Source organism: Cinclus cinclus, chromosome 11 (assembly GCF_963662255.1).
Source record: "Cinclus cinclus chromosome 11, bCinCin1.1, whole genome shotgun sequence".
Lineage (NCBI taxonomy): Eukaryota > Metazoa > Chordata > Aves > Passeriformes > Cinclidae > Cinclus > Cinclus cinclus.
In genome coordinates this window covers 1,410,389-1,513,114 of record NC_085056.1, presented here as the reverse complement: position 1 = coordinate 1,513,114, position 102,726 = coordinate 1,410,389, and the positions used below count along the sequence as shown (strand labels likewise).

The following is a 102,726-nucleotide window of genomic DNA, read 5'->3' as shown; positions in this document are numbered from 1 at the left end:
TTCCAAGAGGGACAAAGGCTCTGAGAGCTGCCAGATTGCCTCTCTCCAAAAGCTGGAAGGCAGAGTTTTTTTATTCCCTCCTAAAAGACCACAAGCTTCTGGCTATGGATCCACCTTTATTTAGGATTTATATAATCCCAACTAGACTTCAAGCAACAAAACAACTTTAAATGATGGAAGGGGATATAAAGAAAACAGGCAAATGCAGCCTTGGTGTTTAAAATAGCCACTTTCCAAAGGAAAAAAGAACCCAAAATGGGATTTCAGTTCTTCCCTTGCAGCTGTCCATAAAACCTGACAGTTTAATTCAAGGGGCACCACAGTGTCGCCTCCTGATAACACAGAAAAACATCCAGTGCTACCAGAAAACAAAAGGAAAAGTCGATTTCCAAGTATTCTAACTGCTAGGAGAGATGGAAAACAGGCCATTCTAACTGCAGAACAGTTATTTGGAAGCTGAACAAGCAAAGGAACTCTTAAGAGAATGAAAGTGTGTTTAGTTTGTAAAGTTTCCCAGTGCTGAGGACAAGGGCAGGATCCCTGGGGAGGAATTGCTCTGCTGGCTGTGCTCCAGAGGCTGCTGGGGACTTTGCAGCCAAAAATCACCTCCCAGCACCCCAAAACTTCCTCTCCCACAAACTCTGTTCAGTTCTCACTTTCCACAGGTTCTTCTCCAGCTGCTGAAACTCTTTCATGGGGTTATTTCAACGCTGTTGTCACTGGGGAAAATAAGAATTTTCAACCTTGAGGGGATCCTTTATGTGAAACCAGGAATTTTGGGATGCTGTCCATGATGTTTGGGAAAGGCTGGAGGTGACAGGTATGGGCACTACCTCTTCCACTAGTGTCCCAAGTCCCACAGCCTCCTTCTTGGAGATAACCAGTTCCACTTCTTTTAGTCTAATCCCACAGAAACAGCCCCCAGGTTTTACCAGCAAATCCGTGAGCTTCCCTCATTCCAAACTTCCCATTTTCCCTCTGACACATTCCCAAGGCTCCCCTCGGACAGGCAGAGCTGAGTTCTCCTTCCCTGCTGCACTCAGGGCAGTTTGCAGGGCATTAACCTTGGCTCTAAGTGAGGGAACTGATCTGCTGCTTCCCAGTTCCAGCCTTCAGCTCCCCAAATTGTTGGTCCCCAGGGACCAATTTGTCACCGAAATAATCCATTTGTCGCTGCAGGATTTGAAATCAAGGCTCCACTTTTGCAGCCAGAGCCTGGAAATGCAGCTGGAGTTTTTCTATGATTATTAGTTCCATCCATTTCGGAAGCTTCTCTGCATGGAGGGTGGGATGATAACAGAGCCTCAGGGGCAGAGCTGGGAGGCTTGAGAGGCTCAGCTAATTGGAAATTAAAGGCAAGAAAGAAATTCTTTGGGCTCTTAGGCCAGGAAGATATTAAGCTTTTAGCGTTCAGCATAATAAACATAAAGAAAAGAACATCACAGCCCTAAACTCCAGCATTCCTTTGGCATTTCTGTCTCCTAGCTTGAGAACAGAAGGCACCATCAGACCAGTTCGGCTGCTGCAGGTCCCTGAGTGGGCAGGAAATCACTCCTGCCCCAGTTCCCAAACTGGGAAGCTCAGGATGGTTTTTAAGGTGGCCAGATGTGGCCACTTTGTGCCCTGAGTGGGCAGTGGGAGCTGCATGCACCATCCCCACCCCTGTGCTGGTCCTGGTTCACCCCCAGCCTCTGAACTGCACCATGTGGGCTGGGAGATTGATCCACGGTAAAAATAATTCCAGGAAAACAAACCGAGTTATTTTTAACCCCAGTCAGTCCCATGATCCAGGAGGTGAATCTGGGACAGTGCCCCAAAGCAATGGGTTACTCCCTTGGCTTACAGGTGAAATCACAGACTGCATTGCTGATAAATTAGTTTATTTTTCTTCATTAGTTCTTCACCTCACAACTTTTAAATCTGCACATTTTTAGAAAAGGCATTAATTTAAAATTCCTCCTATTATCCAGCTGTAAAACAACTATTCCTATGTACATTTAAAGCAGAAGCTTTGTCGTATTAAACCCTGATTATTTATTATCTGCTTCGTGTCCTTTTATTCTAAACAGACTCCATGGCTTCATTTACTTGCTTTCAAGTGCCAAATTTCCCTCCAGGATCTATGTCCTGAGATCATTCCAGGGAGGAATGAGGGTTTGCTGTGCTGGGAGAGGGGGACAAACCCTGTGGCTGCTCAGAGCAAGTTCTAGGGGCAAAGAAAGATCTTTCAAAGCGTAACTGTGAAAGAGAAAAGGAGGAAGCAGCAGGCAGGGAACAAGGATGAGGTGTCCAGAGCAAATTCTGGGGACTGAGGAGTGTGGCCAGGCCAGGACCCAGCTCTGATGCTGGGGGAACTCTTCCTAAGCAGCACAAAGTCCCACAAAATGCTGTTACCTCAGGAGGCTTCCAGGGCTGACAGGATTGCCAGGGAGTTGCAGCCATGGACTCCCTCCTCTGGTGGGAGTTTTGTAGTGAATGCAGAGCTCGGGTGACAGAATTGTGGAATCACAGTCACTGAGGTTGGAAAAGACCTTGGAGATCATCGGGTCCAACCCTGAGCCAAGCACCACAACCATGGTCACCTCAGTGCCACATCCACGTGGTTTTCAGCACTTCCAGGGATGGGGATATCACCACTGCCCTGTGCCAATGCTTTTCCCTCTTTCTTTGAATAAAACTCCCTGATAATCCTCCCTTGGCACAACTCTGCTCTATCCCTGTTCCCTGGGAGCAGAGCCCGACCTGGGGCTGTCCCCTCCTGTCAGGGAGTTGTGCAGAGCCAGAAATTCCCCCTGAGCCTCCTTTTCTCCGGGCTGAGCCCCTTTCCCAGCTCCCTCAGGAATTCTCCAGCCCCTTCCCAGCTCTATTCCCTTCCCTGGGCATGGAGAAGCCCTAAAGCAGAGGTGAAGCAGCCCCAGTAAATTGAGAGTTCTGATTTTATCTGGTTTTATCAGGTGTCCTGTGCTGACAAACCCACAACTGCTTCCAGCCCTCACCTCACCTCTGAGGGAGCTGCTGGCTAGATCTCCCAAGTCTTGAGCTGTGTCTAAACAAGCAGGAATGTTCTGGATGAGCTGGAAATGCCATGATATACTTGAATGACAATTAGGAACATCCTAAGAAATGTGGGCTATAAACAAATGTCACTTGCAGATGTGCAGGGATCCCTGAAATGCTGGCTGGGATTTCTGAGAGGTGGAACAGCAAGAGCTGACTCAAGTGCTGTTCTTACTCCAGTTTTATGGGATTATCCAGCTTCACGAGACACACACCAGGAATTACCATGGAGGAGATTACAGGTACATAAACCATAGGAATGGGGAGAATGGGAGTGTTTGGGATTACAGGAGAGCAGGAACAAGCAGCTGAGAGCCAGAGCCAGCAGAACACAGCAGCTGGCACAGAAGCAGAGCTCTCAAGCAGCTCCAAACTTAGCTTGGGAAGGAATTTGAGCTACTCCCAGGTACAGAGCACCTGGATTTTCCTAAGGCAGCACAACATCACCCAGAGAGGGCACGTGTACTGTGGAAAAGACTACAGGGGTGGAAGTAGAGCTGTTGGTGGGACAAATGGAGAATCATGGAATGGTTTGGGTGGGAAGGGATCTAAAAGCTCATCCTGTTCCACCCCCTGCCACAGGCAGGGACACCTTCCACTATCCCAGGCTGCTCCAAGCTTCTCTGGGCACCCTGTGCCAGGGCCTCTGCACCCTCACAGGGAACAATTCCTTCCTTACATCCAACCTGAATTTCCCCTCTTTCAGTCTGAACCCAAACATGCTCAGTGCTCCCTCCAGCTGGTGCCCTGAAGGCCCAGAGGAGCCTGGTTTTAATCCAGACAGGTTTATTGGAGACAGGGAAGGGTGTGGAACAGGCTCCAAGGCAGAGCAGGGATCTGCCCTGTGGAATTGAGCAAAGGCTCTGTGTTCCCCAGGAACTCTGGCTAAAGGAGAGCTACATCCAGGCTGGGGGAAGTTTGCACAAGGAGAATTCCTTGGAGAGCATGTGCTGGAAATGGGGTCAGGAGTTAAGGACTGATGCAAAGGGGCATTTCTGAGCCTGCACTTGCTGGGCCCAGAACACGAGATGGGAAGTGTGGCTTGGCCCAGCTTTAGCCCCAGATTTTTGGAAATTAAGGAAAACCCTGCAATGAACACCTCATCCCCAGCTGCCCACAAATGTCCTGTACCAATAATTAGGCAACAGAATCCTGGAATGATGTGGGTTGGAAAAGACCTGAAAGCTCATCCAGTGCAACCCCACTTCCACTGTCCCAGGTGGCTCCAAGCCCTGTCCAGCCTGGCCTTGGACACTTCCAGGGATCCAGGGGCAGCCACAGCTTCTCTGGGCACCCTGTGCCAGGGCCTCACCACCCTCCCAGGGAACAATTCCTTCCCAGTGTCCCATCTATCCCTGCCCTCTGGCAGTGGGAAGGCATTCCCCGTGTCCTGGCACTCCAGGCCCTTTCCCAAAGTGCCTCTCCAGCTCTTGGAGCTCCTTCAGGCACTGGCAGAGGCTGTAATCCTAATCCAACACTAACCTGAACACAATCCTCACCTTTCCTTACACCATAACCTAGGAAATCTTTGCAGCTACACGTGGATGGAATTCAGGGCATTCTCCCTGGATCCAAGCCCCTCAGCTTGAACAGGAGGGGATCCCTTGTTTGCACTCAGAACTCAAAAATTTCAGGGGAAAGGAAAACAAGTTGATGTCCAGAGTTCACAGTGGAAACAAAATGTTAAAACAACAAGTTACAGGCAAACAAAACATGGGCAGTTTGGGCAGGGCTGTCTGGCAGCTCTGAGTTTCCTGACCTGTCCCATGGCTCCTGTTGGGGCACCCAAGTAAGCAAGGTGGGCTGGAAGGAGCAGGAGTGATCCATGGCATTTTGGAGCTGATGGCAGAGTCGTGGTTATCCAGGGAGCTTTTACAGCTGAACCAATCCTCACTGGAGTTACCATTTAGGGAAAGAACTGGGAGAAGAGAGGAGCAGAGGCTAAACCCTGAGCACGAGGAATATAAACACTGGCCCTTTTGGAAGAGCAAGTGATGATATCATGCACACATCACACCCTTCCTGTGTAAACAGGAGTGCCAACAGGAACAGGCATTGGAAAGTGGATGTCCAGCTACCTCTGGGTAGCTCTGGAAGGCTGCAGCCATCAGTGAGGCCAAGAGCATTTCTTAGGATCAGACTCTGGTGCTTTCAGGCACTTCCCAAGCTTCTCACAGCCTGGAGGGGACCAATTCTGTTAAAAACAAACAAAGACAGAGAGATGATTCACACCAAGTATCTGCTAAGCTCTCACCCCAAGCAGCTCTTTATGATCCTCACAAAGACACTTTTATGTGCTGCTTGAAAAATGAAACTCCTCTTGCAGCCGAAGCCTCTGGGCTCATAAACTTCCCCACTCCAAACAGTGCTCAAATACAAGCTGGGAAAGGCTACAAATCCTGTGCAGCAGATGATTCCCTCTTCTGGGACACACCAGTCCTTCCTGGCCTCTCCCAGTCCAGTTTGCTGGGATGCTGGTGACCCTCCCGTCTCTCCTGTAGAAGCACAGAGAAACCAGACCAGGAGATTTTGGTGACATCCCTAGTTTTCCTGGGATTCCAGGGGAGTTCCCATTCTCAGCACTGCAATACCCAGGCACTTTCTTGAGGAAGCAAAAGGCAGCAGAAGGCCAAGGGTGTGAGAGAGATAAGAATGTTGGTATTTTAATGAGCATTTTGATGATGAATCCATGGGCAGATGGAGCAAGAAGCATTCCTGAGATACCTCTTCCACTGCACACCAAAACTATTTGTTTTACACATTTCTTAAGCTACCTGAATGTGCAGAACAGAAAAAGGACACCAGCAAGGATCCACCAGGATCCAGCAAGGAACCAGCACCCACTGCCAACCTCAGCTTCCAGAGGGATTAATGGAGGAAGGAACTTGGATAAATGAACATTTTTAATTTCATTGAGGTTTTGCCATTTAAAATTTGGGACTGTGGTCATGGGAAGGGCAAATAACAATTCCCATTTTACCTTCATGAATCTTTAGTGCTCATTGTCTGTCCCTCCCTCTCTCAGCTCTGTCCATCCATGGGACATTCCTACTGTCCCCTATTAAAGGCCAGTTCAACACTGACCTCTTGCCTTTCATTTTGCTGATTTTCACCCTGCAAGTATTTCTGTATTCTTGGAATTAAATTCCTATAGAAAGGAAACACTCAACCCCAGGGAAAAAAAAAAAAAAAAAAAAAAAAACACTGGAGCAGGTTTTTGTTCCATGGAGCTGACAACAGATGGCAGTGAGACACCAGCTATTCCTGCAGAGGAGCAGACACACAGGGAGCTGTGCTGGAGGCACCTCTGCACCGAGGGCTCCACAGGCTTTCAGAACAATTAATGTCGTTTTCTAAATCTGTTCCTCTGGTTTAAAATGTGCAGCCACGGCTGGAAAATTCAGAGCTCTCTGCAGAAGAAACTGAGAGCCAAAGGAACACATGAAATGAAATGTTTGTTCTTTTGAAAAAGCAGAACAATAAATGGTTTGTGCTGCACTCCCACAGTCCCAGTCCCGTTGCTGGTCTGTGCTGGGAGCCCTGGGGACACCACGTGTGCTGTGAGCCAGTCCAGCCCTGAGCTGCATGGAACAGCCTCTCCCACACTTCCAGAGCAGGAAAACCCAGCAGAGCCGGCTCTGGGGGACACTGCTGCTGGGATCCAGCACAGATGGGCTGCAAACATCTCCCCTGCTCTGGTGCTTCCATCAATCCTGGGCTGCAGGAGCTGCAGAACGATCCATCTGCTGTCCTGCAATCCTGCAATGGTTGGGTGGGAAGGGACCTTAAAGCTCATCCAGTGCCACCCCTGCTATGGGCAGGGACACCTTCCACTATCCCAGGTTGCTCCAAGCCCTGTCCAACCTGGCCTTGGACACTTCCAGGGATCCAGGGGCAGCCACAGCTGTTCTGGGTACCCTCACAGGGAAGGATTTCTTCCCAAAATCCCATCTATCCCTGTCTTCTGGCAGTGGGAAGCCATTCCCTCTTGTCCTGTCCCTGTGTGGCCTTGGACACTTCCTTGAACACTTTATGTGTAAGCAAAGACAATTCTTCTCCTCTCTTCCAAATACATCAAACAACCTTATCAAATAAACAGGTGACAGGAGATAGTACCAGTAAATGATCTTCATCTCCCAGCATCCCCCAAAAAACAGATTTAGGCCCCAGTCCACCCCAGCAACATAATCACTCCCTAAAGATCTGCTTATCTTCATTTCTGGCGCCTGATATTTTGGTGTAGTGACCACAGAGTTATCCTGGGAGGAGTGAACACAGATTGGAAAACTCCCCATGTTTCCTGCTGGGATTGAAACATTTCTCCTGGGATTAGGATCCCACAAGCTCACCTTCTGCCTCCGATGGCCTTCAATTTTTGAAGCAGTTTTGGAAGAAATGCCTTTGCAGTGCAGGGCTCTGGCAGCAGCCAGGCCCTGGGGACAGTGCCTGAATCCAAAAGGTCCCAGAGAAGCAGAGAACAGTGTTCATTAAGGGAAAAGTTGAATAAGGAAAGAAAACAACACCGAAACAATGGACCCTCAAATCTTTTTCCTATTTAACATCCAAAAATAAAGAGATGGGACAAAGCTAAGGGAAATTTTGCCTTGTTACTAAGGGGACACAGCTCCTCATTTTGTTCTTTTCTGGTGACAGACCAGAGGCAGCAGGTTCTGACTGAATCAGATTATTTCTGCATCAGGAAGATTTTGCTTGTTACTATTTTGTCTGTCAGCCCACAGACACATTCCCTCAGAAGACACAACCTCCTGTCAAGTGACAACCTCCCCCAGATTATCCAGTTTCCTTCCCAGGTTCTCAACAAACCAAGCAATGTTTGACAGGGAAGCCGAACTGTAACTTTCCAACAGGAGACTTGAAAGAGAAAACGGAACTGAAAATGTTCCTGAAAATTTCAATGAAGACTCTGGAAAATTCAGGCATGGAGGGGATTGGAGGAGACAGAGCAAGACTAAAGACACATCACTGAAAATGAGGCACTGTCCCAAAGAAGACTCAAAACAAAGAGGACGGGGTGAGATGGGATATTGGGGAAAAATTCCTCCCTGTGAGGATGGTAAAGGGCTGGCACAGCAGCTGTGGCTGCCCCTGGATCCCTGAAAGTGTCCAAGGCCAGGTCAGACAGGGCTTGGAGCACTTGGGATAGTGGAAAGTGTCCCTGCCCACAGCAGGGATGGGACTGCATGAACTCCAAGATCCTTTCCCACCCAAACCATTGCAGGATTCCATGACTGCAGGATTTTGAGGATTGCAGAAGGGGATTAGAAAGGAAAAGAAGGACCTGTCCTGTCTCTAAGCAAGGAAGCCACCAACAGGTAACTGTGCATCTCTTCTCCATCCCTTCCCAACACTGGCATTTTATGAAACCTTTACAAAATGTCTTTAAATCCAAAGATTCCCCGATGCGTTTGTGCTTTAGGGCACTCACCATGACAGCCTGGTCACACACGTTCAGCTGGGGCTGGCCTGGCACCAGGGTGGCCTTGTGCTGCTGGACCAGCCCTGAGATGTGCTCCACAGCCCTCTGGTATTCATCGCTGGCAAAACTGCAAGGGGAAAAGCACAGAGGTTACTGCTGGGGCTTCACTTTGATGTCCACATCACCAGGCTGGCCCACAAGACTTTCCCTGGGCCTCAAGGAGCAGGAGATGTGGAAACATCCTGCCAGCTGCCCACGGGTGTGTAGGGAATGAAATCCAGGCTGGCAAGGTGCAGGTGCTCTGCTTAGGGCAGGAATAGCAGTGGCTTGTCCTCCCCTGAAATCACCTGGCTCCAGACCAGCTCAGCTTTCCAAACTGCTGGTCCAGGGGTCCTGAATGTTTCCTCCTTGTGCAGATCTGGTAGGAGCTCATGTGGATTCCCAAGGGAGTTGTCTTAGCAAATAAAAGAGCATTTCTTTGCTGTCCTTGAGCTATCCCTTAAATGATTATCAAGGGAGACTTCCCAGACACAGGACAAACAGTTTCCCAGACAGCTCAGGACAGAAATTACCCAAGGCAACCCTTCCAGCGTGTCCCACCTGAGGTCAGCAGCTCTCCACACTCATCCCCCTCTCTTCCGAGAGCTCTCCTGGAACACCTGCCCCGGGCGGAGGCGTTTGTTGTAGGGAAGGGAATGTCAATATTTTGTTTTACAAGAGTGTTCTCAGGAAGGGTTTCAAACACAAACCCGGGCAAGTTAAACTCCACAACCACCAAGGAAATGAACTCAAATTATGCAAACAGAGAGGAGAAGAATAGAAGGGCCTTGTCCAAGACAAGAATACCTCCCCCATTCTACAACATGCCCCATCCACATTCTTCCATTTCAGCTTGATTATTCCAAGCTGGGACCCATCTGCCATGCCCCAAACGTGGTTAGAAATGACCAGATCCTGACCCACTCGATTCCTCCAGCAGGTATTTGTTGGAGTGGCTCAGGGTGCACTTCACTGATATCTCAAGTATTTCTAAAAAGCAGGATTCCAACAATGATCTCTCTTTGTCCATCATGTTAAGAGTCACTTTAAAAAAACCACCAAAATCACCACAGAGAGCTGCAAATTCCTTCTGAAGATAAAAGAAACAATGCAGCTGAGTCCTGACCTCGGGCTCCCTCTGCTCCCAGGCCAAGCTGGCCACCAGCCCCACACTCCAGCCAATTTCCTTCTTTGCAAAACAATCACATTTGGAAGGCCAGCGATGTGCCAAGCTTTTCCAGTAAAGCCCAGCTCGGCAGGCAGCCAGGGAGAGCTGATTGTGGGGCTGGGCTGAGCTGTGCTGAGAGAGAGCCCGGAAGGGAATGTGGGATGAGGAGCTGGAGCTGCTGCTCTCACACCCAGCTGGATGGATCCTGCTGCAGAGAGCTGAAGGACCACCCTGAAATCCAGAGCATCCTGAAAAGCTCCTGAATTCTGTGAAATATTACAATCCTGGAATGGTTTGGGTTGGAAGGGATTTAAAGCTCATCTCATCTGTCATGGGCAGAGACACCTTCCACTATTCCAGGTTGTTCCAAGCCCCATCCAACCTGGCCTTTGGCACTTCCAGGGATCCGGGGCAGCCACAGCTTCTCTGGGTGCCCTGTGCCAGGACCTCAGAACTCTCACAGGGAACAATTCCTTCCCAAAATCCCATCTAACACTACTCCACAGAGGTTGGTTTTCTTTTCTTGACCCCATGGATATCCCCATTCTGTGGGAGTTGGTTTTCCTGCCTTGGCTCCACGGCTCAGTTTTTCCTCAGATATTTCTGTTCAGCTCCACAACATGGCCCAAAATCCCACAAATCCATAGATTTGTGAAGTATTTACTGACTGCACAGGAGTTAAAACTGCCTCCAGCCCTAAGCAAGTGCATTTTGAGACAAAATCTGCAAGAGTGCCTGGAATTTGCATGTAAAATGGGGATAATTACCTCATGGTAATCAGTGTGAGCTGTTAAGGGAGCTGGGAACCTCTCCTACCTGGAGTCACATCCTTTCCTGGAATGCATATGCAAGCTGGGCTGCGAGACCAGGTTTGCTGCATTCCCTGTTCCAAAAAGAGGCGGAATTATCTGTACAGGTGTCTGGGCACCATTGTCTGTGAGGATGCAGCCCCGGTGCCTCCGGGGCGAGCTGCATTTCGTATTCCAGTTCAGCAATCCCGGCAAGGAGAGCTGGGAATAGCACTGCAAGAATGAGAGGGTGAGCAGGTGGTGTTGTGAGGAGTTTGCTAAAAGAGATCCCCCAGCGTCCATGAAATTATTCCACGCTCAGAACGAGGGAGCAGAGTGGACAAAGTCCAGGGTCATTACACTAATTGACACTTTACCTCCGGGAAGTCCCTGGAGATGCAATCAGGGCTGGATTGGAGCTCGGGGTCCCAGGCACAGGTGTGGGCTGTGCTTCCTTCATTTACTGTAATTGTGCCTTGGCAATCTGCTCCCATCCTCCCCCCAACAGCTCCTGGAACCTGCTCTGCTGCTTAACCCCAGCATGCCCTCCCAGCAAATCCAGCTCTGCAGGGAGGAGGGTTTGTCTCACACAGAGCAAAAACTCTGCTTTAATCCTCTGCTCCTTGGGCTTTCACCTTTGGGCATCATTCTCTGCCATCATTAAATGCACCCTCCAATGGATCAGCACCCAAACAAACCCAGGAGCATTTTCTGCAGGATCTCAGGATGTTTTACACCTCGTCCTGCTGATACACAGAGCAGTGTCTGTCCTGGGGCCGTGGTGAAACTGAGAGGACTGCAACAAAATATTATAAAAAATCCCATAATGGGATTCACAGAAACCTGACAGAGGGCTCTAGACCAAGCTGGACAAGGCTTGCAGCAGCCTGGTTTAGTGAAAGGTGATGAGCTTTAAACAGGATGAGCTTTAAAGGCCCCTTCCAATCCAAACCATTCCAGGATTCCATGATTCTAGGAACAGCAGCTCTCAGACTGATATGAAGTTATGGGAAGAGCATAAAATGTGGCTAATGATACCTTACTTCCTTCTCCCCTGAAATTATTTTAATTAAAACCATTATTTTTAATTGTAAAATACACTCAGATTCTGATAATTTGATTTTATCTGTTATCAGTGCTTTGAGGCTTCACAGCACCATGGCATCCAAGTCTTATTACTCAGTCTTCCTCAGTTCCTCTCTTCTATTATCAAGTTTATTTGCAATTTAAGGTCTGCACAATGCAGGAGGCAGAGGCAGGTTTGGGGCTCTGCTGCTGGAATTACTGGAGAGACTCAGAGGAGCCAAAGGAAAATAAATGAGGAATCAAAGGGTGAAGATGGCCCTTACCCCAAGTCACCTCTGGTCCAGCAGCATTTTGGGACCCAGATGCATCCCTGGAGGCATGAGTGGCATGTGGCCACTGAGCCATGGGAAACCTTGGAATTCCAGAATCATTCAGGTTGGACTCTCCAGGATCTGAGAGTCCAAGCTGTGATGATCAGCACATTCCTTGCAGCAAGGAGATATGATGGTGCTGATCTCCTCCACCTGCTCACCTATTTTCATGGAACTTTTCCTTCCCCAGCTCCCAGAATCCTGCTTTTCTGCTGGATTTCACTGCCAGGAATCCCAGCACTGAAATGGCAAAGGGGATGAAGGTAGAGTGAGTAGTAAAGCCTTCACCTGGGTGTGAACAGGTGACAGGAAATAACAGCTATCCACTGATCCTCCTGCTGGCTGCTCCTCTGCTATTCCTGAAGTTTCACTGGCAGTGCTATTCCTGAATCACAATTTATGTACTGTGTTCTTCAGGTCACTTTCTTGTGGCTACAGCACTGCCTGGTCCTGTCTCTGGGGAAGATGATGAAGATGATGACATCCATTTCAAACTGCATTTCGCATTTTTTTTTTTCCAGCTGGTTTGTGCAGCCTTTTTCTCCCAATATTCCTTTTCATGCAGCATCACTCCACCCAGAACACCTGAGGGCTGATGAAGCACGAGTTCCAGCTTGGTCCCAGAGACTGGGAAAGGGCAGCCACAGGCCCAGAGGTGTTTGTGTCCATTTCCAGTCTCCAGGCTGATGATTCTCCTCCCCAGGTGGATTCTATGTCCCTTTATTCTTCCCTCTGAGCTGGCTCTGTACCAGTCTCACCTGCTTCTTCCCACCTTGCTGCATCCAGCCCTGGCATAGCTGGTGCTCCATGGCTTTTATTGCCACCTCTGAGGCTCCTTAGCCACAATTTCCACACTTTTAGTGTCACCTCTCCTGTGGCAGCTGCTAATTTAGCCCTGCAATGCAGCTGGTACCATTTCTCTCTTTTCCAAGATGAGGAGTCAGCATCTCCCCTGGGCACAATTCTTGCTCTTTGTTATTATTCACATCTTCCCCCATTTTGCACCTTCTCTCTCTTCCCCACAGCCAGGTTTGTGCCCTGAGCACTAAGGTGAGACTGGCAACTTTTCTATCAGATCCTTTCCCCTTTAGCTTTCCTTCAGGAGCTCCTTCCCTTTTTTTTCTGGCTCCATAACCACTGCAATTACCTCTCTGATGATTTCCTGAATTTTCCATCTGCTCAAAATAGGCACTTGTGAGCTCTCTTCTTAATTAATGTGTTCTAAAATCATTATGTTCATCAACCAAGCCTTATCACTTCCATTTTCTTCCATAATAGTAAAATCCATTGCCCTAAGTAAAACACAGGAATTTTGATGTTCATAATTCAATAAACTCATTGCTCAGAGCAGAAGCTGCTAAAAACCTGGAGTAACAACAAGGTGTAAGCAGGCTGTACTTACCCTGTCCTCACTTGTTATTAAGCTTTGCACCTCTGGCTCAAACTGGCAGCATTTCAAAGATTTCTGTTATAAATTCTTTGGCTTCAAAACACTTTTTCTACTTCAGGCTGCATTAGGTATTTTACTAACTGTATTTTTCAGCTATGCCAGTTTTGCTTTTTAGATATATATATATATATATAGATATAATATAAAATCTTTGTGATGTTCTTGACTGGTAATGCAGTATTTCAGTAAATGTCTGTATAAACAATAATCTGACTCAGATAATAAAACTGACAACTGCTGGTGAAGATGGTACCAACAGATAATTTTACTGAATTTGTCACATTGGAGAAACAAGTTCCCTCTGTGGTACTTAGCACACACACACCACAACCCAAAGATAACAGAATCTGGCCAAGGGAAAACACCTATCAGATCTTTTAGTTCTGCATTTGGATAAATTTGGTAACAAGGGCAGTTATTGCATCCAGGGAGGAAACAAAGCCCAGACTCAGGGAAATGCTTCTGCTTTCTGTGCTGCCCAACACACATTCTGAGTTAAAGTTGAGAGCTATAAAAAGAGATTTTCTGTCCCCCAGCCTGCACTGATCTAGGTGACAAAAAGGCACAAAGGGTTCACTTTTCACCACCAAGGATGAGGTAACTCCTACACAAGGGTCTAAAGGGGCTCCAGAAGAGGGACTTTGGACAAGGGGTCCAAAGAGAGAGGCAGGACAGAGGGACAGATGGGATTTTGGGAAGGAATTGTTTCCTGGAAGGGTGGGCAGGCCCTGGCACAGGGTGACCAGAGAAGCCGTGGCTGCCCCTGGAAGTGTTCAAGGCCAGGCTGGACAGGGCTTGGAGCACCCTGGGACAGTGGAAGGGGTCCCTGCCCATGGCAGGGGGTGGCACTGGATGAGCTTTCAGGTTCCTCCAACCCAAACCACTGCAGGATTCTGTGACATTTCAAGGCAAAGGAGCAAACACAACTGTGCCCCTTGGCAGCAGATGGGGGGCAGGGGGGGATCCAGCCAAATCCAGAGGGACAGCAGCAGGAAAGGGAGTCCCAGCCTGGGACTGGGGCTGTTCCCAGAGCAGCTGAAGGCAGGGATGCAGCACAAGAAGGGAACACAAGGGCAGCGTGCTCAGCACTGCCAGACGTGTCCCCAACACGCTGCCAGGACCTGCCTGAGCAGTTTCTCACTGCATGGAAAGTGCTCCTGTGGGAGCTCCTTTTGCTGGGATTGTTTGCAGGCAGGCTCCAGGAAATGCAGTGAACAGTGTGAGGAAGAGGAAGGACTTGTCCTTCCTCACCAAGAATCCCGGGGAGCTGAACATGTTCCCTGCTGCTTCTGGGTCTTGCATCTTCAGGGATCCCATCAGCAGCCACTTCAACAGACTGAAAAGCTTTGTATGGTTTTTGGAAAAATGGGTTATTTATATCAACTCGTCTTCCTAACATAGAATAACAATCATGGAATGGTTTGGGTGGGAAGAGACCTTAAAATTCATCTTGTTCCAACCCTCATGAGATGACCCAAATAGTGGTGGGCTTGGCAGGGTCAGGTTAATGGCACTTGATGGTCCTAAGGGTCCAATCTTAAATATTCCCTGAACCTATAAAATTGCAGCCTTGAAGAACTGTCTCTGTGTGTCCTGCACGTGCAGTGTCACCACCCTGCAAGTCAGGTTTGCTGCTGATTCCTGAGATTCCCTGGTTCTGAAATCCCAAATATAGAAGCAGCAAATCCCTCTGGAGGTGCATGTGATGCCAAGCCCTCCTGAGCAGCAGTGACACCCACTGCTGGTGGCTTTACACGTGACCCCACTCCAAACTCATTTACATCAAAGAGAGATGACAGATTATTAAAACCATTTCAAAGGAGAAGAAAAGGCTGCACTAAATAAGGAATAAATGTAATAAAAAGTGAGCAAAAGCAGGCAGGGAGAGCAGAGCCAGCACATAGGGACAGACAGATGCAGGCTGGGAGCAGAATGCTGGATTCCCTTTGGAGAAACATTAGTGTCGGGACTCCCAGCAGGCTCCCTGCCAAGGGGGATAATTAAGCTAAATAAAAATACACACCAGGAACAGCTCCACAAATGAGGGTAATTTAATTACCACATTCGATAGAGGAGACCCACTTCCCATGAGTTTTCCATTGTGACCAGAGAGGAGACAATAGCAGCAGAACATGCTGGAGAAAGGAAGAGTGGTTTGCTAAAAAGAGGGTTTCTATTAGGGGCTGCATAATAAACACCAGCACAGCTCTCCATAATCGGGTCATAATCTCGCCATAAAATTCAATCAAGGCAACAGCTTGTGAATATCCAAAAAATCAATGCAACCATATGAGAAATGATTGCAGTTGGAACCCTGGAATTTATTTCAATGCTCACTCCACGGAGGTGGGAAGGAACAGCAGAATCACAGGGAAGCAGGTGCTGCACACACCTCTGAGGGGAGAGCTCCTCTGCCTCGAGTCCAGAGGAAACACAAATAGTATGACAGAATCCCAAAATCACAGAGAATTTAGAGTTCAGAGTTCTAGAGACCATCCAGTGCAATTCCCTGGCAAGGCAGGGTGACCTGGAGCAGGTGACAAAGGTGACACACACAGGCAAGCTACAGTTCAGTTACTGCTACCCATTTCTTTGATTTTCAGAAAAAGAGATTATTTCTATACACTCATTTCCTAAAACAGAACCACAGAACCCTGGAATGGTTGGGTTTGAAGGGACCTCAAAGCCCATCCAGTCACACCCCTGCCATGCCAAGGACACCTTCCATTATCCCAGACTGCTCCAAGCCCTGTCCAGCCTGGCCTTGGACACTTCCAGGGATCCAGGGACAGCCACAGGGTGTGGGTCTCAGCACCATCTCAGGGAGGATTTCCTTCCCAATATCCCACCTAACCCTGCCCTCTGGCAGTGGGAAGCCATTCCCCATGTCCTGGCACTCCAGGCCCTTGGGAAATAAAACAGTTGTTAAACTGCCTGGGTCTCACCTGGAATCCCAGCCCACTTTAGTTTCACTGAGTTGTATTTACAGCCCTGGAGCTGCAGCTGTGCTTTGTTCATTAGTGCTGGAATGCAGAGGGAGCAGAGCTCCCAAAGAGCTTTACCCACTGCTGATGCACCTCTAAAGTGCTCTGTTAAGCGAGAGAGAATGGAAATATTTTCCCTCCCCTCCTCTCTCCAGTGAAAACACTCAGTGGACAGCACAGGCTCAGATCCTCTGGAAGGAATGGGCTGAGTGTGTCCACTCAATTATTCAAACCAGTTGAGTAATTGCAGCCCTGTCAGCTTAGGAAACATCTCTGCCTCTCCAGGCTGCTGCACAAACCCAGTTGTGGGCAGGCAGTCCCAGCAGCACTTGTTCCCTCTTGATTTATTTCCACACTCTCCCTGTCAGAGCCACTGGTGAGGGATGAGGCTGCTTGTCCCTGGATTCGCTGCAGGGAGGGAGGAAAGGAGGGAGGTGGGGACACTTTGGGAGTGTTTTTTTTGGAGGTGGCAGGGTTCTTTGTAGGCTCTTCTGGCTGCTGACTGCATAAATCCTTGTGGGAATCTCTCAGGGCATGGTGTGTGCCAGAGATAAATATTACAATGGCAGGCTTAGAGGAAAATGGATTCAGACAGCCAGGAGAGCCCGAGGAAGGAGCAGGACTGGGCACAAAGTCCTCTTGCTAAAGACCCTCTGGAGAAGCTCCCTTAGCTGGGGTAGGAGACTGGAAGGTTACCAGTCTGCCCTGCAGAGATTCCAGCAGCACACAGCACTGGCTATTTCTTCCCTGGCCCCAAAACTCCCAGCTCCAAGGCACAGCTCCCCAGCAGCTCCGTTTGAATGTGCTGCACTCAGCCCCATCCTGTCCAAAAATTGGTGTTTTCCTCCTCCCTAAGGGGCTGCAGGACACAGAACAGGAACAACCAGGCTGACAAGTCCATGTGCACACCCATCTCACCTGACCACCAAAGCAAGCTTTTGTCTTTTCCTTTTCCAGCAGGAAAGCCATTATTTCCCAGCATTTCTGGGACAATTTTTAAGCAGATTTCAAGAAGCGCTACCAAAGCAAATAAATTTTGAACACTGCCACTGCTGAGTTTTCATAAAACCCCATTAAGTGGCTCACCTTAATGGGTACTTCTCACCAGGGTCCCTGCCCAGGTGGAAGAGCAGGGGCAGGTAAGTGTGCTCCTCCTGGGTGTGCGTTGTCACCCCAGCCACACTCTGGCCAGGACAGAAATCAATGCCCTGCAGGAAAAAGGAGAGAGATCATCAAAGGTGATGCAGGGCAGGCAGCAAAACTTGAGTTGATGCCACTTTCTCCAGCGAAACACCTACAGACCTCAGGATTATTTTAAACCAGGAGTCCACTTCAACCTACAAAACACATTCTGAGCTGATGGGGGAAAATAAGGTGAGCAAGTGGTGTTGCACTGACATAAGAGCTGAAGCAAGGCCATGCATTCTTGTCTTATAAAAATGTAATCCCAATAAAATATTCATTAAAATGAAGCGGCAGAACAAAAGACAAAGAGGTGGAAGCATTTAATTAAAAAAATCTGCACGTGGAAAGGATTTTCTGGCTGGTTTTTATGGCTTTGGAAGGCCCCAGGAAGATGGGATCACTTGGCACTTCTGATCAAAACCAAAACCCCAGGAGAGACATCCAGACACCCTGAGAGACAGCAGGCACCTGAAAGGATCAGTTTCTCCAAGAAATGAAGCAAATTTGGTTAATTTTATAAAAACTGGTGTGTTTTTAATTTGATTCATGGCAAGCTGGTATTGAGGGGCTCACCTGGGAGTGTGACAGTGGGGATGGAAGTAGTGTAGGAAGTGGAGACATTCCCACATTCCTGTCTCTGTGGGGCACAAGGTGGGATTTTCCCTGCAGCAGCAGTGGATTTGAAGGGCACAGCTCCTGGGAACCTTCCAGGGAAGGAGCTGGGAGCAGCAAGGGGTTAAGTGCTCGCTGGGCACCAGAGCTGCCAGCTCCATCTGCCCCCAGCCCTGGCAGCTCCCCTCCCTCCCCAGCAGCTCCCTAATTCCCTAATCCCTGGCCTGCAGCCTCCAGGGCCACCAGAGCCCATTTTAACCCCAGCAAGAGCCAAAAATGCAAAACTCATTTCCCTGGGCAGGCAATAAAGCAGGACCCCCCCAGCCCAGTCCAGCCCAGCCCAGCTCAGCCCAGTCCAGCCCAGCAAGGCCTGGCCCCAACTGGACTTGTTAAAGCTGGGTTTTACAATTCCAGCTCCCACGCTGATCCACACAATCCCAAACTGCCCCAAGACAGGGAGAGCAGGTAAATGGGAACGTTTCAGTGGGAGTGGGAAAGCAGCTGTAGCACTTGCTTAGAAAACAAACTGAAAAGGCTCTCTACAGATGTTGGTAGGATTTGATTGGCAAACAATTTTCTAAAAATACCCCGTGTTTTTAATGGACAGCTGGTCAGTGGAGCAGTTAATATTCTGCTTTTCAATAAAGCAAGAAGTTTAGGAGCCCATGAAATCCCATTTATCTGCACAGGGCTATAGATTCCTGAATCACTGACTGGAAAAAAAAAAGGGAGTTGCTTGATAGGTTGGAGTGGCCCTACCAATAATGGACTTTAAATGGATACAAAACTGATTGACCTTCCCACCCTGTGATGCCACAGGCCTCTGAAACACACAGGGAAAAGAGATTTTTGTGGGCTTTTTTTCCCACAAAAGGACCAGCTAATGAAAAGGTATCAAAGCCTCCATAGCATCCAAATTATAATTTGGATGCAAATCAAACAAGCAATTTAATTAAGAGCCTGCTAATTGGTACAATGCTCCTCGGCTGCAAATGCTTCAGTGTGAAAGATTTTCGTCTCTCGGGTGTTTGTTTAGACATTGCTCTGTTTCTGTTTTATCTTGTGTTTCCTAGGAAATCCTTGTAGCCCAGACTCCACAACAAAATCCCAAAGATTCCCAGGAAAGAAAGTGTTGGGATAATTTGCCTAAAGCCACCAGCCCAAAGCTACCTGTCATTCTAATTCAAGCACCCTCTTGAAAAGCAGTCTAGTAGAGAAAAGTCAAATGAATAAATAGGTAAATAAATAAAACCCCCAATAATACCTTTTTAGGATATTTCTAAGGCATTTCAACTTTATCCCTGCAAATAAAATGGAATATTGCTATTTTTATGTACTCTGTGGGTCGATATTCAACCTGCAGAGACAGTTTCAAGGATTTTACATTCATCAGCAAATGAGTAAAAAAAAATATAAATATATAAATTCAGTATTATTTATTTTGTATAGGTAGGTTTGGTGATGTCTGGAGCTGGAAAAGAGCCAAGAGCTGCCTAAGCCTGTCCTACCCACCAGGATAAAACCACCCAAATCCACTCTGCTGTTATCCCTGAAAGCTGTTTATTGTCAGACTGTTCATAGCAACATGCAGGGATCAATCATTTCAGCACATTCCTAATTTTTGTCCCTGCTCCTTATCCAAGGTAATGGCTGGAATCCCCATCCCTGGAGGGGGGCTCAGGAAAAGACTGGATGACACAGGTTGGACTCCATGACCCTGCAGGGCTTTTCCAACCTCCAGAATTCTGGGATCTGCAGGGTTCACTGGTCAAATACAGCACAAAGGCCACTCCCTGTGTTTCAGCAAACTCTTGGAGCTTTTCTCCTCTGTCACAAAAGCCTGAAATCCAAACCAGAAGCTCCTGTCTGGAGCATCTCCTGCCTTCTAAGGGAGCCCATACAGAGCATCAAGAGCAGCTCAGATCCTGCCCAGCTCTTACAGTGTTTTGCACCACCACAAAAACCTGTTTGCTGCAGGAGAGATTCCAACAATCCTTTCTTCCAATTATTCTGATTAAATCATAACGTTCCCTGCCCACCAGGTGAGCCTTCCAGCGACCACCATCCCTGTCCTTCTCAGCAATCACACAGCTCAGGTTGTTACTCCATCCCTGGGATGCAGCAGCCTTTGGTTGCACAGCTTTAATTTCCAGAGCAAATGGTCCACAGATGCTGTGTCAATATAGACATGAGACAAACACAGCCGGTTGCCAGTTCGGGCTCCTGGCCAAGAGATGGAATCACCACTTGTGTTAACGGGAGCCCTCTGGCAATTCCTGAGCCTGGCTCCAGCCCAGCAGCTCCGGCTGGCAGGAGCCACCCCAGCCCAGCTCTGCCTCCTGCTCAGCTCTCCTCGCTCCACCAGCACCAGCCAGGGCACCAAAAGCAGCTTCACTCTGCAAGGAGGAAAGCGCAGCTGGTAATTATGGCTGCAGTGTTGCTCTTCGCACAGGTTATAAACGGTGTCCTTGCCCTCCTGGCCATTCCCACTGAAATCCTCCTTGGGATGAGCAGTCAGCTCCAAGTGTGGGTGCCAAGCTTCAACCCCGTGCGCCCAAAATTGCTTCTAATGTGTTAAGAGGCTGGAAGAGCCCCGGGAGATGAGCAGCCCCCGGAGATGGGGGCTCCGATCGATGCCTGGTTCCTACGCTCAGAGGACCACAATGAAATGTCATTATTTGTGAGGTTCTACTTGACTTCACATGCCCGGCGCAGAAAAGGCTTTATCGATCCCTTCACGTGAAGGAGAAGGGCAATCGCAGAGCCTGACTGGAATAACCCCTTTGGCATTTCGAATTAAAACAATAGCGGCTGCTGGCAGGAGCCTCCTTTCAAGTCACAGGAGGAATCCCAGTGCAGGCTCCGAAGAAGCTGACAGCACAAAGGTTGATGTTATCAGCTCCTCTCCCGCAACCAAAGGGCGTTTTCCACGTTTTTTCCTTCATTATTTCCCCCCCCCCCCCCCCCTTCTTGCATCAGTGCTGTTGGGAGGCACAAGGGATGCTCTGTGCTGGATACTCTTGGTGGCAGGCAGAGAAAAGGAAATTTCCTTTCTCCTGCTACCTCCCATTCCTGCCTCCTCTACCCAGCACTAAATTAGGAAATTCCTGAGGACTTGCTGCCTACTCTGGTAAATTTATAGAAAACACTTCCCCCCCCCTTTCAGACACCTACTTTTTAAAAACCCCAGCATTTTACTGGTGACTGCCAGGAAAAGTCCTGTGTGTTTTCACTGTCCAAGAGGGATGTCCCCAGGTTTATCCCCAGTTCTCCCTTTGCTCCTGCACATGTGGCTATTTTTATCGCTGCTGATTTTTGCTACAATGGAAAAAAGGTGAACAACAATGGAAAAGCCTGATATCCAACAGTCCTAGAGCACCAGGGACTCAGCCTGGTGTGCAGGAGGGAGATTTTTCTGCCTCTATCAAGCTGTTTAAAAATACAAACACATTTTTCAAGTCAGGTTTTCTTTCATCTCTCTCTGTCCCATTTATCACCTCTTGAATGTCAGAGATGTCAAATTATGTAAACATGAGCCACCTAGATAGATGGAAGGCAGGTAAACAGCTCCAAATAAGCATCCTGTGCAATCCTCAGGGAAAATGTCCCACAGAATGCTTACTCCCACTTGATTCTGTGGAGTGAGCATTCCCTTTATGCCATCAAGAGAACATCCCCCCCCCCCCAAGAATCAAGAAATCCAGTTAATCCAGCAGAAAAGGCAGCATCAAGGTATCCTGCAGCACTGAGAGAGACTACAAGATTTCCTGACAGGAGTCAGACTAGAAAAATAAAATTGCTTGGGGGTTAAAAAATAAACAAACAAAACCTGGGAAGAACAGAACAGCACAATTCATCTGTGTGTCAGATGACAAGTCCTAATCCCAGGCCATAAGGCAGAGGATGCAGACCAGTAAGGGCATGTTGCTGTCATGGGACTGGAGGATGACTGTAAACCTGTGTGCTGCCTGCATGGGATGTTTCCAGAGTAAATATTCAAGTGCCAGATGGAGAGGAGCCTTCAGAGCCCTGTTCTGCTTTGCTAGGCTGTGCTTTCTGCAGGCTGTGTCTCCCTGGTACATTTTTATTTGTGTGTACATCCTTTATTGCTGAACCAACTCACACCCCAGTCAAACACAGCTTTCCAGGTGAGGGGCCACATCCTCCCTCACCATCCTGGTCATCCCAAACAGACCCAGGACAGCCATCAGCTCCCCAGCATCACCATGAAAATGGGGTTCTGGCTGCTTTAATGAGATCATCTCATCTGAAAGTCGAACAAAAATGTGGATTAAACCCAGGGCAACTTTTCTGTATCAGTGACTTTCCACACAGTCAATTAGCAAGGGAATTCTGAAAGTGAAAGGAGAGCTGGCTAAACCCTGTCTGTCAAAATCATGAAATATTCAACTACCCATAAAACAAACCTTTTCAAAATGTACAGGCAGCTGTTTTGCCACAGCTGGACAACTTCATCTCTCTTCCCAATGGATGACAAGAAAACCACATATTCCAGGTCTGAGTGGGGACCTTCACACAGAGAGTTTCATATCTGGAAGTCTCACTGGATTCACAACGAGGAGAGACATCTAAAGACCATACAATTAACAAATCCTCATTAGCTGGAGTTCTAGTGGGATGGCAAATCAACCTTATTGAACAAACAGGCCAACAGTCTGAATTCCAAATGCCACAGATGTGCATGGATTTATAGTTGTTTTTCAAATGGAATTAGCAAACAAAGTGGCCTTTTTGATTCCAGAGTCCAATATCAACACAGCTGGGAAGCCCAGTCACTGAAAGGGGGGACTGTGCTGTAAGGTGAGCTTAGAAACTCCTCCAGCAGGGCTGGGAACTGTGGAACTGCTCTGCATTCTGATTTATTTCTATTTTTAAACTTGTGAGGTTTGTAATTAATGGCTCGAGGACATGAGGAGAATTGGAACCAATCTCAGCCTCAGCTTCCTCTGCATGTTGTTAATGGCTGCTCTGGCCACTAATGTGCTCCAATTTTCCCCACATCAAGCTCATGTGATCCAAGCTGCAGGAAAGAGAGTGGATTTGTAATTGTCTCTCTGATGTACAGGATAATTGCTGACTTTTATCAGACAGCAGTTAAACAAAGACTTAGAAAGAAATAAATATTCCTTAATTGCAGCACTGCCACTGCTCACAGTGGGAGAGGCTCTGGAAGGAGTAGCTGGTCCCCATTATCACTGTTACACACTCAGAGATGTAGGAATGATTTGAGTTCCGTGCAGGGGTTTATTTATTTCCCAATTGGAAGTGTGGGTATGTGCTTTTATCACCACGGAGTGCAAGAATTCCTGTGGGAAGAGCAGGAGGCCACCCCTACACCCAAACACACAGAGGAGCTCCCAGTTCCACCCAGGGAAAACCCTCCACGAGTGATAAACAGGTTTTACTCACACACAAGACAAATAAATGATCTCATTTTATCTGTGTGGAATTAGCACTGAGACAGAGCATAAAATACACTTCTAGAGCCAACTTTCCTTTCCTCCTTGCTCCCTGTAAAACAAGCTTTGACTCCTGAAGCACTGCAGTCTGAAAAAGGACAAACACACACATTTACAGCCCTGAATGGAAATGACTCTCTTGGAGCTGAAGCTTCCTTCTACCCCCAGGACATCCCAATGAAAGAATCCCTGCACTTTTATTTCCACAAATGTCACCAGCACCTAGTTCTGCACCTGTGATGCCTTGAGGACCTTCTATAAGTTCAAAAAAAGGAAAAAAAAAATCATAAAAAAATAAATCGTGCAAACAATCCCTCCCCAAGCCCAGGCTGCTGTCAGGATTGCTGAGAGCTGGGCCTTAATGCTCTGGGTTCCTGTCTGAAGGGATCTGCAGCAAGGAACACGTGTGAAGCTGCCACTCAGCAAATGCCCCAGAGTTTAGAGCCAAGAAAGACACAAAAAGAAAAAGAAATAACAGTGTTAAACATCTGTGATCAGCCAGGAAATAAATAAAATAAATAACATGTTACACATAGTGTGATGTGGGCTCACGGAAGTGCTGATAGCAGATTAAACACATTTATTTGACTGTTTTCAACCACTGTTGTATGTTCCACTGTGCCTTTCCTACAGCTTTCCTTTTAAACCATCATAAACCAAACAAACTCATCCCAGTTCCAAGTTCAATAGTTCAAAATAGGTCTCAGGAACTGTGAGACTTGTGGTCAGTGTGGCATCAGGCTCCAGACTTTCCCAAGGGACCCAAAAGGATCAGGGAGTCCAACCATAGGTGAACATCTAAAAGCTCAGAATTCAGCAGGGAAGGTTTGATATTAAGGGGAATTAAGTGCTGATTAAAAGGACCACCCCTCAGAACAACCTGGAATTTGCTTGTTTTCCTCTCTTTATCCCTGATTTCAGGAGAGGGGGGTCCAGTCCCCTCACATTTTTTAGGATCACAGAATTACTCAGGTTGGAATATCCTCTAGGATCATCGAGCCCAACTGTTCCCCCAGCACTGCCAACCCATGTCCCCAAGTGCCACATCCATGTGGCTGTTAAACAGGGAGATTGGCATTCTACCACCTCCCTGGGCAGCTGTGCCAGGACTGGGCAGCCCTTTTGGGGCAGAAATATTTCTGATATCCAACAGAAACCTGCACAGCAGCTCTGGGAGCTCAGAGCAGACTGAAGCATGGTGACATCCCCCAGTTTACAGGGTGTCTGTCCCCAGGATCCCAGTGACTCCAAGACAGATCTCTGTGCCATTACCTTGCTGTGCTCCTCCCAGGAGTTGCTCCAGGTCCAGTAGTGAGCTTTGTAAAGCCCAGCTCTCACTGCCATCAGCTCATTGCCACGATAATAGAAAATGGGCCTGGAAGGAGAGCAGAGCTGCATGAGAAACACCAAGAGCCCGGGCTCAGCCTCCTGATAAGGGCCACAAACCCCTTAATGGCATCCCACTTCCCATGTGGATATCAGGCAGGAACAGGCTGCCTCCTAATAGTCTCCTCTGCAAGGTTTTCAATTAACATTTCTTAAAGTGTTCATCAAGTTGAGAGCTCACACGGTGCAAGAATGAAACATTATCCAGCTTGGCTGCCAGTGATTGTTAATCCTTGAACTCTCAGCCCCTGGGATTTCCTCTGGAGCGTGGCAGTTTCAACGTCAAACAGCTCTCAAGTGCCTGGCTGGGAGGGAAAAGTGGATTCAGGGGCTCTGGGATGCTCAGGCTCCTGTTCCCAGCTCCACAGCTCTGCCTTGGAGCTGCCAGTGTCACACAGGCAGGGTGGCCATGAGGACACCAGATGCTGGATGACATCTCTGAGAAACTCCACATGGAAAAACCTGGCAGCCAGACATGCTGTGTTTTTAATTCCTCTCCATTTCCCGCCCCCCCCCCCTTCCAAACCTCACTTTGCAGCATGTAAACACACAGCTAAAGCTGCATTTGTTCCCAGAGGTTTCCCTAATTAATAATTCATCCAGGAAATGCATCTCACTCGCTGCATCTGTGCTGTTCCCTGGGCATCCCAGCAAAGTTCCTGTTGGTTTTCCCAACAAAACACTCCTGTTTTTTTTTTTGAGGGAACAGCACAAAATTTTACTGGAAAGAACTATCTGCAGAAGAGGGGGTTGATTTGTTGGTGCAGCTCCTCTCTCCAGCTCTTCTGGGCTGCTGACAGGACATGAGGGTGGAGCTGTTTGTCGCTGTCAGAGGGAACCTTTGTCTTTCCTTCTCAAATGCCACTCCAAAAACGACTCACTCAGGTGATGCCACCTGGAAAAACCTGTCCCTAAATGCAAGGTGAAATGTAAATATCCCTGTGTGAATGGCCTCAGAGCTTTTCTAGCCTCACAGTAACAATGAGACTCGGTCCTTTGTCACCAAGAGCTGCCACCAGGAACAAAGGGGAAACTTCTTTGTCACAGGGAACAAAGGGAGAACGACTTGGTCCCCAGGAAGAACGGGGAAGCTGCGCCCAGAAAAGCCCATTCCTGCATCCTTAACACACCTGGAAAGTGAAATAAAGGCAGCAAGAGAGACCTGCCAAAGTGCAGCACCTGATCTAAACCAGTGCCATCAACATAACCTTCCAAAAATATTCCACACAGCACTCCAGTCTCCTTCTTGCCATCAGCAACCAATATTTGACCAGTTATTATGTGCCCCCCTGACTGAAGGTTTTAGGGTTTTTCCTTTTAAAAAAATACATTTTCTGTTTTGAAGGAGGATTCCAGCTTGTACTCAATATTCTGATAGAAATTATTTATTTTCCCAACCACCCCCCCCCTTCACTTTATCATTTTTAAGCTTAAAAGAACACAACTGCATCTCCTGGAAAGTTTGGGGGGGGGGGGGGGGGCTGTGAAAATTTTGTTCTGGTCATGTCTAGGGGTGAAAAAAAAGGAAGGAAAAAAGCCACAATGTGCTTTAAGTGACTGTTATTGTAACAAACAAGGGTTTGGTGACTGCACTGAAATTCCCTTTTAAAACAACAAAGAAACTTTCCAAACTTCCAGAAGATGGGCCAGGCTGTGTTTGAGGAACCTGCAAAGCTCTTGTCAGGTAACACTCAGGTGTGCTCCTTGCTTAACAGGGACAAAAGGAATTGCACAGCACAAAGGCTCTCATCCAACAAGGAAAATCCAAAAATGTTTTCCACGCTTCAGTTTCCTTGCTATCTCCCAAAGAATATGACTGTAGTCGGATTTCCCAGGCTGCCAAATTCCCGACCAAAATCCCCACTCCAAGACCTCTCTTGACCTCTGACACTTCCAATAAAGTATTTGTTGGCAGGATTTGCTGTCAGATCCTGGTGCCTGTGCCCAAGAGCTGACAGTACAGAAAGATTCCAAGTCTTTCACCCACATCTATCCCTGCAGAAGCATTCCCAGATCCAGGACCTTGGGAAGAGGATTTTCCTGGTGTTCCCAGGTCCTCTGCAGCAGCACAGCCTTCACCTCCCAGCTCTGCAGTAGGAGAAGGACCCAGCACACTCTGGGCAGCTTTTGCAGTGATAAATAATGGATTTTCCCCTAGCCAGGCTCCAGTTCTCAGGCTTTTATCTCCTCTCCTGCCATATGTTGTTCCAGGGATTCCTGCTAACCCTGTGACATTTTCATCTGTCCCCAGACTCCTCTGTATGGCAACATGCCACATGTCAGGAATTCCCACCTCAGCTTGTTCCAGCGGAGCAGGAGCGCAGTGGGAAGCTCTGCTGCTGCATCCATTCACTTTACATTAAATACTCGTGAGCTGGTGTTAAAAAATAAAAAACCAGCCCCAAATTTGGCATCCCTTCAGCCAGGAGCAAGGCTGGCAGCTCTGGGATAATCACTGACCTGTCAATTAGCTTGCCCTGAAGGATGACAGGTAAAAGGTCGATGCCATCAATCTGTCTGTCACTGGGAGGCTGCACACCCGCCAGGGAGAGGCTGGTGCTGAACAGATCCATCACACTGCCCAGCTGATGGCTGACCTGCAACAAAACAATCAACAGAAACACATTTGCAAAGAGCCCTTCAGGAAAACCTATATGGAAAGAGGTTCCCTCCAAAGCTCCCTGAAAAACCTCTCCCTTTGCACGGCTGCAGTCACCAGCAAACTCCTCTGAAAACAATAAAGCAAAGGAAATAATCCCTGTTTCTCCACTTCCAGGGAGAATTTGCATTCTGATTCTTATTTTTTTTCCCCCTCTCTCCTTCTTCTCACTCCTGTGTATCCCTTTTCCAGGCACGTGTTGTCACAGGGCTCAACTTAATTTAGCAAATTCCAGCTCACTTGTGGATTGAAAAATCAGCACTTACACCAAAGGAAAAAAAAAAAAAAAAAGTCCTTGATTTGTTCCCTTCTCCAGGTCATCTCTGGAGTCCAGAATACCCTGAGAGTTCCCAGAAAGCACAGGGATAGATGGATAATAACAAAAAGAGCCTGATGACTTCATCTGCAAACCATTTCCAACAATTCAAGAACTGTAAAGTTGTGGTATTTTTAGTCCATATTTTAATAAGGGAGAAAAACATCTGGGTTTAGCTTCAATGGAGATGTGCAAGGGTTTTTTTCCCCCCTTTTTCCTTACTTGGAAGCCATACTCGCCTCTATGCTTTTAATTATTTATATTTTAAAACCCTACAAAGTCTGTTCTGCCTGATTCTTTCTGAGTCTTTGCTCCCTCCCTGATTGTGGGAGCTGTTGCAGGGTGTTTAATTAGTGACACGCTCAGTTAAAGCAGATACTGCCAGATCAGGAGCACCAGGATGCACCAGCAGGAGATGTGACAGGAAAAGAGCATTTTTAACCACAGCACTTGTTGGGAAACAAGAAACCATTGGATACACCCCCACAGCAGTGAGTACCAAAGCACTCTCTGCCTAAAATCCAAGTCCAACCCCAAGAGAACGATGTTGGGACTATAAAAAGACTTTCAAGCTGTGATTCTTCTACTCACAAACAGACCCCCAGCCTCAAAGCTGACACAAATTATTTAAATGCAACAAATGATGACACGATAAAGGAATTTTTGTGAGATGCTGGCTCAAAATTAAAGATAAAAAACGGGCTACTAAACCTAGTATTAAGAGGCTGGGCTGAACAAAGTGAACACAAAGGAAGAATTAAGAAATTAAAAAAAAAAAAAACTGGAGAAAGCAACATGCAGGGGCCTAATTACAAGTTTAACATTACAATATCACATTACTTGATTACAGTCATTTCAATTTTTAATGGCTTTCATTCATCAGGAGGTGTTGGCAGGAACACATCTTATTAAAGCTGCATGCAAGAATCCTTCCACAATTCCTTGGGAGGAAACAAAGTGCAAAGCTCGAAGCACAGGAGGAAACCTGGCTGTGGAAATTCTTGGGAAGGCAGCTGGATCAGCTGACCAAGACCAACAGGTCCTGAGTTCAGGATTTATCCCTGGCCACTGCCTGGGAAAGGTCCTGCTCAGCCTGGCCTGGGGACAGGGACAAAGGGAGATGTCTCCCACAGAAGCTGTGGCTGCCCCAGTTCTGGAAGTGCTCAAAGCCAGCCTGGATGAGATTTGGAGAACATTTATTCCTTATTTTAGTGCAGTGTTTTCCTCTCCTTCAGATGATTTTAATCATCCAGTCCCACCTCCCGGCTCCAGCAGGGCCATCCCAGAGCACAGGGCACAGGAGGGAACTCCACATGCCCTCTGGGCACACAGGAAAGGTGGAAATCCCTGGGATCATCTCCTGCCCATCCCTCCTGAGCGATGGCTGGGCCCTGGGAGCAGAGCCTGGGCCCTGCTCTGTCCTGTCCCTGCTCAAGGACAAGGCTGAGGTCCCTCTGAGCCCTGTCCCAGGGACATGGCTGAGGTCCCCTTGAGCCCTGTCCCCCCAGGCTGGGCAGCCCCAGCTCACCAGGGCTGAAGTTCAGGCCATGAGCAGCTCCCAGCCCCTCGTGGGCTCGTTCCCACCCGCAGAGCTCCAACAGGAGCAGCTCCCACCCCTCCTGCTCCCCCCACCCAGCCCAGGAGCCAGCCCCTGGCTGAGCCCTTTTGTAATCAGAGCTCTCACAATTCCCACATCTCATCCAAAAGTCACTTTTCCTGGTGTGGCTCCGTCCCAGCGCCTCAATCTTTTGATAAGAGGCAATCGCTGACCCAGGGCTCGTGCCTTTAATGTCACCTCATTTATCCAGAGCGTGAGGACAATCCTGGGGGGCCACCATGCTCCCCTTGTCCCGGCCCTTATTAACCAGCACCAGATGTAGATGACTCTCTTTAATCATCCAATTACGTTCCTGGTCTCAGACAACATTTTTGCCATGAAGCAGAGAAAACTTCTTAAGGAAATTAAATGCCCATGCCATAGCCACTTGGATTTATCTGTGCTCTGCAGCACCACATTGAAGAAGGAAAAAAAGAAAAAAAAAAAAAAGGTTAATATTTCTATAAAACTTTGAAGTATTTTCAGAGAAAAAATAAAAAAATTACCATTTTTCTCCTGTCAACAGGGCTCTTTCATTCTAGTTGCTTTTCTCTTCTATTTATTTCATTTTTTTTCCAAGAAAAGAAAAAGAAAAAATCCAGAGAGGGCAACAGCCCAGAGAAAATAAATAATATATAAATGGAGGGAGATCAGATATTGCTGTATCAGTGAGGAACAGCCGGTATTACGCACGTAAGGACGGATTTTTTTCCCCCTCCTTCCCCCCCTTCTTTTTAATAAACTCTCAGTATCCACACAACGTCTTTAAGAAAATGAAATCCTTTTGCTGTGGGCCACAGCGCTGGAAGAAATAGTCCCCAGTGCTGTTATCAGTGCTTTCAAGCTTTAACTCTGAATCAAAGGCGACAATTAATAAAGTCGCCCCCGCCAGGAATGGAAAGGAGGAAAGCTAAATATTTGAAACTGGGTGAACAAATGTCAGGGTGTTTTTAAATAAAATCCTTTTACAGTTATCACAGCGAGCAGACCTGATATCCCTGTCTAATTCAATTTCAATTTGCGCCCCATGGGAGATAGGGAAGAAAAGGTTGCAATGCTGTCTTTGGGTTGATATGTTCTTTTCTCCTTCAGGAAGCAGGCACGAGAGGAAGGGGAGGAGGGTGAGGGGAGAGAGGGGGAGGATTCAAATACCAATAGAATATGATTTTTTTTTTTTTTTTCCCAGCTGGATCCTTCCAGAAGGCAGATGTGATGTGGGGAATGTTGAAACGCTGATTTGTTGTGAATTCACCTGGAAAACGGAGCCGAGGAGGGAAGTGCAGCGAGGCTGTTTGTGTGGGAATAAATATTCCTGCTGGGGGAGCAGAACTCACTGAGTGTTGATGCCAAGAGCAACACACACTCCTGAGGCATCTTTTCCCCTCCAAAAACCTGCAAACCAGCCAACTGCACCAATTATCCCGAGCTCCACAGAGAGCTGGCAGGTGCTCCCACCCTGTCCTCTCACTCTGTGTGTTTAGATCGAGGTGCTCCTTTATTCCAGCACATGAATGTGCTCTTCAATAAAAACAACCTCCCCCCAAGCCTTATGTTTTAATAGAATTATTAACAAACTGCCAGGCAGAATCATGAAATCAAGGAATGGTCTGAGTCAGAAGGGACCTCAAAGCTGATCCACCCCTGCCATGGGTAGGGACATCTCCCACTAGCCCAGGTTGTTCCAAGCCCCAGTGTTCAGCCTGGCCTTGGACACTTCCAGGGATCCAGGAGCAGCCACAGCTACTCTAGGCAGTTGTTCCAGGGCCTGCCCACCCTCCCAATACCCCATCTAACCTTCTCCTCTGGCAGTGGGAGGTCAGTCCCCCTTGTCCTGCCACTATCTGCTCATATAAAAAGTCCCTTTCCCTCCCGTTCCCAAGGCTGCAATGACATCTCCCTGGAGCATTCCCATCAGCATCAGAAGGAGCTTTCCATCCAATAACTGGATTTCACTGGCCAGAACACAAACTCTCCTTTCCTGGCTGCAGTTGTTCCACCTGAAACAACTCCTGGCCCATCCCTTGCTCCTCAGCTTGAAAGAAACAATCACTGCCCTGGGAGCAAACCCAGCTCAGGAAGGGACTTGACCCTTAAGCTTTGTGCTGAAGTTCAGATCTCCTACGCCTTTGTTTCCTTCAGCTCTTGAAAAGAAGGAGCAACAAGAGACTTTGAAGCAGCTTCCCCATATTTTACAGCTACTTTGAGTGCACAGGACTGGGGCTGAGCAGTTAAAACTCCTCCAGAAGATGGTGAAGCTACAGCAAGGTACAGGAAAAAAAAGCCAAAAATGTAGTGGTGGACACAAGTCTCTCACCTGTGGTCAGGGCTGCTGAGGGAGCAGTGCTGGAGCCTCGAAGGCATGAACACAAGCAGAAAACACAGGTGAGTTTCTATCACAGTTACTGAGCAGCAGATAATGAGGAATTTTTAGTTCAGCACGTGCTTAAGGGTGATACTGGCATGGTGGAGGAGGGATATGGGGTGCACCCCCAAATCTGGGAGCTCCAGGCACAGCTCAGCTGTCCAGCCCACCCTGCACACAAAGCTGTGCACAGCAATGCCTCTTCCCAGGAATTCAAGCAGCAGCTCCCAAAAACTACCTGGGAGAGGGGTCCCAGTCAGGAAGAAAAGCAGGCACAAGGATTTCTCTCTCCTCCTGTTCTTAATTATCCTCAGAATTACTACAATGGAAAGAATTTTTACATTTGGGCATTTTCTCGTCCCCATTTATAATGCATGTTTACTTTTAGCACATTATTTAGTTTGGACCCAGCAAACAAAACACTCAGCTGCAGTTTCATGTTCTCCTTTGCTAGCCCAGGGCTGTTGTACTTGGCTTGCAAAGGCTTTATGGAAATGTTTAAATTTAAACAAAAAGACTGTTTTCATTTCAAATTAGAAAAATAATAAACCATCCTTGGTAGGTTTGGTGAACTCTCGAAAAATAATGAAACCAAGCCACCCTCCTGCCCTCAGCTGCAGATCTGAGCTGCCTCATGGTCCTTCCTAAATGTAAATGATAAATTATCATTAGCCTGCCTCAATTAAACCACCCCAATGGAATGCAACTTCCACAAATGTTTTATTTATGGCCAGTTTGCAGGCTGGAGCACGGTGCCCAGTTAATGAAGGATCACTTTCTGCAGGGCTCAGAGATGCTCACCAGGGGGAGGGGGCTGTGCTGTCCCTGTGATCCTGCAGCAGGATTGATTGCATCCTTCTGTAATGAGAGCTGGGACAAGAGGGGCTGGCAGTGCCACCAGGGGGTTATTTTGAAGTGATCATATCTGCATTTGTGTGCAGGCAGCACAGAGCAATAATGTGGTGTCTAAACCTCTCTGAGTGGAACTTTCATCAAGCACCGAAGTGAGAGATGAGAGGGTCAAACCACTCAGTACCTCAGGGCATGGAGAGTGTGGGGAACAAATCCCTGCTCTTTACACTCCAATTTGTTCAAACACGTGAGAAATATCGAGGTCCAAAAGGGTGAAGGGTTTAAAAAGAGCAGGAAGACAAGAGCAGACCCTGAATGCTCACAGCAAAGTTGAGCACAGACCCTCTAAATGTAAATTTGCATTAAAATGACACCGATTTCTGAGGCAGCAGCAGCTCCTTATTCACCCAAGCACCTGGATTTGGGGCACAAACACTTTGGATTTGGTAAAAGTGTGAAGTAAAGCCCCCAGGGAGCTCTCCACTCCCCGAAGTGCCCAGGGCAGACACTCACCCCTCCTGCAGGGATGTGGCCGGGCCACCAGGCAATAGCAGGCTCCCTCATGCCACCCTCGAAGGTGGTTTGTTTGCCACACAGGAAAGGCCCATTGCTTCCTCCTAGGGACAGAAAAGAATCCTTAAATCCCACAAAAACACCAGCATTTCAAAAGGACATTGTCACCCAGGCTGGTTTGAAATGAATTCTCATTTCTGCATGGATGCTTTTTCAAACAACATGGCCAGAGTAGGGTTTTTGTCATTATTTCCTTGTTTGCTGTGTTGTGGTTTTGTTGTTTTTTTTTTTTTTTCAATATCCATCTGTGATGAAATTTTAGGAGTGTCTTTTCAGCACAGGGAGAAAGTGACAGTCAAACACACCTTGCCATCCACAACCAAATTAAAAACAAACCCCAAACAAACAGGAAATGCCTCACTGGTGTTTTCCTTCCCTCTAAGGGTGTAAACTGCTGTCTGTAACCAAAGGAAATCTGACACTTTCAGGCAGAAATAGCATTTTTTTAATAATGATTTTAAATTTTATAGTACCAGAACAATATTAGATGAAGGTATAAGAGTAAGAAAAATAACCCTGCATTCTCTGAATGGTCACTCTCAGAGATGTCCAGTGCTTTGCAGGAATATCTGGAGTTTTAACCCAACCCTGGAGCTCAGCTGGCCAAGGAACAACCAGGGAGATTTCATAATTGATTCCAGGTCACACAAAGTCAAAGCCAGTGGCTGAGCTGAAGTCAGAACTCAGGTTCAATAACCACAAACCAAGGCTGGCTCCAAAGAGAAGAGAGCAGGTTCTAAAATCAATTTGCAGTGATTTGTTTCAGAGAAACCATCACTTAAACAAAAGAAAATTTTTTAGGTAACAAAAAATGTTTCTCCTCTCGACATTTTTCATGATAGCTAAAGAATGAGGGACTCTTGAACTCACTCTAATTGCTCAGAAGGCTGAAATATGCATTTGGCAGATGGAGAGTAAACACCCTGCTAAGTTACTGAGCCTGGTCCTCAACAAATTACAGAATATTCCCTCCCTGACAGTGCAAATACACACAGGTAACAGCAACACTGGGGCAGCAAAATTTCCATTTGGCCAAGGACACCTCCTCCAACAGTGACCAGAAGCACTGAACATAAATTATCCCAAACATAAACATACTGGTTTTTGAGACATTCTGTCTTCTCATAACACAGACCCCACACACAGCAGTGTTGTTTTCTTTTTTTTTTTTTTTTTCTCCTCAGAGAGAGAGATTTAAGCCTTGATTTCCCAAGGCCAGGATTGTTCAGCTGAGCCTCACCTTGTTTGGGAGCTGAAATGAGAGCAGCCCCGTTATCAGAGGTGAAAAACACAAAGGTGTTCTCACTGATCCCCAGCTGCTGGAGGTGCTTCAGGATTTTCCCAATGCTGTCATCGATCTCTCGCACAGCATCCCCATACCTGAGGCAAAAGGAGATGCAAAACACTCAAAGCAGCAAAATAAAAGGGTCAGCACAATGTGTTCAGTGGATTTGATTTGTACCTGTGCTGCAGAAATCCTTCTCATGCATCAGGTTTTTCTGCTGTCACTGCAAACTTTTGTGTCTCTGGTCTGCAGAGAGCAGCCCCTCTGGGGTATTGAGGGTCAGGCTTTGCTCAGGTGGGAGCCACTCTTGGACAGAGAAATTCAGTCATAAAATTCACAAGGAGAGGCAAACCCACCTTGCCACAGACTGGGAGGTCCTAACTTGGTTTTCCTTACGGCTAGAAACTCTTTGAAGCAACACTCCCAGAGTCTATAGAACTATTTGCCTTCTCCAAACTGCATTTTTAGGAGTGCTTTTCTATTTGCTGGTCTGATTTACAGGCTTTTAAAACAGGCACTAATCATACAAAAGCCTTCTAAAAAATCATCCGTGTCACAGACAGCATTTCATTCCTCACACAACTGGCAAAGGAGCTTAGAGCCTCCCTCCTGCCCCTCGGGTCACGTGAGCTTCAATTCAGATTAAAGCCAAGTTATAAAAGAACAACCCAAGCAAATAATGCATTTCAGCACACAACAACTTGAGGAGTGATCCATCCCCTTGGATCTACCAACCACTGCTCAGGTTGGCTGTTCCAGCTGCTGGAGGTATGAATTAAAACAACCCCAGAAAGCAACATCCCCAAAAGCAGAACTTACAGCCCTCTCTGACTCGTGCCCAGGAACTGCTTGGAGGCATAAACAGGAGCATGGGTAGCATCAATTGCCCAGTATAAAAAGAATGGTTGCTGGCTGGCCTGCTGCTTGCTAATAAAATCCAGAGCTTCCTGTAAACAACAATAAAAATGAATTTATCCTCTGCCATTGAGATTTCTCAAAAAAAAAAAAAAAAAAGCATAAAGTCACCTTGGCTTAGAGGCCAGTACTAAAATAGTACCTGCAGGTAGAGCTGAGTCAAGTTGGCTTCACCTGTCTTCAGATCAATTTTGAACTCTTCATAGTATCTTAAGATAAAAGGAATCAGAGAGGGAAAAAAAAATCAATCCTAAGGAATAAACATCACAAAAAGGATTTTTTTCCCCTTTTATGTTCTTTTTTTCCCCTGCATAAGGAGGTGACAAACAAGTCACAGTTAACACTCAGCAAATTCTCTTCAGATATTGAAAATATGTCACCATAATTGTTCTTATAGGAGAAAGTGGTGACACAGCTTGATCCAAATTAATGACTTTAAGTTTTGGACAAACCTGAGGGACTGGCCTCTTGCTGTAAGGGGTAAAATGCTTAAAAATCACATGGTGATTCAAAAAGACCTGGCTGAAATGTGAATAAAATTTCAGAAGCACACAACAACTTTCAGTGAGACAGAGAAATGCTGGAAGCAGAACTTGGGCTGCTTTGGAAACATTATTTTAGAGGGATCTTCAGCCACCAGTAAAGCAGAGAAAGGGCTGGAGAAGTGCTCAGGGGAGTAGCAGCAGTGAAATGAGACAACACCAGAGTGAAAAATGAATGGACAAGAAGGGCCCAGACTGCAGACTGGGAGCAGGGAATGGAGTTATGCAAACACACAAAATGTTATTCCAAACAGGAAGAGAAGGAACAAAGAGGTCTTTCAGTACAGAATGGGAGCAGCTTCCAAGAGTGGAAGCCTTTAGGGTGCCAGGGATGAGCAAACAGCTCTGGGAGGGCAGCTCCACATCCCTACACCATCCACGTGACACTTGCAGCTTGGTCATGGGGTTGGAGGTTCATTAACCCCAGAATCATGGAATCATGGATGGTCTGGGTTGGAAGGACCCCTAAAGGTCTGTAATGGCAGCAGGGAGAGCAGTGGCAGTGCCAGGCAAGGAGCTGGGTTACCTGCCAACCATCTCCCAGTCCCTGTACACGGGGATGTTGGGGCGCTCTCTGCTGTCGTAGGGCCCAAAGTGACAATTTGGGGACCCAAACCACTCCTCAAAGCCGTGCCTCAGGGGGTGGAACTGGGGCCGGTGCCCCAGGTGCCTGGGAACAAAAGCAACAGGTCAGAGGGAAAATCCTACTGCAAAGAAGTCAAACCTCAGCTCATCAGAGCAGCATGCAAGAACACAGCCTCTGCTTAAAATCAAAACTCAAAGCATTTCAATCACATAAATGACTCCAGAGCAATGTTTTGAGCTCTCTCACACTTGTTGCAAGCACAGCCATGCAGACTCACCCCAGTGCTCACTTATATTCCATTTTATTTACTCTCCAATCACTGTTTTCCATTTTTTCCTTCCACTGGGGTCTTCTCCCATGCTGTCTGATGATCAGCACTGATGGACTACACTGCCCCAAACCACTGCAGAGATGCACATAATGTTTTACTTAAGGATTCTGATCTATGACAAGTCCTTTTTATCCCACTGAGCTGTAAAAACACAAGGCAGAGCTCATGAAATGCACCATTCCATCCTCATCCCCTTTATGGAGCATTCATGCTGCCAAAATGGTACAAAGAGACCTGAATGGAAATGAAATGAGGTTTTTGTGTGCACATGTGGACATAAAACACATTTAGCTACTCCTGATGACAGATCCTCTCTACTGTGCAGCTTGAAAATCCTCCATCCTTAACTTCCAGATGAAGCTCCTCTCTAATCTCCAGGTTTTGGACTGAAAATTCTACATTTCCTGCATTTATAGCACCTTGAAGACACAGAATTCCCATCCTGTCTGTCTCTAAAGGGGATCTTGGCAGCTCAGTGTTTATTTAATCATTGCATCTTCCCCTCACAAGCCTGGATCTGCCCTCCGTGCACCTTGTGCATCCCTCTTTGCACCTTCTCAACATAAAAGGCATAAATTGCATTCCCTGGAGTAAAACGATCCTTGGAGTTACTCTGAGCTGTTCCAAACTGATCTATTACAGAAAAAAATCCTCTTTTCACCTATGATTACAGCTTGATGATGTAACTGCCACTGCAGGTCTGGCCTGCAGGATTCCACCCTTTCCCCATTTGCAGACATGGGAACACAAAGTTATTCCTGGCTGTTTTACAACAGGAGAGATGGAAAAACATCTTATTCTAAGAAAGCCCTAAAAAAACTCACAGAGACATTAAACAAAGACTGAGATCCAGATCAGTCTCTGCATCTTACAGCACAAAAAACTGAGATTTAATGGAACACAACAAATTCCACGCTGGTCGTGGAAAATACTTGACTTGCAAACTTTTAATTAAACCATGGAATTTATTGTCACAGGAAAGCCTGAAAAGTCTTTAGAAGGGATGATGAAACAGTAAGAAAATTTTCTGCTGGAAAACCTCTGTGAGACTCCAGTTTTACCTTGCGTTTCTTTGCACATTTCCAGGGAACAGGTATCACTCCCAGCCGTGGCCAGGAGAAGTTTTCAGATGCACAATAACACCCTGAACATTCCTACTTTGTCCTATTCCTGCTAACAGCTGCAAGTCCTTCCAGATTTGCATTTTTTTACCAAAGAACTGGCACCAATCTGCATTTGCCTTGTTTATTCCTTTTCCCTGGGTGTATGAATTTCCATTTATTAGCACTGAACTGCAGCTGATTGCACCCAGTCCACTGAGCTGATCCTTCAGAGCCACTCTCCTGCTTGGATCTGTGTGCTGATAAATAATTCACTATCTTAGGATGTTTTTGCTTTCTTCCCAATTCCAGAAGGTGAATCCAACCACAATTCAAACTTTAACTTATTCATGAAACTGAAGAAATTCCCGTTACTTTCCACAGGAATTCAGTTTATTAATAAAAACCCTACATACAGCAAGAGTCAAAGATAAAAAACATGTAGATGCTCAAGACACATTCCAACAGAATATCCTGGTGCTTTCTGATTAAGTAAGTGGTGTGAGGTGGGGATAAAAGCACAGAGTTGAGTAGTTTATAAATACAAATATACACATGAAACCCCAACTCTTTGTACAAAGATATATGTAAGTACTTGTAATGGGAACACTCAGGAATTGATCCCAGCAGGAGGAAGATCCATCACACTTTCCAAAGTTGGACATTTGAGTTTTAAAACAGTTTTTTCCCCTTGTAATTCTGTTTTTTTTCTGCTGCTCCTTCCCAACCCACACGGAGTAAAATGTCAAAGCAAGAGCTCTCCAGATAAATTTACCATTTGCCAATGATCTTATTGGTGTAACCAGCTTTCTTCAGGAGCTCTGGAAGCAGCATCTCAGAATCTGGGATTCCTCCTACTATATCCTGTGGTGTGTATGCTGTGGAAAACAAATCAAAAACACCTTCCTGACTCTTCAAAATATTACAGCAAACAGCTCGTGTACTGGATCAGAAACAGGAATTAGTCTGGAGTCCCAGCAAAGTCATTCCTTGAAAGACCTCCCATGGGATGGAGTGAGCAAATTGATCCAGGGAGACCAAAGGGAGATTTTTTTACCTACTTGCGCATGAGGGCAAATAAAAAAGGGAGCTGCCAGCCCAGAGTGGAGCTGAGATCCTTGAAAGGGAGGTGTCATAGAAAACCAGGTGCTTTAGGGGTGGTCTTTATGTTGTAAATTTGCTTCGTGTTTTCTAAAATGAAGGCAGCTTTTTCCTAACTCAAATAACCAATAAAGGTGCTTAGACTGCAAGAGCTGATATATTACAGGTTGGACTTGATGGTGCCAAGGGTGTTTTCCAACCTAATTCATTCTGTGATGCTGAAAGAAATGAAGAGCCTCTCTCAGCCCCTGAGGCTCTCGGGTGTGACTTTGCTCTGGGAATCAAGCCCTGGCTGCTGATTCCTGCCCAGCCATGTCCCAGCACGTGGCATTTGTCACTCTGGGACCCAAATCCATCCAGGGATCTTCCCTGGAAGTACCACAGGCAAAAGCAAAACTGCTCTAAAACTGGGCAGAAATCTGCCTGCTGAATAAACCTGTGAGCAGCCAGTTCTCCCCTCTTGGTATTAACAGCCCCACCTGATTTTCCTTCATCAGACCCCAATTCCCCTGCCCAGAGGGAACACTTCTCAGCCAGCAGAAACAAATGGATCAAAGCAGCCTGGTTTATCCTCTTAATTTGAGGAGGAAGCAATAAAATTCACACACTTATTAGCAGCACTTAACAGGGTTTTGGTGGCACTTTGGAACACCCACGGGAAAGAAGATCCCCTTTGTCCAAAGAGAAACTTCCTACAAGACACAGAGGGAAATCAGGAGAGGAAGGAGATCAGGAGAGGCTCCTACCGTTCCTGGCGTGTCCATTTGTGGTGTAAAAGCCATTCCTGACTGGGAGCCGGCCTGTCAGCAGGGCTGCCCTTGCTGCAAACAACACAAACATTTCTTTACATCCATTCTCTGCTCAATATTCAGATTATTGTAGGAGGATGAGGCCAGCACTCTGAGTGGAGTGGGTCAGTGTCCTCCTCAATCACTCACACTCTCTCATGAGCCGTGGAGAGAATCAGTTCTGATGCATCATTTGAGTTATTCCAGCTGAAATTTGGCCCCTTTATTAAATTAGCAACACTGAAGAGTCATTCCTTTGAATAATCAATGGAGCAAGCCTTACATCTCAGTTCTATATATATTTATTATGTATTTAAGAGGAAATCCTAGCACAAACTGATTAGATGCTCAAGGCTAAGCTTTTGAGCTTGACTGAACAAAAATCATGAAATACAAAGAAAGAGCTGTCCAGCTTTGACAATAAAAGTCAAGTCCTGACTGCAGGGAATATTTAAACAGATGTTTAACTTCAAACACATGCAGTGCCACCACTGGATTAGCAGGATTTCAGGATATTTTAAATGCCTTTTCTGAGCAAGGACATCATCAACACACTGGCAAGTGCTACCCTAAATAAGAGCCCAAATAAAAAGCCCCTGTCCTTCATTTTTGCTTCAGTTCTTGGCAGCTAATCAGGTTTGAGGGGAAAAAAAGAAAGGAAAAAAAGGAAACCACCTCACAGAAAAAAATCAACAAGGAGAAAAATATCTGCCTCTCCCAGACCCGAACATTCCTTTTATCTCTTGTCCCTGTCCCAAGAGTCTTGTAAGACACCAGGGTCAAAAGCAGGACACAAACTGCTGCCTTTCCTTGCATGAAAATCTCACCAGAGCCAAGAGAATCAGACCAAATATGTCCAGCAACAGTTCAGATCCTGCTTTGTTTAACCCAGAATGAGAAAGATAAAAAAAAAAAAAAAATGCAATGACTGGGGCTGAATACTGAACTGAAATGGTATAAAAATCCTTTAGCTGGACTGATCACTGAACCAGTGCTTTGTATGAACTGAAAACTGTCGGTTTTCCAATCCAAACATAAATAAAAAGGGAGCAAAATGCAAGATCAAAGCAGAAAGTCCAATCTCTGGCCTGAGGGCAGTCACTGGTTTGGTTGTTAGTCCATGTCAGAGGCTGGCAAACACCCCAAACTCCTCAGAGGGAGATGTTTCTCATGCTTACATGGTTCAAACTGCAAATGTACTTACAGGGAGAGCAGAGGGGGCTGGCAGTATAAAAATCCAGGAAAAGCATCCCTTCTGCAGCCATCTGGTCTAGGTTAGGGGTTTCCTTAGAAGGCTCTCCGAAAACTCCCAAATCCCCCCAGCCCATCTGTAAAAGGAACACATCAGAACATGTCAAAGTCCCTTCCCACAATCACATTTTTTGTGTCCACATAACAATTTTGCTGCATCCCTTCATTTCTAAATTTTTACAGTGCTCATCTCCCTACTTGGCACTTCACAAATGTGACCAAAATGATCTCTGCCAGCCCTGTGGAGCAGGGAACTCTTACACTTTCCCCTGTTGGGTGGGAAATTGAGGCACACCCAGGAATAAATGATTTATGAACATGTATTAAAGCACTTGGAAGAAGCTCAGTGCCTTCACTCTTACTCAGAGGCCTGAGGCACACCCAGAGCAAGAAGGAAGAGGAAGTTACACGTGGTTTACTCGGGGTTGTGCAGCTGCCACGTCTGAGCCTTCAGTTCCTGCCCTGCTGTCTGTGCTGGAGCTCAGGATTCCACCTCAGCCTCTGGATCTATCCCTCTGCAGCACTGGAAATACAAGGGAAAGGCCTGAACTCAAAAGCAGCATTGCAGGAAAAGCAAAGAAGTGTTTCAAAAGCCAGAGACATCACAAGTCACTGTGCTTATCTGTAGGACTGGGGTTTCACCCTGCTCCTCCTCCTGATCCTGAGGGGTCACATCACACACCAGGAGAACCACAACATTCCCATCAGGGTGTCTGTGCTCACTGCTGAAAACCATTCCTGGGAAAAGCTTAATGAGGCACCACAGCTGCTGGGGCTTCTATTGTGCTTTGGAAAAGGCAAGAGGCTGCTCTGATCCAGGTGTGTGTCATGGATGCATCCAGATCCTCAGGAAACCATCTGGTGCCATCATTTTGGAAAACAGAACTATTGCAGAGCTGCAAAGATGGTTTCTGAGTTAAGGAGCAATTAAATGGTTCCCCCTGACACTGAAATGGATTCACCCCCAACTTCCTGGGGTTTTTTTTATCATCAAGGAAGAAAGACAAAAAGAATCTCACATTGCTTGAATTCCAGAGTCACGGAGGATCAAGGGGAAAAACCCAGGGAGATGCATTTTTAATGAACATATTAAATAAATCAATAGTTCACAGAAGCTGCAGACAGGAGCCTTGTGCTGCACCAGCACTTCCAGAGTGGGAAAATCCCTGCTCTGGAGAGCTTCCCTCTGGAAAATTATAAATGCCAGCTCAGGATGGGGAAATATTCCTGAATGGAAAACTTAGATCACAGGATCACTGAGGCTGGAAAATACTCCAAGTCCAAGCAGTGCCCAATCCCCACCTTGTCCCCAGCCCAGAGCACCGAGTGCCACATCCAGTCTTCCTTGGACACCTCCAGGGACACCAAAGCTCCCAGGGCAGCCCCTTCCAGAGACTGCCAGAGGCTCAGCTGGCTGGAAAAGCAAGGGACTATCCTGCTCAGGAATGTGGGAACACCATGGAAACAACAGGCAGGATAAACTGGCAAACTGGGACGGGTTTGCCCACCCTTGTGAGCTCCTTGAATAGCTTCAAACAGCTACAAACACACTTCCACCACAAACACACCTGGAAGATGACAGCAAATTATTAGGAGAGAAGCAAACTAGGTAGATGGCATTCAGTGACCTGAATGCGTTGGAAATAAATATAATTCCTTATCCATGTGGCCAAGGGTGTAAAATTGAAAAGATTTTGAGTTAGAAATAAATCTGTGATTGATTCTGCTCTTTAATAATTTATTGTCAGTTTTTTTTTTCTTCCCAGTTCAGAGAGTCAAAATGGGCAGAATTACTTTTCTTCTTGCTTAGTTTTTCAGGAGGCCACCAACCGCCTCCTTGTGACCAACAATTCTCAGGGTTGGAAGGGAGCTCTGGAGATCATCCAGCCCAAGACAGGGGCACGCCTGGAGCAGGTGACACAGGAACACATCCAGGTGGGTTTGGAATGTCTCCGGACAGGGAGACCCCACACCCTCCCTGGGCAGCTGTGCCAGGGCTCTGCCACCCTGCATGGGAAGTTCTTCCTCGTGTTGAGAGGGAACTTCTCGTGCTTTGGTTTATGGCCACTGCTCCTCTTCCTGTCGCTGGCCAGGAAAAGATCCACTGGACCTGGCTGGAGCCACTGGACTGCAAAGAGTCTGGCACCGTCCTGTGACACCCCATGGAGATATTTGTATGGATCCCCTCTCAGCATTCCCTTCTCCAGCCGGCCCACGTCCCACTCCCGCAGCGCCTCCTCACCGGGACAACGCTCCGGACCCCTCACACCCCCTCCCTCCACGTCACCACCCCCGCACCCACCGGGACCACCCCGCGGTGCCGCACTCACGTCGTCCATGAGGAGGAGGAGGATGTTGGGGGCAGTGGCGGCGGCGGCGCCCAGGGCCCAGCAGAGGCACAGCGGCCTCAGCGCCGCGCTCGCCATGGCAACCGGGCCCGCGCGAGCCACGTGACCGCCACGTGACCGCCACGTGACCGACCGCCCCCCCCCGCTCTCGCCCGCCTCACGTGACCCGGCGGGAGGGGCGGGGCCAAGATGGCGGTGTGCATCGCCGTGATCGCCAAGGAGGTGAGGGGGCACGGCCGGGCCGCGGGCACAGCGTGGGGGGGGATGAGGGGCACAGCGTGTCTCTGCTGGCGTCATACGGCCCGAGTGGGGCAGCGAGGTCTGAGCAGGGAATGGAGGCCGCAGGGTGTGGGGTTGAGGGGAACGGGGTCAGTGGGGTCTGGGGAAGGGTGAGGCGAAAGAGGCGGGGGCTCTGGTTCTGGGGTGTGAGCAGGGCTGTGGGGCCGGATGAGGTTGTGGGGTACAAGAGAGCGGAATGGGCAGGATTTCAGGTTGGGTTGAGAACAGGGGATCAGTAGGGTCCGGGGAAAGGTGTTCTGGGGTTTTAGGGTCTGAGCAGGACGGGGGCTGTGGGGTAGGGGAGAGGGGAATGGGCAGGATCTCAGGTTGTGGAGTCTGGATAGGGGTGAGGGAAGCGGAACAGAGCAGCCTCAGGGGCAGTGGGGCAGGCACTGGGCTGAAATGGGCTGGGCAGGAGCAGAACGGGAGCGGGGCTGGGGCAGGCAGCACAGGCACAGTGTGAGGGTGCTGCGGGCTTTTCCATGAGAGAGAGAGAAGGGTTTTCCATGAGAGAGAGAGGACAGGAGAGCAGAGAAACCTGAGCCTTGTGCAGCGCCTGTGCAAATGGTTCTCCTGCCACACAGGCAGCTGTGCTCCCAGAGGTGCTGCAGTGTGGGGAGGGGGCTGTGCTGGGAACAGAAATGGTTAAACAGCTCTGCCAGCAGCAGATGCCAGGCAGTGTGATTTGCTCTGCCCCCAGAATTACCCCCTGTACATCCGGAGTGTCCCCACAGAGAACGAGCTGAAGTTCCACTACACCGTGCACACCTCGCTGGACGTGGTGGATGAGAAGATCTCAGCCATGGGCAAAGCCCTGGTGGACCAGAGGGAGCTGTACCTGGGGCTCCTCTACCCCACTGAAGACTACAAGGTGTATCTTTGTCACACATTTGGCCAGGCCGTTGTGAGTTTAGTTTCATCACAGAATATCCTGAGCTGGAATGGATCATCCAGTCCAACCCCAGCCCTGCACAGACACCCCAACAATCCCACCTTGTGCATCCCTGGGAGCATTGTCCAAACTCTCCTGGAGCTCTGGCAGCCTCAGGGTCATGCCTATTCCCTCTGTGGGAAAAGAACTTTTCCCTGATCTCCAACCTAAACCAGTTCCAGCCATTCCCTAGGTTCTGCCCCTGCTCACAGGGAGAACGTGAAGAAATTCCCTCATGCGTCCTCTCAGTTTGTGCCTTTGGGCACATTGCAGCCTGGTTTAGTGGCTGTGCCAGGCCCTGCTGTGTGAGAAGCATGTCCTTAACCCCTGCCCAGCTATGGCTACGTGACCAACTCCAAGGTGAAGTTTGTCATGGTGGTGGATTCCTCCAACACAGCCCTGAGGGACAACGAGATCCGCAGTGTGAGTGCACCAAAGCAGAGCCACCTCAGTGGGTCTGCTCCTTCCAGCTCCTCAGGAAGTGCTGGGAAACAACAAATGAATGAATTCACCTCCACTCCCTTTTCAGATGTTCCGGAAGCTGCACAATTCCTACACTGACATCATGTGTAACCCTTTCTATAACCCTGGGGATAGGATCCATTCCAGGTGAGGGGCTTGGCCACATGGATCTGTCTCTTTGACACCATTCTGGAATTTTCAGGGCAGCTCTGATGCAACAGGACCAACCCTGTGGTTGGCCAGTTCAGGTGTATGTGCTTTAAGTACCTTAATGAGAACAGTGAAGTTGGATTTGGGATATTTCTACTCAGGAAAAACTCACGGTGTCATAAAGAATTATACTGAGCTCTCACTCCTACCTCAGAACTGAGGTTACAAACAGTAAGTAAAATAAAAAAAAACCAAAAAAAAACCAACCAAACAAAAAAAACCGTATTTTTGGGGGGGAGAAAAATGACCTGAAAATAGAGGTAAGCAATAGTTGGACTCGATGGTCTTAGAGGTCTTTAGCAAATGTAATAATTGTTAATATTGAAATGCAGTAGGTAAATAGGTTAAAGAGTGAACAAGTACCCTTGTCCAGGGTTTATTCTTGGGTAGGGACAAACATTCAGCACATGGAATTGCTCATCTGTGAGGATCAGTGTTCCCCATTCCCACTGTAACCTCACAGGGAATCTCAATAAATTGGGAGTTTCCATGGCCTTGGCAAGAACAACTTTGCAGAGACAGGGCAGCAGTCGGGATAAGTCCTGTGCTTACCTCAGCCTAATTACAAGTAATTAATCCCCCAACAGCCTGTGCTGTGAAGAGTAAACCCCATGTCCATCTTAGGGAAAGGCAGGCAGAGGAAGGGTGAGAAAGTGGTTTTGTTACAAAAACTGTGTATTCTGTGCTGTGCAGAATGAGCTGCTTCCTTTAATGATCTGTGTTTATTTCCCTCTCCAGAGCTTTTGATACTATGGTGAACTCCATGATGATGCAGGTGTGCTGAACCCCTTCCCACCCCCCTGGGAAACATTCCCTGTGTGCAGGAACATGCCTGCAGTGCTGTAAATAATTCCATTCTGTGTAATAATTTAAATTTAGCCTGTGTAAAATAAACCTGACACCTGCAAGGTTTGCCTGGATTTGTACTCGAGCAAACAGAAACCACTGCTCATAGAATCATGGGATGGTTTGGGTGGGAAGGGACATCTGCCACTGTCCCAGGCTGCTCCAAACCCCCCTGGAACAAGAGAAGCTCCAAGGTCCCTTCCAACTCAAACCTTTCTGGCAGCTTCCCTGCCTGGGCTGATTTCTGTGTCACTCAGTTTTGCTGTTACCACTTTGCACCTCATCCAGACACACTCCACAGCAATTCCCAGCCCAGGTAGAGCAGCTGGAATAAATCCACACATCCAGGGACAGATTAATTCTTCAGGGTTGCACAGCTGCCTGGCTCATCCCAAATTAATCTCTATTAGCATCTCCTCCCCTGCAGCTCCCTGCTGTTCTAATTGCAGACTCCCAAATCAGAAGCAGGTATTTCTATGGAATAAAGCACAAATTGCACTGGAAAAGCATCCCAGCTCCATCACTCCTCGTTCAGCAGAGGAGATGCAAGCAGGAGCAGGCACACAAACCTCTACTCCAAGCACCTCATCAGTTAAAAACCACAGAAACCAGCTAAAAAAAAAAAATAACAGAATTGCCCAGCCCCAGGGGATCCCGGAGCCTGGAGAAAGCCAGAACTGCACATGAAGTTCACACAGCAGGATCATTTATTTTAAAAATAAGTAACAGCTACAGATACTTTCTCAAACAGAACTTAAGTACATTTTACATTTTATCAGCAACCACCTGGAATATCATGGGAAGTTCAAGCCTCTCCCACCATCTCCACGAGGCACAGCTGTGTAGTGCTATCCACAAACATTTTCATCTAAAAAAGTGGCTGTTTTCAATCACAGAGATGGCAGCTCAATGTTGCCTCTTCTACAACAGAGTCCAAACACCCCAACGTATTTTTTTATTAAAAATAAGCTTAAAAATTTATAATCCTATCAAACGGAAGCCCTAGAAAAAAGCTGGTTTATAGTCTAAGCCTAAGGGGTAGCTCAAATCAAGGTCAGTCTCAGCAGCTCTGAGGACAATAACACAACATGAAGAGTTAAGGCCCCAAGCTTTAAAAAAAAAAAAAACAAAAAAAACAAACTAGAGATCTTAAAGAGGAGAAAAAAAAAAATCAGTGGGATTTCTAGCCTGGCAATGCCCCTGAGCTGTGAAAAGCTGCTTTAGGAGTCGTTTGCATCTGTTGCATCTGGGTTAGAGGAATCCTAACCAAGGATCCTAAAAGATTAGTGGGACAATTACATAATAAAACCCATTTCCAAGCCAAACTTCCCCCAGGAATGCTGTCTGCTGGGATTCCCAGCCTGCCTCTTTTAACACAAAGTTTTTCCTTTAAAAACACCTGGCTTCAGAGCTCATAAACACAAAATCAGCAGGAAAGGGAAGAGCCAGGAACAACCTTCCCTGGTACCCAGCTCCTTTGGTCTCAAGTCTCCAGCAGGGCTCACACCATCCCCAAATGTGACTCCAGAGCAGGAATGGTGATGGCAATAAAGAGGGAGACCAGACCAAATTTACACCAGTAAAGGTGATTTTGTAATGCTGCTACTGCAAGAAATAAAGTAAAATGAGGAGTTGCCAGCATCCTTTAACCCCAGGTGCTTGGAATAAAAGCAAGAGGGAGGGAAGAGGGGATTACTGACATCCAAAAATAAAAAAAAAGGGGGGGGGGAAGGGTTTTGTGACACCCAGGTCTTGTTTAACTACCACAGAGACAGAGGCTTCCAGAGAAACAATGGATGCTTCTTCCCTGGCCTGGATGTACAAATACAGCAAGCTAAAAACCAGACCCAAACCACATCAGGCTTCCCAAGGGGATGGTCACATCCATGGGGCTGATGAAAGAAAATGTCCCCAGCAATCAGATCTGGAGCTGCAACCCAAAACTTTCTCCTTTGATTTGGGAAAGGAAACAGTCCTTAGGATCTTAGAAGAAAAGGAAGCATCCAGCTGCTGCAGGGAGAGCTGAGAGAGGTTCACAAGCATGGTGGGCATGCAGCCAGCCAGGAGCCAAACCAAACCCTCCAGCACAGCCCTCTCCCATGGGAAAAGGAGGGGACTTGATGGTCTGGGAGAACTTTTCCTTTTCCAGGACAGTGTTCTCTGGAAGGAGCCTGTTCTCTGTGCAAACAATCCCAGGGGCAGAGCAGAGGTGGGATGAGCTCTCCTGGGATGCTGATAGGATGGAGCAGATCCCATCTTCCCTCCTGCAGCCCAGCACAGGGCTCACCAGTAATCCTCATGGCCAAGCAGATGGCATTTTAAAAATTAATCTATTTTTTGGCTTGGGTAGGCATCTTTTTTTTTTTTATCTCTCCAATCTCATCTCCTCTTTCCAGTCCCATTGGCATCACCAGGCAGTCCAGTCTTCTCTAATATGGAAAATACCAAGGCAGCAGCCTGGCCCGACCCCTAAACAGGAACAAAACCAACATCCTGAAGCACGGGGGCATCACTCCCTGCTCCTTCACTCTTCCAAGGACTGGGATTCCCCCCTCCTGCACAGCCACTCTGGGCTGCACCCCCAAAACCAAGCACAGCTCTGGGACTGGTCTGGCTGCAGGCAGTGTAATGCCCACTCACCACTGCCCAAATTCCTGCAGGGACAGGGTGGACAACTCCAAACGTCCAGACACTCCTTCCTGCCAGAGCCCTTCTCCATCCTCCCAGCCATGCCAGGGCAGGAGAGGCAAAACCGAGACTGAGGAGCAGGGAATCCCAGCCTGCTCCACACCTGAGGAACCTCCCACACCCAGAGACTCACCTGTAGGTCCTCCCTCGCACCCTGGGGTGCTGCCCATAGAAGCCTCCCCAGCGGCCCAGCCCTCCCCGGGCATGGAAATAGCCCCGGTAGCCCCCGCGGTCCGTGCTGCTGATGCCAGGCATGTTAGTCCTCTTGGGCAGCACCTGGAAGGTGGGGAGGGGCTGTTTGAGCTGGGATTTGGCACAGCCCCAGGTAGCCAGGGCTGGGAATGGGGGGGGGAAGCCCCCCAGGCATCCCTCCAGCTCTCACCTTGATGACACGGCCCCTGAACACGCTCTCGTCCAGCTCCACCGCAGCCTTCACAGAGCTCTGCTCCTCGAACTCGATGTAGGCATAGCTGTGAGGGAACGGTGTGAGCAGAGCCCCAGGGACACCCTGCACGCCCCCAGCCCACCCTGCACATGGCACTGACCCTTTGGGGTGGCCCGAGAACTTGTCACAGAGGATGGTGACACGGTTGATCTGCCCACAGCTGTTGAAGTGAGACTCCAGCTCTTCTGCTGTGCCCCCGTAATCCACCTGCAATGACAGCCCCAGGCCTCCCCTCGTGGGTGTGGGATCTAAACCCCATCATGAGAGGCAAAGGGCCCAGCTGGCCCCACTCACACCTCCCCAGCACAGCTCAGCCTCTGCCGAGGGTCAGAGCTGAGTGCTCCCACCTGGAACACAAATCCTGCCCTGCTGTGAAGGAACAAGCAACACCACAGAATCCACAGATTCCAGGGGGCTTTGGGGGAGCTGGCACTTGCAACAGATGAGCTGCAAGTGGCAGATAATGAGCCACATTTCCAGGCTGGGGTGGGAGAGGAGAAACTGGGATAGGAATGGGAACAGGCAGGCTTTGGTGGGGGATGATGGGCCCCATAGCAGGGATTTGGGACACCCAGCTGGGCACAGAGCAGTGGGAGGGGCTCCCACTTACATTGCCCACATAGATGGAACGCTGGTCAGCCTCCATCTTCTCCTTGGTTGTCAGTGGGAAGAGAGCTGTGGAGAAGAGGGATTTGTCATGGCCAGAGGGACACTTGCCTGTCTTCAGCACAGCCACCCCTGAGCTGACACACTGCAATACTCCTCAGATCCCTGCTCACATCCAGGTGTATCCAAATCCTCACACTACACTGCCTCCTCCTCTGCCCCTTTTATTCTCACAATGACTCTTCTACTGGGGCTGTTGGTACTAAACTCAATTACTTGATTGACCTAAATGCAATTAAATTAATTTACTACATCTGGGCCCACATATGTAGGAGGTAAGAGCTGACAGAATCTGCACTAGCAGCACACCAGGTCTTGGACCCCCCCCTCACCCACTATATGTGTCCAGTCCCAGGTGCCCAGAGAGGCAGAGCCAAATACTCTAGCTCCAGTTGTCACCTCGTGCCCCAGAGGTGTCCCTGGGGAGGCACAACAGCACCCAAGGACAACCCATACCTGCTTCTGAGCTCCTGAACAGGTGGTTCTCAGCTTCCAGCTGTAATTCCTTCAACCTCTCATCCTCCTTCTCTATTTCCCGCAGTTTGGCTTTGATGGCCTCCAGCTCCTGAATTTCAAACCAAGAATTGCAGGAGCAGCACACAGAGCAGGGACACCTCGGGTGTAAAAAGTTCTCTGTTTCCTTTGGACACCAGGGAAAACTGACTCCCCATCCAGGCAGGCACTCACCGGGTCCTGAACATCCTGCTCCTCCTCCGTGCTGTTCCCCTCCTGGGGGCTCGGATCTGAACCCTCATCTGCTGCCTTACACACAGATGCCACCTCTGCCACGTCCCAGGATGCTGCGTCCGCCTGCAGGGACGGTGGGTCCTGCCACCAGATCTCTGAAGTGTCCAGGAAGAGAGAACTGGGAGGGATAAGGGGCAAAAGGGCATTGAACCAACAGCCATTTAACGTATAAGCTAAAGCACAGCCTCAGCCAGGCAAAGGCTTCCAGGGCGTTTCCAGCAGAAGGATGAAGAAGTGACGTTAATCAAACACCCAGCTGGTTCTCTGTGCAGCTAAACCCCAGAAATCCAAAGCGGGACCAAAAGCTCTCCAGCTCATACCGAGTCCCATCTCATGGGACCTGCAGAGGCGACTGCCCGAGAAAAAAACCCCAGGGGCACACGGCCCGCGGGTAGGGAAGAGGCGGCAGGACACCAGCGGAACTGCCAGACTACACAGAAGGAGCAGCCGGGAGCTCTGCCTCCCGCAGCGAAAGCGAAGCCGCACCCTGCCCAACCCCCGAGGGGTTCACGGAGGGACGCGCCCTCCCACCTAAGCGAACGAGCTCGCCCACCCGGGAGCGGGAAGCCGGCTCCTCTGCAGCCCGGGGAGCCTCAGCGGCCGTCGCCGAGCGGTGGGCGAGCGGTGGGCGAGCAGCGGCCGAGCCGGGGCCATCCGGAGGCCCCGCGGGCCCCGCGCGCACCTGGCCCGGCCCCCGAACATGCTGCGCGCGGCTCGCGCGAGCGGCGACCACGTGCGGCTCTCCCGCCACCACGAGCGCGCCTGGCGCCCGCGCGCCACTTTCACACGTCAGCGGCCAATCAGAGCGGGGCGCGCGCCAGGCCCCGCCCCCGCTTGGAACGTCGGAGGCGGCCCCGGGGCCGAGGGTTCGAGACCCGGTAGAGACGTTCAGCTGGGTGTGGTTAACGTGGGCAGGGTCCGCTCCGCCCCTCCCGGTGTACCGACCCCGCTGGTGGTGCTGGGGGCTGTAGGGGGGTGCCCCGAGGGTGCGGCAGCAGCAGGTGGGACACATCCTTTTGAGCGCGCCTGAGTTTCCCCCACCGTGGATATCCTCCCTTCGCAGAGGGTGGCTCCAGGACTGTAATGAACCCCCCCAATATAATGAACCCCCAAGCCAGGGTTGGGGACAGGCTGCCAAGAGTGGGGGATGAGGACACCCAGCACAAGCCCAGGCAAGGGAGCCTCTGGTTGATATTAAATTGTCTTTATTACACAGATACAGAGTTAAGAACAGACATAACCTGAATCATAAAGTTTACATCTTTCACAGGTCAAACATACAGTACACTTAGAGAAAGCGGGGAACAGCAAGGGGGGGACAGCATGCCGAAGGAAAGTCCTACCACGTCATCTCTCTGGGCTGGTCGCACACCCCACGTCTGGCCCTGGTGGGGGGCTCCGGTTGCCAGCCCCTCAGGGCCCCCTCTCCCCGTGTCCCAGTGTCCCCATCCCAGGGCTGGCAGGGCAACAAGGGCAGGGCTCAGCCCCGCATGGGATCGGGGAAGAGATCACCAGGAAGGAGGGGAGACACTGGCACGACCCCCCCTCCCAGGGCCGTGGCGTTCGGTGACATCGGAGGAGCCCCCAGGGCTGCCACCGCCGGGGCTGGGGGGCACCCCATCACAGTACCTGGCACCTGGGAACACAGCGGCATCTTGTCCCCAGCCTCAGACCCACTGGGATCCAGAGAGGCACCCCGAGGGGAAGGGGGGGACCCCAGCAGCCCCCGGAGGAAGAAGAGGAGGAGGAGGAGGAGGAGGAGGAGGAGGAGATGCTGCAGGGGGAGTCTGGGGGGCTCTGGCAGTGATGGAGTAAAAGCCAGGCAAGTGTGGGACCCCCGCTCCAGCCTGGCCGGGATGCGGCGCTTTGGTTTCAGCTGGGATTTTGGGTTGGGAACGTGAGGAAGGTGCTGGAGAGGGGACCCCGGTGCCATGGCTGGCACCGGAGAGCCACGTCCCTCCTGCCACCTCCCCAGCTCGGTGCCACAGCCAGCACCCGGCTCCCTGGGCTCTGCCTCTCCACGGGCACGGGGACCTGGGACACTCTGTCCCCGTGTCCCCAACACAGTCCCTTTGCCCCAGCCGTGATGGGAGCAGCAGGAAACCCGGAGCTGTGAGCAGCCACGGGCACCTGATGTGGCACCCCTTGTCCCCTCCCTGCCCCGGCCAAGCTGTGCCAGCACCACGCCGCTCATCCACTGCCATCTCCAAGGTGCCACAAAGCCACCAAAGGGACACACAGCACATGGCACACGTCCCTTCCCCCTTCCACACCCCAAAAACACCATTTCGGAGGAAGCACCAGCACAGCATCACTGCAGCCCCGCGGCCGCTCCGTCCTCCCCGCAGCACAATTTTTTTTTTTTTTTTTTTTTTTTTTTTTTTTTTTTTTTTTTTTGGGAAATCTCACATTTAAAGCTGTCGTTCTGGTTCGGCCGACCGCTGAGGCTGTCCCGGCCGTCCCCGCCGGTCCCCTCCCTCCCCTCCCTCGGCTTTTGGTTTCAATGCAAGGTTCTGTAGGGTAGTTTTATTCTTATTAAAAGAAAAAAAAATCATCGTAATAATTCCGTAATGCCAAAAAAAGCAAACCAGCAGGGAGTGGACTGGAAAGGAGAGCAGTCCCTGTGGAAGTGCTCTCGCCCATGGTTTCCCGGCGAGGTGGAGGTAGAGAGGCAGAGCCCCGGCAGGAGCGGGGCCGGGGGCACACGTGGGGACAGGGGGGACACGGCGGGAGGGCAGGGACAGGCCGGACACCCGGGGCATCTGCAATACTCTTATATATTACCTCTTCTCAGGAAACGTAAGAAAAATAGACAATATTACATATGTCACACCATAAATAAAGTGAACAGTAACGGGAGGGGCACCTGGCGAAGCTCCCAGGGGTTGGGGGGCACAGAAACCACCCAGGGCGTGCACCAAGGTCTTGGGGGGCACTGAAATGTCCCCGGGGTTGGGCCAAGACCTTGGGGTGCGCAGGAACCCCTGGGGGGATGGCACCAAAGTCTTGGAGTGCACAGAACCTTCCCAGAAGGATGCACCAAGGTGTTGGGGTGCAGAGAAACCTCCTGGGGGGATGCACCAAATCCTCAGAAGAAGAACCCTGGGAGGATTCAGAGAGACCTCGGGGTGCACAGAAACCCCTCAGGGAGAAGCATCAAGGTCTAAGGGTGCACAGAACTCATCCGAGGTGATGCACCAAGATTTTGGGGTGCACAGAACCCTCCCAGGGGATGCACCAAGGCGTGCACAGACCCCCCAGCAGGGCTGGGTGCCGGTGGCACAGGACCAGTGACATCACCCTTGGCGTGTCCCAAGTTCTGCTGTGACCCAGCCCAGCCCTGTGACCACCAGCACAATCCCCCCAAGGGCCCCGAGCCCTTCCCTCCTCTTCCTCCCCTACGGAAAACACACAGGATGGGTTTTGCAAATGCAGGAAAACTACAGCTCCTCTCGATGCCAGGCCTCGCTCCGGCCAGCGCCACAGCTCCACGCTTCCTCCTCATCCTTTATTTGGCAAACGTCTCTTATTATTATCATCACTATCATTATTATTATTATTCATTTTTGGACCTCTGCAGACACTATTTACATTCACATTAGAGCACAGCACTGCTGCCTCCGCTCGGAGCTCGGACTTTCCGTATTGCACTTCCGTCCTCCGTGCCGCTCCAGCGAGGCAAAAATCCCAAATAATCCACATTGTCCTCGGCTGCTGCCTCGGCCAGGCAGGAGGCAGCGTTCCTTTTCCTTTCCTTTTCCTCTTAAAAATCCTTGTGAAACAAATCCAGCGTGGGGTGTGGGAGCAGCCTGGCAGTGAAGGGATGGGGGGGTCCCCCGACGGCTTCGGGGAGGGAGAAACCCAAAAATCTGTCTTTTAATTAACTTTTCTTAAAAAAAAAATCCTTTTTATTATTCTCTTTTTTCCTTTTTTTTTTTTTCCCAAAATCTCCTTTTGTTCTCCTTTTCCTGGGCAGAGGTAGAGATGTGCCGGCTCTGGCTGCGGTTCTCAGCCCCATCTCCCCCTCCCACACCTTGGGGGTTGGGGTTTTAGTAAAAAAACACCTTTTTTTTTTTTTTTTTTTGCTTTATTTTAATAGAAATTCTTTAAAGCCCCAGGGGCATGTCCATCCATCCTTGTGGGGAGGGGAAGGAAGCGACAACAGAACGAAACGAACTTTGGCAGTGGAGAGACGTTTGGATCTTCCTTGGTTTTGGATTTCCTTTGGAGCAGAGGTGAGTCTGGTCTGTTCTTGGCTAGCTAGCAAGGTAGTTACAGGTGAGCGTCCGTCACGCGTCGTCTGGTTTTTGGATTTTTCTTTTTTTTTTCTTTTTTTTTTTTCCTTTTTTACAATTTCTTACTTAAAGCCAAAAAGTCCGACGTTTTCTTTTTTATTTTCTTTATTTTTTTACAAAAAAAAAAAAGTAAAAAGAAAAAAAAGGAAGAGAGAAATGAAGAAAAGAAGGTTCTTTCCTCCTCCAAGTGAGCCCCTCAGCAGCATCAATGGGGGATGGGATCGGGCTGGTCTCTCCCCACAGCACTGCATGGTGAAGCTAGAGCCAAATCCCTCATCCAAAGAGCAAAAAAGGAAAAAAAAAAAAAACAGCCAAAAAACCCAAAAAATCCCAAACCACAATCCCCCAACCGATAGAAAACCAACCGAAAAAAGCCAAAACAAAGACTGAAGAAAGAACAGAGACCGGTATTTGCCTTAACTCCACTTAAAGCCCAGTTTGAGGATCCGTGAGGATTAGTTGTGAGAGCTAGAGAGGTCGTTTCGGAGGTCACACGAGTCAGGTAGCTGAGGAAATTGCAGCGGGTGCAGTCCGTGGCTCTGGCAGCCCGAGGGGGGCTCAGCGGGACGCGCTGTCCAGCGGCGCCGGCGTGGCCGGGGTGCCTGCACGGGACGCGGCCACCGAGCCCGCCTCGCTGGGGCTACTGGCCATGGTGGGCACCCCATCGGGCTGGCCCGGCCCGGGGGCAGCGGGGCCCGGCAGCCCCTGCAGAGTCTGCCCGCAGACGTGGTGGTGCTTCTCCCAATCCTTGTGCTGGCAGAAGGAGCCGCAGTAGCGTGCGGTGTTGCAGCCGCTGCACGTCTCGCTCGCCTTCCGCCCGCAGTTCCAGCAGCTCTGCGGGAATGGGGAACGCGCGGGGTCAGCTCTGGAGCGTGCAGCCCCTGGGTGGGCTGTGCAGCCTCACATGGGACTGGGCACTCCAACATCCCGGGTTGTACACAGCCGTCCCGGGTTGTACACAGCCGTCCCAGACTTTGCGCTCCATCCTGGACTATGTAAATCATCCCAGAATGTACACATCCATCCCAGTCTCTGCACATCTATGCCAGTCTCTGCACCCTTGTCCTGGACCATGCACATCCATCCCAGATCATGCACATCCATCCCAGTCTCTGCATTTCCATCCCAGACTCTGCATTTCCATCCCAGACTGTGCACCCCTGTCCAGGACCATGCACATCATCACAGTGTGTGCACATCCGCCCTGGACCGTGTGCATCCATCCCAGCCTCTGCACATCCATCCCAGACTGTGCATCCCTGTCCTGGACCAAGTAAATCATCTCAGAAAGTACACATCCACCCCAGTCTCTGCACATCTATCTCAGTCTGGGAAATCCATGCCAGACTGTGTACATCCATATTGGACCAGGCACACCCATTCTGGACCATGCTCCCCTAATCCCAGACCATACAAGCCTACCGTGCACAGCATCCCAGCCCATGCACATCATCCTAGACTGTATCCACATCCAGGACCATGCACCCCATCGCTGCCCACACCCCGCATCCCCATCTCAGTGCAGGAATTCCTCTCCTCCCATCCCACGGTGCTGCCGCAGACTCCCATTCCCATCCTCACACGCAGATGCTGCGACCTCAATTGCAGGAGGAGCAGACCATCAGTGCCACCAACCCGTCCCCCAAGGGTCCCCACCTCGCTGGAGTCCTCCTGCTGATTGATGACAGTGAGGGCATCCTCGGACGCCTGGCGCTTGGCCTCTGCCAGGGCCCGCTCCATCTTGGCGCGCTCCGTCGTGATCAGCTCGTGGGCTTTCCTCTCGGCATCCGACACGGCCTTCTGCAGCTCGGACATGGCCTGGCGCTTCACCTCGTTCACGGCTTCTTCTGGAAGGCAGCAGCCGAGCGTGTGGGGCGTGCCAGTACCCCGGCATCCCCCCTTCCCGCAAAACCACCCCAAATTCCTCTTGCGCCACAGGCATCCCCATGAGGGGAGCTGAAGCAGGGCCCTGCTGGCTCAGCACCGTGCCAAGGGCTGGTGCCCACTCTGCACTCACCAGCTTTCCTCCAGATCTCCTCGGGCATGTACCCGGAGAGCGGCCGCGGTGCAAAGTCCCGGTGAGCGTCTGCGAAGGAGAGGGGACAACATCAGGAGACGCCATCCCTTGGAACGCACCCGCCGGCAGCACCAGACCCCCGGGAGAACGGAACAGCGCGGGCACCCCGGAGAGGGGCGCAGCCCCCGCACGCGGCCCGCGACCCCGGGGGTCAGTACCTAACTGGGGAGCCTCGGTGGCGGTGGAGGAAGAGGAGGAGGAGTTGTGGGGCCGTGCGGAGGGGGGGCTGCCTTTCTTCATGTCCTCGGCGTCGCTGTAGCGCCGGATCCAGTGGTTGAGCTCCTCGCGATCGGCCTCCTGGCACCGCCGCAGCACCGTCAGCGACCGCCGCGTCTTCTCCACCATGTCCATGATGCAGTTCAGCAGCTGCGGGGGCAACAGCAGGGATGGGGTTTGGGCTCTGCTGCAGGCAGCTGCGGGGTTGTGGTGCCCGGCGCTGGGCAGAGCGGTTTGGGCTATGCCAGGCTGTGCCAGCTTCAGGGTGCTGTGCTGGATGTGGAAGCTGAGGATGCTCGGGAGGGACGCGATGGGGGTGGAGGGCAGAGCGGAGGGACGCACACACGGGACGGGGCAGGGACACCACGTACATTATTGAGGTGTTTCCACTCCTCCGCCCACTCCCGGTCCGTGAGCCGGTGGTCGATCACCTCCTCCTGCCGTGTCCCGTGCACGGCTGCAAGGCAAGAGCGGAGCAGGGTCAGCCCCTGCAGGACCCCTCTCCTTTCAGGGCGTCCCAGCCGCGTTCCCCCCGTGCACGGGGGCAGCAGGGCTCACCAGCGGGGCGCTGGCGCTCGCGGAGCTCCCGGGGGTCAGGGTGCCGGTAGGCGTCCCGGTAGTGGTGTGCCATGGCCATGTCCTCCAGGCGATAGTGCTGGGGCAGGGGGGGGCCGGCAGCGGGGTGCCCCAGCCCGTTTGGGGGGTGGCTCAGCCCATTGCTGGGGCTGTAGCGCTGCGCCGGGCTCATGGTGCACGGCCGCTTGCTGAGGTGCTCGGGGTGCAGGGGGTCTCGGTCCAAACCGTTCTCTTTGGTCCTGGATAGAGAAGAGGAGGTTGATCCTGTCCTAGAGCAACCTCCCCTTTTCAGGGATGCATCCCTGAAAAATCCCGCATGCCCTTCCCCGGCTGGCACCTGTCTGGCGTCCTCCTCTTGCCGCTCTCGCCCACCTCCAGGAGCAGCTCGGAGGAGTCGATGGGAGAGGAGGCGTTGGCGTCCAGCAGCAGCTGCTCGTGCTGGGCCAGGTACTGGGCCGGGGTCTGCTTGGCCATGCGGGCACAGTGCAGCAGCTCCCGCTGCAGCAGCGGCAGATTGGCCTGCAGGGGGGTGACAGTCCAGTCCACAGCCCCACTGCCCCCCCAAAGCAGCCTGGCTGTGCCCCCAGCTCACGACAGGCAGGGGGTGTGATGGGGTGTCTTCCCTTTGGGGTCCTGCTTGGTCCCTTGGGATGCCAGCAGCGTGCCCAGGGGGCCAGGTGGGCTTTTGGAGGACGTGTGTGGCACCCCACAGGGTTCAGACACAGCTTCAACAGAGCCCTCCTGCATCCTGGCAGAATGCATCATCCTGCATCCTGGATGCATCCTGGCAGAGCATAATCTCTGGGCCAGGTCATCCACTTCAGCTTCCCTGTCCCCATGACAGCTTCCCGGGGACTGCACCTGTGGGACCCCCAGCCTGGTGGCACCCAGAGCTGTAAGGATCAGCTGTAACTCCCACTCACCCACCCACCGTGTCCCCCCATGGCGCTGCAGCCTCAAGAGCAGCAGGAATTAAGCAGCAGTACCCCCTTCTGCCCGGCGCTCTGGCTGCCAGCCCTGGACTTTGCCTTAGGCAGCTGAGCTGTGGCCAAATCCCATCTGTGGGACACGTTAGCGCCCGAGCCGGAGCTGCAGTTGCGGTGAGCAGGGCTGGACCCTCCCTCCCCTTCCCTTCCCTGGCCGGGGGGGACGAGAAATCCCACAAAAACAGCAAGTCCCCAGTCTGGGAAGCACGCCGAGCCCGGCTGGTTGCAGTTAGGATAATGAGAAACATCTGGAGCGGGCGGTGGGAACAGCTGGGAACAGGGTGCCAGGGCGGCCAGCGCAGACGCTGCGCTCTTGGCACTGGGACAGCGGGGATGGATCCCAGCCTGCCTGGAGCCACAGGGCCACCAGTGCCTGCCGGGGCCTGGGGGTTCACCTTTCCCTGCTCCCATGGATCCCAAAAACGCTGCAAACTGAACAGGAGGGGAATGGGCTCTGCTGTCCCGCTCCAGTTCATCGTGGAGCAAATCACTCCAGCAGATTCCTGTGATGAGCATGGACCTCCACTCATGGACCCCTGCTCTGGGCGGGGGCTGAGATGCAGAGGTGGAAAAGGGGCTAATTTTGCACTTCTTAATTAGTCCTTTGTTAACAAGAGACAGGGGACACCAGGCTCAAACATCTGCTGGCAGTGCCAGTTCTGCCAACCGTGCCAGCACTGGGCAAATCCCTCTGGAGCGGGGTGACACTGCAGAGTCAATATGAAATTAAAAGGCAAATAAAAAAAAATAAGAGGGAATTTTTAATTAATTGCAAATGGCAACCAGCTGGGCCGACCCCTCACTTTATTGCAACCAGCCCTGGTCCTGTGTAACTCCACACGTGTGGGGGCACACATGTGCCTGGGGGGGACACGGGCAGACCCACAGGCAGCTGCCAGCCCCAAAGCTACCCCCAAATCCCCTGTGCTAAAATGCTGCCATAGATCCCACTGTGCCCAGGCTGGAGACCCACCTTGAGGAAGGGGATGACGAAGGGTCGCAGCGGGAAGTTGGTGGCCTCTTGGAGCTTGGCATGAAACTCCTCAATGGTGAGGGTGGAGTTCTGTGGGGACAGTCTGGGCTCAGCACTCCTGGCACAGACCCCTGCACCCCTGGGGGACACTTGGCTCTTCCTCCCCCATTCCTGCTGCCCTGCCAGGCTCACAGGAAAACCACACTCAAGGGAAAACCATCCTCAAGGCTTCACTGGCAATGCCAGCAGCCAGGACCAGCTCTGCCCTAGCTGTGCGGATCCCAGGAGATGCTGGGAAAACAACCCCCTTGTCTCCAGGATTTAGATCAATCTAGGCCCCTCTTTCCCTTTTAGCAGCATCTCCATCCCCAAAAGAAAACACAGGTTCTTCAGAGGGGGTCACCCTGTGGCTGACCCCACGGACGTACCACGAGCCCCAGGACGAGGGTGCGCACCCGCTCCCCGATCTCGGGGGAGATGTCATTCCCAAACTGCTGCAGGGTGGTGAGGAAGCGCTTGAGCTTGGAGAGCTGGCGTGCACCACAGGCTGGAGGGAGCTGGTGGGTGGACAGGGAGGCGCTGGAGGAGGTGGCCGGGCCGTTGCTGAACCCGTTGGGGGTGGACGGAGCCCCATTGATGGCGGTCGGTGAGTGGCTGCTCCCGTTCATCACTGGGGGGACAGGGAACAGGAGATCAGAGTGAGTGGCTGTGCCCTGGCACTGTGGGGACAAGGCTGGGATGGTAAGACTGCAGTGTCCTGCTGGGTAATGTGGGGCTGGCACCCGCTGGAAGGGTTCAGGATGCTCGTGAATCCCTGGGGTTGCATCCTGGACTGGTCCCAGTACTGTGGGGGCTGTGGGGAAGGAGGGGGTGCAGAGCATCCCCCAGAAGAGAGAGGGCCTGATCCAGCTCCTCAACAGCCAAGGCAGCCAAGGGAAGGGGCTCCATCCTGCCCTTGTGGGAGCTGCTCAGCACTTCCAGAGAGAACCCAGGAGCCTTTTCCCACAGAGCCCAGCCTGGCTTATAGAACATTCCCACCTCTGTCCCCAGTGCTGCCCAGGAAGGACAGGAGCTGCCTGAACACTGCACACTGGGAGATCCAGGGGGGCTATTTTGGGTACCAACCATCAGTGACAGACCCCTCCCTCCTGCACCAGCTCCACATGAGCACAGTGACCTTTTCCTGGCCAACATGGGTGACAACACACAACACCCATGTCCTGACCATGCAGGTGACAACACACATCACCATGTCCCAATACACATCACCATGTCCCAGTGGCACAGGTGACAATACACATCACCATGTCCCAACACACAAGACCATGTCCTGACCATGCAGGTGACAACACACATTTACCATGTCCCAGCACACATCACCATGTCCTGACCATGCAGGTGACAACACACATTTACCATGTCCCAGCACACATCACCGTGTCCAAACAGCGTGTCACCCCATAGCACGGCCGCGCCTGTCCCCGCTGGGCTCACACTGACCTGGGGGTGCTGCCCTGCCCTGCCAGCCCTGCCTGCTCCGGGGGGCTCCCACTCGTTCTCTGACCGGGCAGTGCCCTCCACCCGCTGAGGAGGTGCCAAAAATAACCCGGTGGCCACAACTGCTTTTATTCCCACAACAGGTGCGTGCCTAAGTTGGACACCACGCATGTCCCTGGGCAGGGATGGGGATGGGGGTTCACATCCCTGGGACAGGGCGAGGGGCTGGCGATGGGGAGCAGCCCCGGGGCTGTGGCTGCGCTCAGGTCTCTCATGAGAGCGGATGTTTCATTTTACTTACAAAGACAGACCATCGACCATTTCAAGCAACCATGAAAACGGCCGCGAGGCAGAAACGTCGGAGGGCCAGCGTCTCGATCTGCAAGCAGAATAAAACACGCTATGATGAGAGAGCAGAGGGGGCAGCTCTCAGCCCGGGGCCCTGCATGAGATGCTCCTCACCACTTTTGCCATGGGCAAAGCTGCCAGACCCACCAGGGACCTGGGTCCCTGTGTCCCATGGCAGCCACAGGGAGGGTTCAGGGGATGGATGCTCAGCTGCCAGATAAAGTCCTGACATCTCAGGGACCAAATTAGGTCCCCCAAGGCCAAGAACAACTGAAATGCTGTGGTGTCCATGCCAAGCTGCTCCATGCCCGCAGCCTTGTGTCTCAAACCCTGCTCTATGCTGAGCTGTGATGGAGAGGCCGCCTGCACCCCCAGCCCTGTATCTCAAATCTCTCTCTGTGCTGAGAGTGGTACAGAGGCCTCCTGCACCCCTGGTCTTTCATCCCAGACCCACACTTGGGCTGCCACATCAGCCACAGGGCTGGGACTGACACCCAAAGCCCCTCCAAGCACAGCCAAGCACGAGCTGATTTCTAGAGAGTCTGTCCAGAAGCGCTGCTGGGGGGCTGCAGGTGTCAGGGGATGGATCTCAGGGGTTATTTTGGGGATTTTTTTCTTCCCCACTGAATTTTTTCTGAGCAAGAAACAGCTACAAGCAAAACCCTCACACATGCGTGTGCCCAAGAAAAGTCTCAGCAGAATTAGAGCAGCCACTGGCAGTGGCCACTGCCACTCCTTCCAGGGGGCCAGCCTTGTCTCCTGCCTGTCTGGATCCTGCGCTGCATGTGCCTTGTCCATCCATGTGCCAGGATGGTGACACTGGCACGGTGACAGATCTCTGGTGCAAGCCCTGTGTGCAATGAGTGTACCTGGTGCCTCTGGGGCAGCCACCACCTTGGGTGGCTGTCCCCAGTCCAACTAGAGAGACTGAAATTCCCACCTGGAGTCCCCTGATGCCACCACGCCATAGCCTGGGCAGGGAAAGGAGGTCCCAGCCACTGTGGCTGGCCATGACACTGCCCTGCCACCACTGAGTGCCACACACAGAGGGACAGATGTGTCCCCACATGCATGGGACCCACCATGGGGCCATCTCCGATGCACAAGGACTCTTCCAACCATGCGCCAACATTTGGTGACTGGGTGGCAGAAGAGCCAGGGACCTCACAGGGCACTGCTGGCCATGGAAGCACGAACATGCTCCAGCCATGCTCAGGAATGTGCACCCAAGGAGAGCCTCCAGCCTGAGCACAGGTAATGTCACCTTGTGTCCCAGCCAGGTAACGTCACCCTGTGTCCCAGCCAGGCAACGTCATTCCATGTCCCAGCCAGGTAACGTCACCCCGTGTCCCAGCCAGCACAGCACTGGGCTCTGAGGACGCTGCTGGCCCCGGGTGCTGTGTGTGAGGAACTGAGGGGAGCTGGCAGCCCCATGCTGGCAGCCCCAGGCCGGTACTCACTGGTGCTGGGTGTGAAGGAGGGGTGGCGCGTGGCTCCCTGTGTGACAGCCGGCGGTGGCGGGGGCATGCTGGGCGGCGTGGAGCGAGCCTGCGTCTTCACATCGGCCGGCGAGTCGGGCATGGTGGCAGCCGGAATCTCCGCGTTATCTGTGGGAAGAGGACACGGGGTGGTGAGCAGGGTGTTCCAGGCAGGGCCACGATTCCCTGGCAAACAGAGGTCAGGGCAGAGGGGACACTTGTGGACCTCGGGTATCTCCGGCCCTGCTGTAGAACTCGGGTATCAGGGACAGTGGCTGGTGTCCTGTGTGCCACAGGACCTGCTCTTCATCTGGACAGCGCTGGGGACAGTCCTCTGTGCGGGGACACGGAGTGCTGGCACCAGGAGCAGGCACCGCTCTGTCCATGCAGTGCCAACCCTGCCCCAGCCCGTGTCACATCACTGCTGTCACAGCACGGCACCCTCCTGACACATCCTGGGAACTCCTGCTGCCAGCTGACCCCTCAGCATCCCTGACATCACCCAGGGATGGCACAGCCCCTGGCAGAGATCGTGGGATCACTACACCAGTGTTTAGTGGCAGTGGCAATAGCAGCACCCACACATCCACCAGTGACTGTCCCCACCAAGACCCGAGCAGCCCTGCAAGGTCAAATCCTGCAATCCAGGAATTGTGGAGCTCCTGGCCATTACCACTACCCCAGCGGGAATCTCCACCTCCCTCCCACCTCCCTGTGCTCCCAACCCCAAATAACACCCAGCAGGGCAGTGCATTCCGGGGGGAGTGTGCCAGAACCGTCCCCCCTGGGGGTGCAGGGTCTGGGCCCCGTGGCTGCCACGCTGGTGGTGATGGGTGGCCACAAGTGCTGGCAGCTGCGGGGATCTGTCACCGTGCCTGTGCCACCGCCAGCTCTGGCCAAAGATGGAAGCGGCCACCGCAGCCACCCCCGGCCATGGGGTTCCCCCCTGTGCCCCAGCCCGTCTGATAATCCAATAGTCATCCTTAATCCAAGGCAACTGTGAGGAGATTAATTGAACCCAGCCACAGCACACCGGGCTAAATGAAAGCAGGGCCTCGTCCCCACAGAGATGCTGTCGGGGCTGTGCCGCAGCCGGTGAGCACCAGATGGTGGTAGGAGCCAAAATCTCAGCTGGTCACCCACAGGATCCTTCTGGATGGCTGCAGCACCGTGGCTATCCCTCTCTGTCCACAGCACACTGGAATGCTGCAGACACCTGGATGTGCATGCTCCAGTTCCCTGTTTCTCGCTCCCTTCTCCCTCCCCAGCCCCAGGAGAAATCCCAAGACCACGTAGCTTCCCGCCCCCCAAAACCTCAGTTTCCTTACAGGGTCTGCCAGAATAAATGGTTTGTTTCAAAAAACACCTTTTATTTTTCTTTTCATGGAAATGTCCATCTCTGGGCAGAGCTTTGCCAGCTTTCCAGGCTTCCCCCATCATTCAGCAAGGCAGGATCCAGCTTCAACAGCAGAAGACAAGCCCTGAGCGTGCACAGAGTGTGACCCCGTGAGGGGGTCACAGCTGCCCCTCCATTCCACCCGATCCTTGCCTGCATCCCTGGCACCACCCCCGTCCTTGTCACAGCCCTGGCAGCATCCTTGCCTGCATGGTCCATGCCTGCATCCCCATCCCAGCTCGGGTGCCCCTCACTGCCCTGGCTCCACACGCATTCCCACACCAAGGGGAAAACATGGATACATTCATCCTGGCACTGACATGGCTTTTCCACAGCTTCCCATCAGCAGGAAAGTTTCCATGAAGCTGAGCAAGCACTCAGGGAAATGGGGCCTGGTTCTGGTTTTTCTTGTGTTTTCTTTTTTTTTTTTTTCTTTAAATTTTCCCTGAGGTGTTCACAACCCAAAAACGGCCAGGCAGGCACAGGAATGGGTCCAAATCCAATGGGATAAAGAGCTTGGAATGCCCAGAGGACCCAACCCAAGTCCTTTGCAGGATGGGATGAGCTCCAGGAGGGCAAAGGAGGTTTTGGGGAGCAAAGTGCAGCCTCCCCTCAGCACCTTCAAACAGCGATTCCCCAGCACAACTCCAACTCCACTGGAATTATTTTTCCCTTTATTTTTTTGTCTCTTTGGGGTAATTTGTCCCAGCCGCTCGGGGCCGTGTCTGTTTTCCTCCATCTGGTTTCCATTAGGTCTGTGCAGCCCAGATGAATAAGTAATAATATAAAAATAAAAGGATTAGTATTTTCTCCTGGGCTGGCGGGAGCGGCTGTTCCCCACCCTGCCCCCCGGGGCCAGCGGATGCTGGACCCCCGCACACCCCTGTGTGACCCCAAGCCCCCCATTTGTCACACGGCAGGGTTTAACCCCCGGCACTGCCCGGGCAAGGTCCCTGCTGGGGTGACACTGTCACACAGCCAAGCATTCCAGCGGGCGCACGGCATCCTGCAGCCTGGAGCCGTAGGGACAGGAGCAGTGCCGGAGGGATGGGGCTGGCAACCATCCCAGCCTGGCGTTTGCTCTTTCCCACAGCCCCAGGGAGCCCATCCAGCCACCACAAACCCGGGGCTCTGCCTCCTCCTTGGGCAACAAGTGGGATGAGCGTGGAACACCCGGGCCGGTTGCTCTGCCCTCCATTCCCCAGGGATGGGGATGAAGCAGGCACAGAGCTGCCCTGGATGTGGCCACTGGAAAGCTCCAGCTCCCTGCAGGCAAAGCTTCCCGGGTAAAGAAGGGGTTAAAGGGAATTCAGCGCCCGGCATCCTTCATGCTCTCCAAATGGCCACAAATGAAATCCAGATGCTGGAGGCGACGTCTCCCCAAGCCAGGCTGCCTCCAAAACAAAGGCAGGGAAGCATTCCTGCTCCTCAGCTGCCGCAGCCAGCGGGGCCAAGAACAACTCCACGATAAGATGGCAGGGCCGGAGCTGGCCCAGCTGGAGCAGGTTTGGAAGCGTGCAGTGCCTGAGGCCCGGCAGCAGTGCCGGCCACTTGCACCAGCCCGGCAGAGCTGGTGGGACCTCAGGGTACCATCAGCTCCCTCCTCCCCTGCACTCATCTTGATCCCCTCCCTGGGGCCGTGGTGACAAAGGTGACAAGAGGCACCTTGGAGTTCATCCCCAGTTGCACTCTGAGCAGGAGATAGCAGGATGTCAGCTGTGGGATGCTGACAGAAGGTGGGTTTAGGTGGGATATTGGGAAGGAATTCTTCCCTGGGAGGGTGGTGAGGCCCTGGCACAGGGTGCCCAGAGAAGCTGTGGCTGCCCCTGGACCCCTGGAAGTGTCCAAGGCCAGGCTGGACAGGGCTTGGAGGATCCTGGGACAGTGGAAGGTGTTCCTGCCCATGGCAGTGGAATGAGGTAAGATTTAAGGCCCTTCTCAGTCCAAACCATTCCATGATTCCAGGATGATGCTGGAGGGATGCTGCCCACCAGTCACCAGAGTGTTCCAGGTGCTCATTTTGGGGAGCCAACCTAGCAGGGATCAATCCACACTCAACACTCATCAGCACAAATGAAGCCCTTTAAAAGTAAATCAAATTAATCAAACTCTGCACAATTTGTAAAGGAGCCCACACCCAGCTGGCTCCAATCCTGGGGAGCCCCTGCAGGTCATCCCCACCTTTCCCACAGGCATCCCGAGACAGGTCCTGTGCCACCGGCCCAGCTGAGACACCTCCCACCAGCACAATTCCAGGGCAAAACAGATTTCCCCACACTCAGGTACACCCAAATTCACTTTGCTTTCCGAGCACCCACATCCCTGGAATGCCAGCACTGCCGGGAGATGCCCCACGGGCAATGCCCTCCCTCAGCTCCAGGCCATCAACTCCCAGCAAATCCCAAACTCCCTCGGTCCCCTTCATCCTCCCGTGGCGTGGCAGTGACAGCACGGCTCCACACGAGACAGCAGCACCAGCAGCCAGGCTCTCCACGCACCCCAAGCCCCCAAATCCCAATTTTCAAGCCAAAACCATCTACCCAGGGACCCAAACCAGCTGGCTCAGTGCCACCGAGGCAGTGCTAGCAGCTCCCGCTTGCCCCGAGCTGGCGTGGCTGAGAGTTGGGGATGGGTTTGATTTTTCCTCGAAACAACAACAAAAAAAAGCCAAAAAAAATAAAAATGGGGCGCCCTCTCTGTTTTACAAGCCTTCATTTGCTATTGTTTATGTAAACAGGTAAATTGTTTCGTATCTCAATTAAAAACATCTGCCACATAAATGAATACCAATTAACTCATCCTGTTTTTAATTACTCTGTTAATTACACACAGGCAGCAAAAAGGATGGCAGGGGAATAGGGAAAGCATGCTTACACCCCCCCTTCCCACCTTGCTCTTGGCAAGGATCCGAAATGTGCCCAGATAATGATGGATTAAGGTGAAAACCGTGGCTCCTGGCCAGCTCCGGCATGGTGGCTCCCTCCCGGGCTGTCTCTCACAGGCATTTCCCGGGATCCTCCGGAGACGTTTTGGAAACCCCAAGGCCCAAAGGGATGCCCCAAGGTCACCTCATCCCCCGCGGCACAGCCCCTCTGGCACTCGCGGTGCCAGCCCCGCGCTCGTTCTTCCAAACGCGTCCACGGGAGAGAACGAAACTTTGGGATGACCAGAGGAGTGAGGAGGCAACATCCTCATGGACCGAGCGCACCCTGGTGCTGCCCCTGGAGCCCTTCTGGCACCGAGGGCTCGCCCCCCGTGGGGGTGGGTGCCATCCCTGGCGAGGGACCCCGGGCGCCGCCGGCCGCCCCCCCCTCACGGCTGCGGGAAGCTTTCCAAGCGAGCAGATGGGGCAGGGAGCGGCGGCAGGAGGAGGAGGAGAGCAGAAAAGGCTATTTTCTCACGCTACATATTTTACAAGTCGAACATTTTGTGCATTTCAGCCCTGCCTGTAAAAGCATGGGGGACATGCTCAGCCCCGGGACTCGACGGCGGAGCCTGTGAGTCAACAGCGGCTGGCGACGACGTGGCTGCTGGAGGGGGGACGGGTTGGGAGGAGGGTCCCCCACGAGCAGGGACAGTTTTGGGGGGGGTCTCACTGACCTACTGGCCAGCAGCATCCAGCCAGGGCACAATACCTGCTGCAGTGTCGTGCCCGCTGCCACCGTCGGATTCATCCCACCGGGGTGGTACAGGGAGGTGGGCGCGCACACACACCCTGCTGCTCCCCAGCTGCCTTACACTCCTGGAAATTAAATATCCTGGCTAAACACCAGGAGTAAACAGTGCCGCGGGCAGCCCGGGAACACCTGGAGAGGAGCAGGGCTGGGGCTGACCCTGCCGGAGCTCCCCCACCCAGGAAACACCCACGCCTGGGCTGCACCCCAAAACCAGCCCAAAGCGCTGCCAAAGGGGCACCCCAAAACAGCCCCACGCCCCAACCGGGGATTTCTGCAGCCGTGTGCACTGAGATGCTCTACTCAAAGGTGGTCCTGATGGCTGGAGCAGGGACAAGCGGCACACGCAGCGGGTTCGGGGCATCCTGGAGGCAGAGAGTGGCTGGAGAAGGGAAAGTTCCCTCTCCACGCCCCGGCTCCGGCGGGGAGCTCCCGGAGAAGTCCCTGCAGCGTGGGAAAGCCGAGGCGCCGCAGGCTCCCCAGGGACCCGGTGCCAGGTCCTGCCCCACAGGCGCCAGGCTGGTACCGGCTCCGAGGGGGTGCCGGATCCGGCCCTGCTCTCCCACAGCCTCCAGGCTGCTGCCTCACCGACTCTTTGTCTATTTTTGAACCACGGGCTCCATTTCAAGGCGATTTTGCCCATGTGAAATTGAATCAAAGAACACAGGAAAGAATATTAATGGGAATTTTGCAAAATAAACAGGAAATCCCCGGGATGTTTTCTGGTCAGCATCTTCCGAAGGAAAGCTGAGGGTTTGTCAAGGTGGGGTTCCCCCTGGGGAGCCTGAGTGCAGTGGGAAGGACGGCAGAAAACAGCTTCAGGAAATCTAAAAATAACCCCAAGGCAGGCAATGGCACTAAGGCCAGGGCACACGGGCAGGGGTTGTCCTCTGTGCCACCAGCCTGTTCTTGCCTCTGGCTGGCAAGGATTGATCCCAGCTTGGGGACTCCTGTCCTCCCCATCCTGCTGGGCAGCTAAATCCATCTCACTCGTGAGATCCAGCCTGGAAAGCACAGGTCAGGCTGCAGCATCCGACCTGCAGCACCGACCGCATCCCCCCGGCCCCAGCAGCAGCGATTAAGCCGAGCTTAACCCTTGGGCTGTGCCTGGTCCCTCCCAGCCCCGTTCACGGTACCCAGCCCTGATCTGATACAAGCCCAGGCCTTGTGCTCCCTGTGACCGTGCTGCTTTGGCTGGGAGCTGAAGAGGGTCAGTGCTGCTGTGGGGGGATTTGTGTCCCTCCCAGGAGAGACCCAGCTCCTGCCCCACTGCCAGCACTCCCTGGAACCTGCACTTCCTGGTTGACTCGCTGCCAGTCCACTGATGCCTGCTAAGAGGTAAAATAACAAATATTTATGGCGTGCCTCTCCTCCCCGGGGCTCCCACAGCACCCAGACACCTTCCCGGGGTCGCTGCAGGACAGGGGACAGTGCAGACCCCAAGTGTCCCCAGACTTCAGCAGGGATTTACGGCGGCTGCTGGCAGCGAGTGGAGCCCAGGCCCCATTTCTATGGCACAGTCAGACACCCGCGGGATCCACGACGCCGGGATCCTGCCGGGGGTTTTCCACACGTGCAAACATCCACGGCTCAGAAACAGAATTCCAGGAACGTCGGCAGAGACCTGCCAGCCCCAGGTTCCCCCGTGGGACCCCTCCTGCCTGCAGCAGCTCAGCCCTGAAGTGGGGCTGAGCACCAGAATATTTTTCCATCCTGCAGCCTGGAAATTCCCGATGTAAGAGGCAAATCCTGCACCCACACGAGGCCTCCCCACTGCCCAAACCTGGCAGCCACCCCACACCAGCACCCAGAGCCATGGGAGAACAGCCTCTCCCCCGCCATGTCCTGGCTTTTCCCCGCTACAAACCAACATCTGCACTCACATTTTCCAAACAAAACACAGCCAACATCTGTCTGCTCCCGTGTGAAACCTTACCTGCCAGCATGGGAGGCAGCCGGCACGGAAAACCCCCTTGGCACAGCCAAGTTCACCCCCACTCGCCTCCCCAACCACGGAATTTCTCCCTGTGTGGAAACTCTCAGCAGGGAGACCTGCCTCACAAACCTCCGAGGATCCAAGAGCCCACCCCAGGCGGCAGCTCGGCTCCATGGGGCTCCTCACCCGAGCACCGTGGCTGTCAGCATCCTCCCCGGCTGCTGCTCCGTGCTTGCCGTGAGATTTCGGGATGGTTCCCCCATTTCTCCATGCCCTGTACCACAGCAGAGCTCAGCCCACCGCGGCGCCGAGCAGACGAATGTTTGCAGAGTGTCTTCAAGTCGCTCGACAAAGGAGCAGGGAATTAATATTCCTTTTAATTAAAGGCAGAAAAAAATCTCTTTGTTCCTGAACAGAGAGAAAACAACAGAGGGAAGAGCTCAGAAAGCTCTTCCTAAGCTGGAGAAGAGACCATCGCTTGGAATCAAAGACACTGTCAAAGCACACGTGACCTCGAATTAAAAAAACAAAATGAAACGCAGCAGCGGCAGTGGTTCCTCTCCGACAGCGAAGCAAAGTTGCAAAGTTTTTCTTGGCTAATAGAGGGAAAAAAAAGAATTCCAAGAAAAGGTGTGTTTAACTAGAGAAACGCTCTGCGGTATCCGAAGGCACCATCCAGCGGCGAGGGAATGACGGGAGGAGCTGCTTGTGCTCCGGCTCAGTGTCGCGGAGGAGCCACCGAGGAGCGCGGGGCCAGCCTGGCTCCATGGCTCCGCCGGCAGCATTCCCTTGGCAAAGCCGGGCTGCCCAGCTTAGCGTAATTCCAAAGGGAAAGCAAGAGCAGGCGGTGATGAATGGCAGCGCTGGAGACTCCCGAGCCAGCCTTCCTTCCCAAAATCCACGTCCAAACAAATGTCCAGAGAACGACTCTGCGAGCGTTCCCACCACAGCCCCGTGTCCCCCCCACGGACCCGTGTCCTCGCACATAAACACAGAACCAAGGGAGCTGGAGCTTCCCGAAGCAGCCCCGGGATTCCTCCCGCAAACTCTCCCAAGTGGGTCAGCTCCTCCTCGCCACCAAACACGGCTCCAGCTCCAAGCCCACGGCAGCCGGAGCGGGATGCGGAGCTGGCGGGCAGAGATGAGGGATGCAGGGATGACAAAGAGTTGGAATGCTGGGCAGGAGTGGGGAGCCACAGCCCGGAGGGGGGGGGGGGGTGTTCTGCTGGGGGGTGGGCACAAACTCGCGTGGGTTCCCGGGGACGCTGTGCCGCCCCACGCCGCCCCGGCGCTCGGGAAACGGCGACGGGGGACATGGAGGGGAGAGCAGGAAGCGCAGGGAAGAGGGGTCTGCATCCTGCCGCCCCCGCGGCAGCGCGGTGCGTGGGAGCGGGGCCCACGGGCGCGGCGATCCCGCTCCCGCTCTGCCTCCGCCGCGGAGCCGCTCCGAGCGCTCCGCCCGCTCGCCCCGGCTGTGCCCCCGCTCGCCCCGGCTGTGCCCCCGGCTCCCTCGCCGTGGCGGGCACTGCGCTGGCTCGGGCACACGGAGCATCCCCGTACCCCGCGCACCGGCAGCTGCCCCGACACCGGGAGCATCCTCCGGGCACCGGGAGCCTCCGACTCCCCTGCGCACCGGGGGGGCTCCCCGGACACCGGCAGCTTCCCCGACACCGGGAGACTCCCCCGGGTACCGAGAGCATCTCGGACTCCTGCACAACAGGAGCGTTCCCCGGGCACCGGGAGCCTCCCCGATTCTTTAGCGCCGGGAACATCCCCCGAGCATCAGGAGCATTCCCAGCTTCTTTTCCACAGGATCCTCTCCCCCGAGCACCGGGAGCCTCCGATTCCCAACGCACCGGGAGCATCCTCCGAACACCGGCGGTATCCACAGCCCCTCCGCCCTACGAGCCTCCCCGGGCACCGGGAACCTCCGATTCCCCTGTGCACCCAGAGCATCTCCCGAACACCGGGAGAATTCCAAGCGCCGCTTTCACCGGAGCCTCCGCGGGCACCGGCAGCCTTCCCGTCCCGTTCCCCGCTGGCGGACGGCACTTACCGTCCTGAGGTGCGGCGGAGGCGTGAGGTAAGTCCCAAGGCAGGGGCCGGCGGGGCCGGGAGGAGCGGGCAGAGCCGGCAGCGGCCCCCGGCGGCGGCGGCCCCGGCCCGCTTAAGGCCGGCGCTGGCGGAGCGCGGCCCCGCGGCGGCGGCTGCCCCCGGCACCTGCCCGCCGCCGCTCGCCGCCAGCTCCGGGGCCGCCGCTCGCCGCCAGCTCCGGGGGTCGGGGCGCTTCCCCTCCCCCCGGAGGGGGGGCACCGGAGAAGCGGGGGAGGGCGGAGAAGCCGCGGTAAATCCGCGGGGCCGCTTCACCCCCTGCGCGGTGCCCGGCGGCGCATCCTCCCGGAGCCGCGCCGCGGCCGTGGGGACCCCGCGGCCGCGCTCCGTGCCCGGCCGGGCCCCCGCAGCGCCGCCGCTGCTGCCGCCGCTGCCGCCCGGCCCGGAGTGAGCGGGGCCCGCCCGCGCCGCTGCCTTAGACCGGGGATCGCCGCCACCGCCAGGGGGCGCCCTGCCGCCGCCGCCGCCACCGGAGCGGGACCCCCGGGATGGGATAACGGGATGGGATAACGGGATGGGATGACGGGATGGGATGGGATGGGATGGGATGGGATGGGATGGGATGGGATGGGATGGGATGGGATGGGATGGGATGGGATGGGATGGGATAACATGATGGGGACACAGGGCTGCGTGGCACCAGCGCTCTTCACGGGGACATGGGGCTGCCCAGGGTTTAGGGGGTGCATGGGAACCTGGTGACACTATGGGGACTGGAAGGCCGTGCATAACAGTGTACAGGGCTTGGGGGATGCAGGGACTGGGGTTTTCAAAGTTGTCAGAGTTGGGGGTGCTAAAGATTGAGGGTTGCAAAACTGAGGGAAGGGGGCTGTATAGGGGCCAGGGTAAGGTGTTTTGGGGAGCTGCAAGAAGTTGTTTTGGGGAAGGTGGAGGGACTGCAAGAAAACCAGCCAGGACTTGTCTGGGGCCATGGGAATAGTCTAGGGGTTGGAGCAGGGTAGGGGTGTCTGCGAGGGGCTGGGAGGTTGCGGGGGGATGGAGCTGTGTTTGCTCAGCTTCCCTCTCCAGGGGCCCAGGGGCTGGGGTTGTACTGGAGCAGCCACAAGACCACAAGCACAGCCCTCAGAAACCCACATGCCCATCCCAGCTTGGCCTTGGAGTGCCCCCCACCCTGCTGGGGCTCTGAGGGGCTCCAGGGGCAGCTGCGTGCTGGGAATGCCGGTGGGACCCTCCCAGACAGTGGTGTGGGGCAGCGGTGCACATCTGGCTGCTTGGCACACCCCTGCCAGCTGAGGGACAGCGTTCAAATTTTCCCTCCCCAAATCCTACTACAGCGCTGCTGCTTGTCCGTGCACCGGGAGCACAATCCCCGTGAATTTCCCTGCGAGCCGCAGCCCTGCCTCTCCTCTGTGTGTAATTACTGTGCCTGGCAGCTGCTTCCCTTTGCGACTGCCCTGTGCCGGGTGTGTTACTCATCCCCGCCGCTTCCCAGGGACCGGGAGAGCTGCGGCTCTGCCAGGCGGAGTCACCCGGCACGGCTGCTGCACAGCCGGGCTTGGGTGGCACAGAACAGCTGCGTGGCCACTGGACAGCCAGAGAGTGGCCCTGGCGTGGCTGAGGTACAGACACTGTGTGGGCACTGACAGGGCACTGCATGGCCACTGCACAAGTGCTGCACGGCCTCTGTGTGACCACTGCATGGCCAGGAAATGGTCATTGCATGGCTTTTGTATGACCATTGCATGACCAGTAAATTGACATTTTTTGGCCAGTACATGACTTTTGCATGGTCTCTGTGTGACCACTGCATGGCCAGTAAATGCCAATTACATGGCCCCTGAGAGATCTTTCTATAGGTAGTAAATGATCATCACAAGGCCACTAAGTAACCATTCTGTGGCCACTATGGGGCCACCACACAGTCCCCAAATGACCACTGCATGGTCACTGCACAGCCCAGCTCCCCCCACTGATGGGGTCAGTGCAGGAGGAGCTGCAGAATCCTGACCCAGCCCCTTCAGCCTCAGCTCCAGTTTTCCATCCCTTGCTCCCAGAGGGCTCCCAGAGGGCTCCCAGAGGGTCTGTGGTTCTCCAGGCGCTGGTGCCCTCATTCCCACGGGGACCTCTCCTCAGGAGCCTCGTGCAGGTGCCACAGCCCCAGAGGAAAATCCGCCCTGCACAGCTGCACTCCCACCCCACCACAGCCCGGCTTTGCATGGGTGGCAGTGGCTGGCATATGCAAATGCCAGCACCACGTGTGCTTGGGGACACACACACTTGGACGTGCACTTGGACATGTGGTTCCCAGCTCGAGGTGAACCCTCAGCATCAGCAAGGTGGCCCAAGAGTGTTCCCAGAGTTCTGGGCTCCTTCGGGGTCAGGCCACTCTCTGGGAGAGCAGGGACCTGCTCTCAGCCCAGTCACACACCCAAGTGCAAACCTCACACACATCACAAACCCAGCCATGAGCCTGGCGATGACCAAACCCATCCCCTGTGAACTTCCAGCCCCCAGCCACGAGCACGTCACAGGGACCTGCCAGGAGCCATTACCACCTCCCCTTTATTTGGGGTGCAGCTGAAGGACATTAAACACCCCCTGCCCTGGCACCTCGTGCCCCAGGAGCCTCTCAAGCACTGTCAGGATGGGCAGGTGGCACTGTCACCCCACAGGACAGGGGAGGGTCCAGGAGAGAGCCACTGCATCCCCCCCCCAGCAGCGTTTGGGTGGCAGGGGCTGCTGCGTTCCTATTCCACGCACGCAGCCTGTAATTTTGGTCTATTGAAGTCATAATTCACTACTGTGAAAATAAACATTTGTGTTAGCTCGTTTTATTCGGCGGGGTTTGGCTGAATGTTAATAATTCCCCGCCGGCGGCTTTGCACGTGGCCTGGGATGCTGGGACAAAGCCCGGGCACCCGTGGCCGTGGCCACCTCCTTGCAGGCTTTGGGCGAGTTCTCACCCTCCTTTATACCCTATCCCTGGGATCCCCCGGATCCTGAAGGAGATGGGTAAAGCACAGCCACTTTGTACTAATCCAGGGAAAATGAAGATAAATGTAATTTTTAGACAGGTCCAGCACCTACTCAGACCCATCCCTGCCACTGGGTTTGTACTTTCGTGGGTGCTCCCACCACATGAAGGACACCTTGTCACCCACCCCGTGCCATCACCATGTAGGAGGACGCCTGGCCCCCCCACTCCCCCGGCTGTCCCCAGGGCTGTCCCCAGGGCTGTCCCCAGATCTCTCCCTGCTGGCTGCGAGGGGCTGGTGCTTCCCCTCGGCATTTGCATCTTCCCAGCCTTTATCTTTCTCCCGGTCTCTGTATTGCTGCAATTACAGACACTTTAAAACACAATGATCTGGCTGTTAGCGTGATGGATGACAGAACCTTTCTGTCTGGTTTAAATCATTGCTGAGAGTGAGCAAACTTCCCCGGGTTAACCCTTTCCTGCCCCAAACCCGCTCCCAGCCCGGTAGCGCTGTGAGCTCCACGGCCACCCATCCACCACACGCCTGGGTGTAATGGATGGGATAAAGGGGGGGTCTGGAATTCCTACGGAAAACATTCCCCCATCCCTCATCACTCATCCCCTTGGGGTTGGGGCTCCCTGGGTGCGTGGGGCAGGCGATGGGAGCAGCCCCGTCCCGGCAGAGCCGGTGGCCCCGCTCCGCTCCGCTGCGGTGGGAAATTAACGGCTGGGGGGAGATAAGCGCCTGCCAGAGCCCGATAGCGGGCTGGATCCATCCCAACCCCGGGCTGGCAATCCTTCCCCCGGCAAATCTGGAACCGGGGCAGGGCGAGGCCCCACTGCGTTCCCACCCGTGGGAGAGGGTGGAAACTCCGGTCCTGACTCGGTGTCGGTCACGCTGGCGCTTGATTGATGGCGTGATGAGCCCGGGGCGGGGATGAACCACACAAGTCGTGGTCATCCATGCTCCCTTTGTTGTGGGGAGGTGGCATCTCCCACTGCCGTGGATCCTGCCCGGTGCCCATCCATGCCTGCCCACCCCACAAGTGTCCCAGAGCCACGGGAGGATGTTACCATCACCCATCACTTGTCACCACCTCCATCCCTGCTGGACGTGCACATGGTGAGGTTGGATGGAGTGGTTTGGAGAGTGCCAAGGACCTGCCCCAGAGGCAGGGACATCCTAAGGCAGAGCCTGGGGAAGGAGAGCACTGAGGCCTTGGCATGGTGCGTGGCAGGAGATAAGAGGGGATCTGAGGGCAGATGAAGGCAACTGGTACCAAAACCTCACAGGAAATGGTCACCACCATGTGCCTTCCAGGCCCCACATCTGCTCCTGCACGTGACCCCCACCCACTATCAGAGTCACACACGAGGGCAGGGACTACACGGTGGGTGCTGGGCTCACGGTGCCGCCAAGGCACCCTTGAATGCCCTCTCTTGCCTCTACAGCCACCGTGGTGTCAGGGACGTTTTTGACACCTTGTGGGTGCCCAGCCATCAGTGATGATCTGGTGCTGTCCCTGTGCATCCCACTGGTGATTCACTGTCCCTTCCTCCTGGCTCTGTCAGAGCCCCGGCTCAGCCCCACGCTCCCCCGCGTGCTGGGATGAACTGATTGCTATTCCAGCTGCATCCCCTCTTCACAAACCTCAGGCTTTTTAAAAAGCACACAGTGCTGGTTTACCACACCTTGCCCCTCGCCAGGCTGGTGGCTCAGCCCTGTCCCTCCTCGGGCACCCAGTGCTGTGCCAGGTCCTGCCCCTGCCCACTCCCACGGGACAGTGTCTGCAGGTGAGGGCACCGAGCTGTGCCGGCGCTCAGCCCTGGTGTGCCACAGGTTTCCTGCATCACCCCCAGCGGGTCTGTCTGTCTGTCTGGGTATCTCAATCTCCTATCATTCCCTCTCGGGGAGCAGAGCATCCCTGGGTACTCTCTGAGTCCTTGCCAGATGTGGCAGTGCCAGTGGTGCCCTACAAGCAGAGCTTGGTGACAACGTGTGGCTCCTGTGTTCACAAGCTGCAAAGCCCTACACAGCTCCGGGCTCTCCAATCCCCATTTGCTTGCAGCATCCCTGCAGGGGCAGGGAGCTGCTGGGCTGGGAAGGGTCAGGGTGACCACGGATGGTCCCTGGCTGCAAGCACAGATGTGGTGGCCAAATCTCTGCCTAAACCCATCCTGGCACAAACACCGAGCACCGGGAGCCGGGCTGCAGCCCCCGGCGCTCTTCCCTTGGTACTTGGCTTGCAGCAGGAGCCCTGGTGCTGGATTTTCCTGCACGTTAATCCATCGGGGAATGCAGCAGGGAGATAAGGGGCTGGTGGGGAGCCAGCGGCCGGGGGAAGACGCTCGCCTGCCCACTGGCTATCGCCCGCCGCAGCTGCATCCGCCCGGGGACATCTGCTGGGCAGGAAGTGCTGTGCGCCAGCCTTTCCCAGGAAAGGGGCTTCGTTTGTGCCTGGCTTCCCTCCCTGACCACTCCTAGGGGTCCCCAGACTTGGGCTCACCCACCCTGCAGCCACTGGGCTGGAAGGAGCAGCCACACTGGCTGCTGAAGCTGATCCAGTGGATTTCCCTCAGCTTCCACATAGGAAAGGAAAAAAGTGTGTCTCCCATTAAAAGGGAAAAAAAAAATAAGAAAAAAACCAAACCAAAAACAAAATCCTGCTTTCCTTGCTGACAGATTCGTTCCTGCTTCGTGGCATTCAAAGGGAAACCACCCCCTACTGCTTATCATCTCTCTCGCCCTGCACTGCCGGCTCTGGAAAATCACCAGCTTGCCTTTAAAAATGGGATACTTCAGGATACAGCACCAATACTCTGGGTGCTTCAAGGTTTTGGGGCTGCCAGGGGCAAAGTTTCCATCTTTTCTTTGCCATGGAGAGCCTGGGAAGTGTTTTAAATGCAAAACAAAGATGACCACATGCTACCTTGATTCCAGGAGTCATTTTGGGGTGCATGAAGACACTGCTGGCACCTCCATGGCAGCAGCAACCAGTGGCAATGTCCTGCCAGCCTCATCCTTGACCAGCAGGAATTCACTGAGAGATGCTGAACAAAATCCCCTGAGCTACCCTTGGGCTCACAACAGGTCCACATTCCCCTTCACCCACCCTAACCTTGGGGACCACCTCCTTCCTGGCCCTCCCCATCCCACAGGCTGCATTGCTCCCAATAATGATGGGAATTTAATTAGCAGGCACTGCACTTCCAACACCTCACATCCCTGCAAAAATCAATGGGAGCTAGCAGGAGTTGGTGTGAGCCTGCCTTCACTTCAGCAGGCAGCTTGGATAGAGATCCAAGCCCTGGGGCTTCTTCAGAACCTTCCCAGGGCCAAAATGCTCCAGCCTGGGGCTCTGGCTATGTGGAGGCTGGTGCTGATCTGTGCCATGCCAGGCCATGCCACAGGGAGCCACGGCCTCATGCTGGGTGAACTCTTGGGTTTGTTACGAGGTGCAGAAGCGCCATGGCAGCAGAGGACATTGTGGCTGTCTCTGGCCACCTGCATCGTTTCCAAGTTCCCAGGCTAAAAGCAGGGCTTGTTATCAAGAGCAAAAAATGTGCCACCTCTGTTGTATTTCATTTCCCTTTCTCCACCTCTTCCCTGCCCGCTGTGCATCAGAGATAACAGCTCTCGGTGCCGGAGCTGGAGAGCGGGGCCGGCAACGGCCTCGCCTGCCCTATCACTGCCTCGCCGGCCGCAAGGAAATCAGGAAGTTTGCAGAGATATTTGGCCAACAAAATAAACATTTCTTCTGCCAAAAGCCTAACGGGCAGCCTGGCCAGCCCGCAGCAATCTGCACAGATCCCTGGCTGCAGCCTTCCGGAGCACAGTGCCCGCCGAGCCCCGCGGCCACGCTGCCTTATCGGAGCGTGCCCGTGCCTGGCATGTGCCAGCTCTGGGGACAGGGACCCCAGCGTGGCTCCCCCAGCCACGGTGAACCGGCACAACAGGTGTAGCACCCACGGTGCACCAAACCCTGCCCATGTGCTGTGCCAGCTGTGTCCCTGACCTGTGGGCACGTGCCAGGGGTGGGCAGGGGGCTGCGGCCGGAGCGCGGTGCCGGGGGAGCGGGGTGGGGAGTGAGGGGAAGCGAGGCACAGGGCCAGCATTGTTCACACCGGTGACTCAGCCGGCTCCACTTTCCTGCCTGTGCTGGGCATGGGCCCAGCAGAGCCCCCAAACCCCCCAGATCTGCCACAGCCCCTTGGCCTCAGTGCTTAGGGATGCTCCAGCACTGGGATTTGGGATGCTCCGTGCCCATGGAGCCTCTGCACTGCAAATTGTCAGCAGCACCTGGAGAGCTTGTGGGGTTGAATGTGAGCTGCTGATCCCAGAATGAGCACAAACACCCGACAAACACAGGGCTGAAGTGCTGGAAATAAAACATCCCCGGGGCTGATTGCTCGTTATGGAAAGGTATAATTGCAGAACAGGCTCTGAATGACAGTGAGCCCATGGAGCCCCATGGTGCCTTTGCCATGGGCTTGGCCATGTCCCAGCTCCCCATTCCCGCTGGCTGCTCCCCAAAGGATGCACTGACTGGTGCCAGCCACGTGCCACCCTCGGGAAGCACCTGCCTGCCCAAGGCTGCATTTGGCACTGGAGTGAGTCACCCCAATGGCACTGCCACGGCCACCACCACCTTCCTCCCACCTCTGCCTCTCACCTTGGCTGGTCCTGCGTGGTGCCCCGGCCCAAGAGGGGTCCCTGTCTGCTCTGGGGGGTCCCGAGGGGACGGTGGCAGCACCCCAAGTCTGCGAGCCCCACCGAGGCTGTTGCCACCAGCCCTGTCCCACGTGTGGGCAGGAGCTGTGCCGGGGATGCTGAGCTCCGGAGGGGCGCGGGGCGTCCTGCCCACTCGGCGCCTTCCCAGCCAGCAGGGCCACTCATGTGACGGCCGGGGCCGCGGTGGCAGCGGAGCCGTGTCCCATGGCGAGGGGAAGGTGAACAGCTGCCGGGCAGTGATAATGCGGCGGGTGGGGGTGGCCGGGCAGCTGCGCCCGTGTCCTTCCCCAACAGGAACCATCTGTGACCAAGCCCAGCTCTGCCTTCCCTATCAGCCATTCCGGTCTGACTTTCCAACAACTTCCCCTTCGTGCCGGCCTCGCTTCCTCACGGCGAGGAGCCGGTGCGGTGCAGCGGGGCACGGCAGGGCTGGCACGGCACAGCACGGCTGTCCTGGCACACCTTGGCACAGGCAGCGCCGTGCACGGCCCAACCGGCAGGCAAGGCGTGGTGTGGTTGTCCATTTGCAGCCTGGCACAGACACGGGGCTCGCCCCCCTCTCTGCAGCCCCTCTGCCGGGGATCATCCATGGGATGAGGTTTTCCCACAGCTGCTGCCGCCCTGATCTGCAGCTGCAGCATCTCCCCGACCTTCTCAGCACTTGGGGTGACCACCCCGTGCAACCCATCCCTGCACCCCCGAGCCAGGCCCCTCAGCACCAGCGTTTGGGCTCCCCAAGAGCTGTCAGTGAGAGAGAAACAACTTGTTAGAAACCCCAAAGGCGGCTCTGGGCTGCAGGTGGGAGGGAGGAAACGTGTCCTAAAAATACAGCAGCGCCTGCACGGTCCCCGAAGGTGGCTGAGCAGATGGCGTGTCTCGGCGGCCACCTGGGCTCCTGCAGATGGTACCCGGGGCTCCCCGCTTCGTGCCCCCCGCCCAGGGCTCGGGGGGGCCAGGAAGGGACGGGTGGAATTGGGGAGGAAGGTACTGGGGTATGGGGGTGTGCTGTGCTGTGGGGGCAAAGCGGGGTGTCACCAGCAGGGTCTCTGCCCTCTGGGTGCAGCCCCGAGCCCCAGGGGACATCGAGCGCTGTCTGGGTGCTGCAGGGAGATGAGGGGAAACCCCAGCACGGGGCTGATGTGCTGGGAAAAGGGCCACAAGCTACAAACCACAGCCTGACCCTTCCAGGACTGTGTGTTTGGGGGGAGACGGCACAGACGTCCCCAGCACAGTTTTGCCCCAGCCCCACATCCTGCATCCCAGCAATGCTGGGACACCCCAGCTCCTTTCTGCCCACCCTGGAGATGCCTGTGTCCTACCAGCACAGGCACAGCAGACTGAGTGTAGACTGAAGGCTGGCAGAGGTTTTGATAGGGTTTCCAGCAGTGTTTCAGGCTCTGTCTTCTTCCCCTTTTCTTTCTGGCCAGCCCAGGTGGGGTCTGTGTCATTGCTCAGGGTTTTGCCAAGCTGCCCCTTGGCCAGGGCCAGGCTCACCACGGACCACAGAGAGTGGCACTGCTGGGGAGTGTCCCAGGGCAGCGAGTCAAAACAAGAAGATTTCAGGGCCAGCCAGGAAAATCCCACCCAGCTGCGGCCCCGTGTCCCCGTGTCACCCCCTGGGAGGGTTTTCTCCACCAGGAAACAGAGAGCTCCTGCCCGGGCAGCTGCAGGGGCCGGGCTGGCAGGGAATGCCCCGGTGTGGGGGAGACCCCTGAGCTGTGCCCCAGAGCGCAGGGAACCCCCGGGGAGCCGGGTCTGGCTTGGAGGAGGGGGGAACCCCTGGAATCAGAATTCTGACTCACTGAGGGAGGGCAACCCCTGGGATCCCGGGGTCTGGCTCGGCGAGAGGAAACATCTGAGGTCTCCTAACACGGAAAGGAACCGCTGGGGGTGGAGGGCCCACCCTGGCATGGGGGAACCCCTGGGTTATGGGGTCTGCCCTGTCACAGGTGACCTGTCCCACCCACGCGCCGGGAGCCCGCCGGTTTCTGTCCGAGTCAGAGCTGCTCTTGCTGCCGAGCAGAAATTTCCCCCTGCTAAAGGAGAAGCAGGACGGGCTCCCACCACCCCCACACTCACAGCGAGGTGGGGGAAGGAGGACAGAAAGCCCCGAGGGGCGGTTGAGGTCTTGCCACCTTCACACGTACCGGGGCTGTGCCAGCCCTGTGCTCGGTGGGACATGCCATGGCATGGAACGGCACAGGATGGCACAGCAAGCTTCCCCAGGGCTGGAAATGCCCCTTGCTCATGTGCCCCACTGCCTGCAGTGTCCCACTGCCTTCCCTTTTCCATTTGAAAGCAATGGGTTTGGGAACAAGGGGGAAAAGGAAGCGGCAGCAACAACGGGTGAGCAAAACATCACTGTCAGCTGCCAGAGCCAAACCGAGACCTCCACCTCCCAAAAGGGGCTGGGATGGGGGCACGGCCCCAGCCTGGGCTTGGGATGGGGGTTTTATACGTTGCTGCTTAAATCTGCCTCTTCCAGCCCAGGGAAATGGGGATGCAGGAGCAAAGACAGAAGTTGGGAATGGGAAGGAGAGCGATGGCCAAGCCAGGGAGATGGGAGCTGCCGAGAGTTCACAGGGAACACAAAGACAAATTCTTTAAGGGGAAAAAAAAAAAAAAAAAGGAAAAGGGAAAAAAAAAGAAATCAAAGGGATGTGGAGAGGGAGATAAGAGGGAAGACAGAACAGGGAGACGGAGGGAGCGGAGAGGACGCGGGCAGAGGGAGGCAGGCGGCGCGGGGAGGCGAAGCGGGAGCCGGGGGAGCTGTCTGGCGCATCCCTATCGCCTCTCTCCATCGCGGGAGCCCAACCTCAAGTAGTTTTTCACTGAGATTGGAGTGATCAGGTAGGGCTGCCCTCGGCGGCAGCTGCGGGGCTGTGAATAAGCACCTGCTTATCTCTGCCCAGCGGCTGTGCGCGGCTGCAGATTGCGGGGGGACGGGAGCTGGCTGCCGGCTGCGATTTCCATATCAGCGCCCTGCAGCCGCCTGCGCCAAATAAACACAACAGCCCCACGGACAAAAGGTTAATTATCAATTTTCAGAAAGGGAGAGAGAGGGGAGGGGGAGAGGGGAGAGCAGCGGCCGTCGGCAGCCGCGGGGACGCGCAGCCGGGTTCTGATGGGGTGCTGGGCTCTGCGCCCCGGGCACAGCATCCCTGAGCATCCCCGGGGCTCTGCCGGTACCCGCCGGGCTTGGGGAGGGGTGGGGATGGGGATGGGACAGCCACAGAGATGACAATGAGGACAGATACCGGGATGGAGGCAGTGACAGGGATAGAGATAGGGATGGGGACCGGGATAAGGATGGAGGCAGGGATGAGGGCAGATACTGAATGAGGGAACAGGGATGGCTCTGTACAAGCACAGGAGCAGTTGGACTGGGGGGAAGACATAGGGGAAAGAAAAAGAACCTCTCCCAATACTCAGTTTCTGGCTGGGCAGAGGCCCGACTTGAAGAAGGCACATCCTCCTCCTCCCGAGGGCATGCAAGGCTCTTCTGGCTCCACTTCCCGCAGCCACATTTCTGTATTCAACAGCTTTCTCCTCTTATCAAAGCCACCATGAACTCCCAGCTCGTCTGGGCCACGGGGCCAGGGAGAGACAGGGAGGGAAGAGGTGCCGTTCTGGCCCCAGCCCCGGGGGAAGGAAGGACTGGGTGGTGGCATCACCCAGCTTGTAGCTCAGACCACGTGAAGCCACCAGGGATCCTCACGGATCCTCTCTTGATCACTGTGCCTGGGGTCAGGGCTTGTCCCTCTCTCCTGGCACTCAAGAGCTGGTAAATATGGCAGGGGGTCCCTGGTGCCACCCACCCTGTCCTTCACATTCATTCGGGGCTACAAACCCCCTCTCCTGATGCAGCCCTCCCTGCTCTGGGATGGTTTTCCCATCCTGCACGTCCCACTCTCAGCACACCCTGGCCAGGGAGCACTGCCCCGAGTGTGCCCGTGATGCTCCCAGCTCCCATGAGGACACACAGAACCCAAAAGAGCCTCACAGGGCAGCAGCCACACGGCCAGGAAGGCTCGAGCCCACACAGCACCAGATTTAGCCACAGACATCCTCCTAAAAATATCTAGGAGCTGGGAGGCTGCAGAGCTGAATCTGCTGCCACAGGGAGCAGGCTCAGAGCTCCAGCCCTCATCCTGTGGGGCTGGGATGGATGGAGCTGGGATGGATGGAGCTGGGATGGATGAAGCTGGGATGGATGGATGGATGGATGGATGGATGGATGGATGGATGGATGGATGGATGGAGCTGGGGTGAACAGAACTGGGGTGCACTGGACTGGCCCCAGCACAATTTGGCTTGAGGAGAATTTGGAGCCACCAGCTTGGAAGGATCCAGCTATCCCTGTGCCAACCTGATGCCAGGGCCAGGAGGACACCGGGGTGGAGATGAGATGCTCTTGGTGCTGGGGTGGCCCTGATCCACCAGGGAATTGGATGTGCAGCTGTGGATAAGAATAATGAGAGTTGATAACATTTAGCACCTTTAATGCAGGCAGAGCTCTGCAGCTCCCATCTGATGGGTGCAAGGAGAGGGTGTCCCTGGAGGATTTGGGGGAGAAGCTGGGGACAGAGCCAGGACTCAGAAAGCTGTGGTGCCTGACTGTGAGCTCTGGTGTGGCCCCAACCTGCCCCTCATCCCAAGAGGGACCCTGACCTCCAGCTGATAAAACAGGCTAAAAATACCAGGATAAATATGAGGGAATGCAGGCGGGGTGTGAGCATCCTGGGCTGGAGCAGCCAGCCCCCCCTCCAGCCTTGCCCAACCCCCCCCAAATAACCCCAGCCCAAAATACTAACCCGGAGCCCATCTGGTGTCCAACTGATGAGCACAGATGTGTTTGGGATTTCCGAGCCGGCTGGCAGCCGTTCAGACCTGTCGCAAGCTGCACCTGCTGCAGGATATTTTCCCTTCTGGATTTAATCCCCATCCCCCCAGCAGCCCCAGGCACGCCCCAGGGCTGGGCGGGCAGAAGGAGAACCCCCCCCAAGTGATGACCTTCCTGACCCATGCCCATCCCTGCTATAAATATGGATGTGGAAGCAGGGGAAGGGGGAATTAAATGCCCAAGAGGGGTCGTGCGGTGCCCAAATCTCAACCCCCCACCAAGGAAATGCCTGGGGGAGGGGTAGGGGTCACAGCCGCCCTCCCCCAGGATGGATTTCACCAGCTCTGGGTGTTCTGGGAAGGTTTCTGGGAGCATCCTCAGCTACAGAGACCCGAGCCTTTCATTGCAGGCTCTGAGCCCAAGGGATGCTCTGGGGTTTGGAAACTATCCAGTGCATTTCCCAGCCCCCTACCCATTGTCCCCCAATTAACACACCACTCTCATGTTTTAACGAGGCTCTCCCAGCTCAGATGTTGAACCGTGTGATGATCGTGGAGCCTGCGGAGGGAATAAACAGCAAATCCCCTTTTAAATGAAGGGCTCGCCGAGGGATTAGGAGCGAAGGGGTGGCCTGTCCCCCCCCTCCGTCCCCCCCGGGGGCTGCCTGTGCAGATATTCCGGGCAGGAGAGGCCTCGTCTGCCCGTCTGGCCCGTCTGAAGTGGTCCAGGGCGATAGGGAGTGATTAGGATTAGACACATCCAGGATGAGAGTTTTTTCACCAGATAGGGATGATAGATAATGGGACCCATGGGGAGGATTACGGTGCAGTCTCTCCAAGAGAGCAGCCATCTGTGTGTCTGTGTGTCCGTCTCCTGCCAGCTCTGCTGTCCCAGCGTGTTCAGCCGGGCTCTCCCTTGCCCGTGATGGGTCCTGGGATGGCAGCACTGACCTCCCGCCCCATCCCTGCCAGGATCATGTGGCAACAAAGGCTCGTGACCATCCGGGGTAGCCAAAGTGTAGTCCTGCAATGGACACAGCACCCAGCATCCCTGGGTACCCTGCATCCCTGTGGCACCCAGCACTCCTGCATCCCCGTGGTATCCAGCATCCCTGTGGTACCCAGCATCCCTGCATCCCTGTGGTATCCAGCATCCCTGCATCCCTGTGGTACCCACCATCCCTGCATCCCTGTGGTACCCACCATCCCTGCATCCCTGTGGTATCCAGCATCCCTGCATCCCTGTGGTACCCAGCATCCCTGTGGTACCCACCATCCCTGCATCCCTGTGGTACCCACTATCCCTGTGGTATCCCTGCATCCCTGCATCCCTGTGGTATCCACCATCCCTGTGGTACCCAGCATCCCTGCATGCCCCTGAGGCACTCAGCATCCCTGCATCCCTGGGGTGCTCAGCATCTCTGCACATCCCCGGGGCACTCAGCATTCCCTGGGGAATTCAGGCATCCTCCTGAAGTGTCCTTGGCTACCTCCATGCACCCGCACCCGCGATGCTGGATGCTGCCGAGGGGACAGGATGACACATCCCTGTGAGCACAACTTGGGACTTTGCCATCCCTTGACCTCCCCATCCCTGGAGTGAGATGAGCGCTGCCGGCCCAGCCTCCGCAGGGAGGAGAGTGGTGAGAACTGGCCCGTTCCCACCGCCCAGCATCCCACTCCCTCCCAGCTGCATTTTTCCCTGTTGAAGTCAGAGGCACCCGACAGAACCCCCGGGTCCTGCCAAGCACAAACATTTCCTATTTGGGATGTTCATGCTGCAGCCTCGGCCGTGACGCTGTCCCAGCGTGTGTGTGTGGCCAGAGGATCCCAGGGAAGGCTGGAGGATCCCAGGGAAAGCTGGAGGATCCCAGGGAAGGCTGTGCCCACCATAATTATGGGGAGGGAGAGAGAAAAAGAGAGAGAGAGAGAGAAAGAAAGAGAGAGAGAGAGAGAGTGGCATTTTGAAGTTTGGATAAAACCTTAATTGAAGTCTTGGCTGGTGTTAATTATATTAAAGGCAGAGTGAGCGATGGGCTTTTTATTAGTTAATGAGGATTTTCATTTTCCAGCAGAGGAGCCCTTTGATGTTTTCAGGACTAATGGCTGTTAAATTCAACTTATTCGCTTTGCCAATGGTGGAGGGTGATGGGGAGCAGGGGCTGCTCCAGTCACGGTGCCCAAAGCCCTGGGAGCCACCAGCTGCCGTGGAGAGAGGACGGGGATTCTCCCAGCACATCACCACCAGGGTCATGTGAGAACAAGGATTTGGGGCCATCCGGTGTGGGAGATGGGCTGTCCTGCACCTGAGCACAGCACCCAGCGCTCCTGTGTGTCCCTGTGAGCACAGCACCCAGCGTTCCTGTGTGTCCCTGTGGTGTTCAGGCATCCCCCTGCATCCCATAGATACTCAGCATCCTTGAACATCCCTTTGGGCACCCAGCACCCCCAGGCTACGTTCATGCAGCCTGTCCTGCTCTCCACGTGGATTTTTCCAGACTATCTCCAAACCCCATGCCAGGCTGCCTCCCTCCTCCCGCAGTTAGCATTTATTACGATTATTTTGCATTCATTACCCGCGGAGCCAGTGCTCTACCCCATCTGAAATCATGTGCAAATTCCCTCTGCATCACTTTTCCCAGCCTTGCAGGGGAAGGGCTGCACAGTGTGCAGGGAATATTCCGGGCTTGGGGAGCGCCGTCAGTGCCGGCCCCGCGCCCCAGCCACGTGGCCACACGGCTGCTCCCCAGCTGGATGATTTGTAGCATTAATCAAAACCCAGAGTACTTTGCATTTCAAATGCTGGTAGGGAAGAGCCAGGCAGGAATCTAGGCTTTGGGGAATATTCAGGAAGAAATCGGGTTTGTCCTCAGCCTCGCCTCGGCCCACAGCAGGTTCCGGGCTGGAAAATCAGTGGGTTCTCCCCACATGGCAGAATTCCAGGGAACCCAGCAGCTATTTAAGGAGTTTTTGGGGTGCACGGTAGGGCAGGATGGGGTGGGATGAGGGGTTGGTGGCAGTGGGCACAGGACCCTCTGCAGCAGCACTGAGAGCAGTAAGAGGTGTTCAAGGAGCAGGGAGGTCCCTCGAGGCTGGGTGAGGAGTGGTTGCTCCCCCCAGACCCCCCCAAATGGCAGCTCAGCCGCTCCTGGGGGACCACTCTGTGTGTGGCTGCCGTGGGGCAGGAGGGGAGGGTGGGGAGGGCTCTTTCCTGGTAATTACCCCTCGTCCTTCCCAGCCAGCTCATGGAGGGAGCCGGGGGGGACACAGCTTAAGCTATCAATGGTCTTGCCTTGATGGGAATAAAATATGCACTGAAAGACATGAAAATGGAGTAAATAAAAGAGATAAAAATGGAACGATCAAGCCAGCAACTTCTCCTCCTCTGATTAAAAAGAGGGAGTGGGGGGGGGAGAGGGGATGCGCTGAGCCCTTGAAGAGGCAGCTGCTGCTGCAGCCGCAGCCCTGATAAAGGGGTTGAGCAGCCTGTTTGGGAGAGATAAAGTGAAGTCCCAGCGTTTCCTGTCCTCAATCCAAGCCTTACCATCAATATTAATACAGCCTGACAAACTGGCGTTTAAGATAGAATAAATATAGACTGGTGCTGCTATTACCTAGACCTTATTAATCTGCTTGGAGGCATTTAAATGCCGTTAAAAATATGGAGTTTACTCGCTGGCACTTCAATAGCTTTACAATCCATCAGCGTTTTGTTTTCTACCCTCCTCCTCCCCTTCCCGAGGTGCTGGCTCTGGGTGCCCAATGACCTGTGCTGCTCCAGGCTGGGAGAGGGGAGCCAAGCAGGGAACTGAGGTGGGAGCTTGGATGTTGATGATGATGATGATGATGATGATGATGATGATGATGATGGGAGCTCAGCCTGGGACATGGAGACACAAACCCCTTGGAGATGGTGAATGGAGCATCCCAGGACCAAGAGCCAGAACCCTTCTGTCCAGGTGATGGAAAATTCACCTGTGTGCTCCTCACTAGGAGAAACTTGGGGCTCCCAGGTGCCAGCGAGCTCCCAGACAGGGAATCAGCCCCCTCCTCAGCCCCAGTCAGCCTGTGGGGTGGACAGCCTGCGGAATGCTCCTGGCATCATGGATCTGGACTGCCATATGTTGTGGCATCCACATGCTCCTTCCCTGCCAGCCTCAGGCCAGGGACCCTGCTTGGTGCCCAGCACTCTTCCCTGGGCTGTCCCCTCGTCTCAGCAGCCGCAGGGTGGTAGGAGCAGCTCTGGGTTCAGGAGTGCCCAGTGCATGGCAGGGTGTGGGGATGAATCCATGTGTGCCAAGAGAGGACCCCGGTGTGGGGCAGGACCCACGGGTGCCAGGCACGTGGTGGGGACATCGCCGTATGTGGCAGGACTTGTGGGTACCAGTTGGATCCAGTGAAACTCCAGTGTGGGGATGGATCCATGGGCGCCATGGCAGCGTGTGGGGCAGGACTGATGGGTGCTGGGCAGGGTTGTGGGTATGGGGCAGGACTGGTGAGTGCTGGGCAGGGTGGATGGGTGACAGGCACAGGGCAGGGTGTGGGGTGAGACCCCTGGGGGTGGAGCACACATCAGGGCATGGGGCAGGACCCCTGTGTGCCAGCACCCATCAGGGTGTGGTGCAGGACCCCCGGGTACCAGGGCCAGCACCCCCGGAGGTGGCGGGCGCAGATGGGGTGTGCGGGGCAGCGGGGCGGGAGCGGCGCTCATTAGACGTGTATTATTCATCGGCAGCTTCTGTCGCCTGCCATCTGCTCCGGCTGCGCGGCGGGCGGGCGGCAGCAGCCGAACGGGGCTGCGCGGCCCCGCTCCTGCTGTCACACCTGGGCTGCCACGGGAGCCGGCCCCGCTCGGGGGTGGGATGGCCCCGCTGTCCCCCGGGGTGATGCTCCACGGGGTGGCTACCTCGAGGCAGGAAAAGGGAAAAGTGACTGCACGCCCTGGGTCGTGCCGCGGGTGCCCTGGACTGTGGCACAGCCGGCGCTCAGCCCCGTCAAGATCGGGCTCTTCCCGATCCAGAGACAGCTCGGAGCTCAGATGTGGGGCATCCGTGCATCCCCGCAGAGCAGGATACTCCTCCTTGGAGCACTGCAGCCAAGCTCATCCCGTTTCCAAGCAACACCTTCATCCCCTCACCTTTTAATTAAAACACTTGATGAACTTTCTAATGCGAGCGTGGCAGCCCCGTGGGCTCTCCGGAGCTGCTGCCTGTGCAGGAGGTGAGGTCCCAGCACGGGGGATGTGCATTGTGCCACTGCCCCATTTCTTCCCCTCCTCTGCTTCCCATGGCTCACGTGGCATCCCCGGAGCTCCCGCCAAGCCAGGAGCTTTCTGCTCTACATTGATAATTGCCAGGTTTAATTACTTGGCAGCCAAATGACCTTTTGCATCTTTCAGCGAGGCCATGAAACATCCCTGAGTGGGAGCAGCCATGCAGTGGGAATGTGACAGGGCCGGCACACCACCAGCCTCACCCCAACAGGGGGACGGGGACAAGGCCAAGGTGAAAACAGGACCAAGGTGTCCGTGGGCAGGACCCTTCAATGCCCTCGGGGAGAGCTGGGAACTGCTCTCCATGGCCTGGGAGGGAGCATCCCTGGGACAGAGCTGCTCTGGGAGCCCCATCCCAACACAGGGTGCAGCTCCCTGGACATGGAGGGTCCCTGCTGCCCCTTTTCACTCCCAAGCTGCTTCTGGAGCAGCCTCATCCCTTCTCCTTCGCTTTCTCCTGGAAATAAGGTCCCTCAGCTCAGCAGAAGCTGATACCAGCCCACAGGCCGGGCACAGCCCTTGCCTGCACCTCGTTCTGTGTGCTCTGCCCGCTGCCAGCCTTTGCCTCTCCCTCCTGCAGAAAGGAGCCCTTCTCCTGGTGATAATTACGGAAAAGTTCAGTGCTGAGAGAGGCGGGGGGAGGGATGTATTAAAATGCATGCGCACAGCTTGGGCCTCGCAGCAGATGTTGGCATAATTAGAGAGGAAAAAATTATGAAATTAATTTGTGGTTCAATGTAAATTTTGGCGTTGGGGGGAAAGCTGGTGCGTGCTCCCTGGCTGCCACCGGGACTTGCCAGGGGTCTGGGGGAGCATCGAGCCCGGCGAGGGGGACGAGGGATGGGAAATGCCTGCCCTCAGAGAGGAGCGGGTTTGGCAGTGCTGTGTCCCAGCTCTGCCACGATGGAGAGATGAGGAACAGCCTGGGGAGGTGGTGACCAGCCCAGGGAGAGGGATCATGCCTGAGGAGATGGATCACCAGCCCAGGGAGAGGGACCTCCAGCCCAGGAAGCTGGGCCACCACCCTGGAGAGATGAACTGCCATTCCCTCCAAAGGAGTATGCAAACAGAGGAGGGCTGGGGAGGGAAAATAAAAAGCAGGGTCCAGCAATGGCCGTGTTTTGGAGTTTCTGTTGACTCCCACAAATATATGTTTGTTAATGCACTTAGTGTCACACACAGCCTGGGCGCCCTTCCCTTTTGGGGGCTGGTTGGGATTGTCCTTTCTGGGGACACACCTTGAGGTGTGCAAGGACCATCCTCTTGCACAGTGGTGACATTCCCAGACCACTCTGGAGCCAGACAAAGCTTTGCTTTCCCTACTCGGCTTTTCCCATCCCCTTTTCTTTCAGGAGATGAAAAGGCATTAATATCTGTCACCTCCCCCTGGCCCCCTCTGTCCCCAGAGAGGAGGTGCAGGCTCAGGTTTAAGCACCCATTGATCAGCACATTCTCCAGCCATGGCTCTACACAGCTCTGTGCCAGGGCTGGCTTTGGATGTCCCATGCCAGGTGGGCACCACCTGCCACCACCACCTGGGAAACCGGGGTCACCCCCAGGGTCCACGACTGTGCTTGGCTTGGCAGGGTGGGGAGAGGGGGGGCTTTGTGCTGCACCTTGCATCCCCAACTGTTGCAGGTGGCGTTTATTCAGGGGGACCCTGGATTTGTGCTGCTGAAGGAGAGAAGGAACTGCAGCAGGCAGGTGAGGATGGGTCAAACCTGAGGTCAAGGAAGATGTGTCCAACTCAGAACTTCCAAAACTCAGTATGCCCCCAAAACATGTCCCCAGACTATGGGAGAGCCCCCAGCTTGGCCCTGAACACCTCTAGAAATTCTGGGGCTTGCAACCCCCTGCTCTTCTCAGCTCTGTAGTGCCAGTTCCCCGGGGCAGCCCAAAGCACCAGCACACCAGGGAGGGGCACGAGCAGCCCCCGTGGGTGCCACGCTCTGGCTGTCCCTTCCCTCATCCTCCACAGCAGCTTCACCAGGTCTGGCCCTGCAGCCTGGGAGTCATTCCCACATCCCAGTTAATCTGTGGAATAAATGGAGGTGAATCTTTAGGATTTAGCTGGTGTGGACAGGCACGGTGGGGTAAGAGGAGAAGGGGTCTCCATGCCCCCCACACAGCGCTGGGCAGCTCTGGGAAACGAGAAATGAGGTTGGGGGAGCCCAGCAGAGACCCCCTGCACCCCTCACCCTCCTCCCGCGGCGCTGAGCAGAGCGGGTGCGCCAGGCAGGCGCGGGCACCGCGGGCACGGGCTCGTCCTGGTGCCCGTGTGCTCCTGGTGTGATTCCATCTGGCTCCATCTGCTCCCGGCCGGGCTCGGCGGGGCCGAATGTGGGTCGTGGCGAGCACGGGTGACACACCGCGGAGCGGCCGGGCAGCAGCTGATCCCCCCGGGCTGCGCGGGCTGTGCCGCCGGCCGGGATTACCCAGCTGCTGCCGAGCTGGCACGGGGACCGTCTCCTCCGAAAGGTTCCCTTCCAGGGGATTACGGATAATGCATCTGGAGCAGCACTCGCTCATCCAGGTTTGTGATTTATCTGAAAATCAAATTCCAGTAATCTCGCCTGCCATCTGGCCCCCGCGGACACGCGGCCGCCCCGGCGGGAGGGAGGCAGCGGGAGGCTCGGGGCGGGGGCTCCGTGTCCCTCCCCGAGCATCCCCTGAGGGAAGGACAGAGTGGGCTGGGGCTCCCTGAGGTGCTGCGAGGCCGCCTGGGAAGGAAATGCCCCAGGAAGCATTTTTGGGAGAGTGCGGAGGGCCAGGATGCGGCCAGGACCTGGAGAACTCGGCTCCTTGCAGGGACGTGCCCGTGTCCCTGTGCCCCACACATCCCTGGATGCCACGATGAGGGCAGGACCCGGAGAGTTCAAACCCGTGCGGGGATGGAAATTCCTGTGTCCCCACATATCCCTGGGTGCCGGGATGCGGGCAGCGCCCGAAGAGCTCCCTTCCTTGCAGGAACACAGGCAGGAGGAGGGGATAGGGAGGAGGTGACGACCCCTGCCCTGCCACGGGGACATCCTGGCAGCAGGGACGTCCCGTGGCCCAGCAGGGAAGGCAGAAGAGAGCAGGATCCATCCTTTCCCTCGGCAGGAGCGGCCCAGAGGGGAGCCGGAGCCCCCAGCATTCCCCTCCCTGCCCCTCATTCCCAGCTCATTAAGGCTCTCCCATTATTCTGACATTTTGTGCGCGTCACGTAGCGGGAAGAAGTAATTTACTTAGAAGAAATTAAAAGTTCATTTTAATTGAGCGCACACTGCAGTATGCAAATGCGGGCGCATTATGTACACTGATGCGGAGACAAAGGCTGTAATCAACTGTTAACCCTTTCCGAGCCAGCCCCGCGCTCCTCCGCAGCGCCGGCTCCGCTCCGGCCACTCCGGAGATCCCACAGCCACATTTGGGATGCGCCTCTTCCCCGCAGCTCCGCGCTCCTGGAGCAGGGGGCTGCCTAAACCCCCTGGGCATCGCTCCGTGCGGCTGGGATGCGGCAGTCAGACAGGGATGCCGAGGATGGAGCTGTCCCCAAATCGCTGGGATGCGCTGGGATGGCTCCGAGCCAGGGAGACAGGGTGGATGATGGGGCAGGCGGTCTCCAGGGGTGAGGAAGGCGTTTTGGGGAGCTGGGATGGAAGTGCAAAGGAGATATCCCTGGGGATACATGTCAGAGGCCAAAATAAGGCTAGTTGCAGCTGCGACCACCCTCAAATCCAGCAATACCTGGATAGCAGTAGCTGGATGTGAGGGTGGTCCAGCTGCGACGAGCCCGTGATATTCCCAACATCCTGTTGCTATTTTTTTAATGTTTTTTTTGCTACCTGTCAGACCTGAGATTTTTTTAATGGCAGTGCAAATGGAACTGGCTCACAGATGCGAGATGACAGCCCGCTGCAGGAGACAGACAAATTACCTCCAACCTCGGCTCAAGACGCCCACAGACTCCCAAACAAAGGGAGATGGTGTTTGGGGGGCTGTAAGGAGTTGTCAGTGCTCAGCCGGGCTGCCCACCCTGGTCCTTGGCTGCTCTTTGTGTGCAGTATCTGTGGGATCAGTGTGCCCTGACTCCATGGGACACTCCCACTGCGAAGGGGTTTGGGGAATGCACACGCTCATCCAACATCAGTTACGGGTGGATGATGTTAAAAATCAGAGAGACCTGAGGGCAAATGTGTCCCTTTGAGGGGGACACACCGAGGATGACTGAGTGGACCCATCCACTCTGTGTAGGAGGGATGACACTGCTAGGAATCCCTCCTCTGGCTTTGCCAAGGATGGCAGGGACAACCCGGGGATGGGACTCTGTCACCCTGAGGGGGTGACAATGGGTGACTTTTCAGCCTGGAATCACACGGGGAGGAGGGCTGGGGGGCACCTTGGAGCAGCCATCTCCACCTCAGCCGCCCTTCATCTGCCCTGTGCTCCCAGGAGCTGCCAGCCCAGGGCTCGCAGTGAGCTCCCGAGGGCAGCCCGGGTGGTCGGGAGGATTTAATTGCTGTGTGTAACCTTTGCAGCCCGTCCCACGTGCCGGCTGGGCGCCGGCTCTGCAGCTCCAGATGGCACCCGGAAAGAGTTAAGTCCGCTGTGATCAACAGCAAGAAGCAAGTGGTAAACAGTTTTTCTCTCCCTCTGCTAAATTAATATGCAAATTCCCCCCCTTCTCTCCCCCCTCCTTGCTTCGAAATTAGCGAGGTAGAATGCTTGGGCTAATTATGCATTCAAACGAGCAGGCTTCGTTAATGTGGCACTAAGAGGAGCCTGAAAATGATTGTGAGACGATGAAATTGAAATTGGAGCACGGCACTTCTAATGCATCTGGAGTCACTCTTGCGTGCCCCGGCAGATGTAACCTGGCAGTGACCGGCAGCTCCTGCCTGCACCCAGGCACCCGCAGCACCCAGCACCCCCAGAACCTCCTCCAGCTCCCCATCCCTCTCCAAAACCAAGCCCTTGGCAGGATTTCCCAGCCCGCTTCCTTGGGGATGGAAGGGTGGGATGGCCCTGAGCTGATGACCCAGAGCTCCTGGTGTGGGGTGGGGATGGGGCAGACAACACGGAGCATCCCCAGGGCCAGGAGAAGAGCTGGGATTAGGACTGATGGTGCTCCAGGTGAGCAGAGCAGGTCCTGGCACAGCCCTCGGAGTGGCCATGCAGGTCCCCTGGGTGATGCTGGCATCAGCCCCTGTGCTCCCATGGTCTGCAGCAGGGCTGGGAGAACGTTCTTCCTTCCCAGGCAGAATCCTGGCCCAAAGGCTGCCAGCAGGGCCTGGACATGTTTGGTAAAGCTCCATTTGTGCTTGCATGGATAAACCGCTGGATGGATAAAGCTTCTTCACTCCTGGGGATGCTGATTCCTGTTGGCTGCAGGAGGGTCACAGGGGAAATCCCATTCCCATTGCCACATCCCAGCTGATTTGGGGTTCAGCAGTTGTTGGCTCATCCCAGCAAGGATCAGGCTGGTGGCACCTCCACATCCATCACATCACGTGAGCCACAGCCCCAGGATTGTTCCACAGCAGGGAGGGATGGCACAGTGGCATCCAGGGCCAGGCTGGGGCAGTTCCTATGGGCCGGAGACCTGCAGAGGAAAAACGGGAGAAAAAGCTGAGGGTGACAGTAGGGAGATGTTTTATTTTTGGGGATGTATTAGGCTGAGGATGAGCAGCCACCAGCTGCAACGGGCACAGGGGATGATGAGGGATTCAGGGGAATACTGGCTCAGGATGTCACCAGCCCCAGTCTCCTCTGGGATAACTGCTCCCTGTCATCTGCACAGCCTTGCATTGCAGCCACCCAAGGGCTAAACCAAACTTCCCATGAGACAGCAGCAGCACCGTGGAATTTGCAGAGAGGGATGTTGGTGTTAAATATTCATCAGAGGTGTGGAATTTGCTGGAAACATCCATTAGGAGGTAATGCCCCATCCACAGCCCGCTCCACAGCCGGGCCATGCCGAGATGTGGGTGGAAGGCAGCAGGGGAGGGAGGCGGATGCTCCAGAGGAGGCTGCAGAGCCTAAACTAGATGCACTGCTAGGAATCGATGAGGAGCTACAGACTTTAGGCACTCAACCACCAGGAATGAAGAGAAGGAATAAACACACAAGGAGATTAATAACACCCCAGAAAGGAGGGGAAGGAATGGGGGAACAGCAGGGATACAGATCCATAAGGAAATTATCCCTGGGAGAGGGGTGGGATGGAGTGCCATGGTTTGGTCAGGAGGGATGTGGAGCTCCAGGAGCAATGCTGAGCATCCCAGAGGGATGCAGAGCAGTCCTGAGGACACACACCTTGGCAGGGGAGGCTGCTGGGCTCGGAGTGAGCTGTGGTGTGCCCAGGCAGGGCCAGGATCAGGGCATCCCATGGACATCCCAGGGGCACCGGGACCTGCCGCACCGGCCGTGCTCGGCAGCGTGCCCCGGGGTCGGGGCTGGCACACGGAGGGGGTTGTTTTCCTCATCTCTCCGGTAATTTTTCCCTCTGACTATGATGCATAGCGGTGCTAATTCGGCACGTTGCCATTAATTCCAGCACAGCTGCCGCTCTCTCCCTCAAGGCATTTCGCTAATACTCGGCTTCAGAGCCTCTCAGCAAATTAACATCATTTGTTCTGCAGAACATGTTTTATTTCTACACTACATGCATAGCTTATTACTCCTCCAGAAACTCGGGGTGTGCAGCGCCATGGGCATGGCCCTCCAGAGCCAGCCCTGCTCCCCAGCTCGCCGTGCCCATCTCTGGATGGGCACAGGGACACAGCACAGTCCCTTGTGCCACCTTGCACTGACCTGAGCTGGAGCTGCAAGGATTTTCTTCCGATGTTGGGATGCTGTGGTGCTGTTGGAGCACCAGAGCTGGTGATGTGAGGGGGGATAGTGGCAGTGTGCTGGTTCAGTCACTGGCTGGCATCTCCTGCATCCCCCTGGCACGATGCCACCTCTCAGTGCTCCTACATTTAGGGACAGTAGTGACGAGATGTCCCAGGATGTCTCGGCCAGGCTGGGGCTTGCTGGGTGTGACACTGAAAGGAACCAGGAACCCCCATCCCCAGAGGAACAGCTCAGATCCTCTGGGATGGAGCAGAGCAGCTCCCACATGGCCCTTGGTGCTGAACCCCGGGGCTGTCGGTAGGGGTTTGAGCTGGGCAGAGTGTCACCAGCCAGGCAGGGTGTCACCAGCCAGGCACAGGGTCCTGCCACCACCCACCAACCCGCACCCCCCGCCAGCGATAGTTTCAGGTCTTTCGCTTTGATTAAGGTTATTTAAGCTTTTTACCAAAACATAAAACCTGATTGTTTGCATAAACAACTTAATTGGATTATAGTGCACAGCATCGCTAATGCCGCGGGCTGGCTGGGAGCCGGCGGGAGCACGGAGCACCGGGAACACCGGGATGGGCAGGGGACTGGTGAGACCCCTCCGTGCTCCGGGCTCTGCATCCACCTGCCCGCTCCTCCCAGCCACGGAGGAACCCTCCTCGGGGCGGGTGAACGCTGTGTGAGGACACCGGTGTCCCCACACGTGGCTCTGGCTGTGTCCTTGCTGCTGCCTCACCTGCAAGGCGAGAGGGGACAAAGCCGCGCCCCGGCTCCGCTGGTGGGAGGAGGAAGAGGAAGGTGGAGGTGCCGAGCGGGAAGCAGGGGGCCGGTTGCTTTGCAGGAATGCTGCCTGCGCAGCGTTTCCATGGCTGGGAGCTGCAGAAGGCTTTCATGGCAAGAGGCGGAGAGGCTCCATGAATATTTCATTAGGAAAGCAATGTGGTGTGCTGCAGAGAACATCTGGCTGGAGTCCCTGGAGACCCCTGCCTTGTGCAGGAAGCAGGAACTGTGAAATACGGAGGAAAACGAGGGAGAGGGGGAGATGGGGGGATCATCCCGTGACGCGGGGAGCGTTCCTGCCCTCTTGGCCCTGCACTGAGCAGCGCGGGGCGGGCGCGGGGCTTTGTCCTCTGGGGAATGATGGGAGCTGGAAAGGCTGTGGTGGTGCCATCCAGGAGCAGGATCCTTCCCTGGACATTTTGGGGATCAGCTGCAGCAGGCTGCTGTGTTTAATCCCGATATTAAAAGCAGGAATAGGCAGAGCTGCTCCTCCAGCTCAGAGCTGAGTGGCCAGGTGATCGATCAGTCCAATGCTGGAGTATTGGGATGGGATGGGATGGGATGGGATGGGATGGGATGGGATGGGATGGGATGGGATGGGATGGGATGGGATGGGATGGGATGGGATGGGAAAGACATCTGTCGCCTCACTCCACATCACTCCCAGGGAAATGCTGATTCCCTTGAAGCTGCATGCTGGGATCCCTGCCTCAGCTCCTGCAGTGGAGGGTGCTGAGGTGCTGAAGGAGCTTTGTCTTGCTGGGACTGATGCAGAGTGGACTTCCCCGGGCACAGGGGTGCTGGTGGGAACAGCTGGGGTCCTTCAGGGGTGCAGAGCAGCAGGAATTGGGGCGCTGTGAGATTTGGGGTTGCCAACATCCCTGCTTCCCTTCAGTGCCAGCTCCTTTCCCTGGCACAGGCCAGGTTTGGTGGCCCTTAGGAACCCTTTTGTAGCCACTTCACACAGTGCCAGTGGAGTGGTGTTCCCCTGCAGTTCCTGGCTTGGGAATGGCTTCAACATTGCTCCTGCACCCTGGGCAGGCAGGAGGGCACACAGCAACTCCAGGTCTCTGCCCTGCACCCTCAACCCCCTCCCAAAGGCTCCCCACTGCCCCCCACACCCCCAGCCCCACACAAACACCCACTCACTCCCTGTCTCCTTCACCCAGCACCCTATGGCCACAACCCCAGCATTGTGCGAGTCCTGGCCATGGGATCACGAGCTTCCTGGCGTCCTGTAATCCTGCCCTTCCCTCCTCCTCCTCCTCCCCCCCCCCCCCCAGCATGGTCATGGATGCGAGGGCTCTCTGCCCTTTTTCCTTCTCACCCAGCCACCAGGCTATGCTCCGGGGCAGCCCCGGGCTGGGAGCAGGGAGCATTTCCCACGTGCCAGCGCTGCTGGTGGCAGGACTTTGGCTCACACCTCCTTCCCTGCAGCCCCGGCGCCTCCGCCAGCAGCAGACAAAGCCCAACCAAACAAAGCCACAACCTCGCTCGTGGCCCCGCGTTCGACAAAGCCTCTGTGCAACCCCAAGGAGAGCCCAGCCGGTACCCAGAGCCTGTGACTGCCCACGCCAGGGAGCAGTGCAGGCAGGGAACAGGGACAGGCCAGGCAGGAATGGCGGGACAGGCCAGGCAGGAGATGAAGGGACGGGCAGGGAGGCCGCGGGCAGCCTGCGCGGAGCGGAGCCGGCTGGGATGCAGAGCCTGGCACAGACACATGCACGCACACGCACACCCTGCAAAACGAAGGCAAATACCTCTCTCCTCTCCGGCTCCTCCGGTGCTGCCCATCCTGCCTCAGCCACGCCGTGCTTCCTCCACGCTGCCCGTCCTCCATGTGCCCACGCTGGGACGTGCTGCCAGACCCTCCTCTCCACCGCCGGTGGGTTTTGGCCCCCACTGCCTGCTGGCGTTTTGGCAGCCTCACCGCTCCAGCGATGGCATGTGTCCATTATTTTTTTTTCCTCTCTCCCTTTCACAATCCATCCTCCCCAGCCTTCTCTGCCGGTGCCTCCGGAGCTGCCTGCGGTGCCAGCTCGCAGGGAAATTGGCAGTGAACACGGCACAGGGATCCTCCCGCAGCTGACGGAGCCCTGCCAGGAGCAGGCAGCCCTTCTGCCAGCCACCAGCCTTGGCACGGGGGGCCGGGGGGCCGTGGGGGGCTGCCGAGGCTTGGCAGCCCTTCCCTGGCACTGCGCGCCACAGCCGCTGCCACAGCTCAGCTGCCAAATGCCAAATGGGGGGAGGAAAAGGGGAGAAGGCAGAGGAAGGAGTTGGCTTCGCTGTGCCCGGTGGCGGGGACCCACCAGGGACCCCTTCCCTTCGCCAAGACCAGCTGGGTGATGTCCTCGTCCCTCGGCGGAGGCTCTGGAGCCTGCCCGTGGTGCTGGCGTGGCATGGAGAGCCTGAACCCCGTCTGTCCCAAGTTGCGCCCCCAGCCCAGCTGGGAAAGCCCATCCCAGGGATGGCAAGCGCCGCCGCAGACCGGCAATGCTGCATGGCGAGGACGGCTCCCACAGACACACCTCTTACCCAGCATCCGTCTGCTGCTTAGGGGGGCCCGGGAAATTGGGAAGGGGAGAGCGGAGGAGGGACTTGTGGTGATGGGTGGGGGTTCTGGGGTGCCCTCTGGCCGTGCGTCGCCTGGCACGGCCGTCTCAGCCTAGTGCAACAGAGCATCCCCATCTCGTGCCAAAATCCTGGTTCAGTCATGCCATGACTCCATCCTAGCCAGCCGTTGGCGTGGCAGCCAACCCTGCTTTTCTGGCTTTTCTTCCCAAAACTCCTGGTTTGGGTGTCTTTTTGAAGGCAGAAGTGGGTATGTGGCTCGTGCCTCCACTGTAGCATGGGTGCTCCTGGTGCCAATGCCTTTAGAGGGCCCCTAGGGCCAAGGGACACTGCCAGGCAGGAGACAGGGAACAGCCCAGTTCCTGCTCAGTTCCTCCCAAAATCAGTCATTTACTGGGAGCCACTTTCACTGGGAGGCACAGGGGTGCTGGGGCAGGTACCAGGAGCACACAGAGAGCAGTGAGCATCCCTGATTAACAGCTTCACCCCTTAACCAGGGATGTCTTTAATGGAGTTGGCAGGAGGAGCCAGGAGCCCTCCATGGGGCAGGATGGAGTACGAATGGGTCCCAATGGCCCATCCCATCCTTCTGCTGTGCTTGACCCCATGTCCCTGGGTGGTGGCACATCCCAACCCAGGGATGTAGCAGCTGCTGGGATGGTAGTGATTGTGCCATAAGAATATTCCGGGAGCCACTCCAACGTGCTCCGTGCCCCCGTGCCCCGGTGGCTGTCCCTGGCCTGCCCGTGTCACACGTGCGCCTGCCATTTCCTCAGATAAGCAGCTAATCTCCATCAATCATAATTCCGGGCAATTATCATAATAGGGCCATTTTGCACTTATCCTCCCCACGTGATGCAGGAGCCACTTACGGCTCCACTTCACACCGAGCAGCTCCGAGCTGCTCCTGTCCCCAGGGAGTCCCCATGGCAATCGTGTCCCCTGCAGGCCCCTGGGGACAACCCGGCCCCACCGGTGGCAGCAGCGGCTGCAGCAGCGAATGCTCATTCTGGGAGGGATGCAGGCAAGGAAGGACCTCTGAAACATGGAGGAAAACGAGAGAAAGAGGGAGACCTTGCCCCTGCCTCGTGCCATCCCACAGAAGCACAGGGTTAAACCCCAAAATGGGGACTCAATCTGCTTTCTGCCACCACACAGCCCTGGCAGCCTCACGGTGGTGCCGATGCCACGTGGGTGTCATGGGGACAGGGCCAGCAGCCCCTGCTGACCTTCCACTGCCTGGCGGGGAGCAGCTTAGGGATGCTGGGAAGTGGTGAGGGATGAGACCCTCGGGTGGGGTATTAGATGGATGGAGAGCAAAGATTTCACCACCCCTGGTTTACAACACCCTGCTGAACAGCCACCAGGGGCCCTGGCACTGCTCTGGCTCTGTCCCTCCTTGGGGCGGAATGGGGATAGGGACACACTTCCCATGTTTTTTGGGTGTCCCACTGGGGATGGACAGGCACCCACTTTGCCGTGCTGCATCCTCACTCCAAGCAGTGCCACAGTGGAAGCTGCCGGTGCCCCCATCCCATCCCATCCCATCCCATCCCATCCCATCCCATCCCATCCCATCCCATCCCATCCCATCCCATCCCATCCCACCCACTACACAGCACTGGGATGAACTCGCCGTCACCCTGAGCATTCCCACATCCTAGTGGTGTTTGTGGTGTTTACACCATCCCAGTAATTACTTTCCTTTTTTTTTCCCTTTAATAAATACGGATGTGCCACAAGTAAACTCCAGCACAATAAAAGCTTTCTGCTGGATCCATAATTAATCACTGAGCTGAGCAAGGCAGGGAGGGCAGGCAGAAAACTCTCCTGCCAGCACGGGCTGTGGAGCTCACCCCAGCATGGGAGGGACCTGAGAATCCGTGGTGGTGGCTTGGGGACAACCCCATGTCCTGGGGCCCATGGCAGCAGCCGAGGCCAGGGTCTGTGGGTAGGCAGGGTGCTGCGCCCAGGTCTCAGTTTCCTCTCCCAGCTGTGAGGGCACATCTGGACCGAACCCTCCTCGATTCAGTGGTGGAGCAGCTCCTTCCCTCCCTCCCTCCCAGCCCTGAGGAGCAGAGTGTGGCCCCACAATCCCGGGGCGGCCAGCGGTGACCACAGCTGAGCCATGTCTCTGGGGATGTGGCCGGCTCCAGATGGCCACTGAGCACCAGGTGCCGGGGGCCAGAGGGACAGAGGGTGGCTGGGGGTGACATCTGCTGTGCACGTGGCCAGCTGGCCCCGCCGCCTGCCGCCATCGGGGAGGGACACAGCCCTGTCACACTCACGGGGTCACCCCCACGTGGTGGGGTCCCTACACACGCTGGAGGGGTCACTCTTGG

The 102,726-nt window shown here is 54.1% G+C and overlaps 4 protein-coding genes across 8 annotated transcripts; 1 reads left to right on the top strand and 3 right to left on the bottom strand.

Annotated features, from left to right (window-relative positions):
• Positions 1 to 1,844: 1,844 nt before the first annotated feature.
• On the bottom strand, positions 1,845 to 43,682 carry GALNS (galactosamine (N-acetyl)-6-sulfatase). The gene is made up of 14 exons (XM_062500216.1): positions 43,572 to 43,682; positions 41,195 to 41,318; positions 39,949 to 40,023; positions 38,877 to 38,979; positions 36,611 to 36,754; positions 35,685 to 35,751; positions 35,447 to 35,574; positions 34,583 to 34,722; positions 33,283 to 33,386; positions 27,444 to 27,580; positions 24,870 to 24,972; positions 17,407 to 17,528; positions 8,504 to 8,621; positions 1,845 to 5,251 (listed from the first exon to the last, which is right to left on the bottom strand). Exons 1-14 carry the CDS (start codon positions 43,665 to 43,667, stop codon positions 5,165 to 5,167), a joined length of 1,548 nt encoding a protein of 515 aa, XP_062356200.1. The 5' UTR covers positions 43,668 to 43,682; the 3' UTR covers positions 1,845 to 5,164.
• Positions 43,683 to 43,774: 92 nt separating this feature from the next.
• On the top strand, positions 43,775 to 46,373 carry TRAPPC2L (trafficking protein particle complex subunit 2L). 3 transcript variants are annotated; one of them, XM_062500227.1, is made up of 6 exons: positions 43,775 to 43,811; positions 44,569 to 44,741; positions 45,135 to 45,222; positions 45,329 to 45,408; positions 45,804 to 45,806; positions 46,210 to 46,373. In XM_062500227.1, the coding sequence occupies exons 1-6, from the start codon at positions 43,779 to 43,781 to the stop codon at positions 46,253 to 46,255; spliced, it is 423 nt and encodes a 140-aa protein (XP_062356211.1). In that variant the 5' UTR covers positions 43,775 to 43,778; the 3' UTR covers positions 46,256 to 46,373. The 3 variants fall into 3 exon arrangements, with proteins under 3 accessions (XP_062356211.1, XP_062356210.1, XP_062356212.1); XM_062500226.1 differs by lacking the exon at positions 45,804 to 45,806; XM_062500228.1 differs by lacking the exons at positions 45,804 to 45,806; positions 46,210 to 46,373 and adding an exon at positions 46,171 to 46,183.
• Positions 46,374 to 46,638: 265 nt separating this feature from the next.
• On the bottom strand, positions 46,639 to 51,565 carry PABPN1L (PABPN1 like, cytoplasmic). The gene is made up of 8 exons (XM_062500000.1): positions 51,546 to 51,565; positions 50,804 to 50,981; positions 50,573 to 50,681; positions 50,061 to 50,125; positions 49,551 to 49,657; positions 49,388 to 49,475; positions 49,139 to 49,281; positions 46,639 to 48,786 (listed from the first exon to the last, which is right to left on the bottom strand). The coding sequence occupies exons 1-8, from the start codon at positions 51,563 to 51,565 to the stop codon at positions 48,747 to 48,749; spliced, it is 750 nt and encodes a 249-aa protein (XP_062355984.1). The 3' UTR covers positions 46,639 to 48,746.
• Positions 51,566 to 53,374: 1,809 nt separating this feature from the next.
• On the bottom strand, positions 53,375 to 80,249 carry CBFA2T3 (CBFA2/RUNX1 partner transcriptional co-repressor 3). 3 transcript variants are annotated; one of them, XM_062500342.1, is made up of 12 exons: positions 80,036 to 80,249; positions 63,292 to 63,438; positions 61,785 to 61,862; positions 60,415 to 60,656; positions 59,987 to 60,076; positions 58,365 to 58,546; positions 58,010 to 58,266; positions 57,823 to 57,908; positions 57,394 to 57,601; positions 57,176 to 57,244; positions 56,815 to 57,005; positions 53,375 to 55,992 (listed from the first exon to the last, which is right to left on the bottom strand). In XM_062500342.1, exons 2-12 carry the CDS (start codon positions 63,410 to 63,412, stop codon positions 55,717 to 55,719), a joined length of 1,800 nt encoding a protein of 599 aa, XP_062356326.1. In that variant the 5' UTR covers positions 63,413 to 63,438; positions 80,036 to 80,249; the 3' UTR covers positions 53,375 to 55,716. The 3 variants fall into 3 exon arrangements, with proteins under 3 accessions (XP_062356326.1, XP_062356325.1, XP_062356327.1); XM_062500341.1 differs by having other exon boundaries at positions 56,815 to 57,002; positions 80,036 to 80,161; XM_062500343.1 differs by lacking the exon at positions 61,785 to 61,862.
• Positions 80,250 to 102,726: the final 22,477 nt, after the last annotated feature.

Coding starts and splice junctions, on each gene's coding strand:
- GALNS (XM_062500216.1), bottom strand. CDS start 43,667: ATGGCGAGCGCGGCGCTGAGGCCGCTGTGCCTCTGCTGGGCCCTGGGC. Junction 36,755..38,876: donor AATAAGATCATTGGCAAATG/GTAAATTTATCT, acceptor TTTTGTTCCCAG/GCACCTGGGGCACCGGCCCC. Junction 27,581..33,282: donor GCCACATCCCTGCAGGAGGG/GTGAGTGTCTGC, acceptor GTTTTGTTGCAG/GTCAGCCATCAGCTGGGCAG.
- TRAPPC2L (XM_062500227.1), top strand. CDS start 43,779: ATGGCGGTGTGCATCGCCGTGATCGCCAAGGAG. Junction 43,812..44,568: donor TCGCCGTGATCGCCAAGGAG/GTGAGGGGGCAC, acceptor CTCTGCCCCCAG/AATTACCCCCTGTACATCCG. Junction 45,223..45,328: donor GGGACAACGAGATCCGCAGT/GTGAGTGCACCA, acceptor CTCCCTTTTCAG/ATGTTCCGGAAGCTGCACAA.
- PABPN1L (XM_062500000.1), bottom strand. CDS start 51,565: ATGTTCGGGGGCCGGGCCAG. Junction 50,982..51,545: donor ATGTTCGGGGGCCGGGCCAG/GTGCGCGCGGGG, acceptor TATCCCTCCCAG/TTCTCTCTTCCTGGACACTT. Junction 48,787..49,138: donor GTGCGAGGGAGGACCTACAG/GTGAGTCTCTGG, acceptor GTTCCTGTTTAG/GGGTCGGGCCAGGCTGCTGC.
- CBFA2T3 (XM_062500342.1), bottom strand. CDS start 63,412: ATGCCCGACTCGCCGGCCGATGTGAAGACGCAGGCTCGCTCCACGCCG. Junction 61,863..63,291: donor CTCCTTCACACCCAGCACCA/GTGAGTACCGGC, acceptor TTCTGCTTGCAG/ATCGAGACGCTGGCCCTCCG. Junction 60,077..60,414: donor CCCTCGTCCTGGGGCTCGTG/GTACGTCCGTGG, acceptor CTGTCCCCACAG/AACTCCACCCTCACCATTGA.